The following is a 144,179-nucleotide window of genomic DNA, read 5'->3' on the forward strand; positions in this document are numbered from 1 at the left end:
GAAACTGAATCACATAAGGTAATTAACTTACTCATAATCATACCTATAGCATCAAAGCCACAGTTACCTTGATTCCCAGTTTTGTATGGTTTGCCGTGAGCTTGTGCTACCAGCATATAAATCATTTATTAATGTCGACTGTGTACGGCATTCATGACTTTTCCAAGACTCTCCCTATATTTTGATATTCTTTGCAAAAAAGAAAAAAATGGAAAGGTATTTAAAGACAGATCTACAATTTAAAACTTTGCTTCCTCTGAGATGGAAAGATTACTGCAGAAACAAATTAATGTTCAAGTATGCTTTTGTTATGTTTTAAGTAAATCTGGGGATAAATAAGGTGGGAAAGATAAAACTATAAAGGGAAACACTTTGTTCTTCAAGAATGGAAAGCTGGATTTCAGTAGACATATCTTTCTTCTTCGTCTTTATCTCAAATGCTTACCCAGTTGGCATTACCTTCATAGCAGCCCTGTTTTTATATATTTGCATATGCAGCTATACATTTATTGGCATATCTACCAAAACATGCAGGAAAACAGAGAAAGAAGGAAAAGGAAATTGATAATAGGACGTTTCACCTTGTTCTATATCTGTATATAATTCATTTCTTCATAGCATTGCTTTGTTAATTTTTGACTTCAAAGTTGGTTTTTTTCCCCTGATATGAGTCATTTAACAATCTCAGTACATTTACTGCTTTATAGAAATGCAGTTACTAAAAGGAAATTTTTGTTTGCTTTAATTTTTTTCTTTTCAATTTTTTTCCCAGCAGATTTTTGAAACATCTATGAGATAAATTTAGGGATATAGGTACCTATTTTAACAAGCTATTTTCCAAAAAAAGCATATACATTTTCAAAGTTCCCTGAAAAATAGACCTTTCTGAATACATGTTACCATAGGAAATAAGAGGTTTCTATGACAAAGTAATTTAAAATGTTCTTTATTTGTTTCTCAAAGAGCATTCGAAAAGTAAAGTTCTCTAGTATTTACAACATTTCTTTGATTAGTGCTTCACATCGTGTAACTCTTCGAGGGATGTTTAATGGGGTCTAAGGATCATAAACTGACATAGAACCTTATAATGGAAAATTCAAATTAGATACAGTAACATTCACTTATGAAGATTTGAAACAGATTTAACACCTGGTATGTTTTTTTCTCTCCTATTTCTTATGTTTGACTTGTTGTCACACTTACTTTCACTGATATGCTCGTTCATTGACCTAATTGTTTCTGAAGGACAGTAACACTGTGGCAAAGTCATTGAAACCAGCTGATAGATCACTCTACAAAGTTTATTCAAATCTCATCAAGTACCTGAACAAATATTGTATGAAGTAATAATTTTCTAATTTGTCAATTTCCATTTGTCTTTTCTTATTAGGCATTTTAATATTACTTTTTTGTTTCCCTCCCATTTGTCAAGATCTCTCTCTCTGTCTCTTTCTCTCTCTCCTTCTCTCTCATAAAATAATCACAATCACCATTTATAAATTGACAAAATTTGAATTCATTTCCAAATATCTACCTGTTATTATAATCTATCCCTTTGAGCCCTCTTGCACTTTTCTGTGCTGGGATCTGTTGTCATACTTAAGTTATGTTCTTTTGCATTTTGATGAAATAAAATATCAACTCTACCTTTCATCCCATTACTATCATTCCCTCTACTTAATTATTACTGTGTAGCTTAAATCAAGTGTTTTTAATCTAATATTTTCAAATTTCCTTTTATTACTTAAATTATATACTAAATTTTGGGTTATGGTCATATATACATTATTATGGGTCCATCAATTTCATGGGATCTTCAAAGCTCTTAGTTGGTCGATCTTTTTTGAATATCTTACATAATAGACAGGGACAAGTAACAAATTTATGAACTGAAATGTCTCTTGATTAACCATCTGATCATATCCTGATTCTAACAATGTTTATCATATACACCTGCAACCCCCCCACACAAATTATTATTCTAACATGCAAATTACATTTCTTCTTGTTGGTATTTTTTGTTTTAAAAAGTTAAAAATTACAAGTAAAAATTCAATGCAGCAACTCTTACTATCAAAGATATTGAGTCATAGGGACTTATACTGAGGCTATAAATAATGAAGACAATAAACAAAGAAAAAAGAAATATTTCTCTATTTAATTTAGCCAAAAACTTTGTAATGATTTATATAACACCATGTAACCTTTTTTTGGGGGGGGGGGTCCATGTATGAACTATTAATGGTAGCCACATTTTAAAAAAATATGACAATCTCATAGAGAATGTTATTTTTTCCATTAGAACTCAAGCCATTAAATCCATTATCCATTTTTGTTTCCTTGTCAATGCAATCTGTCTCTTTGCTTTGCCCCTATTAATGCCACATTGAAAAATTGAATCTGTTCCCTAAGTTAGTCTCTAACCTCTTTTATTATTTGAAAGAGAGTTTAGTGCTTGGAAACTTGCTCAGGGAAATAGAATTCCCTTCCGAAAATTTTCCACAGCACAAACATCAGTATTGCGAGCATGTTCACCAGTGAGTCTCTGGCCTCCTTTTGAAGAATTGCCGAACAAAATGACTGAGGTCAATATATGGTCTCTCAGAGACTTAGCTAATTTATTTGTTACAGGTGATGCTGGTCCCTTCAGATTAAAGAAAAGCCTCCGCATTCTCAAGCCCACTGTATGCTGGGAGTATGTGATGGGGGGATTATTTGTCTGGTCCTTGTGTTTGGAACCTAAAGAAAAAAAAAAGCCTAAATAAATTCAAAGCCAGTTTTCAATACCTTAAAACACATTCCTTTTTTGGTCCAAGGTAGATTTTGTTTTTCTACATTAAATTATTTTATTTATTGTTTGGTAAAATTGTTGATCATTTTAAAATATTATTTGCTTATATTGGATCAGCTAGAATAATTTGAGTGCTCCGCATTGAACACGTAATATGAATGAGGTCATCTAAAAATTAAATCAAGATTTTGTTGTTGTTGTTGTTCTCAGCTGTGTGAGAAAATAGGCTAGACTAATTAGCAAATTTTAGCATCCTCAGCCACCCTCAACTCTGATCTCTGTCTCCTGGTCTCCTCAAGTCAGGGAGACCACAATGCCTGCTACAGATTCCTCTCTACATCGTGGTGTACAAGGCTGGACATGGGCTACAAGGTCCTCCATGCAAACAGCCAAGAAAATTGTAGGACTTGGCATCATTTTTTTTTCTTTCTAAGGGATCACAGTCCTGCACTTTTGAATCTCCAACGTCTAAAAACAGTAGTTTCATTTATTTTGTCCAATTTTCTATTTTATTTTTTTCCTTACAGGCGAGAGTAAGTCCATTCTCATTGACTACTCACAACATGAAGCAGAAATCCCTTTTTATGTTGTGAGTTTGTTACCAAATTGAAGCGGGTATAGTTATTTTTTATAGCTTTTTCCCTTTAACTTTCTTGCTTTAATGAGCAACTTGTTCTGATACAGGGTTGCAGTCTTCTGATTTTGATGTCTATTCACCACCCCACTCAAAGTCTTGTGTACTTTCACCTTTATGTTTCAGGTGGAAGAGCCCCTTGCAACAATTTTTGCAAGGGAAGGTCTAGTGGTGACGAACTCCCTCAACTTTTGTTTGTTGGGGAAAGCCTTTATTTCTTCTTCATATCTGAAGAATAACTTTGCTGGATAGAGCATTCTAGGCTGACAGTTTTTATCATTCCAAATTTTGAGTATGTTATTCCACTCTCTCCCAGCCTGATCAGTTTCTACTGAGAAATCTGCTGATAGCCATATGGGGGTTCCTTTGTGGGTTATCACCTTTTTTCCTCCCCAACTGCCTTTAAGATCTTTCTTCATCATTGACTTCTGACAGTTTTAATATGACATATCTTGAAGGTCTTTTTGCACTGAGGTAATTAGGTGTTCTCTTAGCTTCATGAACTTGTATATCCGGTTTCCTTCCCAGGTTTGGGAAGGTCTCAACCATTATTTCTTTAATTAAACCCTCTTCTTCTCCTCTTCTCCTTCTGGGATACCCATTATCCTTATGTTGTGTTTCCTAATGAAGTCAGATAGTTCTCATAGAATTTTGGCTTTTTTGTTTGTTTGTTTTTCCATCTTGGTTCTCTGTTCTATTCCATCTGTATCATTTCTAGATTCCCATCTTCATGCTCACTAATTCTCTCTTTCATATGGTCTGCTTTATTTTTAATACTTTGTAATGCATTCTTCATCTCATTGATTGAGTTGTTTAGCTTCAGAATTTCTGTTTGGTTCACTTTTAGAGTTTCAATCTTTTTAGTAAAGTAGTCCTTCTGTTTACTGATTTTATTCCTAAGCTCGTTGAACTGTCATTCTGAGTTACCCTGTAGCTCACCGAGTTTCTTCATGACAGCTATTTTGAATTCTCTATCAGTTAGATCGCAATACTCCGTGACTTTAAGATTGGTTTCTGGAGGATTGTTATTTTCCTTTTCTGATGCCCCGTTACCATGGTTTTTCATGGTGGTTGATGTGGTGTTCCACTGCTGACACATTTGAAGTAGTGAACACCTTTACGTAAAGCTTGTCTCACTTGATTGTAACAATCCAACAGGTTAGTAGTTACTTTCTTCTGTTTTGCAGCAGGTGGTGCTATAGTACAAGTTTTGTTATCAGGTTATCTTGAGAATCCATTTCTATCCTCCAGAGCCTCTGTCAGAGTCAGTATTGCCCGGTGACCATGTTGTGGCAGATTATACCACAGACTCACTCATGCCTTGCTCCTGCCAGTGTCACTGCTGTTTCTGGCATCACCACCTGAGGCACTGGGATTGTGGGCACCTCTGCCATGTCCAGCGTCACCAGGGTTGTGGGCTCAGCTTCCTTGGAGATGGGGCAGGCAGGGTCTCAGGTGCTTCTGCTGCATCTGGGATTGTTGGATTTGCATGAGCTGCCACTGCAAGTGAAGGTGCCAAAGATGCAGGTTCCTCCCCAGATGGAGGGATGGGGTCACAGCCGCACTGTGCTGCTGCCCAGTTCCCTGTGGCTGCGGACACCACTGCAACCAGGGGGCCAAAGTCGTATGTATCACCGGCCCTGCTTCCACCAGGTTCTCTGGGGCTGGAGGCTCAGTCTTTGCAGCCAGGGGGCCAGGATCCCAGCTGCCACCTCCGCTCTTCCTCATTTCTGCCTCCTCTACGTGATTCAGTCCACCGACTTTGGGATGTACAGATGTGTGGGACTCTACAGCATTCTGGCAGGTTGAGCAGAGCTCTGAACCTTCCTGAGTGGTGGGTGTTTTATTGGTTGTAGAGTGAAGGGGAGAGACAAAGGGGGCATCTCACGCTGCCATGATGCTGATGTCATCATTCAATTTTATGATTCAGTTTTATTGCTTTTTCCAATATCATTTATACTTCTTTTAAAACATATTTTAGAGATTACTCCAGAGTTTACAATATATATTTCAAAATCATCTAAATTCGCTTCACATGTGATACTGTGCTACAGGTAATGCAAGTAACTTTGAGTATTCCCAACTCCTACCCCCCCATTCCTTGTGATATGGCTGTCAGTCACTCCGCGCATGTGTGTATTATAATCATCTATTGCTATAAACATCTATTGCTTTTGGATCAGTTAAAAATAAGGAAATGAAACATTTTATTTTGCCTTTAGTTCTTTTCCAATGCTCTTTTTTTATGTAAATCCAAATCTCTGATCCAAATAATTGCTTTCTGATAGTTCAGTTTCTCTTTCTGATAGTTCCTCATTTTCCGCAAACACTGAGGCAGTTTTAAGTTTTTAAATTTATATTACAATATGAAACTCCATTTATTCATTTGCGTGGTTTCAAGCCAGCAGTCTTGTTAACTTTCATCAATTCTTGCTTGAAGGATATAAAATTAAAAGCTGGTTGAAGTGCCTGTTAGCAGGCCAATAATAGGGCACGTACATTACCCCAGGGAGGAGGAATCTCATGAAGTTGTAGCAAAGAATTCTGATACGCAAAAATAAAAAATATTTCATCACACAGTGATTTTGAAGCTGTGAATAATATGCAAGTGTTTTTGCATTTTGGGCTTTCTGTCTTTCTTTTCCCTAATATGACTCAAGGTAACAGAATTACGAAGAACACTGGTACAAAGCTTAAAGATTAACTATATTGCAGGATTTTATTAGTGAGATCTAAACGCTTAACAGGGATTATGGAAGAAAATGTTCAGAAAGTTGGTTTTGATAAATCCTTGTTTCTATCTGAAGATCACTTCTACTCCTTAACTAACGCCTATCTTCAATTCTTTTTTTAATTTTACTTGTCATGCATACATATCACCTCAGTGTTTGGAATACCATCTATATAGTTATTGTGTAAATGATCACAGTGAGTGTATAATATACAATTATATTTATAAAATTATATAAATAAAATTTATATAATTATATTTATTATGTTATATAAATATAATAATATATAATTATTTATACAATCATATATATGGCTTACAGATATCTCAGATATTTAGTGTCATAAATAAAACTTTAACTGAACACTATGTAACCCAAAGGTATCATGATGGGAAACTCCCAAGCCCAAAGTCCAAATCTGACAAATTAGCCACCACTGAATACCAAGTAATACTGTTGGAAAATTATTTAAAAACAAATTAGTGCTCCTGTGTTTATTCTGAAATAGTAAATTCACTGCTTAAGATGAGTATGACTATACATTAAACTAAGGCTAGCATGTGATTAATAAAAGAAGAATAGTTTTGATTTATCGGTGTGGGTGTTTCCAGTAAAGCCCATGACAAGGCTGAGTCGCTGCCCTGAGCACCCAGGTCTCCTAGTTGGTTTACGTGACTGGGTATCCAGTTCCTACCCGAGGGCACCTCTCATCCATCTCTGGTCACTTCCCTTCCTGCGTTAGTTTTCTGCGATATTTTTGTTTTACTCTCCAGAATAGAAATTTCCTCTTGGGAATTAGATGCTAATGGAAATTCTTTCAGCATGAAGAATTATAAGAACAAACATTGACAACGCTCTTGATCAGACTACTGTTATAAAAGGTTTAGTCTCAAGCACAAATAAAGAGATTTGTACACAGGTATCAAAAGCTTGAAAACATCTTAGCGGAGCTACCAAAGACCCAAAGTGTACTTTACCAGTCTGTAGGGAGTGAGTGTATGACTCTGTATTTCATTCAATGATGAAAATACGAGACGGATCTGAAAGTGAAAGCTGGATAAGAGTAAAATAGGGAAAATTATAGAGTTAAGAAATAGTCTTGGAAAAACAAAGGGATAATATTAAACAAATTATTAATTAGTTACAAAAGAACTTCTGTTAGCTGATAACTTCGGGAATTATATTTCAGAATATGCTATTGAAAATACCTTTTTTTTAAATTGTAATATCTCTACAAAATTTTTTTCCAGTTGGATGTGGTTTAGAGTTTGGAGTTGCTTCAAGCTATTGTGATTTCATTGCTTCCTAACTTCAACTTATACCCACTGCCATTCAGTAAAAACACACACTGAACTTGGAAGTATGAAAATGCTTTCTGTTTTTGTTTGTTTTTTTTTTTTAGGTCTTCTCTGTACTTTTCTTCTTTTTGTAGTTTTTTCCCCTTGTGGGTGAGCTACATTCTTTTTTATTCTACTAGGAGTACATGATAAATAAATTCAACATGATTCTTATTCAGATGGGTAGGTGGCGGGAGAAAGAGTAGGCAAATGAACAAACAAAATATATAAACAATTATTAGTTGAGAGACATGTTTAAAGGCACTTGTTACTGTGATAAGAGAAGAGAGAACTCAGGGAACAAAGTTTCTCTGCCAGGTGACATAGGAGCTGAAACATGAACTGTTAATAACGTGTTAACTGTATGAAGAGTATTCTGAATAGACAAAAGCCCTAAATTACACTAACATAAATGATGATGGTGATGCAAGTCCAGCAGAGTGAGTGAAGAGGATTGAATGGGAAATGGTTATGTTGGCGAGACAGAGTGTATATAATAATACATAGGGCTTGGTGGGCTATGCCTATTTATGTTAATTGTGGCACGCACGTCCAAATTTCCAACAGGACACTTTTCTCATTCTAGCCTAACATTTGAATCCAGTTTTACAATTTACCAAAGCATCTTTCAGTGCTAAATTTTAGAGAGGAAAAAAAAAAAGACTACTTCTTCCGAAAGATATTTTTGGAAAAACCAAAATATTTTCATGTGCATTAATTATAATTTCATTTATTAAAATACACTTTTAAGTAAATGTCTTCCTTTTTATTCTTATTGCTACTAAAATTCCGTTAATTTTTGAGCTGTGAAAATACACAAGTTGCAGAGATCGTTTTGTCGTTTCTCAGATGGTTTCCCAGGGAAGGCTTTTCTTTGTATCTGATCTTATCTGAATTCACCTGGGAGTCAGGAGACAGTCCTGGCCCCAGAATGAATTGCTGTGAATACTTGGCCAGCTCTCAAAATCCATGTATGACTAGCACTTTGAGCTTTCTGTAATTACAGAAAATTCTCAACCTATAGGAATTAGCTTTGACTGATTCTCATTTATAGCACCCTTGCAATTGCATCTGTGTAATTATTTACAGTACACAGAGCAGCAAGAATACAGCCTGTCGCTCAGACTGCCTAGATCTTAAGCATCGCCACATAAAACTTGGACCCCTGGGCAATGTCCTTGGGGTCATTCTAGGTACCTAGTTCAGGTGCACCATCAATTCCTGGATAGGAATTAACCACTTCTTTGCATATTGACCAGTCCTTTTCCAGCCAGGCAGTTCTTATATAATAACAAAAATATGTATTACAGTAGATATTATGTATGTAAATATTTTAAAATTATTATTTATAAATTCAAAGGGATTTTGGTTACAACAAATACAGATATTTGTCTTTCTTCATAGTTCAATAATTACAGTGTTTGTAGTTATGTTGGTAAAATGTTGGTCAGTAGATCCTTGGGTAGCTTATATACTGTCTACTGCAATGCTTTACCAGAAAATGAAAATAGCATGGCCATATTAGAGTGTCCTATAGAAGAAATAATATGCAATATGTTTAAAATCTCTGGTATGTAGTCAAGTTACGAATAATACAAGACTATGTGGATCACTTTTTAAAGGAAGCACATAACCTGAGTGTTCATTTAACTGGTTAAAAAAAGTAGATTAATCACTTAAGCTCTTAATAGAATTATTAAGATGATTTATCATAAATAGCCTGAAAAATAACCTCATTGTTTTTCAAAATGATATTTTAAAGATAAATTTCTCCAAAATATGTTTTAAGAAACTAAGGGAAGGGATATGTCAATGTGAAAATATACTTAAGACAAATATCTAATACTTTGACTAGATCATAATTTTAAACTGAACCTTCCAATAATCATGCTAAAAACCACTGATTTTTTAAAATCTCAGTTCTCAGGCTTCATTGTTTGTACCTTAAATAGCAATTGTTAATTTTTTTTAGTGTTTACTAAGCCCCAGATTTCATGATAAGCACTTTTAATAAACTTTCTGAATTCACCTTTACAATAGCTTCTCTAATGTTAGTTTTGTAATTGACACACTTTTTTGTGCGTTTGTTTGTTGTTACAGAGCCCACACGTGCATTTCGGCTAAGCCTGAACTCTTAATCTCTACGATACATTTGCACACTTCCACTGACTGCATTCTCTGTCATAAATATTAATCACTTGTCAGTCTTTCTCACTCAATTTCAAACCCCTTAAGAACAAAAATATATTTCATTCATTTGTATTTCTGACCAAGTCTAGTTAGTACATTCCTTGAACACAGTATGTACAAAATAAATACTTGTCAAGTACTAAATATGCTTATATTAAAATTCCCCTTAACTTTACTTTCACTCTAGAACTACCAAGGTATCTTTTATTGGTTAAATATCTTTTCTGCATGTTGGCAGTTCTCCAGTTGGCCAGGAAGGATGCATCTCTGCAGGCGGACACAGCGCCGGAGGGAAGTTCACTCTTGAATTGGGTCTTTTTGTCACATGATTGTTACAGTATCGAAGTTAGGATCTTTCTCTCCCTTCTGTAACTAAATGCCACTCCTCCTTTGGAAACTGCTGTGGCCCTGGCCCTCCTTCCTTGACCAGCCTGTCTGCCTCAAGGGAAAACGACGACCCTCCATACAGGCCCTCCACCCTGGGTCACTGCTGTAGCCCTTTCTGCTCTTGGATTTGACCTCCACCGACTGCCTGCCTCTTGCTCCTCCCGTGGTCATGGCTTCTAGCATTACAGCATTGGAGATTTTGAAGTCTCTGTTGCGGAATTTCACATTACTTTCCCAGAAGTACCATTATGCCTGTGATTAATCACAGACTTGTCTGCATTTCCTTTACTCTGATGTCATCTGACACATATTTTGGAGGAAAAAAAAACTGAAGTTTCAGTACCTGTGTAGATCTGTCTTATTTTTAAGAAGCCTTTCTCTGGGCAATTCAGTGGAGGGAAGGAAGGGCCATTAGGTAAAAGTATCATCTCAAACAACCAAATTGAAATGGATGCCACTCAAGGACAACAAACTTTATTATTCTTGCGTTTGATATGTTTTCTTGATTCTCAGTCACATTCCTTCTGTGAACCAGAGCTCGTACTCTTCTTTCTCTTCTCGCTTTCTCTATAAAATTAGGGTATATTTCCTCTAGTCTCCACAGAGTTATAAAAATTGCCTGTTTCTTTTTTCAAAATAATGGTTACAAAAATTATTTAAATAGTAACTACTAAGTAAAAATATTGATTCATTAGGAAGCTGGAAGAATGTGGTTTGTATACAGATGCCTAAAACTGAAAAAAAATTACAAAATATGATATAAACATATGCTTTCAAAACTTGGTGAAAAATACCAGCTAAAACAGCTGCAAAAATTGAATACAGTTACTGAGGAGCAGAGCACGGAGAGCAGGGGCGTGACGGGTGGAGGATGGCAGGGTTTTACTCTACACTTTAAGTACAATTTGTGTTTTTAAATGATGTGCACATATTACCCGGATAAGAGTAAAAATAAAATACAACCTCGTAGAATTCTATAAAAACAAAATCACTGGTATTCATAATATAAGAAATGTTACAAAGAAGCTTTAAATATGAACGAAGGATAACAGCAATGAAAACACTTAGGTTAAAAATTTACATGCTAAATATATGTGTGCAGTGCGTAAGCCAGCCTAGGTCAGCTATTTTAATCATTGTGACAAAACTTTCAAGCAAAACTACATAATTAAAGTGCAAATGTGAGGATTCTCCCTTCAATCATTGTCCAACTATATGATTATTTGAAGACATGCCAATTAATTTTGCTCTAGCCTCTAAAGACAAGTATTTGCAAACTCTATGTAAACTTAATTAAATGACCACATAAAAGATATCATCAGTATCTCTAAAATTATGAAATCATTTTTGAACAATAACAAAGCACCACACTTCAGTTTTTTTCCTCAATTTTTATTTAGAAAGTTCAGTGAAACAACATGATATCACTTAGAAATAGTTTAATCTCACTATAATTTAACATTTTAAAAAATCTAGTCATTTTTGATTTTCAACAATGAAATTTATAAAAATAATTTTACATTTATAAAATGAATCATTATTTCACAATAAATTATTCTTTCTTATTACCTGAAAACAGTTTTGTGCTATATAAAAGCAACAACTTTCCTTATCAATGGTTTGAAAATATGCTGAAAACTTCAGTTCCCCTTTGTCCAGCATTTTTGGCAGTTAAGTATACAAAAATATTATATTACACATTCCCTGACCATACATAAGACAAATTCGTTAGCAATAATTTCTAAAACATTGCTGCAAAGTAAATAAATGCAGACAAGTTAGAGGGTTCACTAAAAATGAATTCTGTTTTATATTTTAAAGGTTTTTTTAATATCTTCTAAGAAAACCACACAAAAAATTAAACCAAAAACTACAAAAGATATGTCCATTTATAAAAATCAAAAGCACTTTTATTCATGAAATAGAGACTCTAGTTTAAATTTTCAAAAAAAAATGAGTTACATTTTTTTTTCTGTCCTAACTCTCTCTCAAAGATATATTTTACAGTTTCCAGGTACCAGCTCTTAAAGGAATTTTGATTCTGTTAAATCAATGATAGCTTCTAAGTAATCATTTTTTCATTTTAAGAGTTATTAAGTTAGTTCAACATTAACAGAAGCTTTTTATTTGTAGGGTAAGCAGGGACTATGAAATTATAATCTTAGATATTTTGAAAGGTTCTATTAAAATCATTTAATTCAGTCTCTTGCAGCTTGGAAAACCCTTCCTATACAATAATTACTATAAGTTTTTCCCTGCTTCAGCAAATAACTTGTGTGTGTATGTGTGTGTGTGTGTGAGAGAGAGAGAGAGAAGAGAGAGAGATATCACTGTTTCTCGAAGCAGCCCATCATTAACTGTTTTAAAATAAGCTCCGGCTTTAGATAATATCATTTTTTCTGTCTCCAATGAACTATACTCCTCAGCCCACTGGATTTTTGAAAACGTGCTAAGTCCATGATTTAAATTTATTTTTGCTTTCATCATAACCTACCTGGTATATATTTTATTTTCTGTAATCTGTTTAAGAGTATGTTTTGTACTTCCCAGAGAGAAGACTCATTGAAAGTACAGAAGTAGTTTCTTATTCTGCAACAAATTTACATTCATTACTTACATGGAAACCTGTGTTACAGGTAACACAATGGGTGATATTCAATCATTGCTCAACTGCATATATTTAGAAACCATAGTAAGAGGCTCACATTTGCTTTACAACCAAAGATTTATTCTCATCAAAGTCAGTCAGACCTGGGCTTGAATTTGGCTCTCCTATTCTTTAGGTTGATGAACTTTGGTTACATGACTTAACCCCTCCAAGCTAAAGCTTTCTTTATTTATAAAAGAAATGAGGCAACACGTGTGACAGATGGCTAACTTGTCCGCAAATATCCGAAGCCCAGACACGTTCAGTTTTAGTTGGCACAAGGGCTTTCTAGCCAAAGACCACCCTCCGGGCCTCCCTGGGAACTAGATGTGGGCACCTGCTAAGTTCTAATCAATGGATGACGACTTCTAGACTGATTGAGGAGAGGGAAACAATGTCTGTTTTGGTTGTGCCACTCTTTTTAAGAGTTTCTTTTTTACAGTTTGGCTTGTATCCTGTCTGTTAAAACTAACATGTTTTATCTTAACATACATCTTCAAATACCGGCAGATTTCAAGGAATACCCAGGCATCTTTGGAATGCTTATTTATAATTTTCTAAACTTAATATAGGCAATATTTAACTGTCGACCAAAAAGATGCTTCTTAGCCACAGGATATCCTTAAGTGATTATTCAAAGAAACACACTGTATTCTACAGCAACTGCTTTGTTTTTCAAGTTTGCAAGGTTTAAAATTTATTTAAAAAGTTGGTTCATTTAATATGAATCTGGGATTTCTGATCTACTGTTCTCGGTCAAAAAAAGAATGCTTAGTTCCACATCACATCACCATAAAGCAATTATTTACAGATTTAAATTAATAATAAGACAACAAATGAAAGTAGTACATAAGAGTCCACTGGTTCAGGCACAGTACAAGGGAAGTTGGAAAAAATATACTATATGAACATACAGAAACTCAGATATACATTGGTTGCGTCTAAAGGTTTTAAACAACAGCAACAACAACGGCGTGAGCACATAGACAAGAAAACGGGATTCCACCTTACACAGCACCATGAAGGAGCCTTGGCTAAGGGTCTGCCAAAAGTGCTATCCTGAGATACCGCAAGGCCAATGCCTTTTCACATTTCTGCAGCGCCGTCCAGAAGTAAACGTGTTCTCACAATTGCTTGTGTTTGGAGAGAGGCTGGTGTGAAATGACCGAAGCTTGGTTTGCAGCTATTTTGTATGGTTCTTGTCCGGAGCCTTGAGGTGGGGAAGGAAGTGGGGTTTCAGGAGTTGCTAAAAAAGAATCAAAGCAGTATGTGTGATGGTGACAGTCACCCGGGCCCGTCGCATTAAATCTTGCATGACATCAATATGCATTCCTTTATTTTGGGTAAGTTTTTAAGAGATCATGTATAAAGTAGTGATTATAATACTTTATATGGTCACTGACATACTGTTGGAGATGCCTTCCCACCTTACCTCCCCAAAACGCATTAAACTAGAATAGATTCATGCTTAAAACGCTCAGTAGTCACTTGAAGGTGTCTTCAGCCTTTCCTTTTGGCATTGATGAACATTTGATTCTCTTACAAACTCAGCAGAAAAAAGTTAAAATAAAAAGAATTAACAGAGGGGGAAGGGTATAGCTCAGTGGCAGAGCACATGCTTAGCATGCACGAGATCCTGGGTTCAATGCCCAGTACCTCCATTTAAAAAATTAATTGATTTAAAAAAATAATTAATTAATTTAAAAAAGAAAAGAATTAACAGAAAGCTAGTTTTCCTCCCAAATTTAGAAAACAAATTTTGTAGTACTTGCAATCAATAAAAGCACATCAAATAAAACATATTTGGCTTAGGTTTCACTAACTCAAACATGAGATGACATAAAAAAATTAAGGTAACTTTTCAAGGGCTTTGAAATCTATGTTGTAGTTAAAAGCATCAGAAAAAATACTGACTTTGTAACTTCAGAATTATTTTCTAACAATTATACTTGGCTGTCCTTTCCCCCAACGCAAAGAGCATTGAGTAATTTAAAAAAAAAAGCAGTTACAGTTTGAATACTGTATTGTCTATAACAGCATTTCCTCCTATTGCAAATTTTACCATATCACAAAATAATTTAGGAGTCATTCTATAATTCTGAAAAACCTGAAATACCCCAGCAATCATATTCATTATTATTCCATGTATTTATTGGAACAAATAGAAAATGTCTGATGATCAGTCGGAGGCATTACAAACTTTATAGATTTTTTTTTCTCCCAGTTTTTAAATATTCTATACAAAAATGAGAATGATCCCTTTTTGCCTGGTTTTCTTTAATATATTAACTTTACATATTTAAGTGTGAATTAGCAATTAGTTAGAAATGACGTTTTTAGATATAATTTAATTGACAAAAGAATCACCAAATTTGCTTAAAAAATTATTTCTAGATATTTAGGATGAATCTAATACTGCAGTAGCCTACTGTAAAAGACCAAGAAAATATGCGTGAACTCAATTTTTTGTGTGTGCTTGTGTTTAATGTTTTGCTTTGTGTAAAATATAAACTGTTCCATATGAGCACAAGCAAAGTTTTCCTTTATAAAATGAATCTCTTAAATATTATGTTGAAAGAGATAAAATAAAAACAAAAAGTGTGATGATGTGATTCTAAAAAGATTAGGGTTAGCAAACATGCTTTTAAAATACTAGAAAACTAACATTTAAAAAGTAAAGGTTTCAACCTTCAGCAGAATGGTTAAACTTTCTTGCCAGTTGATGCCTACAGTGTTTAATGTAATGTTAATGTGTTTTATTTCCACGTTTATGAATAACTGATCTCTAAGAGACATGACTTTATAGACTCTTTGGTATGGTATTGGACTTGCCTTTCTCTGCTTTTGACTATTAAATAAATGAAAATGGTAACATCTGCTTTGCAGGAATGGTCTCAGTGTAGGGGTTCCTCAAAAAATTAAAACTAGAACGACTATATGATCTAGCAATTCCAGCCCTGGGTATATATTTGAAGAAAACAAAAACACTAATTTGAAAAGATATATCATCTCAATGTTCCTAGCAGCATTATTTACAGTTGCCAAGGTATAGAAGCAACCTAAGTGTCCATTAACAGATGAATGGATAAAGAAGATGTGCTCTGTGTGTGTGTGTGTGTGTGTGTATATATATATATATATATATGTAACTACTCAGCCATAAAAAGGATGTAATTTTGCCATTTGCAACAACATGGATGGACCTGGAGAGTATTATGCTTAGTGAAATAAGTCAGACAGAAAAAGACAAACATTGTATGTTTTCACTTATATGAGGAATCTAAACAATAGAACAAAACAGATTAATAAATATAACAAAACAGAAACAGACTCATAGAGACAGACAACAAGCTAGTGGTTACCAGTGGGAAAAGGAGCAGGGGCAAGATGAGGAAGAGGAGTTAAGAGTTAAAAACTACTGGGTATAAAATAAAAATACAAGGATGTAATATACAACATAGGGAATATAGCCAATATTTTATAATAACTTTAAATTGAATATAATCTGTAAAAATATTAAATCACTTTATTATACACCTGAAACTAATAAGTTACACATACTGTAAATCACTTATACTTCAAGACAGAAAAAAAAAAAAAGATTCCAAATTAATGTCTTTCGAGTACATTGGGGCCCATATTAAGTGTGCTGTACTATACATCGTTTGTATTTTTTCCAACATTTCTGTGTTGGTCATGTACTCAAAGAACTTTGTGTTTCAGACAGTTTACACACAGAACTGCTCAGTGTGTGTCTCTAAAGGACAGCAGTGGTAAGCATGCATTTCTGTGGCTTTTACTCTCCCTACCACTAGGTAACAGTCAGATGGTACTCACTACATTGTTGTCACATTGCACTGAACATTTGGGTAAAACAACATTGTAACTAGTTATTAAGGGCTATTGTAAATTCAATAGGAAATATTGGTATGCATAATAATTATACCACAATAACTCAAGGCATCTTGGTGAGATAGCTGGTTTAGTGTTTAGAGGCAACAGATCAAAGGTAAATCTGGGATTCATTAGTGTAAATTTAGAAGCAATTAATTCTAGATGCTTTGTCAAATAGAGATTTGTTTTAATCTCAGGGGTGACTTACAAGAATAAAATCTGTGTTAAATCTTCAGTGATATCAGATTGACTCGCTACTACCAATCCCTGTATTTATATAATCATTTTAGTTCCAAAGAACTAGAGGGAGACCAAGGACAATTCTGATATGCACCAATTTCAGTTATTATAGCTTAGTTAAATAGCACCAGTCCTTTGAAAACATGGTTCAAATTTCAGTTAGCATGGTAACTCAAATTACCTGTGAGTATTATATAAATACAAACTTCACTGCTAACTCTTCAGTCTATAAATAAATAATTACTTAAATAATAGATGTATATTTTGATCAGGGACCAATCACATCATGTCTTTCAATTTGTCCATGATTGATTACTGGACATATATCGTTCAGTTCACACACTGACAACAAAGTGAGAAGTTGTGTCACCTCCTTGTCTCTCAGTGATAAATCCACACGAAATTTGCAAAAATGGACAACTGAAAGAGAACCGACCAAAAGCGGTGAATGTGCAGTGAAGAAACAAAAAAAATGATAATGCTGGAAATGAAATTCAAATCGAACATAAGTAGAATTACAGAATAACTGACAATGGGTATGTTGACACTGCCATTGTTTGAGTCCGTGAAAATGAAGCCAAGAACTTAGCGAAGGAAAACTTGTAAACATAAATGAGGAAACTAGTTGTGTTGAAAAAGGTAAAGAGGTCCCAGAGGAAGTGAAACTGGCAAAAAAAGTCACATCAAATGGTTTCTCAGAGATACTTCAGGACATTGAAAATGCAAAGGACAAAAGGTTGGAAGCTGACCCAAACTTCCAGAAGAGGAAAATTCATCAAACATGTTCACTTCCTCTTATAAGTTATTGGAGGAGAAGGTCGCAAGCACTGTTCAAACAACTCATCAGACTTTTTTACAAAGAAATAAAACAGATTAATTCTCAGCATTTCTAATATTTTAAATTACAGTGTACTAAATAAGTTAGTACACTAAATTAAAAATTAAATTAGAATTATTATTGTATTTTTAGTTTTCCTATACATTTATAACCTATAGTTTAAAAAGTTCTTAATGTATTGATAAACATATTTAAAGGTCACAAGTAATCATAATTTTCCCATTGATAATTAAGATTCCTTTCCATTTCCAAAATGTTCCAGTTTGCAAAGTCATTTTTCTGGTCCTGCCCTACCAGGCAAAACTAGGTCTACCTGTATGATCTTTTGTGCTCCCAAACCTATGAATTTGAAAGACTCAGGTACTCATAGCTCCAAGAAGAATAAGTGATTTGCTAAGTATCACAATCTCCCACAATTAAGTCTTAAGAAGAAATTATACCCAATTTCTACAGTTTCTGACTACTAACAGACGCTTTCCCCAAATTTCACTTTTCCTCAGGTAATTAAGTTTAAGAAATATTATTATTCAAAAGTAGTCCAAATACTTACAGATTTGGTCTGTATGAACCAGTGTTGACATGGGACCCAAAAGTATAGTTTGTCCAGTTAATGGATCTTGAGATAAATGTGGGTGCATTGGATGATGGAGATGGTTAGCATCACTGGAAGTACCTACAGAAGATAAAAAGATGCTCGTGTTAGTGATATTTAATCAGGAACAGCGAGTCTACCTTGGAACAAGTGTTTTGATTGACAGCTTGAATATTGCTATTTTTGTAAAGTGCTTTTTGGGAATTCAAAAATATATTAATAGAGCCACTGCCATATTAAAGACAATGTCAGCTTTCACTGTACATGGGCTAGATTAATGTTGTATCATATTATGTTGTCTATTAATAATGGACCTTCTCTGTGGTTTCCTGGAATCATTAGGTTTGCTGCCTGTTGTTAAGGCAATTCCAAGAATCACTTACCTCAGGTTTATAGTATTTGGGATCACCCTAATAGCATAAACAACTTTTATTTCAGAAAGATATCATTAGAAAAACGCATTAAGCACTAGAAAACGAAAAGTAAAACTAAACTAAACTAAAATAAAGCGATTTTACAGGGAAATTTAATCTAGATCAGAAAGCAAAATAAATGATTTCTTAGGTTATTCCTGACAGCTACTGCAGCAATGAAATCTCATTTTTCCCTTTTCATTGTGTTGTGTCAATTAATTATTTCAGGAGCAGAGTGTTTATTTTTAAGGCATTTGCTGTATATATGTTTTGGTTATGTTGCAATTCCGACATCCTTGAGCTTTTAGAGGAGAAAAAAAGCATAGGAAAATGTAATATACTCCAAGAAGTACTAAAAATAGAAAATATATTTCAATTTACCATATTTGGAAGGATCTAAAACTTGAGGTAAGAGGGACCAGGTAGAGTAAAGATGGTGGAAGCTAGTAAGAACGGATGTTTGAATATGTTGCAGTATTTTTGTTTCCATTTAGTGGGTTTGTTTTGCAGACTTTCTAAATGTAAAAAATTGAGTTCATTTTGTCAAGGACAAAATTTAAACAGGTCAAACTTGTTCTAAAGTTCTGTAGTGTGATGCTAGTAAATAAAATAGAAATTCTTAAATGTACTCACCACCCAGTAGCATTTCCTGAAGTAGGTTGTCAATTTTAACCATCCCAAAAAGCTTAACAAATTGTATTTGCTCAATCATTTGCCAAGTGATGCTTTGCAGCGTGGGCAGGAGCAGAAGCAGCTCCCCAAACCTGCCCCTGGAGTCGTACTGCCGGTCGTTGATGTAGTCCTCCAAACTTAGCTGCACTTGGAACCGCATGTTTTTAATCTTCCCAGGGTCACTTAGCCCTTTCGCGTCTAATAAAGGAATAAAAAGGGCAATCTAAATACTTACTCTTACTAGAGTGTGAAAGACTCTAATATTAAAAAGGTAGTTTCATTTTAGTTATAATTATTTTTAGTGGAACTTTGGAAACAAACCTGGATCAAAAAATACAATTGCCTTCAAACAAGCATATTCATTGTCATCAATCTGAATTTCTTGAAATGGTCGGACCAGCTCATCTAGAACCCGGTTGGCCACACGGCTGATCTCGACTTCACAGCTGTTGCGGTGAATAACGTAGTTGTTTCCTAGATAAAACATTTTTTTAATTAAAAATTTAAAAAAATCATAATCACTTCTGCATACATACACAAAAAAATTACAATTTTGTTTAAATTACTACAAACCAACGTTTTAAATGATTTTCCCTTGAAGAAATAGGAATTAGTACTTCCTTTCTCAATAACATTGCTACTTGTGTTAGAAAAACTTAAGAACACTTAAAGGATCAATAACGTTGATAATGCGATCACATGCATTTTAACAGCCTGGGTCACTAGTGATAAAGCTAAAGTACAGACTAATAGCAAGCTAATAATTGACAGGGGAGAAACAAGATATAATGATTAGCTTTCCACTATGTCAGTTATTTGTCAGTGTCTTACTCATTAATGAGCATAATACAAAACCTAAAGAATCTTTCTTGCTTATGGTAAATTAAAAACAGCATTCCTTTAGTGGTCTAGGTGTATATAGGTTAACAACCATTGAGACACAATTCTAACAAGTCTAAACAGACAATTATTAAAAATTAGCACATGTATTCTCATGAGTTGTCTCATTAAGTAGTAAATTCTCTCTTCCTGGATTTCTTTAAGTAGAGATGCAATGATCACTTTACAGAGATGAATTCAAGGGAGTTCAGAAATCGGACAGAAAGCTGGACCACTAAATCCCTAAAGACCATTCTACCTTAGAAATTCTCTGGCTACAATATGATGAGTATTTTATTACAGCTTCTAAAATATTGGAAAATTGGAAGCTTATTATAGCCCTAAAATAATAGCTAAATTTTTATTTTCTGGTTTTATGAAAAGCAGAATATTCTGAGTTCTTTCACTGCAGGCAAAGATAATCTTCAGTATAACAACATGTGTGAATGTATTAAAAAAATTATAGCCCCGCCTCTGCTTATGAAAAGTTAAATTACCTAATTATTTAGGGTAAAAGGATTTAGAACTATGTGGTAAACACATTTTGTTTTCTATGTATATTGTATTCAGATTTACAAGGAGAACAGTATTGTAGCGGTCCTAAAAATACAAGAGTGTGTTTAATAGAACTTAAAATCTCAGTCTCTGCAGTCACGTTACGTGGTTTAGAATCCTGGCTCTATCCCTTACTTACTTTGTGACCTTAGGTGAACTTTTTCTGCCTTCATTTATTCCACTGCAAAATAGGCTGAAAATATTAGTACCCATTCCTTAGGGTTATTGTGAGGATTAAATGAGATTGTGTGTAGATACATGTCAAGCACTTAAAGCAATGCGTCTTACAGAGTAAGCCCTCAATAAATATTGTGATATTACGTTCAATTTATTTATATTGTGGGATAAAATATCTATCACAAAAATAGAATGGACAATTTAGTCATTATTTTACATAGCCAGAGGGAGGCAGAGCTAATAAGCATTAGAGGAATCTCAATTCTCTCACAGGAAAGCTAATTTTATAAATAAAGTGGAGGATTGGAGCACTTCATGGAGACACAAGTGTTTCTTCTGTGTCTTATCCCGTCTGCCCCTCCATTCCACCTGCCATCTTACTGTTCCCTGTGTCAGCACTGCTCATTAACTATCAGAATTTCTCAGGCAGTGTCACCAAAATTTTTTTTAACTTGCAATTTTGTAGCATATCGTGGGCAATGATATCACAGGAGATAAACATGTTCCTTAAAAGAGTATAAAATAATACACACTACAATTTTTAAGTAGACATTGAGGGTGTATGAAACAACACTGGGACTCCATCAGATGGTGACACAAATCATTCTTTGTCCTGATATGATTTAAACATACCCCAATATTAATTCTATTGAGCAACGTCTATTTTTTTATTTTTATATCTTAATGCACTCTGAACTTCCTTGCAATAAAAGCAAGAAAAAATAGAGCCTGAGTGAGGACCTGACCAATGAAATCAATTTTTGAAATGACAGCACTCTCTGACAGTGTCTATGAATGCTTGATACATATAGACCAGACACCATGGAAGGCTAAAGCATGCATAATTTTTTCTCAAATTAAAAAAAAAAAACTTACCCAAAAGCAAAATATCTTTATATACCATGGATCTCTTTGTAGCTCCAAGCAGTAAATGTTCCCCTGCGTGAGCTCTCAACAGCGCCACCTTAATGAAAAATTCCAAGTTTAACAATTAATTATAAAATATAATGATTAAAAGATTGTATAATATGAGTATGATTAACTTAGTGTTCATTAAGCCTAAGACTCTTTTTAAAGAGTGTAATATTCATAGATTTTTGCCATCATTAAGCCTTCTATTTTTCTATTTTAGCATGTCAACAGAGTTTTATTTTTCAAAATTTCAAAAACTGACAAGTCAATACAAATAGCAGCAAAACCAACAAATGAACAAAAACAGAACAGTTAAGTGTTTGGGAGTGAATGATGTTTGGGAATGAAATACAGTCAAACAAATCAGAGTTCTAATTCTGGCTTGGCCCACTTACTACCTGTTTAAGCCTGGGTTAGTTAACCAGTATGTTTGGGACTCATTTGTTTTCATCTATCCGAGGGAGATAGTAATAAAAATCTCAAAGTGAAGTCACGAGGACTCGATGAGAAACTGTATGTAAAACACGATCTCTTACACATAGTAAACTAAATAAACTAAAACAAAGCGAAGACTTGCGATACAGTGAATGAGGGAAGAGGAATCTGACACTCTCTAGATTGAAACTTTAACTCTGCACTAAGCTCTCAAATGAGCTCAACTGCCTGCTGAACATCACCAGTAGGAAGAATAGGAGGCACTTCAAGTTTAACACATCAGAGTGATGCTTCTCCAACATCATCATCATCTTAGTAAACGGCACCAGCATCCAAGCAAGTCCTAACATTGCTTCTCCATTGCTGCCGCCTCAGTGCAAGCCTTGGCCATTCTTCACCTGGCTTTCCAAAGAGCTAATAGGTATTCCTGCTTCCTTTCTAGTTCCTCCATTCTAAGTCCTCCTTGACAGAGCTTCTAAGATGACATTTGTAAAATAATAATCAGTTCATATCACTCCTTTGCAAAAAGCTCTTCACTGGTTTCTTAGGGTGAGGGTTAAGATGGCCTTCGAATGAAATCTAAACACCTTGACTGTGGGCTCAGATGAGGTGATGGCTCAATGCTTTGCGCTCCCCGCCCACGTCTCTGGTTCCATCTTGCAACATCCTTGGCTCACTTTTCTCCAAGCACATGATGCCTGCTTGTCTCAGAGCCTTTGAACGTGCTGTCCCTGCACCCAGAATGCTTTCTCTTCAGATCTTGACAAGCTTGGCCTCTTGCCACTTAGGTCTCAGGAAAAATCTTTTCTGGTCCCCAGTTTAAAGTATCTGTTACCACTCCACCCCCAGTCATTCTCTAACAACTCATCCCATTTCATTTTATAGAACGTATCCCCACCTAGAATTAACTTACTCATAATCTGTACATTTTTATTGCCTGTGTCTCCCAAGTACAGTGCAAACTTTACAAGGATAGTGATGTAATCTGTATTTTTACTGCCAAATACTCATAGTTCCTAAAACTGAATAATAGTTCTAATAAATATTTGTTTGATGAATTTACTAAGTGAATTTAAGTGATCTATGGCTCAGTTTTTACAATTGTTAAGTGGAGATTATAAAATTTATGCCACAGAGTTTCTGAGAGCATTGAAAAAAATAATGTAATATATAATGCAAGTGAAAACTAATTCCCTAATGACTTACCTATAATAGACAGTCACCAATCCATGGCTATCAAGTGTTAAACTGTTAATATTGAAGTGTCAGTTAATAAATAAAAAACATTGACAAGTTACTGGATTTCAATTTCCCAATTTTTAAATCATTGTCTTCATACGTGTCAGCAACTTTCAAAGAGTGATAATAAAAATATAAAGCTGATAAATAACATCACCCTCCTTATATGGCTTGGGGTGAGACAAGTAGGTTTTAGCAATTTAGCATTATTCACTCTGAAATAACCTTCTGAGCCAAGCTATCTTTACGATATGTCAATAACCATGACTCACACCAGGAAGGGAGTTACAGAACATTTTAAGAATGATTTCAGATTTCACAGCGTTTTCTTTTTGTCACCAGGTGAAATGCTCTCCTAGAAATATAACTGCTAACTTCCTGTGATCACTTTTATTTTCTGGTTGTGTAAATATTTTGCCCTTCTTTTATTTTTAAATAATCATGCCCCTTTCCCTTTGATTGTTTCTTTGTTTTTGTGTATCGATGATGAAGAGCACTGGTCAGAAGGTGTAAAAATATACACTGGTTATATTACATACCATGCTTTGTTCAGTCTGGGGGAAACTGGAAGTTACCAAATTATTCACGTCCTCAAAATATATCTATCTAGAAGAGTTAAAATGGTTCTGAAACTAATAATCTAATCTTTATAGTCTAATTAGAAAATTATAATTTTTAGCTATTGATTAAAATATCTTAATGTACACATGACAAAATATGAATATATATACATATTAGAAAAAGATCACTGTATTTGAATTCTCTGTATTTTCTGTAGGTTTCAGAGTACAAGTCTACAGACTTTTTTTTTTAACCAGATCTATAATTTTTATATAGTAAATGCTAGAATAAAATTGACAACATGAAAGGCAAAATTTTATATGTTAATTGCATAAAAGCGCATACAAAGATATCAACACACCCTTGTGTGGTTTCTGTCTAGAAGTGGCCTGGTATTTCTGAGGAATTTTATACGCACCTTCAGTAAACACCAAGACACAGTGGTTTACCATTTGCTTCCCAGATGTTTACTCTTCTAATACTTTGTCTCACAATGACAGTTACCTGCTTTCTCCCTTACTTAACCTTTCTAAACTCCAAGAGGGAAAAACATTGGCTTGATCAACTCTCATCCAATCGATAACATTTGTTAAGACCTCTAAAGTAGAATTTAAACAGTCTGCCTCTTCACAGAACAAGATGAATGAACAAGAAAACCAATCTTTTTCTCATAAGGTAATTTAACCGCTGCCAAATGTAGTAAATCTACTACAAATGTCATTCAAAGAACACAAAAACTTAGCCAAGTTCAAAAACCATTTTTTTTTTTTTGCAAGCATTCAGAATTTCTTTAAACGATACCTGATCATCTAGCGGTAACTCACAAAAGGCAGGAATGTATTTAGCCCATTCCACCAACACCAGGAGCTGCTGTTTCATGGATTCACAGACATCACCAACACTGGCAATTTTCTTAACATTTATGTCAGTGCTTGCACCAGGGCTTGAGACTGAGATCTGGCATCAAGAAGAGCATTATATTAATTTATTATTTAAAATAGTAGGAGTAATACTTCTCTTTTTTTCTGTGACTGCAACAAGTAAACACCATTGAAGGTGGCACTGTCGTCATGGTATCCTGAAATGTACTGAACATTTTAAAATTGAGAAATAAAATACCTATTAGTACAAGTGAGATTAAGAACCTTCACTGCCTAGTACCCTAGTCTGGGAGCAGTATCTTATTTTATTGGCCAAATCTGTAAAAGAAGGTACCACCACTTTTGGAGAGGTTTGTAATTCAAAAAGACTATACAAAGAGAGATTTAGTATCCACATGAAATACGCTGTGTGATTTTATTTTTAGTTAAAAGGTGATAGTTCCATTAAGAAAGTCCATCTTTAATTTGTTGTAGTCTATGAAGAAAAGTTTCCATCGGATTAAGTTTACCAAACAAAGGGGAAGAGATTTGGAGGAGAAGCCAGACGATTGCTGTTGCTGCATTCCACGGAAGCCCACCCAAAGTTAAGACACCAATCTTTGACTAAGCACCTTGAAAACCTTAAAGTATAAAGCTTTAAAATGACAGAAAATTTTGAACTGTCTAAAATATAAGTTGTGTTCAAATGCTCCTCTGCTGAAAAAAATCACTTTCTAACAGTTCTTATGAACTTAATTGTTGAACATGTGTCTGTGTGTCCGTGTCTTCCTGTTGTGTGTGTGTATTTCCTCACAGCTCCTTTGAGGCCATTCTCCAAATACTTTATAGGACCATCAAGTAATCTTCAAGTAATGATGATGATAATGCTGATGTTAACCTCATCATATTACCCCTGTGTTATCAAAAACGAAAGTAGTTGCACTGACTCATTATAGGACCTGATTAATAGTTAGCTATTTCATAATTTGCTTTATAATGGAAAAATTATCATTAACATTTCTAATAGGGGCACCGCCAAAATAAACTTTCTTCCGAAGTTTTCTTTATTTTATTCTTAAGAGATTTACTTTTATTTATATAACTGATCACCTATATATATTTTTTGACTTTAGAACTGATATTCTCACCCTAGAAATTTAAAATAATCAGCTTTCTCATGTGTTTTCCAAATTCTAGCTCTTCCCTTAAATACCTGTTTCCCAAGCAGGTGCCAAGGTGAGTTCCTGAGTCTAGAAGTCATTTTCAAGGAAGAAGTCTCTGACAATAGATCTCAACTAACACCCTCAAAGCTGTGGTAACTGCCTTTACAGATCTGACCAACACAACAAGATGCTGCCCACAGAGAGCTGTGTTACACATTAAGGATTTTAACTCAACCTTGTAAACACACTTTTCCTTTAACAATCTGAGACTGAAATGCATCATTTATCATTTTTCTATCTAAAAAACAGGAACTTGTCCAGGAAGAGTCAAAATTAAGTCAACAGTCCAGAAATATTTCCAAAAGTAAAACTCTTGAATTTGAACAGAGTAATGAATTAGAGTAACGAGTGCATTTGAATGAACTTAAATCATTTTTGCATTATGCCTAAATAAACATTTGAGTCTAATAAACAGGGCTGGACCCTGGGGCAGCAGTACCTGGTGAGAACGAACTTCCGCCTGTGCCAGTGTGTTAATGGAGGGAATGTTGCTGCCGTCGAATGTGCTTCTTCTGGTACTTATTCTATCACGTTCATTTTGCACAGCTGGGGAGAAAAATCGCAGTATTTGTTGGTCAGTTCTCTTCAATATATGTCAGAATATACAGTTTGAAATAAAAAAAATAGTATAAAAAGAGAGAAGGGATATTTCTAAAACAACTTGGGAGGGGGGTATAGGCAGGGAGAAAAGTAGGACTGAAGATATTTTTCATTCTGTACCACTTTTGAAAGTAGAAAGAGCCAGGCTTGTCACTAGAGCTCATAAAATATTGCCTTTTGGGACTTCATGATGGCATGCATGTTATAAAGTGTTGGGTCAGCCAGTTCAGCCATGCTGTATTTTTAATAGGATGGTTTTCCATTCTCTCAAAGTTAATAAAACTGTAAGATAACTAGAGGAAGGGTATCGCCTGTGAGAATGACCAGGTCAAAGATAAGAGTGTATTCACGGTCAGAAAATATGAGTCACACATTTTGAAACTCCCATTTTTCTTTTTCCTCTAAAACACTAGCAAAAATGGAAAGTAAATTTATTTTAGTTGAGATGATTTTAGGATTGCAATCTTATGATCTGTTGTGAAACAGTGTTCTCGGGACAGTTTATAAACAATAAAACAAAACTTGCAGCGTGTAGGGGTCTCTCTTTAGAAGGCTGAGACTGGAAAATCAGCATTTTGGAACAATGAAGAAATATTATGTACTACATAAAAGTCTTCTAAGAAAGAGGTAGATCTGCTTCTTTCAGAAGGAAGAAAGAACAATGTGCAGCCCCCAATTTTTTATTGAAAACTAAAATTTTAAATATAAGAAAGAGTGAGAGGGGAGTATGAATTTGAATATTTGCTATATAAAGAATAATGTAAGTTGGATGTCAAAGTTGGATTTCAAAACATAAAAGGTAAAATGATCTTCTCTTAACCATAAAGAAAGAAAACAAAGTTATTTGCATTAATGCTCTACCCAATTCTGCTGAAAACACAAAACTGTCAGAATTTTTTTTGTAATTATTCTTTTATTAAAGAAATTCACCAATTTGTATGTCAAAATCTACTACCTAACCAAAACTTACTATTAAATATCAACTCCGTTAATTTGAAAAAGAAAATACCAGACTCCTTGCTTTTAAGAGTGAGTAATCTTTAGTTGGAGTGAACCATTAATATTTTACTTTGAACTCATATTTACTGGTAGATTACTCCCCTCCTCTTTTTAAAAAAATATTGTCATTGATTTTCAGCCTAAGTTGACTCATTTGGAAGTGTAAATGTGGATATAAAAAATTAAAATGTAAGCTATACTTTTATGAATTTTATTTACCTGATCAATCTTTAGAAAAATACTAAAAGATATTGTAAACATTTGTAATCTTCTTGCAGCTATCATAAAACCATATTTATATGTGTTTCCGTCTAACCTTAGTATTATGCTATTACTATAAATAAGAGAAATATATCTGCTTTGAAAGCTCGAAGTTCCTTCCTAATCTATTTAGGAAAAATTAATGCATTATTCTATGAACAGTTCAAAACATAATTTCACTACTTTTGAAAATAATTTTATTTAACAAATTGCAAAATTCTTAAAGGAAACACAGAATTGAGACTCGCCTGTACTTTTGTAGGAGTGAAGCAGGGGTTCAAGTAGAAACGGATGGAGATGACTGACAAAGTATGTAATTAATCCCATAAGCTACCAAACATGCCACTGGAAATAAGTTATTTTGAAATGAAAAAGTGTTTCTCCTTTAAATTTTTGAACTTTAATCTGCCTTCACTTTGAGACCAGCACCCGAATGAAACAGGAAATTTTTGTCTCTTGAATATATTGAGTGACATAGGAAAAAAACTATGTTTAAGATAGGTTTGATATTCTTTACATGTCTGTAGCATAGTTATTAGATTTAATTTAATTTTTCAGTGGTGTGTGAAATCATCCTGAAAAGTATCTCTTTGTACGTGATAGGCCTAAGCATGTGGCAAAACTCATTAAGCACAAAATCTCATAGCAGCCATTCCCTGCCAAACTTTAAATGTGCTAAACACATTTGTTGCAAAATTAACCATAGTTAGAATGGAGTATAATATAACCAGATTATTGAATTATGTTCAAAATGAAATTAGTGCCCATTAAAAGGCAGTATCTAGTCTATTGTCTCTGTCCTTGAATAGAATATAAGCACCCTGAGAGGGGACGATTTTGACTATTTTGTTCACTACTGAAACCTTGGCACCCAGAACAGTGTTTGGAAAGCAGCAGTGCTCAATAAATTTGTTAAATAAATAAATGAATGCATGAAAAGTCAACGTTCAGTTTAATGTTTATGAAATCTATAAAGATACTCAGTTGTTGTTGAGAATAAAAATGATTTAAAATACATTTATAATTGCATCCTATTTTAATATATTTCACCACTTATCTTTTGAACAAGACACTGGAGTGTTGTTTAGACAATAATTTTGTTGCCAGAGATAACACACTAGTGGACAGAACAGTGTAAAATCAGACCATCACCAAATAAAGACTGTCTCCACCACTTATGAGCTGAGTATGTATATGAACAAATTCTTAAACTCAAGGAACTGTAGGTTCTTCATTGAGGAAGATCAGAACTCATGTAAAGATTATTGTGATTAAATGATAATATATGTGTGTGACACTTTTCATCGATAATATTAATCATCATTATATTGTATATTATTACCTTCTTTTTTCATTCCTGCTCTAAAGCACTTTCTTAATCGACAGTATCTACATTGATTCCTTTTGTCTTTGTCAACAACACATTGCCGATTGAACCTATAATATCAAACAAAGATATGTTAGTTTGCAGAAAATTATTATGTATCAAAAAAAGCAAATAGATTTTTTAAAGTATGGTCAAATTTGGATCAATAGAAAGAATGTATAAGAACAGTAAACTACGACTTTTCCAATTTCATGATCAGCATGTACATGGAAAAACAAGTCTCACCTCTTGTGCAGTCTTTATAATAAAATAAAACTGAACGATATCTCACTTTTGGGCAATATCCATGATCATTTCTAGCAAGAGCCATGAAAGCCAAGCCTAGTTTAATAATCTTTGGTATATAAATTCTAATGTGTACTGCTAAATGGTTTCAGTGCGAGGGAGAATCTATGAGAACTTCACTCCTCTGCACTTTCATTCTTTTCTCTACTTAAGTATTCCTCTATTCATTTTACCTCACATCCAATTGGAGTTTACTCTAAATGCCAAATTACATATCAAGAGACATTTGAACACAGTCTTGAAAGTACGGTCTCTTCGCACCCACTACAACAGCCATAATCAGAAAAAACAGACAAAAACAAATGTTGACAAAGATGTGAGAAAATTGGCCCTCTCATATATTGTTGGTTATAATACAAAATGATGTGGATGCTTAGGAAGAAAGTTTGGCAGTTCTTCTAAAAGTTAAACAAGAGTTAGCATATGACCCAGCAACTCCACACTTAGGGATATACCCAAGAGAGATGAAAACATATGTCCACACAAACACTTGTACACAAATGTCCGCAGCAGCATTGCTCATAAGAGACAAAAAGTGGGGACAACACACATGCCTATCAGCCGATGAACAGATAAACAAAATGTGGTGTACTTACACAACGTAATATTATTATTTGGCAATAAACAAGAATGAAGTGCTGACACATGCTACAATATGTATAAACCTAGAAAACACTAATCTAAGTGAAAGAAGTCAGATGCAAAAGGTCACTTATTGTACAATTTCATATACATCAAATGTGTGAAAGAGGCAAATCTACAGAAACAAACAGTTCCCCTACATTGGTGGGCAGGGAGCTACAGGAAATGGAGAATGACTACACAAGGGTATTAAGAGGTCCCTGTAGGATGATGCTATGTTCTAAATTGGTTGTACTGATGCTTGCACAACTCTACGAATATACTGAAAACTAAACTGTACATTAAAGAAAAGAATACAGCCTCTGGAATTAAACCTGAGCTTTATTCCCAGGGCCACCATTCGCTGTCCATAGAACCTGGGAATATTATTTAACATCCCAAGTTACCTTACAGTTACAGAATAGGGAGGACTTACCATCACAGGTTGTTATGTGAGTGTACTTAAAAGACTCTGAGACCAGCAAAAACCTGAGCTTAAAAAGACTTTATGGCCCTCAACTTACATCAATATAATATTGTCCAAATGGAAAATCATAGCATTTGCTTAACACCAAAATGTGTAAAGGCGGCTAAATTGGCAGAAGTATTGATGCTGGGAAGGTGGTAAGAGTAAAGCCATACATGTTGTTGGAATATTTTTTTAAATTTCCATAAGTTGCTATGGGAACATCTCTTTCCCACTTTTCCCTACACAGGAAGAGGGGAAATCTTGAGAGCTCTGTGTGCTGACATTCCCTGACTCTTATTTGAAAGTTGTTGTTGGATTTAGTTGCTTGGATGGCCATTTTATATGCATGTGTATTTCACCTTGAACAGAACACATGACTTAAAACATTGTAAGAAATATTGTTTTCATGTTATTTTGTATTTAATTATTAATCTTTTGGAAGCACTCAGTATTTAATGGAATCAAAGAAAACGCATGTTTGATGAAAATCTACTTGATCTACTTTATAACCTCTTCAGTTGGGCTGTAAAAGAAAAGCAAGAATACACTCTTTTTTGTTTACCAAGAAGGTTTTAAAGTGGATGATTTACATTTTTTAACCTACTTTAAGCTCTCCTAGAAAAATTACTAGAGGATACTAGTTAGATATTTGGGAGTTTTATATTAACTTTTCCCACAGCCCTAGAAGTCAAATGGCATCACATTGTGAGAGAGTTAACTTCTTCCCAAACATCCAACTTCCTCCTAAAACACCTTAACAATTCTATGCGTGACTTTCAGAGACAGAGCGAGCACAGATGTTTTTCTGCAAAAATCAGTCATTTTTAATAGCCCATATTTAACACAGATGTAACCTGCATGCAAGAACTTGTCATTCTGAATACTCAAGGTGAACTATGTAATCCTACATTGTGCTATAATGTTGACTAGATATTATTTTTTAAAAGCCTACTAGAAACATGTGACACATACCATATAGTTAAAATAAGTTTTAGACCAAAAAAATTCAACAGCAAAACTGCAGCATGAGAATCACATTTAAAATTTTAGAACTGAAAATTTTATTCTATTCATTAACATCAACAAGCTACAAAAATTATCTGCACCTTTATAATTTTAGGACTCCGGATGTGATGCTAAAAAGATAAGCAGTAAAAATACATGCATTGTGAAACCATTTAAATACTGATTTTAAAATGTCTATTGGTATATGAACACATGATGAAACAATAAAAATAAGGAAAAGACAAACACCACATTTCAGACGGTAGTTACCTCTGGGAGAAAGGGGAGGAAGAAAAGGTGATGGGCGAGGTGTCCGCCAGAGGCTTCAACTGTATTGGTTTAAGCTGGGTGATAAGTACATGGATTTTTTTTTATGCACGTGTTGTAAGTCTAGGATGTTTCATAAAAAGAACCACCTGTGTGAATGCATCTGCATACATACCCACCTTCACTTTTAATGAAGTTTATATATTTTGTCCTTACAGTTACAGAACTATGAAAGCTTTGAGTTTTATTCCCTTGCTTCATGAATGCCACTCTGAAACACCTCTCAAGGTAACCTTCCTACAAGGAGCATGTCAGGTACCTGCAGGAATAGACGTGACTCTTGCGAATGCTGCGTCTGAAGAAGCCCTTGCACCCGTCACAGCTCGAGGCTCCATAGTGCTTTCCCGTAGCCCTGTCCCCACATATGGCACACAGACAATTGACCCCATTATCTGCGGTATTCATACTCGTCGTCTCCGGGACAGAACTATCTGTTAAAGAAAGAGAATGAATTGAGTGCCAGTTAGTACTCAGTATTTCCTGTATAAATCACTCATAGGCTGGAAATAGTCCATTCCTTGGCTTCTTGGAAGCCCCATACCAGTGCTCTCCTTTGAACCACTGGCTGCTTCTGTCAGTCTCCATCCCAATCTCCCCACTCACATTTCTGACGATTAAACTTTGGGATACCATAGGGCTCAGTCCCCCAACGACACTCATTGCCAAGGGAACCTCATCTAGTCCCATGACATTAAACATCATCTGTATGATGAAAATATCCCCCAATTTTATTCCTAGTCCTGATGCCTCCCATGGGTATTAGTCTGAAATGCCCAAATTCCTATTTAACAACTTCACTTTGGAGTTTAATAAGAATTGCAAATTACAGTATCAAAAATAGAACTCTGATTTTTTTTTTCCCCTAGAACATGTGCTTCCTTTAATCATCCCTAGTCAGTCAATGGTACCGTCTGGTACCTATGGCAAATAATCTGGGAAACTTCCCTGAATTCTCTCCTTCATTGCTCATATTCCAATCCAGTAATAAATTAATACTTAAAATACATATCAAACCCACAACTTTTCACCCTTTCATCATGGCCACCCCTATTCAAGCAACCATAATCTTTCCCCTGGATTATTGTACTAGCTTCCTATCTAATTTCTCTACTTCCACCCTTGTTTCTCTACTGCTTATTACCTAAGACCCCAAAGTACTCTTGGCATAAGAAATTCACACCATATTGACTTTCTGCATCCAACCCTTAGATACAAAATAAAGCTGACAACTGTAGAGCCCTGAGTGAAGTCCCTCCCCCCGACCCCCACTGCTCTGTTCCCTTTATCTGGTACTAGTTTCATCCTGTGCACTATTCTCCAGTAATGTTGCCTCTTTTATTTTTTCTTTTTCCCTTGAAGTCTGTTCCCATTTCAGAGCCTTTACATTTGCTGTTCCTTCTGCCTGGAAAGAAAGCGCTTCCTCAAGAATTTCTTCAAGCTGGCTATCCGGATTCTTCTCACATCCCACATTTTATGCAAAACATACTCAAAACGCACATCTAAGTCACCTCCCATCTGCCCTTCAAGTAGAACCTAGAACCTTGCTTATATTTCAAAATAACCATTTTGTTGTCTGAAATTACATTATCCTTCGTTTTGCTCATTTATTACTCATCTTTCCCCACAGAAAATAAACTTTGTGATGTCAGAGGATTCATCTGTCTTAGTCACCCTCTGCCTTCCTGCTCTAAGAACTATGCCTAGCATAAAGTAGGCACTAATAGTTTTGAAGAAGAGGCTTAAAGAAATCAACATAGATATTTTTACTTAAATATTTCTTAAATTAGTTAATATTGTTTACTACATATTTAAAAATCTCCATGTACTCAAAAGATATCAAACATATAAAGTAATACACTATAAACTTAAATTCATCATAATTGTATAGTAATATAAATATGATAAAAATTCATTGTTATATTTTCAATATAATGAAAGATAAAATCAAAGACTATCATGTCCCAATTACATTCTGTGACAAAAGATATATTCTACTTACAAATACTTTTGAGCTGACAAATATTGTCATATGTAATTTCATGAAGTTAAAAAATCTTTAATGAGGATATGCTTGAGGCTAATCATGTGACAGTATAGAATTTAAATGCTAGGAATTTTTCTTTTGGTAACACAAACAGAAGAGATATTAGATATATGGCAGTTAGAAGCGTTAAGATTGATTGTGTTTTGGAAGATTAAATGGAAATACCAAAAAAAAAAAAAAAATCAACTCTTGTTTCCAGTTTACTGTCATAGTTACATATTATTAACAAGAAACTTACACGTTATTACAAGAAAACAAGATAGACAACACTTTGGAAGGAGCCATACAAGTCAATTGTTTTGGTAAATATTTATGGTAAATCTGTCCCTACTATTTAGTCATCTATAGTCTTTAAAAAATGTATGACTCTATTGAGGTAAATACTCTATTAAAACCTTTTAGTCAAGTCTACACATAAGGATTCAAAATAGTGACTTCCTAGTGGTCGCACTACAAATTCATTTTAACTCTTTTGTGCTAAAATTTCAGAATTCATCTTCTGAAAAGTTTTAGAGACCTTCCCACTAATAAGTTATTATTGTTTATTGTAAACATAACAGCTATGACAGTCACTGAAATTGTACAGCATAGTAGAACATTAAGATATCCTGAGTGCATGATACATTCTCAGTCCCCAACACACACACACACACACATTTTCCAAAGTATACAGAATTAGTAGATTTCAGGAGTTCTAACAACTATTACTGATCTTGGACAAGACTTTTACTTGAAAAAAAAATCTAAATTCAAACTCAACAGTGACTGTATTCTATAAAGACATGAGCCCTAAACAAGTCATGTCTTATTTAGTTAAAATGTTACAATACCAAGAGCTTTGTGAGGCTAAACATTAGCTTGTCAAGTGTGGTTACAATATAAACCTTCATTTCTTTTCATATTTGTGTTCAGTGCAAAAACTTGATAGAATTTTAAATAGTTTCTCAGCAGCAGCAATTGAGAACTGGAATAATGAAAAGAGGCATCCAGTAAAACTCTGCAGTGTTCTACAGAAACTTCTCCATATGTCATTTTAAATGTTGCATAGAAAATATACTTTACAGCCAACCTGCCAATATTACTTATTACTGTGATTTACAGTAAATAAAATAACTGCTGAAACTACTCTTTTTACCTAACTGGCCCATGACAGAATTCGGAGGTGACTTTATTGCGCATAACTAAGCTTTTTCTGCCTCAAACATAAAATAGCCATAGCATTGTTAATTTAAATTTTGTGATGAAGTACAAAAGCCTCAGATTTGTGGCCTTAAAAAGCAAGCCCTGAATACTCCAGCAATAAAACACGGAGCTACCACCTGGGAGGCTCAGTTTTACTTCCCTCATTATACTTAACTTTTCTTTTTATCTACGAGCAGATGAGAACTCACCGTTTGAATTATATAGAATCTGCATAGTTTCAAACTCCAGAGTCGTGTAAGTTGGGTCCAAAACTTCACTGTAATTTGCCATGTCCATGTCCAGCATTGGTTCCGATACCCTCATCATTGATTTAGAAACACACATAAAAATGGCACCACGGGCCCAGAGTGCGTGATGGCTGTCTGGCTTTCAATCTGGGAGGGATAATCCAAAGTTAACTGTAACTGAGTGACTTATGTGCTGCAGTGGGAGGGGCTGTAAAACTGTAAACTCCTTCAGCAGGCCATATTCTGCTTATTTCTTTTTCTTTTATGGCATGCGAAAGCAATTCCTTGTGATAATGTTGGAATGCTTCGTGGAATCACCTTATCTGAAGTGCTTAGTGGACTAACATGATTTCCTAAATTGGTTTCCAGTAAAAAATAAATAATGTCATTAAGAGGATTAAACATTGAAAAGAGAATATCTCCGGCTTGTAAACTGTAATTATAGCATGATTTATCCCATTTGAGTGGCTGAAATCACATGCCACATGTTCTAAAATGTGGGACTTGCTTTACTGTTATAGATTTGGTAAGTCAAGACTGTAAGTTAACACTTAACATGAGCACTTAATAATTTCAAGTTTTCTTATCTGTACAATAAAGCTAACTTGGTTTATGCTGGGGTAAAGCAAGTTGGGAATGACAGGGATTTATGATACATTTCGGTAGAAGCCTGGGCATAGCCCTAATATGACCTGTGACATATTCTCTTCAGCTATTAACCTACGAGCCCATCCTTTGCATGTTGGTAAACTTCCCAAGGGCAGAACCAGAACAGTTGCTAGTATATTGTAGGCATTGGATAAATAATTGTTATATGAATAAGGTTTCATTTCTTTTTACTCCTGATGCCAATTATACTCTAGGCATTAAACTGAAATAAAATTATCCCTAACGTGTGCAGATCTACACATTTGCATCATCAACTTTCTCATATCTAACATCTATATAGCACACTGTATCTTTTATGTGTACATGTGACAAGGAGCATTTAGAGTGTGGGGAACATTTAGAAGATAATATTCAAAGATTATATTTTATTTCTGAGAATATGTTTATTGATTTTCTCTTCCAAGAAATAATTCCAGCCACATTTACATTAAAAAGTCAGAATTTCATTTTCCACATTTGTTAAAGATTACTGCCAAGTAATATTTCTTATTCAGTTTCTTAATACCATAAACCTTGTGACTATGGTATCTTAGAAATTACTCTATTTTTCATCTGGGAAGACTGGCCTCTTAAAATAAACTCAAAGCCATGTGAAGAATGGTGAAAATAGCAGGGAGTCATTTTAGCATCCAGATTCATTGAAATTAAATTCACTAAATTAAATATTGATCATTGGAATGGTCTCTTGCCTTCATATTCTGTAGCACTCTTAATTGTAAGGATAGTATTTGGGGGATAAATTTTAGGGACTGCTTTTGTTTAGTGAAAGTTAACTGTAGTTACTCAGTTTTTCAAGGGGACAGCAAGAAAATCCAGTGGTTTTCATTTGAATGAAGTGGTTCTCATTTGTGGTGAGGCACAAAGACATGCTGTGTTTCCAGTGTCAACCATAACAGTGCATTGTGCATAGCCCACGATCTTTCTCATTAATGTAGTGGCTAACCAATGCCCAGGTATGTCGCCAATGGGAGTTTCCTCAACAGAAGGAAAAGAAGAAAAGAAATACGTAGAAAACCATTCATTTATAAGACTGCAAAACACTAAGAGAAATGTGGAGGTAGCTCAGAAGAACAAGGCTGTCATAGTTTTACTGGTCTGCTCCATCCTGTGCCCGTGGGTGTCCTCACCATGGACCAGGGCGCTTCACTCAAAAGTGGAAGGGGCTTTAAATTCATCTCAGCACAGATCCTCAAGTAGCCACTAGCAGTTAATCAGAGCTGGCTTTCATGGTGAAACCTGTTTCTCATCCATGTTCTTTACTGTAAATTATTTTGTTCATGTTATTGAGTAAAAACTCCAGAATTTCCAGAAGATAGAGCCAATCCAAATAGCAGGCATAGCTCCTCAAGTCTGTCTTCCAAACAATATTTAGATGTGCAAACTCCTACAGAATCCAGTCAGCCTCATTCTAATAAAGAAAAAGATTCTCTTTACATTATTTTTTTTCCTCAAATAAATTACAAAGTACACTAGAAATCCTATTTTCTTGAATTCTAGAATTGGTAATTTACTGAACTAGTTAAGCAAATAAAATAATTAAAACAGAATTATAGAAATGGTGTATCCATTTAATACATATGACTGCTACTGTTTTGTTGGATCACCAAGAACTTTTATTTGACTAAGAACCTACAGCTTGGGATTCTTTATTCTTTTTTTTTTTTTTTTTTAAATCCCATACACTGCCTTTGATTTCTAGTATTTTTTTTAAGTGGAGGAAAATGTTAAAGGTATCTGTAAAGTAACTGGAATACAAAAGCCTTCTAGAATTTTCCATTGTTTTGAAATTTTTAGTATATTTTAACCAGCTTGCTTTTATTCACTTCCAAAGTATTTCCCTTGGTTTTTCAGGAAAAAAATTTTTTCTCTTAACACTTCTTATTTCATTAAATTATGCAAAATTCTAAGTAAATTATGAACTAACAAGAGCAAATGGCATTAACATGTGAGGTAACAGATACAAGTGACCATTGAGAGCAACATAAAGTTGGTGAGATGGTCAGAGGACACTACAGCACTATGCAAAAGAGCCAGAATGGGAACAGCATAAATGTCCATCAGTGGATGAATGGATAACAAAATGTGGTCTACAACGGAAAACTATTCCCCTTTAAAAAGGAATGAACTACTGTTACATGCTACAACATAAATGACCCTTAAAAACATTATGATAAGTAAAATAAGCCCATTGCAAGAAAGACAAATACTGCATGATTCCATTAATATGAGAAATCTAAAGCAGTTACACTCATAGATTCAAAGAGAGGAATGGTGGTTGCCAGGGGGAGGGAGAAATAGGGAATTACTATTAAAGGGTATGAAATTTTAGTAAAACAAGATGAATAAACTTTAGAAATCCACTGTACAACACTATAGCAGCCAACAATATCACACACTTGAAAATTTGCTTAAAAAGGTAGCACTCATGTTATATGCTCTTAGCACAATAAAATAAAATAAAATAAAATAAAATAAAATAAAAAGATTTATAAATAAATTGAACAACATGGGAAAATATCAACCTTATTAGTAATCAGAGAAATACAAAATAAAACAATCAATGCTGTTTTGTTTTCTTTTTTCTTTCTTTTTTTTTTTTAAAGATGCCTTCTGCTTATGGAAGGCAGCCTACCCTGGAAACTAGTATCTTCCACTAAGGAAGTTGAGAACCTGAGTTAATGCAGAGAGCTGGCTAAGTAGAGATTAATTAGATTTTCTCTTGCATTGATTTTAACATGAGATAACTTGTATTTAAGAAATAATTTCTATTCCTTCTTATGACAAATCCCTCCTCTCTACTTCTAAAATTAATTTGGCTTAACTTAGAATATTTCTATTTGCTTAAAGAGGAGTAGGGAAGGACAATGAGGAGGATGAGAAAGAAAAGAAATAAAGAGATAAGGGGAAAAAAAGAAAATGTCACAGAAATCATTTTAGTCATGGTTACTTTTGGATTTTTAATTATGCATCATAATCAAAGCCGGCCTCACACTCTTCAGTATTTTATTGTGTTTTCCATTCAATAGTGATTGTGGAATGTTCATAATTTAGTAACTTTGGTTTTTGGAAACATGTCATTTGGCACAATCAAACAAAATAAAATTATACAATTTAATTGTATAAAACTCAAATGCAAAAACAGTCATTGTATTTGTTTACATATTTTGATATTACAATCCAGTTATTTTTATGAAAGGGATAGATCAAAAGCCTAGGGAGCTTTTCATAATTGCTTCATCAAGTGCTTCTTGTGGCTAAATTAATTAAAAGCTTAAGTAATTATAAGAAAAAAAGTATTAATTTTATGCCTCGGTGATACAGAAACAATTATCCTTAAATAAATGGGACTTCTGTTACTAACCCCTACATTCCACATAAATTTGAGAGTAATTTTAAGTTAACTTCTAAAAGTTTAATTGGGAAAAAAATCATTAAACATTCATGCTAACTCCTAAGACAGTTATTTGTAATGACTAACATGTTTTCTAAAGTAGAAATACATAAACTTAATTTAAAACCAAAATTATAAATATATATCATCAACTACGATCTACTGAAAGTCACTCTGAACAGAGGTCACTTGTAGTATCTGTTCTTTAAGCTGAGCACAATGTTACTGTTCTTTAGCGTGATCTCATGGCTTGCAGGCTAAAATGTACCTTCTTAGTCCTAGACAGGTCAAATACCCCAGAGAGAAAAACAACATTATTTGTAGATAAAAGGTCGATTTTAAATAGCACAACTAATGTTCTTGAAAAATGTCTGTCTGTCTTAAAGCAATGGTTCCTTAAACTGGCATGTGAAATATGATATTTAAAATTCTTTACAGCAACATAACAAGAGATGAAAACAGCATAGTGTTTGAAGAAGACAACAACTCAATTCATTATTGACTGACTATTCAAGATAATAGCAGAAACATTTCTATCTTATCTGTAAGACCATTAAGCCTGTTAAATTGCTCTATCCTTTATATTTGATTTAGTCATTCCTTCATAGCATGATTTAAAATAGAAAACAGGCTAATCAAAATCCAGGTTATTTTCATAAAGGAATCTTCATGAAAACAACTTGGAATGTTAATTTTAATACTAAAACATTTTGTTTTAAAGTTTTAGCTAATAAAATTTGTTCTGTAAATGTATTCCTTTGAGATCACTTTTCATTACCAAAAGTACTATGCTAATCCCAAGAGCACATTAGTTTCTCATTTCCTGTTCCACTTTTCTAAGTATGAAGATGACACAAATGTGATCACTAAAAGTTAGATGAAGAAGAATAAGAATCCAAATCAATCCAGTGTATTTTTCAGTGTAAACAGGAAATCATTAAGAGGAGAACTCTACCCAATAAAATAGCTTATTATTTCAAAGCAAAGCCATCTTTCATTTCTCAAAAAAAAGTCAATTAAAATGTCATTATCTGCCTTGCTGCCACTGTCTTCACCTAACCATCATTCCTTTTTTGAAATAGAAGTCTTATCTCTTCTTTTTCCTTGTGACGAAGGATAATAAACATATTTAAAAATTAAAACAAACAAAAATAGGCATTTTAATCCTCAAAACAAGTTGCTATCACTGATACACAAAGAAAGAATTTACAATTGGATCTAATGATGGGATTGTATTTTCAAAGCACTTCATAAGTTCTTTCTCACAGCCCAAATTATGTATAATTTTTAGATAAACAAAAATAATTTTACTTTGTCTTTTTTTCCTTCTTTGATCTAGCTGATTGCCAAGCAATATCCAGAAATACCACAGAACTCATTAGGTCATTTAAGCCAAAGTTACTTACTATCAACATTAAAAAACATGTATTATTATTCTTATTGAAATATACTCCTAGTTTAGAACTGATGGGAAAAATTAAAATTAAACTGAACTTCCATAAATTTTGCTTACAAAGTTTTAAAATTCCCATTAAATAAATATTTAAAAAATTAAAATTAGAAATAAAATTTAAATTTAAAAAATTGCATATCTCCTTGCTCAATTTATATTGTTTTTCAATTCATAACTAGAATCCCAAAACAATTTTAAATCCTTATTTTAGAACCCATCTTTTATCTAATGCAAAAAACTCACATCACTACTAAAAAATGCTAAATGAATGAATGAATTGGGCAGAGACACACAGCGCCTTGTGAAATAGTTTAGAAATATATTACTATTTTTGTAATATTTATGGTTTACCTCAGCTATTCATATTTTTTTCTATTTGCTCACTGAAACACCAGATTGTCATCTGGAACTAGTTATACAATAAATGTTAAAACCCCAAACTAAAGAAGAGTGAAAATGGTATCATAATTAAATCAGTTACTGTTAGCATAGACAAAAGGAGGTTACACAGCTGAGACCGAAATGAAAATACTCTGAGTAAAAGCTTAGAGGCACTATGAGAAATCTGCATATATTAAACCTACCTTCAAGGTCAGTTGCCTTGTGATTCAAAACAGACTCTCCTTTTCAGAAGATAAGCAGTTGATTAGTACTAAATTATTAACTGGAATATAGATTATACTGGTAAGGAAAATATAAAAAAAAAAGTCTGGGTATAAGGAACATGTTACGGATTGCACAGCCACTATTTCTGCATTTCCTTTTTACAATGGGTATTATCACTGTGGCCACGGCAAACTCAGCAAAGTTAGAATGTTTTAAGATTGTGGCGGTACTCTTGATACCAAAGATGCTGCATTATGCAAAATGAAGGGAAGAAAGTTATCAGTTTGGGCCAGTACCTATTTCAAATATGTTCTGAAGTGATACAATGTTTAACAAAAATAGAAGCAGTTCTACTGTGCTGAGTGCACTATTAGACTTGAATATTTTGAACAAATGTATTATAATGACCATAAACTTTTGTATCTGGGAGCCCAATGCATACATACATACTTAAGAGTTATTGTTTCTTAATTTTAAAAATGTAGTAATAGATTATACACACAGTCATATAGTTAAGAACTACTCAACATTTGGCCTTAAAGCTTTTTTATATACAACATATTAGGGAGAACAACATATTAATATATTTGATTTAGATAAAACTAATTAAGATTTGCAGCTCCATCTAATATAGTTAGGTATGTGTGACTCAACTGAAAATGTTAAATATTTCATCACTTTTATATAAGTTTCTTTCTGAAAGAAGCAATATTGGTTGGCTTTTTGAAAATAACATAATGAAGTATATCTTTTAGAATAAAAATATAGGACAATTGAAATGATCTTAATAACAAACAAATATTAATTTAATTTGAACCAAACATCATAGGTAAGGTCATGGCTTTTGGCAATGCACTAAGTTTCAAAATTACAAGCTATAATCACTCTCAAGAGTAACTAATTTGGAATTGCTTAACATCTAACTTATATACTAGATCAGTAATTCACAAATTCTGCTGCACATCAGAAGCATCTGGGGAACTTTCAAAGACCCCCAAGGGCCAAGTGCCATCAGACAACAATTATATCAGAATGTCTAGGGGTAGAAGTCAGGTGTCAGTGTTTTTAAAATCCTTTAGGAGAGTCCAATGTGCAGCAAAGTCCAGAGAGCATTGCTTTAAGCTGCAAATTCTATGAAGGCAAAGATTTCATATTGTCTATTTATTTTGTTTCTAGGGCCTAGACTAGTGTCTAGCAAATGATAAACACTCCACAAATACTTACTGAATGTGTGAATAAAATACATATACCGATAATTAACTATGACAGAGTATAGCATTAATAATGAGTGCATAAATCAAGCACTTTTCTAGTGACTATTTCTACATGAACAAATAGAGAAATTCCCTGCCCTCATGAAATGTACAAGAAAAGAAGAAGAAGAAGAATTTATATCTTTATAAAGAGGCAGATAATTGAACCATTGTCTTTCCACTGGATCCACAAAGCAGAATTGAGAAATTCAATGTTTTATACATTTAGACCTTGAAGTAATAAACTTACTGGTTTGAAGGTACATAGTAAGAAGTGTAAACCCTCTTGCTGTCTGATTCTTCAATGTTTGCCTTAATTTACATTGTTCTTTATTCTTAGGTAATTCAGTGGGAAGTTGCTGCAACACTGAATTAGCAAATACTGAACCTTTGCTCCTAGGAGAAATGCAGGGTTAGGTTCCTGTGAGCCTCTGGTCACAACATTTTCATGAATGAATCAATTCATAACCTGTTTTATGTGCATTTCTATTTAAAGGCCCCTTATTTAATAGCTATGCTGTTGATTTGTTACCATTGAACTGACAGTCAACAACATTATAACTCATGCCTGAATAAAGCTTATCTAAGATATATTTTTTCTGTGAGGCATGCCATAGCATTCAGCAATTAGGAGCACTAGACAGCACCTCAGTACTAAACTTAGTGGTCATTTTAAACAGCAAAATCACCAACAAAAAGTATACAGATGAGGGAAATGTGGCAGTGAAGATGTTGTGAAAGGACACTTGTCTATAGTACAGAGGGTTGGATGAGCATGTTCCTTGTTGAGGTCCACATGCTCATCCAGCAACTCAAACCTTTCCCCACTGAGCCCTGCAAAAGTACTTTGAGTTCTGATTCTGGGGTAAGAAAAAAAAATGTTAGCAAGTAGCCAAATTCACAAACATGGGATATGTAATAAAAAGAAAGCTGTTCATTGGCTTTCTTGTGACATGTAACATGTTAATTATATTCTGAAGCAAATAACAACTTTTTGTGAATAACAAAGTCTTTTGTAGTCTTTCAAGTATATACATATTTTTTTTAATCCCTGTGTTAATTTGTTAAGCCACTACCAGCCTTTAAGAAAGCTATATGAATATATTTTTGTGATTAGTATTCGGGTTTTAAATGGAAAGGAAAAAACTGATATGTATCAACAAATCCATCCCCTTTAAGTTTGTCCATGTTTGTTGACCCAACCTCCAAATGTTTACCAGTCCTTTTGTTGTTGTTGTTGTTACAGGAAACCAAACAATAACTTTTTAGTTCCAGGGCCATAAAAGTAAAACCCCTATTTCCAAATCTTTAATTAAAAAAAAAAAAAAAACTTCAGCCAATAATTCACTGTGATACTGGGTTATGATAGTAAATGGAATGTATGTTCAGCCAAGCACTGTTACAATCACATTAATTAGGGCAATTTTTAATTTTTCAATAACGAATAGGCATTATTATAACAGATATGTTTTTCCAACTGTTCTCCCTGCAGGTATGGTAGAAAAAAAAAGAAAACAAATGAAAAGAAAGGAAAAGGAAAGGAAACAGAAAGAAAAGACAGGACACCTTAGGTCAGAAACCTAGACCTTAAGAAAAGTTTTAAGAGATGAATATGCAAAATTTAAATAAATTCAATATGTATTTGTATAAAAATGCGCAGGGCATTATTAAGTATTATGTTTTACTTAAGTGTTAAGAGTATATCAGAGTAATTTTTATAGCATTACTATTGTTTTTTAAATGAAATGAGTTAACATTAACACCAAGGAGAGAAAACGAGACTATAAGCGATAGCCAATCTATTTTTCATGGAAATGACGTTTATACAATTTTGAGGCCTTTTGAAGAGGAGCAAATTACTAGAAACGAATTGCCCTAACCAGGACAATAGAAGGGGCTCAACTGATGGGCCTTGAAACTTAAGTTTCATTTTAGCCTCTCTCGAAATCTGCACCAGACTTACTAAATACAATAACTGTTTTTATTTAAAATTATATTACCCTAATTCCACCTGTACCTGTGTGGCAATATCTTTTCTTTCTCCTTTTCCTCATCTACCTCATAAGTTTTCATTCTTTACTTTACTGCTATTTTCTTCTCCTTGGAATCTCATGCATTTAAAACTAAAATCACTATTTAGAAATAGGATTCCAAAATTTTATTAGATTACTCCATTGCAAAATATAATTCTATATCCCCAAGTTTTAACTAACCCTTTTTCCTCTGGAGTGCTTTTTTGTCACATGGAGTAAAACTCTGTGGACAATAATATAAGTAGGGATCAAAAATACACAGAATTATCTGTTTCTGGTCAGCTATAATCAACATAAGTGTTAATGAAATGTCTTGATAAACTTTTTTACTAAATTTAATACTCTCTTCTGTATTATGGACTTTGGAAAGATTTTTTAAAAACTCATTGAATCTCTTTGTCCTAAAAACATTTGCAGTAGCTCACTAGTTGCATCTGCATGCTTACATATTACTATATGCCAGCTTCTTGCTACATTCAACATATCCAGACTAAGAAACCTCACACAGATACTCTCCATGTCTTCATTTATTGTTCATTACTATGGTCCAAAATATTGGAACAATTAGTTTATTATATATCTAGGAAGGGGATCAATGTTTTGTATGTATGAGGAAAGAAGAAATTAAATACAAGACTAAAATTTTTTTCTACATAAAGCAGTCATTGCAGCAATGAGAATTAGGGACTACTTAGACAGCCTGTATGATAATGATAGAGATATAATGCTCAAATGCCTTGATCCCAGAAGGTTGAATTAGCATCTAGGAAAAAGCATGAGGGAGATGAACTCATCATCCTGTGGGTTCAAGGACATTACTGTTCTTTTGATTAGCTACAGAGAGCTGGGATTCAAAACAGGTCTTTGTGGTTCCAAGGGGTTTGCTGCTTCTTTTATGCCATCTGTTTGGAGGTATGTGTCAATTCACTTTCTCAAGCTATTTAAAGACAAATAACCAAGCTCCAGTGAAAGTATTTCCACTATATATACGCACAACATAATTCCAGCTTTAGATTAACTTGTATGAAATATCAGCAGAATTTCGGTGGCATATTAAGAAAATCATTAAGCTACAGCAGTGATTCTCAGTGAAGTGTGATTTCCCCTCAGGGGTGACATTTGCGAATGTCTGGAGACCATTCTAGTTATAACAGCTGAGAGAGAGGTGATGTTGATATCCAGAGGGTACAGGCCAGGAATGCTGCAAACACCTTACAATGACAGAGCAATTGTTCACAGCAAAGAATTATCTACGTCAAATGTCAATGAGTCTCAGGGTGAGAAAACCTGGACCTGTAGTATATGAGACTTCAGGTCATGTGTCCTCATTTAAAATTCAACATATTTTAACTGAGAATCAATTGTGAAAATATGTTCATGCTTTTTGAAAATTGTAAGGATCAACTGTGATAACTTGCTTCAGCCTGTTGAAAATTATAAAGAACTGTTTAATCTTTATTTATTTTTGAAACATTTATTTATTTACATGTTATAAAATATAAAATAAATGCTCATATAAGTGTACTCTGTTTCACTCTAAGCTAGATAGACAAACCTCTTATACATCATCATAACACCAGTATCTTCATAGTTAAGTAATAGTATGCACATAAAAAAACATGCTTCTTTAATTAATGAATTAGTATGCCAGCTTACACTTGTAATTCCTGGGCAGAATCTTTTACAAAGAAAGCTAATAAATACAGCATTTTTGGGGAAAAGAACTCTATACTCCAAAGTTACTTTTAATAACTAAGTATTGGAAGGGGGACATAAAACAGCATAAGATATGAAACAACTACAGCTTTAAAAGAGGTGTACAACAGGTATTTTAAAAGACAGTTTTCATCCAAAAGATAATGATTGTATTTCTAATGTAACTGCAGAACTCTTAAATCATTGCATTTAAAAAATGAGATTCAAAAGGAAACAACACACGTCAAGTAAAAGATGATACCAAATTAGCTTTATGTAGTAAGAATATACATTTATTTCTGATCATAGACTTCAACTGGCTAACATGCTGGGGCCAGTTTAGGACTGTTAGAACATTCACAGATGTCCAATTTCTAAAACAAGTTATAAAATTCTTCCCTAAATTGAAGCAATGATAGTAATTACTTAATGACTGTGGGGGGAAAGCAATCATTTATCTAGTTTTTATTATTATAATACCTAAAGTATTAATAAATACTACCAATAGATTTTAAAACATACTACGTACATATTATTCATCAGCTACTACCAAGCAAATGATTTACCTGTGCTGCACATTAAAATGTCTATTTCCCTCAATCATTCTCAAAAACTGCATCTTTCTGCTCTGCTTTTAACTAGGGAGTTGAAGTTATAAGCTCTATAACTTCAATTTATTTATTGCCTTTCTGATTCTATCTGGAAAAACTTAAAGAATATTTGTCATTTCAACAGCTTTAAAATTTGATCTGATCATTACCAAATATTTATTCTTTTGGACTTGAGTATGTTTTTCTGTTAGTTCTTACATTATTTTCTATTGAGAATTATCCACGTATAAAACAATTTATTTATATTACATCCTACTTGAGATAATACTTTAAGAATTGGATAACAGTAAGTGTAAATGAAGAAACCTTGGCATTCTTTACATTTAATATTACATGTTAGTACTTTACTCCATTTCAAAAATATTTATATGACAATTTACTTAAGATACTATCAAAATATTTCAGAAATTACAATTTGTTTACTAAAGAGATTCACTTTATGTTATTTGTAAAAGTTAGCTTATTTTAAAGGAAAATAAATTGTATTGGGCAGAAAACTAAACAAAAAGAAGCTACTAAGCAGACAAAATAAGCAAAAAGACACAGTAGAAGAGGAAAAATGAACACAAATTTAAAGCATTAAATGAAACCAAAGTAATCATTTAAAAATTTACTAAGACTTACTAACTTTGGCTGTTATACTTGTGTGACTTCCATTAGAGAAACAGGCAGTCCTAAAATCATAATGGTGGAAGGAGGAGTTTCTTACATAATTATGTAATTATTTCTTATATAACTAGTATTATTGAGCTCACTGTGTATTTTAGGCACTTTGCTAAGCTATTTATTATCCTATTTCATATTCTATTCTATAATTTATTTACATTGATTAATTATGGATATTTAATATCATTTATTATACTACTATTATAATCTTCATTATACTATTACATTATTATTAAATGATTGCATGATTATACCATTTACTATATCTTTATATATACTATTTGCTATTTATTTTATTATACTATTTACTAAGTCTTTAAATTATCCAAACAACTATAAAGTGTTGGTATTATAACTTTCCCTAGTTCACAAAAAGGGAGATTAGAGATATTAAATTATCTCATTGAATCATTTATTTAACAACAAAAAATGGAAAGACATATTGATGTTGAGGAATAAAAAATAAGTCAAGAGAGAAAGCAAAATGAAATCATAAAACATGTTCAATTTAGCACAGAGAAGACAAGAAGAGACAAAAAAAGACACAAAACATAAATGGAACAAACAGAAAACAACTAGCAAAATGGTAGATTTTAATTCAGAAAATATTTAGGAACTATAATTAAGTGATAGTGAGCCAGTTCAATCATGAAATCTACTAAGCTTTGAATTAGAAAGGAGGTCAAAGGAAATGATATTGTAGTGATCAAGATATCCACTGCCTTGTAGGAATTAAGGGACACAAGAATGAGGTGGTTTGTTAATTATTTTCTCTGATTAGGTTACCTATTTCTCTCCATGTACATTTAAATATTAATCAGAGATTCACTCTACTACAGGATTATTTAAAAGGATAAAATGAGGGAAGAGGTCAAGTGTAAGATAAACAGCCACTTAAAAAGGAAGATAAGAGTTCCCTGCTCACTAAATCTAGTATTTAATAATTACTAGAGCTGCTTGTAAATTTTATGATAGATTTTACTTTTGCTATCTTATAAACTGAACTTTTATGTTAGTAAAATTATTTTAGTATTTGTTTAGCTTTCAAATTCATATTCTTTTAAAAAATCACTGAATCTTTTACTTTCAGACCTACTGTTACTTAACTTTTAGGCTACACAGTTTCGAATAAATTAGAAGACTGGTATGCAGAAAGTAAAGGTACAATTCTCAATAATAAATGTCTGAGCTTAAATTACTTACATAATCATGTGCCTTTAAAAAAAGCACATCCAGGTTTTTAAAATGCAGAACACTTTCATTTTCATTAAGAGAGAAAAATCACTAAACTAACAAATTTTAAAAGGGCAATTTTGCCTCCAGGAATCTTAAACTGGAGATATCTTCCCTTAAAAAAATTAATTAGAATGGATTGTGTTAGTTACTACAAACAGACTGTCAAGGGTCATTCCACTTAAATCACTGAGTAGTGAGCAAAGTTAATTATTCAGAGTCCATGTATGTACAAAATATTTAAAATGTAACTAAGAGTTTAAATGGATTCATCACATTCTTTCTCAGATGATTTTTAAACTAGATGAAAAAGTGGCAATAATTCTTTGCATGGCTATATTTGCAAATCTTGTATGCACTTTTTGTAACTCGTAGCATGAAGCTTGTAATGTAACGCTCTCTCTCATAAGACACATGAGTAGTTGTCTATAAATCACAGGAAAATGAAATTGACTCAGAAACACTGCAAGACAGTGCTTTTACATGTTTTGCTTTATCTTTGTCCATATTTTAGTAAATTAGAATAATTTCAAAACAGTGGAGTCTGGGATTTTAAAATTTTGAAACCTTCGTACTGTTTATCTTTGCTGGAAAAGGATTAAAAGAATGAGATAGGGAGAGAATCCAACTCAGTGTAGACCATGGACAACTCTCAATTCATGTGGAAATTCTCAAGGTGTATCTAGAGCCAAGAAATTCACAGTATAAATGAATCAATAAGGAGCAGCCAGCATGGATTTTAGAGACATCTCAGGCTAATACTTCATTTGTGGTTGAGGAAACAAAGAGGCTGAACGACTTGTCAAAGGTTTACTAACAAGTTAGCAGAAGAACTGGGTTTAGAAATAAGTAACTACATCAAATATTTAGTGGGTAAAATCTGTACCCACACTCAAAAACTAAGATATTTTCAGAGAATAACAGCATGGAAAAACAGGCCTTCTAATGATAAACTATTGATAAAACTCTCTGAAAAGAAAATTTCTCAATGATAGTCCTAATAAGTGTTAAGAGTTGAATATATCCCAGTTTCTGGTAGAAATTTCTATAATTACTTACAATAGGGAGTGAAATTAAGAAATATCTACCCTCTTTTCTACTCATGGACCATTAAGTATAATAGGTCTAATTCAAAATCACAAATTATAGAGTCAGACAGATAAGAGGCTCAAACTAGTTTCCACAAGTAAAAATTCACCAGGTAAGATTCCAGGGTACTTATATATAAGTAATAATGGATCATTTTAATTGGTAGTGAAAACATCAAGAACCTAATAAACAAATTGTCATAAGTAGAACATAAATGTACAATTTAGACAAAGGGAAAAGGGAAAATGTCCAGATCTGGTAATAATCAAAGGACATTAATCTCAAAATATAATTTTATGACTAGCAAATTAGCTTATTGTGTAAATGACAACATTATATGATGCAGATAACTAATATCACTCATGTAATGCTGGTAACAATATAAATGGCTTTCCCTCAATATATATGTGTATCATGTATATATGAGTATGTATAGATCAAGAGCTATTAAAATGCTTTTAACTTTTGGCCCAGTAATGCCAGTTCTAAGAATGTGTCCTTCCTGAGATTTAATAACCAGAAGGGAACATGGTATTTTAAAAAGAGAAACACTATTGTTTAATATAAAGGGTAAAGTTATATTTTCTGTTTCCTTTCCTGATCATGAGCAGAATTCTATTGGCTTTTAAGATTATGAAAGTGACTGAGGCTCCTGCATTATGAAAATGGTCTACAAAGATTCCTAGGTTCTTAGATCACCTAGAACTTTGTGTTTACTGACTTTAAAACTGGTTCCCATCTACAGCAAAGGCTTATAGCTTTTGGTGACATAATTTTCTCATACACAGAACACTCCCACTGGCACACCCAAAGCTGTCAACAATTCTCTGCATTATGGTTAAAAGGAACTCCACCCCTTTCCTACTCAAGAAATCATTTCATAATTTGAGAGAGTGAGAGAATTCTTTACAGGCATGGCACTGATTCAGTTCTAACATAAAAGAAACTGGTAAAGTATTACAAGAAACAAATTACTCACAACACAGACAACAATGATTGCCACACCTCAGTTTATTGTGGCAACACGGACAGGAAGTTCTCAGCTAGATCGCAGCCACTGTAAGAGTATCTTCACAACTTCTGTCACTGGAAGCCAAAAGCTTTGTACATTCAATTTCCTTGAGCTACTCTTACTATTAATAATAAAAATAATACATGTCATTTATTACTCTTTGTCAGACTCTAGAATACGTTACATGCTTTTTCTTATTTAATGCTTACAATAGCTCTATAGGCGACCACCATTTTTATCTTTATTTTACAAAGAGTAAGTAATTTCCCAAGACACAGTAAGTAACAAAAACAAACAAAAATATAGGGCTATCTAATGTCAAAGTCTGTTCTCATAACCAGTAGTGCATTTCTTCTTGTACCACAGGAAATTTCTTCAAATATTTGAGATTGATTTGCCTATGCAGCCTTCTATATGGCAAGTAATAGCCTTCTCCCTTCAGATCCCAAATTGCCCTTCCTAGTGGCACCACAACTATTTTGGAATTATTGTGGATTTATGCAGAGCAAGTCTATGCATATAAAAACTGTATGTGTATAAGTGTGTCTTTGTACTTTTTAAATACAAATAAATCAGAATATACAGTAAGACTCTCAAAAGTCTTCACTTGAGAATATATCCAGGAAATGTTTCCATATCACCATATATTGGGCAGTAAGTCTCCCAAAAGACAGCTGTCTCCAGCGTTTACTATTAAAGACAGCATTATCATGAATAGCCTGCAAACTATGCTAACAATGTGTGTCATTCTAGAGACAGCAATTCTGAATCAACAGGTATAGATTTTTCTTTCTTTTTGAGAGATAAGGTCAAATTATTTCAAAGTTATTGTAATAATTTACATATACCCCAACACCACATATCTGTTTTCCTATAACCTCAATACCAAATATTAACAGAAATTTTTATTTTGGCTAAAATGAAGAGTAGAAATGATACTATATTATAGTTTACACTTACATTTCTTTAAGTATTTGTACAGACCAGGCACTTTACTATATGTTTAAAAGTTTATTTTTTTCTTTGAACTACATGCAAATATCCTTTGACTTATAAAGCTGGTTGCTACTTTCTTGATTCATAAAAGCTTTGCATATATTAAAATTAATATTCATCTAAATATAAGCTACTATTTTTGTCATGCTGATATTTTAAAAATTTCACAGTCAAAATTCATTATTTCACAGTAAAGTCAAAACATTACTGTGTTTACTGTTTATAAGTCTTCTTACTAGAACTAGAGAAAAAATATCCTCTCAATCTCTCTCACTCCCTCTTTCTTATGACTTTTATAACTATTATTTTATATTTAAAATTTTATTTCATCTGGAATATATTTTGGCATAATATTGAAGCAGGGATGCAGTTGCAATTTTTTTCTCTGAATCATGGCCTGTTCTCCACACACATTTATTGAATAAAATATCTTTTAGCAAGTATTTGATAGTCTCAACATGAACAAAAAAGAGCTGTGTGTTTGTGTGTTTATGAATATATTTGGACTCTGTTTCTTCTTATTGATCTATCATGTACAAAATATTACCAATTTTTAAAAATTAATACAGTTTTATAATGTGTTAAAATCTAGTGTTACCTATTTTCTATTTCGTTCCATTTTATCTATTTATAATTCAGTTGTTTTAATAATATTCAAAAGGTTGTGCAACCAGCATCACTATTTAATTCCAGCACATTTTCATCACCCCCTCAAAAAACGCATTACTGGCCCTTACAAACCACTGGCTTCTTTTTTTTTCTCTCTTAGATTTCCCCATTCTGGACATTTCATATAAATGGAATTGTATAACATTTTGTGTATTTTATGTGTGTGTGAGTCTATCTTGTTCCTTTCACTGAGCATGTTTTCATGATTCACCTATAGCATGTATCAATACTTCATATTTTATGGTTGAATAATATTCTGGTGGGTAGATACACACTATTTTGTTTATTCACTCATCACTTGATGGAAATATGGATTTTTCCCACTTTTTGTCTATTATGAATAATGCTGCTATAAACAATGGTAAAGAAATGTTTTTGTGTGAACATATATTTTAAATTCTCTTGGCTACATACTTGGAAGTAAAATTGTTGGATCAAATGGTAACTCTATATTTAACTTTTTCAGAAACTGCAAGAATTTTTCCCAAAGAAGATGTGGTACTTTATATTCCATCCAGTAATATATATGAGATTTCAATTTTTCAGTATCCTCAACAATACATTTATCGTGTCTTTTTTATTATACCCATCATAGCATGTATGAAGTCTTATTTCATTGTCATTCTAAATTGCATTTCCCATTTATGTATCTTTACAAGAACATCTATTTAAATCCTTTGCTCATTTGTAATTGGGTTATGTATCATATTATTCCTATAGAGTCCTTTTTATATTCTGGATTCTACACCCTTAACAGAATATGATTTGCAAATATTATCTCCCATTCTGTAGGTGGTCTCTTCACTTTTTTTGATACTGTCCTTTGAAGCACAGAATTTTTAATTTTGATAAGTCCAATTTTTTTTGTTTTTGTTGTTGTTGGTTATGCTTTTAATATCATGTCTAAAGTTCACTGCTTAATCCAAGGTCATGAAGATGTAAAAAGATGTTTTCTTCTAAAGATTTTATAGTTTTAGTTCTTAGATTTAGTCCATTGATAATTTTAAGTGTATTTTGTATATTATGTTAGGCAGGAGTCCAACTTCAGCTTCTTGCATATGAATTTCCAGATGCCCCAACACTATTCGTTGAAGAGACTATTCTTTACCCATTAAATAGTCTTAGTATCCTTGTCAAAATCAGTGGACTATAAATGTATGGATTTTTATCTGGACTCACAAGTCTACTCCATTGATCTACATCTCTATTTTATTCCAGTACCATACAGTTTTAATTACTGTAGCTTTGTAATAAATTTTAGTATGTTTTGAAGTCAAGAAGAATGGTTCCTCCAACATACTTTTTTTTTTTTTTTAAGATTGATTTGTCCATTCTGGATTCCTTGTCTTTCCATATGAACTTTAGTATAAGCTTGTCAAGTTCTGCCAAAAAAGACAGCTGAGATGTTAAGACTGTGTTAAATAAGTAGATCAATTTGGGGATTGTGCCATTTTAACAATATGACGTCTTCCAATCCACGAACTGTAAGTGGGATATCTTTCCACTTACAGTTCCACTTTACACTTATAGTCAGTCGAACAACAAACACAAGGATTAGGGGTGCCAGGCCTCCATACACTTGAAAATCTGAGTTTAATTTAAAGTTGGTTTTCCATATATGTGGTTCTGCAACTGTGAATTCAACCAACCTTGGATCATGAGGTGCTATTGAAAAAAAATTACATATAAGTGAACATGCACAGTTCAAACCTTTGTTGTTCAAGGTCCAAATGTATTTAGATTGTCTTCAATTTCCTTCAATAATGATTTGTAATTTTTACTGTACAAATCTTGTACTCCTTTTGTTAAAGTTATTCTTTAATGTTTTATTCTTTTTAATGCTATTGTTATGGAATTGTTTTCTTAATTTCTTTTTGGGGTTGTTCACTATTAGTACATACAAATATAATTAATTTTTTTATATTGACTTTCTATCCTTAACTTTATCAAATTTACTGTAGTAGTTCTAATAGAATTCCTTGGGACTTCCTATATACAACCTCATGCCATCTGCAAATTGAGATAGTTTTACTTCTTTCTTTCCAATCTGGATGCATTTTCTTTCTTTTTTTTTTTTTTTTTTTTTTTTTTTTTTTGCCTGGTTGCCCTGGCTAGAACCTCCAGTAAAAAGTTAAATACAAGTGGCAAAAGCAAACATCCTTATCTTGTTCTGTATATCTGGGAGAAGCTCTCAATTTTTAAGCATTAGTATTACATTAGATATGGGTTTTCATAGATTTGATTTATCAGGTTGAAGAAGTTCATTTCTACTTCTAGCTTGTTAAGTGATTTTACGATGAAAGGAGTTTGTCAACTGCTTTTTCTGTTTTTACTTAGATGATGACGTGGTTTTTGTCCTTTATTCTCTTTGTATGCATTGAATGATTTTTAAATGTTGAAACACCTTTGCATTTCTGAAATAAATGCCACTTGGTTATGATGTACAATTCTTTTTTATGTTGTATTGATGTGCTAGCATTTTGTTGAGGATTTTTGCATCTATATTCTTAAAGTTACTGGTCTGCAGTTTTGTTTTCTTGTGATGTCTTTGTCTGGTTTTGGTTATCAGAGTAAAACTGGCCTCACAGAATATATTCAGAAGTGTTCCCTCCTTTTACGTTTTTAGAATTGTTTTCAAAGAATCTGTGTTAATTCTTCTTTAAATGTTTGTTAGAATTCATCATTGAAACCATTCAGTTACAGGTTTTCCTTTGTGGAAAGTTCTTGATTACTGATTCAACTTTATATTTATTACAAGTCTATTCAGATCTGTTTCTTCTTGAGTCAGTTTGTATACTTTGTGCCTTTCTAGGAAGATTTCCATTTCACCGAAGTTATTGAATTTGTTTGTATACAACTGTTCATAGCAGAGTCTCATTGTTTTTGTTTTGTTTTGTTTTGTTTTGTTTTTCTTCTTATTTATTAACTTGATACAAGTTAACAGCAGGTCCAAAAAGTGGATATGAGTTTTGGATAATAGACCTCAAAATAAATAATTATAATTGGTAAAGTATCATTCCTGAAGAGAAATCTGAGTTCTATAAATGTTGTTGGAACAAGAGTGTATGTATGGTTTGCATTAAGCATGTCCTTTATTACTATTTTTTAGAGTTGTATGTTTATACTCTAATTAAGGGATTATATGGTAGAATTTAAGAATTCTGTGCGGTTCCCAAATGTCTTAGTGTTGGCTTACAGTATAAATACTTTAATTTTCTTTTAAAATTTTCAGTGAAGTCTCTATTAATACGTGTATTATGTTAATATTTTAAAGAACCTGTACATATTTTTGAAAATTTTATAACTGAAAACTGAGACACCAGGATAATATTAAATGTAATTTAAGTTTAGCTTCTAAATTGATTTGGCATATCATAGCTTGACTCTTAATAGAAAAAAAAATTCCAAGGAATTCTATGAATAAATTCATAGAGTAACAAAAGCTAGGAACACAGAAATATCTAGAGAGTTTCTTTCATTACTGTAAAGAAAATGAGGACATCCAGGAAAGATCAGGGAGCAGCGAGCAAGAAAATAGATTTAATAATAGGATTTAAGATGAAATAAAGATTTTCTGCCCTGAATTTATAATGATACGCTCCTCTTCAATAGCTGTAGGAAACAATGTTATCTTTTTCTCTGTGAGTTATTTATTAGATATATTATTTACTGGGATTTACACCTCTTTTAATTTCTCTATTATGTCCAGCAGTTAGGAATCCCTGCTGCAAGGAATCGGACATGACATCCTCTGTCTAATGATGTTAAATTTGTTTTAACAACACATAAACACAAACACATTTCTTTCTGCCAATAGAGAAAACAGACTGTTTCAAAACAGCTGTTCAGTGTACCTAAGTGCCTTTGAGGTAGATTCGAACACAAATACACAGCTCTGTTTGGTTTTCAGCCATTAGTCTCTCCTCAACTACAGACATTTAAATACCCAGTCAAACCCAGTGGGGAGCAAAGGGCTGTGGGTACTGCTTAACCCACCTATTCTAAATCACTGGTCACTGGAACTGAGAACAAGCACTTTCCACAGCAAAATTTGTACTTGGTTGATAAGGTAATGTTACTAAATCTAGCAAACATTGCTGCATTTGATTTTTCCTAAAACTGCAATTCTCATAATCACAAAATTTTATACTGGCAATCAAAGACATTTTAATGATAGTTACACATATAGTAACAATGCACCTGATCGTGTTCCACTATAGGAAAAGTTCCCATATGACATTGTTTCTATGTCTTCTATATCTTTTTTCCATTTTTCTGATTGAAGTGACATTAGTCCTGTTGATTTTCATGGAACAAAAGCCCAAATTTATAGGAACTCTTTTACGAAAACCAGTTAAATGTTTTTGAATTTTGCAGGGGAGGTTCATTATATAAATTAAGTGGTAAGAACAGATACAGGAGTCTTTAAGACTTCTAACAGCTGAGGGTAAATCTCCCCATAATGTTACAAGAGGGAGAATTCTAGTGCAGACTTCCCCATATAAATTAGAGGCTGAAAATAACCTAATTTTCTTGTATTATTATAGTAATATCATTTTTTTGTATGAGTAGCTAAAAGTTGAAAGCTGCAGGAAACATAAGCAAAAAAAATCTCAAGTATTGTGAAGGTAATATAATATCTACAAAGCTGAAAAAAATTAGAATATTAAGATATACTCAGGAAGCTGCCAGAAACCTGCCAATAGGTGTCAAGGAGAATTTATGACAAAAAAGCAAAAGATTAAAGACTAACAGTGAACCAGAATAGTATTTTACAAATATTAATTACTTTTAAAAAGTAGATTTCACTGTAGATTTTGTTTCATCTTGTGAATGATATTCTGTACCTTCCAAATTTTCTGCATAGATTTATAATACTAAAAATAGATTTATTTTTTAAATTATTTTTGAAAAAGTAACAGATTTTACATTTTAGTTTTGATATTATGTTAAATCTTTAAAAATGCAATCTGTGAGTCAATTGCCAAAGCACAAATAGAATAAGCATAAGTTCATTTTGCTCCAAAATCACTGCCTTTTTTTTTCCCATTCTATGATATTTCATTCACTCTGTCCCGAATTTTTGTTATTTGGTAACAAATCCTAGCTTACTACTGGATCATAATGACTGATTAATGGAGGCCAAACTTCGTGAAACTGTGTAGTTTCTTTAACACCAAAATTGTTACCTTGCACAGAGCAGGTAGGGCATGATTTACAGTCAATTTAAATAAAAATTGCTATGATCACCTCTTAAAAATAGAAGTTTATTGTTAAACTAAAATATTTTCCATGGTTTTGAATTTGAATGCATGTTTATTTATATATATGCTAAGTTAATGACATTATCTAAAACTTGGCCCTTTCAAACATTACACTTTATGATCGTTCATGCCAAAAAAAAAAAAAAAAAGACCATTTTTATGTTCTAGGCACTAATCTAAGCAATAATTTCAAGGATTAATAAGTCATTGTACCTGCACTTGATAAAATTATTTCTAAATACACATGATTCATAATATTTTAATATACAATATTTATTTATTACATTCAATAAAAACAAATTTAATCTCTAGTCAGTAGCAATATTCTCAGTGGTCACAAATTAAAGCCCAATTTATGCAACTATAATAAAAGACCTTATTAATGTTTGTCTCATTATTTTAGGCAATAAAAATGACTTAAATTTTCACTTATCTACAATATCATTTTTCCTTAGTCTCCTTCTACATTGTCTCCCTGTGGGGGATGTGTGTGTGTGTGTGTGTGTGTGTTGGAAGGGAAGGGAATGCTTTTTCCTCACTCCCTGCAAAAACACTTTGACTTTTTTATGTCACTTATTTCATGTTGTCTGTTAATTTATTGAATTCATGTTCATAACCTCATTATACTCTCTTGTTGTTTTTTGCAGGAAGGTTCAATGTTTTACACAACTCAGATTTTCCCACAGTTTTATTTACTCATAGATGAACTCAGAGTTTATCATTATTTAGTCAGTAGTCCTAAAATATACTATTATTTAAATATCAAAACAATGCTGCTTAGAGAACGCACATTTGAAAAATTTTAACATATTGCGGGTGGATTCTATTATTTGGCATTTATGTCTATATCTGCAAATTTGCTTAGTGTGGGCAGTGTAGCAGCAGAGAAAATAAAAGAAAGTGTGCCTCCATTATTTGGGACAAATTTTGAACTATTTCTTTTGGAGATGAATCACAATAAAAATGTAATCAGGCTTAGTGAAATTAGTAGGTATGGCAAAGAAATTTTCTAATTTTTATTAATATCAGTGGTTATTATATATGTGTAGCAAATGTTTAAACACTGTGAGGCTTATATAAATTGATTTTAAAACGCTGTTGTTAAAACAGATACTATGAAACGTATACAATTTGCAGGGGAAGGGGTTAGCTCAGAGCTAGAGCTCATGCTTAGCATGCACGAGGTCCTACGTTTAATCCTCAGTACCTGCATTAAAATAAATAAGTAAGTAAATAAATAAACCTAATTACCTTTCCTTCTCCCCCACCAAAAAAACAAAGGAAAGCTAAAAAGAAATACGATTTTGAAATTACTAAATTACTAAATTTCAATTACTAAAGAAGCACATAGAAAATTTCACCTTAAACTGAAAATTAAAAACAGTAATTGTTTTTTATATTTCAAAGTAGTATTTTTTAAAATTTACAAAACCCAGTGCTAATAAAAACTATAGCGGAATAGACAATCTCTTATACTTCTGTTGGAAATACCCGTTAGGTACAAACATTTTGCGAAGCGACCTTTATAACGTTTGCCTCAATGATTCATTTTGTGAGAAAGAAGGAGGCCTTTTTTAGGAACTCTTCAGGGTGGAGAAGCCCGTGTCCCACCATCCTCCATTTCTTCTTAGGACGTGAAAGAGTCTTCCTAATCCAGTTCAGTCTAACAGAGCTTTTCCCTCCCGATGTTTACCTTACTTCCACCTCTACAATTTTTCAATACAAATCTGGTCCATCCCAATGATGAGATTTCCCCATCAATCTCAGATTTCACAAAACACGTATTGTTAAAAATAATTAAACCAGGAGGCTGTTAGGCTGAAGAGACGCTTTTGCTTTGGTGGCCTAAGGAAGCAAATCAAAACCTAGGCCTGAGATGCCTCAAGGTGAAGAAATGGAAACCTAAGGACAACCAATCACAAACAGCCAACCAGCTTTCAAGCGACAGCCAATCAAATGACTTCCTTTATTTGCACCTTCTCCTTCCGTCCACCCCTAGCTCTGGTGGGGTGGGGCACTCCTAACCATTTCCGTTTTGGTGCTGTTCAATTGGAACTGATTTTTGCTCAAATGAACTCTTAAAAATTTTAATATGCCCCAGTTTATCTTTTAACAATATAAGTAGAGGCAGATATACAGTTTTTCCTACATTTTAATATTTTATGGTTTATATATGCATGAATATATATGTGTATGTGTTTGTTCATATGTATACATATCTGAATCATGTTCCAACTCTGTTTCCTCATGAATCTCTTGCAAACAGTAAACCTGCTGGCTGCCACTTGTTTTTTGTTTTGAAACAATCTTGTTCCAACAACCACTCCACTCCCCTCCCTACCTCTAAAAGGGGAGAGGCAGAGACTGCTTAGGATGGGTGAATTCTTCTCTCCCTTTTTTCTCTAGAGAAATCATCTTCATCACTTATCAGTCAAAGCTAAGAATGTCCTTCTGGCCTTCCGCATGGGGTTCCTGTGAGGACGAGACAGGCCACTGGGTAAGGCCAGCTGGGACTGAGAAGGAGGTAATGGACTTCAGTGCAGCTGGGGACAAATCGCATAACCTCTTACAGGCTTTGCTGCTTCTCTACAAAATATGGATAACAAGATTCAAATCATAAGATTGTTTTGATGAATAAACAAAGTACATGATGTGAAAGCTGTATGTAATCCATGAAGCCACATGATAAAGTCTGTTATTATTAGGTGAGAGTGGGATGTGCATGTAAAATGATACACAAATATACACGGTTACTATAAATCTCCAGTTTAGTCCTAGGATGTGCGTTTGATATGAAAATACTCTCTGCTTTAGCCAGCTTTTCTGTTCTCCTTTTAACCTTTCATTGTGTAGCTACTGAAGGGACAGTAAAAGAACTTCCCCCGCCCTACGTGTCTCTGGTTGGGTTAGACCTTACCTGGATGAAGATTAGATTAGCATCTAATCTCGGGTCACAGTAAGAGTGATTCATACCATCAGCGCTGAAAGAATTTAGACAGGGAAGAAACAAGCAGTGGAAATGACAGGGATAGACTGTGGGGGGAGGTGGCACTTTGGCTAGGCCTTGACACGTTGGAATCAGTGTTATGAAACAAGCATTCCAAGTCAGAAGTAGCGTGTGAAAATAAATCTAGAAAACTCGTTTTAAAGGCGCGTTCCTTCAGCATGCAGGAAAGGAATGAAACCAGGTCAGAACAACACACGTGGGCATAGAGCATTAGAGAGGAGACAGTCAGCGCTGCCCTGGGGTGATCTTTGCCTGGAGAGGGTACCACTGAGACAGGCTTAAGCTTATGGCCATAAAGACCTCCTAAAGCTTTGTTCTTCCTGTGCCATCTCTTGCTCACTGAAGTCTGTCTCAAATAGCTGGCTTCCCCTGCTTAGAAATCTTCATAATGGATCTAAATCTTTGTCTTCTAACAGATCTGCCTTCTCCATTTCATTGAGAATTACAGTAATCTTGGAAGTATGTTTTCATGCTCCTCAAATTTCTATAATTAGAAAAAATTGCCTAGAAGGTGCTATGCACAGTTGTCAACTGTGCATATTTCTTTACTCTAACAATGTATCAACTGGTATTATATAAAATACAAACATCATAAAGTTAAATCCTTTAGCAAAAATTATATATTAGTAATGTCAGAACCGTTACAGAACCATTAAAATGTGCTTCTGCTAAGACTCTGTAACATCCCATTTATTCTTTCAATAATCCATTGTGTAGGTATTATTATTATTGTTCCCATTTTATAGTAGAAGAGAGTGTTATTTCCAAGGACTAAGTTATTTTCAAGTCACAGAGCTCATAAATGGCAGAGACGTGATGGAAAAGTTTATACCTTACAAACATAATCAAATGAATTTCCAGGAATGGAATGAGAGGAGTAGCTTTTTGGATTTCCAAACTATAAAAGGTGCTCCAGTAACTGCAGCCTTAATTCACAAAGTGTGTTCTGGTCCTGAGCCTACCAATGTAGGAAGTCAGGGGACAAGGGAGGAAGCAACTCCTGTTACTAAGCACAGACCTCCCTCTCTTGAGTATCTTTATAAGTGTGTGGGTAGTTTCGGTCAGCTGAAAGTTGACAGTCACAGTCTTCACACTGTTCTGTTTACTGGACATGAAAGTGTACTTTTAATTATGTAAATTACAAACATTAAACATTCTTATGGTTCACAAAGTCACAAAAGAAAATCTAAGAGAGAAGAGTTCAGAAAAAAGAAAGCATTTGCAATTTTTTTCAGAACATTGACTGTGCTACATTAGAGCAAGTGAACTAAATATGTGCATCTGCTCTGATAAACAATTTTTATTAATAGAAACTGTTTCCTCCATCATTCAATAAACATTCTTCACACATTTTAAACATTTTAGTTTTAAAATGTGCTAATTAACTGCCCAGTGCCAGGCTCCAAACTGCCATCCTGTCTAGTGCTTGGTCGGGAACATACGTATATAAGCACTGATACTTTGAAGGCGTTCTATCAGAAATAAGAATGACTGAAAGCGTAACCATAGTATGGGGGGAACAAATCACATTTGCAGTCTAAGCTAGGAGGAAAAGGACTTCCTTAGGAAGGCTGTCAGTATACACGTTGAGACCTTTCAGTATATATGAGACCTCAGAAAATGCAAGCAAGTCAGAAAAGATGACAAGAGGGCTTTACAATGTGTCCAAGCAATAAATAATTTACAAAGCAATTTAGAGACCTCAGCAGTCACCACTTACAAGGCTGTGGTAGGGAACAGAGTCTGTATTTGCGGAGAAGAGTAGAATCAATACGAGGTGTAAGCTGTCAGTTTGTTCTACAGTGTCAATATCTCAGGCTGGCTGCTTTCTACTGGGGCTCCAGTGGAAACAATTTCCAAAAGTATACTATTGAGTGACATACTGCCTGGATTAAATGATTTACTTTAATCCCCTAACTGCAGGTTGAAAGACCAATAGCCCAAAAAGAATACTAGACAGCCCGAGGACAAAGCAACCTGTAACAACAGTGTGATTTTGGAAAGGTTTATACTTAAGAAAACCCCAGTGACACAGCATGTTCCATCCAGAACAACAGGTGAAAATGAGAAGGGGCCATGACAGACTTACAATGTCTGGCCACCAGGAGGGTCATTCGCAGTACTGAGAGATCTGATCAGAAAGATTTATTAGTCAACTTTCCAGTCTGTAAGTCATCAGATAAAATGGCGATTTGATCATAGGACAGCAATGAGCAGTTTAAACTCCTCCCCTTCCCTTTGTACCTGTGTGATAAAGATCTAGGAAAAAATTTTTGAAGTGTGTTACCAAGCTCAAACATCATCTTAACACTAAATCATTAGGTATAAGAAGGACTAATTTCATTAAATCAAAAGGCTGTAAAATTCAATTGACTGTAAGCACAGAGCAACAGGAAGGTTCAGAGAGACAAGGCTCTCCCAACTCCACTGCTCTGTGACTTTGATCTTTTCAATGAGAAGAAGAGCTCAGTTTATCTCGAGTCCCTTCCAGCTCTAATAATTGTATTATCATAAACGTCAATTTTTGTTCAGGGTGACAGGACAATGACCATCTGTGAGCTACTGAGGTGTGTGGAAACATCTGCCCTTAAATTGAAAGGCAGTGAAATGTTGGGATAAAAAAAACTAAGATGTAAATATAAGAATAAAGTTTTTTTTTGTTTGTTTGCTTTTGTTTTCCCAGTTCAGATGCTATGATTTAGGAAGGGCCACATACATTTAGAAGGTGGAAGGGACGCAGCAGCTTCTCTGCTCCTGCAGCAGAAGCAAGCGAATCGATGCTTATGCTTCACACTAGAGGAGGGTCCGTAGTGGCCTGTTCTCCCGGGACCCTGCCTCCTCAGTGTTGGAAGAAGTTTTATCACTGCTGGCGGCTCCTCAGCTCTCCACAGTTGGTGGTGAACCTGAAAGCTAAGGCATTCTTTCTTGAATTTTGTTTCTCCAGGCCTTCCAGTGATTTTGCGAGCACTTGTTCTCTGAATGAAATCCCTCCCCGCTTCAAATTCCTGAAATTCAAATTTTTGGACCAAAGCACGGATGGAATGGTGTCTTTTACTATAAATAATAGAGAATATCACAACATATATATATTTGAAGTTTGAGAAAACAGAATGAGAAAGGATATTAAAGACACTGGGATACAGACTATGGAGAACGGCTGATCCATACTGCCCCCATTTAAATCTCCGCTTTCTCATCTGTAAAATAAAGAATTTGGTATATTAATCCCTAAGATCCCTAACGTTTCAGAGTACTAAGATTGCATGATTCTAAGCTTATTGTTCAAAATGTCCAAATGTCCAATTCTGTTAAACTGCATATAACAGCAGCAATTTGACACATGGTTGCTATTCTCAAGAAGTCTTAATCTCTTTGTGGAGAAAAAAAATTGGTAAGGATGTTTAGCATGCATAAGTGGGAAATGAAATTACTCAAATTCTAGTAACTTCTGAAATTCAGAGGAAAATTCCTAACTGAAGAATTGGGTGATCATGGCATTAGGTCTAAGCTGGACTTTACAGAATGAGCAAATTTTGATTGGTGGACAGAGTAAGACTTTGGGGTAAAAGGAAAGCAAATAATGGATGCTTGCAAGGATGTGTGGGACATGCGATTGGATTTCCAAAGTGGGACTTTATAATAGAAGGTTTAGAAAGCTTGAGGCAGAAAATTTCAGATTTGTTTCCAGGTATGATTGGAAGCCATTAAAGTTTTGTTTTGTTTTGTTTTGTTTTGTTTTGTTTTTGAGCAGGTAAGTGGTATGATAAGTGTACAATTCTAATGACACATAAAAACTCAGTTTTATCCTGGAAATCTTAAATGTGGCCAATCCAGGAACCAAGGATATGTTGTAAATTTTAATAATATAACAAAATAAAGGAAAAAAAGAATGGGTGATCCACACATACAACTATATGCAAAAGCACAACCTGTCTGTGAGTTGGCAAAAGGAGATCATCTCAAAGTGAACATTATCATGAAGGAAATAAAGATTGTGACATGTAAAATGTAAAAATTGTGAAAATTATTATTCAGACAAAAGTGAGTAAACAAAACAACTGGGTTACTAGGATTTATCATTTTTTTTTAATGGTGAGTCGTTGAGTGGGATTATAAAATTCCTCATTTTTTGAATTCACTTTTGGAGAGTGAATTTTCAAAATCAACTTTAAAATTATAAGCTAGAACAGGTTTTAAAATTTTTGTTTTTTGTTTGCTTGAACTGGGCCAGATTCCATCCACAAAGGTACAGATGAGCTGAATGGTTCATTCTGCAAATGAACCATAGTAAATTATTAGCAATGTAATTAAAGTATAAAATACTACCAGACAAGGACTACCATTTACATGTATTTTGTCTTCTATCTCAGGGCTTAGCTCTACTCTGAACTTAACAAAAGTTCAATATGTATCTGATCAATGAAGGAAGAAAACATGGCCAAATTAGGTTATTCAAATCAAGTTATTAAAATATAATAAAATGTACTGTCAAGGCTCAGGGAGGAAATATGCTGGGGGTGTCTGCAGAAGGGACAATAAAAGTTAGACTTTAAGACATGTGGAGGATTTAAGGAGAAATAATTTGGCAAAGGCTGCTCCTACAGACAATGTCCAAAGGAAGATCATCAGATCCATTTGTAAGGTCAAGGCCAAGAAGTCCAATGTGACGGTCAAGAAACAATAGATAGAAATTAAGAAAACATTTAAGGTAGAGGCTGTCCATTCATTCATTCATTCATTCATAAGATTGGCAATAAGTCACAGAGAAGAATAGGTCCTGTATAATAATTTCAGGTTCATATCTGATGCTTTGGATCTAAGGTGTAGTGGGCAGTTGGAACAGACCTACAGGGAGCCCAGTAGCTGCGACATCAACAGAATCTGTGTGTAGGCAGCATGACTTAATTCTCAGCCTATCAAATGTTGCATCCCACGATACTTGACACTGTCCTATCACAAGTTTTGTGTGGAGTCTCAAAGAGATTCTGCAAAAATTTCTCAGCACAGGGCCTTGCATTCATTCATTCATTCACTCATTTCTTCAACACATATTCACTGAGTTCTATATCTCAGCCTCTGTACCAGGCACTGAGAAACAAGGCTGCTGCAAGTCTTCCTGATCAAGTGAAGCTTAGTCTACTGAGGAAGATGGACATTCAGAAAATACTAGCAGGTGATTATCACCATCAGAAGTATTAGATTGTTAGGAGAACACATAACTGGGGTACACACTTGGTCTGAAGGTGACCCTGAGGATCAGCAAATTCTCTCCTGGAAAAAGTAACATTTAATCTGGAACTTGAAGGAGGAATAGCCAAACAAAGAGATGAGTAAGGAGAATTCAGAGAGGGCCCTGAGGTGGATAGAAGCTTTTTGCATTGGAGCATTCAGGCTCAGGACTCAGAGATATGCTTCCGTAACTGTGGTCCTACACATTAAACATATGTGTATCCTGCTTTTTCTCACTTATCACTAGCCTGTGAATATTCTTCCATGTCATTAGAAAACATGATTCATAATAGCTGCTTAATGCTCATCATGAAGATCTACAGTAATATACTCAACCATTTTCTTATTTCATCACTTGGTTTGTTCTAATAATTTCTCTTTTAAGAAATGCTGAGATAAAAGTTCATATTTACTTGAGATTACTTTCTCATAATGATATATCAGGTCACAGGGAAAAATGCCAATTTTGCCAAACTTTCATTTAAAAGAGGAAAAATTTACATTCTGAAAAGCAGCCATTCATTTGGCTTCCTTAACTTGAGTGTTTTATAACTTTAGTTTTGAATCTTTAGTAATATTTGTATAATAATAATAATAATACTAAAGTTGTGATAATCCAATGATGTATTTCATATGAAAATGTCATCTGTATAGAAAATTATACTAAGAGTTTAGTTATTTTTTCATTAATGTTCTTATTATTGGCTAAGTATATTAACATAGAAATAATAGTTATAAACAACTATAATAATTCTTATTAAGATCTTAGTCTGTTTAGTCCAGCATTGAATGTCATGGTAAATTTTTAAGGGGAATGTCTGCTGTATACTTCATTTTCAATATATTATCTACTTCTTATTTAAATACTACCATTTCCCTTAGTTTTAAAGAAAGTAGACAGATCACTGTCTAGTAAGACCAGCTTTAGATCCATGATACTGAACTTCAGTGAAAAGTTGCACAGAATGTATGGTTTTTAGAGAGAAAAAAAGATGAGTAACCTGAACAATTTAGACTGTGAGGCCACTTGGTGAGAAGCAGGGGGCAGTGTAACAAAAGCTGAGGAAGGAAATGGCGAAACTGAAATAGTCTGAATAGGGAGGGGCCATGTACCCTCCAGAACATCTTTGGGCAAAATAGGTGGGTAGCTCAGCTCTCTTTAACTAGAGAACATCTCTGCTTACTTTGTTAACAGGACTGTTAAAGGAAAAGGTGCTGGAGCCAATAAAACCACTTCAAGAATTACATTTGTATTGGAAAGAGAAAATAAACTTCTCTTAACTGACTTAAGATAAAGTTAGGTCTATTTATTTTCTTCCTTTAATATATATTTTTATTGAAATATAGTCAGTTTACAGTGTTTTGTCAATTCCTGGTGTACAGCATAATGCTTCAGTCATACATGAACATATATATGTTCATTTTCATATTCTTTTTCACTTAAGTTACTACAACATATTGAATATAGTTCCCTGTGCTATACAGAAGAAACTTGTTGTTTATCTATTTTACATATATTAATTAGTATCTGCAAACCTCAAACTCCCAATTTATCCCATTCCACCCTCTTCCCCGCTCCCTGGTAACCATAAGTTTTTTTCCTATGTCTGTGAGTCTGTTTCTATTTTGTAAATACGTTCACTTATCTTTTTTTTTTTTTTAGATTCCACATATAAGTTATAACATGTGGTATTTTTCTTTCTCTTTCTGGTTTCACAATTTTATATATTCAATACCTTGTGGTAACCTATAATGAATAGAATATGAAGATGAATAAATGTATGTATATATATGACTGATACATTATGCTGAACACCAGAAATTGACACATTATAACTGAATACACTTCATTAAAAAAAAGATAAAGTTGGAGAACTTTTTAACTGATCTTATTTAAATACATTTAAATAAATGAATATTTTAATAAAACAACACACTGTTTTTAGAAATGTAATTAATTTTATATTTATTTTAATAAAGTGTAACATGATACACAATTGGTGACTTCATCATTGAAAAACTCACTTTTTCATAAACATGTCATTTCAAACTATGTTATAATGACTGTGTATGTTCAGTTCACATACTGAGTTTAGAAGTGTCCAGTTGTTCCTCCTGATGCCTAGCATTACTGAATATTCTGCTATTTAGCCATAAACAGAATAAGTGATTAGATTAACATTTTAACTAGAATGTGAAAAATTAATTGGGAATTACTTCAAACAGGAGAGGATAATAAAATGATGGTATAAAATACTAAAGTGATATAACTATCACCATTACATAGATAATTAAAACATGAGTGCTTCAAATTTTGTTTGTATAGTTTAAAATTCAAACATTCTTAATGGGAATAAGGAAGTGTGATCACCAGCAGAGCAATATTTAAAAGAACATAAACTTATCAGTATTATAGTGTATTTAAGTAAGCACTAAAGGTGCTCAGGAAAAGCAACTAAAAGAAAAATTATCTCTTTAAAGATTAACACAAGAAGATCTCATTAAAACCCTCCCAAATTTCCAGATGAGATTTTTTTTATTTCTTCTTGGCAACTGGCTAATCTGTCTGCCTCTCCCATAACTATAAACAAGTGTGAAATGCTCCTTAATCCCCTTCCTGTTCTGGGAGGTATTTATATTATGCTGCAAAGTAATAATAAGTAGAGGATACTGAAGTTAAGACTGAAAGATTTTACCCTTGAACATAATCCATGTATAATTTGATCATCTTGAGAACATGGTCACACTGCTCTTGGCAGTAAAGTTTGCACTCGTTTTCATCAATAGCATGATTTTAGTCAAGCCTATATGAAAAGGCTGCCTGAACATGTCCAATAAAATTCACTAAATTGGGTTGAACAAAGGTGCAAGTAAACAGATTGTGTTCAAGTTAAGAGATGAAAACCTGTGTGTGTGTGCGGTCCAGAGGTGTGTACAGGTGGTCATCACATACTTTTGTTGCCCTGGCATTATTTGGTTTCTATTTTTGAATGTTTCCAAAGGTTAAAACTTCATTAAAAATTCAGTTGTAGAATTTTTATCTAAATGCCATTTGATAAATTTGATCTTAAATTTGCCCGTGGACAGTCTCCAGGAATCCCATTAAGGCCAGTCCCCCCTAATGGTGCATATGCTCCCCAGGTAGTGCCCTATCATCCCACCATTGTCTTCTATCCATCCTCCCACCCCTGCTAGCCCCTGTAGGAATTAGAGATGGCAACTCTTCAAATATATAATAACCGTGATAGAATAAGGAACAAGCATGTCCTTCATAAATGATACTAACATAGTTACTGAAATTCCAAGGAAGGAGAGTTTTTTCCTGGCTTAATAATTCTTCATCATAGAGACTGACATAGAGCTGAACCTTGAAAAGCAGGTGGAATTGCAACTGGTGAAAACGGGCAGATGGACAATCCACAAATGGCTGGAGTACAGGGCAGTGGTAATTTGTACTTTTGATTCAAGTAGAGAAATCAGGAAAGAAGAAACGCATCACAATGTGTTGAAGGTGGAAGGAATTCAAGATGTAATCTAGTCCAAGAGCTTTTCAAATCTTTATGAAAGTATTTTCTAAACAAATTTCAAGTGTGCAAACAACAGGTAAAATACAAACTCAGAATTGCATGGGAGACTAAGCGCATCTGATCTGTGGGACTTGCCGCAGAGCACGGTTTGAAAACCAATGACCTAATTCATCCCTGATGAGAAAGTGAGACTTAGAGAAATGAAGTTATCTGCTCAAGGTCATGATTAGGTTTTGAGACCAAGAGAACTTTAACTTACTTTGCAGTAATACGTACACTATGAATTATCTGCTATACTGTCCACCAAGGTTCAGGAGAAATAAGGTAAAATATTATTCCGATATCACATTTCAATATGAAGAAATTAATACTGGTGGAGAATTTTTACCTCTGCCTGAATTTTGTTTTATTTTAAATGTTATCTTTACAGCGGGGAGGGTATAGCTCAGTGGTAGAGCACATACTTAGCATGCATGAGGTCCTGGGTTCATTCCCCAGTACCTTAATTAAAAAAAAAAAAGTTACCTTTGTAATTCACTCTTGATTTCACTGATGAAAATTATTTTTAGTGCAAAACTGAAAATCAGATGGAAGACCTATAGTTGCTTATCAAAGTGCAGTCCTGCTGCAGGATTTGGCCCGAGCTGCCAGCTTTGTTCTCTTTGACACTTTCAGCATCACTGTATGGGGTTCCACTTTGGCTGCACACATGTACAATCAAAATGTTTGTCCTGCTCAAAGAAGTGAAGGTTATTTCCCCCAAATTTGGATTTAATTTGGATTTCACTGTACATATTTGATATTTTCCAATTAACCTAGTAAAGGTTTATGTTGTCATTAATTGTCTATAAACTTTTTTATTATGTAGGTCGATAAACTAAAAGTCACCTTATATATTACATAAATAAGCCAATTATTACCTATTAGGCAATTAAGTATGCATTAATTAGGAATTACATTGTTTTTCAAATGGCACAGTAATTTCCCAAAAACAAAAATTTTATCTAGGCACCAAAAAAAAAAAAAAAAATCTAAAACTCAATTTAAAAGGACTTTTTTCAGTTTTTTTTCAGCTTACTGTAAAATGTTCCTTCACTTCCACATCCATGATAGTTAAACAAATATAGAATGTTTGTTATATTTCCTTTTGTCACCCAGTTTCTAACAAATGTTCATTCAACAAAAAAAGTACTCATACACAATACAACTATTTTTTTACACAAAACACAGACACACCAAAAATCATTAAAAACAAGTGACATTAATGACATAGCCTGGTATTATATTTTTTAGACTGACTTTATCTCTTACCATTTACTATGTCATGAATAAGTGTATGGCTCTAAACACAGTCCCCTCAAGTTCAAATTCTGGTTCCACCACTTGTGTGACCTCAGGGAAATATATGCAAATTTTTTGGCCTCAATTTCCCTATATATAAAAATGGATGAATATCTATATAAAACTGAGGAGTAAATTCTTTTTAGAAGTAAATATGTTAACACACATGAACTGCTTAGAGTGGTAGCTGACTCTTTTAAAACCAATAATATGAGTTATTACTATTAGTCTAAAACTATAAACAAATGAAGAATTCACCCATTTTTTTCAAAGGTAGAAGAAAATCCAGACATTCCATTTGGATTATAAAACTAAAAATTTAGAATGTAGATTTTTTTTTTTAAATCTTAAAGAAATGTTTAAACCATCACACAATGTTTTTCCCCCTCTTTGTTTTCTTAGAGGAAGAAAAACTGCTGAATTTCTGACACCTCTTGAAATACTATCTTTAGTTTACTGTAGAACTGTGCATCTGGAAAAATACAAAAACTATCAGAGACTACTGGACAGTGCCCACAGAAGAGACTACTAAAACATGATCCTCTCCTAAAAACAGAGCACTTGATTCCATACAATCTGTGTTTGAAAATTGCATTATCAGCAAAATATGCAATAAATAAAAGGTTTGACTTTTACCAAATGCAGCCCATTTTTTAGGTGCATGAATCTGCTGACTGTTCAAGGAAAATCATTTCTATTTCTTTAGGTAAAACAATCATTTATTTGCCTTCATTCATGAGCAAAGCTGAGAGATACAATCTAAGAGGTGGATTTATCTCTTAATAGGGGTTGTAGCGTGGAAAGAGACAACTTAGAGTTGCATTTGAAAGGAGAATACTGTGCTTAACAGATACTGAGGGCCAATTCTGGGCCATGAATTTTGCCAGGGCTTTTTTCTCATTTAATTCCAACCAGATTTTATAAAATGATGTATTATTGTCCCCAGTTTTATAAATGAGAAAACTGATAATCTTGGTATTGTCAATAGTATGTGTCTTTCTCAAGTTACTGTACCCTGCTGAGTCTCAGTTTTATCCTTTCATTTGGACTCCAAAATCCAAGTCTTAAACAGTGTATTTTTTTTTTTAACATATATGTTGCTTGAATTCAGTGAAGACAGTGAAATTCATAGCAAAGCAAGAGCAAGATTTGAGACTGGGAACACAGGAGCTAAAAAATTCACTCTGAAAATTAAAGTAAGTGTCCTATTAGACCCTGGAATCCCCAAATGTGGTGTGTGACCTGAGAATCCATTTTGGTACCAGATAAATTTAGGTTAGAATCTTGGTCTTCAATACTCTGAACCCTCAATTTTGTTTCATTTCACTCAGATACTGATCCTATTTTGAATATTTATATTCTCAGAAAATACGTGTTTCTCTCTTTGCTGGGAATCCACTGCTCTTCTGCTCCCTGAAGACATGTTTCCAAATTTGGCCACCTGGAAATTAACTGTTCTTCAATTTCTGTGTGTATAAAAAGACTTGAAGGATTTGATTCTAAATGCATGATATGATAAACAGTAGTATCTCTCTTTCCCTGAGTACGATTTTAATAAATATTTTAGCACTAAAAGTCTATGGTTCAAAAAGTTAACGTAAGAATCCTTTCAAAATGTAATGGTAGACTCTGACCTCTGGGAACATACGCACATATCGCATCAAACAGTTTCTTTTACAATTTCAGGGTAATCTATAAAAACAAAATATTTAAGATTCTTGAAGCTAAACTGGCAAACAGTTCAATTTTACCTTACAAATTCTAGTAAAGGTGCTATCAGTAAAACCGACAAGGTGTTGATAAGGCAAGTAGATTGACGGGGGCTAATTAATTTTAAAGCAAAATACTAGGTCTTTAATTTTATTTTGAAATAGATAAGTAAGACAAATTGTCAGCCACTACATTAAGTAAAACTTTTGTGCTTAACTTTCAAACTAAATCTACTCATGAATATTGGAAATATTAATACTTGGGCAGGAGGCATTTATTCCTCACCCTGATGTTTCTTTCTACAGAACTGAAGCTGTCTCCTAACCCCAGGCCACCCATTTTTCACCTGGCCCTAGAGGAGGTGAAGGAACTTATCTACTAGGCAAATCTGGGAAGAATAAACTGGGGTGTGCAGCCCCAACCAGGCCCTCCTTCTTTGGGGAGCAAGCTACTTGCAAGTTCCCAGGTTACCCAGAAAGGAATTCTTACCATCTGAATTCTTGATAAAGTATGATGTGAATAATTTACAGCCTAGGTCAAAGCAAAACAAAAACAATTTTAAACAATTACTCTTCAATACATTATCTTCTCACAAATGCTAAAACACATCACCAGTTAATTTTGTCAATGAGTTCAGCCTAACAAGTGTAAAAAAACAAAAAAAAGTCTGATATTGAAGTTAACAGTAAGATATGTACTCAAACTCAGAAGTTCAAAAATTTGCATTAGAAATGTAAGATAAATGAAAAAGTCACATACAAATTGCCAGCTCTATACACTAAACACATATTTTAGTTTCTTTTCTATAATAAAAACTGTATTTCTATGGTTTATTGTAAAAGAAAAATAACACTGGGAACTGGATATCTTCTTCTCAGCACTTTCAAATAAAAGCAATAAATGAATAAATTAAAAAAAAAACTCACAGAAGTTGTAGGTTTCCAGTGATCATCAATATAACTGATCCATGAGCCATTAGTGGGTCATAAAATAAGAAAGCGCAATAAAATAATAATCTCACATGTTTATTTAGTTCTGAGACTTAAATGATGGACCTTTGTACCTGACCATGCCTAGGGACAGGGTTTCATTACACACACACACACACACACACACATACACACACACACACACACATTCATGGGACATCTATAAAGCCATCCTAGCTTTCCTTTAACAAACAAGAGGGCTGATATTTAGATTTGTTTTAAAAATAAATAACTTAATCAATGGCTTTTTATTTAAACCATAATAATTTATAATTTTTGACCCCCAAATTTCCTCTGAATGGTGGACAAACTCAAATGAAAAAGAAAAGCTTGACTTACGTGAACATACTTCAACCCTCTGTAATTATATTTCTAGCATCTCGACTTGTTTCATCATTATCGTTCATTTTAAGTAGTTTTCAGTACATGAAATCTAAGATTTACAGACAATACACAATCTTTCTACCTTCCTAACTTACACATAATATGGTGAATATTCAAAGTTATATAATTTCTCAAATGATAGTAGTGTCTTAGACAAATTTAGGGTGAATAAAGCATATGTTTCTTACATAGAAAATTATATGTTTTTAGACACTTAAAAATATCTCTTGTTAGTAACACAAAATTAGTAGACTAATGCCACTTCTTGATTAAAACTGTTGTCCCTGGTCTTCAACCTACAGAAGGCATATTTATTAACTCTTTCTGTAAGTTTCTGTTATCCACAACCAGTATCCCTCCCAACCCCTCTGGTCTTAATCACTAGATTTTACAAAAAGGGAATTCTCTTCCTTCCCAGGTATCTCTGTTACTAAAATGCTGATGCCTTCTTTAGATGCATTTTTAACCTATGTCTAGAAAGAAGCCTTCTCTGTTGATCCTTCCTAGTTGATTCTTATTTCCTCCCTGTCTTAACAAAAACCTTCTACTATCTTACTTTTTTCTCTTAATTAGTTTTTTTCCCCCTCAGGCAGTAGTTCTAAGAAACTGCTTCCTATTTGGGCTCCACTTTATCATCATTCACTCATTTTCTTTAACCTCTTTCCACCACAGTCATACCAAGAAACTTTTTCTCTATGACCTGTCACCAGTCAAGGCCACCACTTCCTTATCCCGTGTTCTTCACACAGGCTCCAGTCTCCCCAATTCCAGTTCAATCAACCCATTCCTGACAGATTAATCTTTCTAACACGTAGTTTGGTTAAATCCTCTTAGGGTGGAGGGTGAGACAGCAGAGGGCAGAAGATCCCAAAGACCAAAAGGATTCCTCTTCCCCTGAATAAACTTTATCTTGATTAATTATTCTTTCCACTTCTGGTTTAGCGAAACCATTAAGGTCAATATTCTTCTACAAAGCCTTCACATGCCTGCTTCAAGCTTTAGTATTCTCTTTGTGTAAAAGGGCATCTTTCAAACACTTTTAACCATGACCTATAGTGAGACATACATTCTAAATTGTGATCAAGGACACACATAATTATACATATGTGTTTTATGTCCATATCACATAAATCTACATAATTTTCATGACATAATGACTCTAACTAACTTTTTATAGGTAAATCATGATCCACTAAACATATTTTATCACCCGATAATGAAGTATAACCCACTGTTTAAACACTGATGTAGATTGTCTAAATCCTTGCCCTTTTTTCAGGTTTGATTCAATTATATACTTCATTAAGCCATTCATTCATTTATTTCATTCAAAAACAAACAAACAAACAAACAAATAATCCCCTGCTGGAAATCAGACATTTCTGTATGCAATGGGAATAAAACAATGAGCAAAGAAATCCCTGCCTTCATGGAGTTTGCGGTGTGCCCCCTCAAAGGACAAGGATCATCAGAGTCCCTCTCCTCTTGGCGTATTTACCTGTTCCAACCATCTCATAGCTACTGTCATGCAACTTTACACTTCTGCATTTTTTATATCTAAATTCCATCTCCATGAACAGCCTGTAATATCCTTCAGGAGAGGAATCTTAATATACATATTTGCATCCTTTGCCTTCACATAGTTAGGAGAACTGCAGGGTAAGGGCAAAAATAACTGAGTTTTAGCCTAAGCTCACCACTTACCAGTTTGCAAATTTAGGGTGGTCACTCAACTTCTCTCAAATCCAGTTTTCTCAACTGTAAAATGAGAGGACCGGGCTACATCAGCAGGTTTCAAATTCTACTGAGCAGTTTTCAGGATTCAGTGGAGGTCCCAAAGCATGATAATGAGAAGTTTTCACTCAAAAGAGAAGATCCCCATCTCCTGCCTCAACTAGAGATTATGATTTTGTTTGTTTGGTTTTTTTTAAAGTAAAGAGTCTATATCCTAAAAGAGTGTTAAGTTATTAAATCTCAAGACATTGCAATCACGTGCTCCGTCTTCGCTGGAGGTCAAGGAAGAAGAATAAGGTAGGAAGAAAAGAGAGCTTGCGAGGGGAGGCCAGGAAAGAAGAGAAAATGCTTTATTAATAGAGTGTGCACTACTATTATTCAGGAACTGTGTTAGGATCAGTATATATGTTACCTTGTCTTTTTTTCTATTCAACAGTTTTACAAGATAGGAATTATTAGGCTCCTTTGACACATGAGGAAAATGAAGTTCAGAAAAGTTAGATAACTTGATCAGGTACCTAAGTAAGAATCAGTGAGGCCAGAATCTGTTGTCTCTCCATTATCCCAAGCTCTGCTCAAAAGAGGTGGACATGGATACTATAGCCATTTTTGTCTGTGTGTGTTTTTTTAATTTCCCCATATTTCACCTGAGTTAACCCTCATAAGTTTGAGGAATATATTTCAGTATTATCTTTATTTTGCCAATTAGGAAGCCATGGTTCAGAGAAATAAAAGTGATCTGCCCCAAACCAAATTCAGTGGGGGCAGGGAGGGAAGGAAATAGCTAAATTCATATTCCATGCTCTTTCCATACACCAAATTGCCATCTTTAAAAGAAAGAAACAGAAATAAGGAAACAATAAGAGGGAAGGAAGCAGAAAGGATGGGACAGGTGGGGAATTACAACAATTCCACTGCTTACTTCAGAGGGCTAGTGAGTCAGATAATTTAATGGAAAGCACCTTGAAAAATCTGAAACACTCTATCAGTATAAGTCATCATTATCAACTGTTCAAACAGTGTGTACTAAAGATGCCATTTTATATTTTTGTAAAATTCCAGGTGGTAATTGCAAATATAAAGGAGCTATATGATGAATTAATTGCTTAAGCACACTACAGAAACTCATATGAAAGGAGGGCAGCCTGACACTCTGGAGATTCTGATACAAGAATTGGTTACATACGCCTGCTTTCTGTGCATGATATACAGTCCCTACAGGCAGTAGAATAATTCAAATTTTCAATTTTTCTTGGATTTCATCACAAACTCAATCAAAAGCATGAAAGTCAGTATTTTAATATCCTCACACCGTGTGAAAAATAATAGCATGCTCTACCACCTGAACTCTCAGAGCATTTTTTATTTTGATTGTCTTCCCATTATGCTGAAAGATTGTCAGGACTTTATCACGAAGATCATCCAAACAAACTAGAACATTATTAAGGTTCCAGCAGTGCAGTAACTCACTGAAGGTATGAGTGATTAAAAGCCATGCAGTTGTGACAAGGACCATAAGGAGATCAGACAAAGAAGTTACGTGTCTTTAAAAGAAGAAGAAGGAAAAAAAAGGACAGAATGATTTAACCCCTTGTATCTTTTACCAGTACTAAAGCTGCAGTGTTATTTGATCAATATTTAAAGCCTTTGTGACCGAATTTCTGATAGGAAATAATTTCAGAAGGGCAAAATGGTAGAAAATAGGATTAACATGGAATTACAGCATAACTACCACCTTGTCATGGTGCCAGCATTCCAAAAATTGTATTTAACACAACATGATGCCCTGCCATTAGTTAAATTCTACCACTTTTGTAATTTATCACTGACTACAGTTACACTTTTTTGGTTCATTGAATTATTTGTACTTGGAAATATACCCCCATTTCATTTAACATTCACAAACCTATTAATTAAATACTTCCTATTTGCCAGACATGGCATTGTTCACTGGAAATAGGGTGGAAACTGAGAATAGATGCTACTTGGAGGAATGAGCAATCTAGGGTGAGAGAGAAAGAGCTAATTAATTTTCACAATAGAATACAATTTAAAAAATGCCTATGCCATATTGTGACATTAAATAATTAACCAAGCTTAAAAAATAATAACATAGTACTAAAATGTTAACTGTATTCTCATTAGCAGAGAACAGTGATTGCTATAGATTTTATTTTCTTCTTTAAACTATATATGTCATCTCATTTTTATAAATTTTTTTATACTTTTATAATCAAAAGTAAAGAACCCAAGAAAGAGAATTTTTAAATGGATATCTGGGTGGAATGCTGTGAGAAGCCCAGAAGAGGACCACCGACTGGGAGTCAGGCAAAGCCTGAGGGCAAAGAGATGCCTGCGCTGGTTCTGGAGGGTGAATTGGAGTTTACAGAGGTGGGGGAAGGTGGTGGATGATGGCCAGGACAGAGAATACCGAAAAGCTTGGAAGTCAGCATTCCATATACTCTACTTTGAGTGGCAGACAGAGGAGAGGAGACGGAAGCTGGAGGTTTTCCAGGTGAGAAAACATCGAGACCCACTTGTGAAGGACCGTAGATGTCATCCTAAAGACGTGGAGATTTCAGTCCATGGAGAACCAGGGCCCTAGCAGCTGAGGCTCTAAACATAGGATATGCTCTGATTTTTTTTTTTTTTTTGTAAGAAGCCTCTGCCCCAAACCCCTGTGAGGTAAAACTCTTGGTTAAATATGAAAACTTCTAATGGAGTGAGGAGATTGGAAAGTACACAGAGTTGGAACTGACAGATCTGATCACCAGGTGGATGGATATAGAGATGCGAAAGAAGAAAAACTTGAGGATAACAGAGGTTTGATAATGGGGAATTGAGGAGCAGCAGGATTAGGGTGAATTAAGACTTAATGAAATAATGGCACATATGGAGGATAAGGTCCCTGAGGAATATGTCCCTGAGGAATATTCATTGGACAGTTTGAAACACAGATCTTATATTCACGAATGATTGAGGTTTTTTCCCCTCTGATTTTTACCACTACTACCATACAGTAACTAATTATGTATTACTAAGAAGTAAATGAGTAACATATTTAATCCTGTAAGTGAAACTATTAAAAAAAATACTTGTGGATGTGTCTGATAATGGCAAAACAAACGAAAAGTCACGTATATCAAGAATACTCATACTTCTACTCATATGCTTTCCTCCTGAGATAAATTGGATCATTGTCCTAATTATTCAGTTTCTTATACCAGGATTTTATACCTGTGCCATGTAATTTTACAGTCCCTCCCACGCTGGGTGGCATATACTGCCCTATCCCACTAATGTTGGGCTTGGCTATGAAATTGCTTTGGCTAATAGAACGATAGCGGACACGATGTAACAGAAGTGTTAACTGCTTGTATGGCTTGGCTTGCTCTCTCCTGCACCTGTGATCTGTCACAGAAAGAACATGCCACTCATTCTACTGCTCCCTCAGACTGGACCTCAGGCCTGAAACCTAATCAGAAGCCTGTAGTGTAGCCCTGATCCATAGAAGCCTAGCCTCCATCAGCCACCTTACACCCTTGGGAGTGTAAAAATAAATAAGTCACTGAGCATTTTGTGATTTGGTTGCTGTTGTTATGCAATACTGTAGCAATAGCTGGCTAATACAGCTTTTCCTTTACCTCCAAGTAAAGAAAACAGAGGGCTTTTTCCCCTTAAAACTGTGGTTCTCTATAAAATTATAATATACTTGTTAAGAGGTATATATGTATAAATATGTGTGCATATACATATGAAATGCCCCCATACATAAAACCCCAAAGTTGAAGATATGAACAGAGATAAATCATGTTCATGAATCAGATCACACAATAAATCAAAGTTTTCAACCCTTTACAAATTAATCAACAGAATTATAGCATTTCTAATGAAAATCCAAGCATGAGTTTCAGTGAATAGTAACAAATTCTTTCTAAACATCTGTATGGTATTGAAGATAATAAAAATAGCCAAGACAGTCTTGAAGACAATATCTTACACATTTCATGCATGTATGGTATATTTTATAGTTTTAAATAATTAATGTAAATTAAAAATAGAAATAATTATAGAGCTAGAAAGAGAACTTAGAAATTAAACATATAATAACCAAAACATGAAATGTACCAGACACCTAAAACTTAAGCGATAAAAATATTTATGTAAAAAGCAGTGTAGAAAGAGAATAAAAATATGAAATAGGAGATAAGATACATAGAAAACTAATCTAGGGGACAAAATTAACAGAAATGAGAATGATAAAATGAAAACAAAAAATGGGAAAGAAGAAATCATCAAGGAAAAAACTGGAAAATAGCCCTAAACCAAAGCAAGATAATAAGTTTCAAAATTAAACAGGCCCATGGTGGGGGGGGGGGTGCCCAATACAACGAGTGAAAAAAGGTCCACACTCATATTCTTTTGAAATTTCAGGACACTACATTGTGAGATTTTTGAAAAATATGTAAAGCTTCACAAGGGAAGTTTCCAGGGGGAAAAAAATTCTGATAAAACATAGACTTTGAGGGGAAGAATAAAATGAGGGTAAGGTACAGCGAATTTAGAATAGGAAGCAAAAAGAAACACAATTTGAAATTTCAGGATAAAAACAAACCTGTATGAAAAAGTCAAGGCCCAGATATAAAGTAAATGTGAATATGGAATCATGTCAAGCAACCAATTTGAAAAATAAACAAAAAGAAAGTCCATTTGGACACGATGAACTTTTCTCCAGGCTTGTCTTAGATTTCCTAGGATGGACCTCTATCCAGGAACACAGCATGATTCAGGATTAGATAACACTTGTGGGTGCCAACATTGTTTACGTGTTTCCAACATTTAGAGTCAATATATCAAAAAAAAAAAAAAAAAGGAAGACTCTGTGGTGGTTCTAGAAAGAACATAAATATAAACAAGCTTGACAATATAAAAGTAAAAGTTTAGCTGACTAAAAGTAAGTCCCTAGGGGAAGGAAAAGTTGAGGAAATTGGCAAAAGTATTCATAACTCATCTTAGAAACTGAACAGTACACACTTGCTAGAAAAGAGAAACTTTTAACTACATTATTTTGAGTTGCAAAAGTAATCAATAGAAGAAAATAAAACAACATACATATGTCAAATATTGAAAGGAGGGAAAGGTGGGGTAAGCTAAGTGGGACAGATCCTCAAGTTTCACGTCAGAAGTCAAAGATATCAGTTCAAAGTTGACAGTCACGTGATGGAGAATTACAGAGCAGCGGCCCAGAGGAACAACTGAAAACCTACAGATGGGAGTGGCCCCTGAGACTGCGATCAGAATGAGGAAGTGAAGAGGCAGAGATGGTACTTTTTATTACAACTCTCCTATAAAATGAGACTCTGGTTTATTTTAAATTATTTTTAAAAGATTGACCCAGGATCCATTGCCCATGAAACTACTAGTCCTACATTTACAATAACAAAAAAAAGTAGAAAAAACTTCATCTTGAAAAACCAAGTACCTAAAATGGAATGAGAAAAAGCCATCATCAAATTAATGAGTTAATTCAAATGCCCATACTTACCATTATAGTAAAAAGCAAACAAAGCAGGCACTGAATACTAGAAGGGGAAAAAAAGAATATTGAGCAGCAGAATATTATTTGTTAAATAAAAACAAGGCCTATAAACTGTTTAACTTGTCTAGAAAATGAATAGTTTTTGCAAGTTTGTTATCAGACAGAACATTAGAGCGTGGCATGCACTATTTTATTGGCCTCCTCTGTTATTTTCTAAAAATGGAGAAGGAACAAGTAGTTGTTGACCACCTACCGGCTAACTGTTGAAATATCTTTCCATTTATTCTAAGGATAAAATTTGGCACAATTTACCACCATTTCAATCCTAAAGAAACGGCACTAAGAGAATTATCTCAGTTGTACAGGTAGTAAACGATGGAGCAGGAAGTTTTTTGGATTCAAAACCGCCTCATTATACAATCTACTGCATACCATATACACATTGCACAATATACAGAGTACATACTATCACCATGTTAGTGATCATTAATTTTAATGATTACAATTTTAGTCTACTAAATTCTAATATCAAAATATTAATTAAAAAAACACACATGGACATTGCAGTATATTTACCCGATCTGCTTTAGCTCCTGTGGTGGGCAGGATCATCGCATTTTAAAATGAGCTAATACCTGGAAGCTCTGAGTATGTTACTTTACATGGCAAAAATGATTTTGTAGATGTGATTAAGGACCTTTAAATAGGGGGATTCTCCTGGATAATCTGGGTGGGCTCAATGTAATTACAAGAGTCTTTAAAAGATGGAATAGGGAAAGTCAGAAGAGGAGCTGCGAGGACAGAAATAAAGGTTAGAGCGACAGGGTTGCTGGCTTTGAAGACAGAAGATGGAAGAAGGGGCTGTGGGCCAAGGAATGGAGGAAGACTGTAGAAGAAGAAAAAGGCAAGAGAAGGGATTCTCCCCTCATCTCCAGAGGAATATAGCTTTAAGTTTAGCCTAATGAGACCCTTTTGGGACTTCTGACTTCCGGAGCTGTTAAATAATAAATCTGTGTTATTCCAAGCCACTCCGTTTGTGGTAATTTGTTTACAGCAGAATTAGGAAGGTAATGCAGAGTCTGCTTCAGAATCAGAAAAATCTAGGCTTACGTCCTATCTCTGCTACGTGATTTTGAGCAAGATTCCTAAACTCTATGAACCTCTGGTTTCTTTATCTGCAAAAGTTAAGTTTCTAAAAACATCTATTCAAGCAAGTTTGTTGATCATTAGCCTACAGTTACGGTTCATTAAAGGATAGATATTAAATTAAGTACTAATTGTAGAAGAAAAATAAAAGAAAATTTGGAAGAAAAAGTGGTTAAGATGGTTTTTTGCTTCCAAACCCCCCAAGTTAGCTAGCCAGTGACTCTTCATAACATATTGTCTACAAGTTGAAATATGAAGGAGAAAACTCCTCCAATATTGAAACCATTTCATGATTTGAGCTCATTCACTCTACTCCTTTAATATCCAGTCTCTTTGGGGAAGAGGCAATATCCTTGACTGGCTATAAATTTATGAGTGTAGTTGCCTTTATGGCTCTGAATGTAATAGAACCTAAGTAAATACTGATAAGTTCTCTATTCTTCTGAGAAGTTTCCACCCACATAATATTGTCCTATCATTGGAAATCCCCACAGTTTTGATAAGAATGAAGGCAAGAACTCTTTTATATATAACACTTGTCAATTAGAATCAGGACAGCATTCATCATTTTAGTTGGAAAGGCTATGGGTTTCTTAAAAAAAACACTTGAAGTCTATATAATGAAATTTTGCCCTTATTGTCTTTTGAGAACCTTCAGCTGGTTTTGGAGGTTAATGTCAGCTTCAAGTTTTTGTTTTTTCCCCAAGCATCTTTTAACATGGTTTGCATTTATAGATTAAGTGATAAACTGAGTTAAAAGAAATAAGTTCTTTTTGTCACCACGGTCTCTCCACATAAATAGACTAAATTTAAAAACCATATCCATGTTTTCAATAAAGGAACAGATACTGTCTTCATGAACTAGGCCTATAGGGAACTACGTTAACTCTTTCAAACCACTTAGTTATCAGTCATTTTCAGGAATTCTTTGTGTACACAGTGTTTTTTAAAGAGATTTTTGTCCCTCAGATGCAATGTATCGATTTAACCTTTCTGTGTACAGGATCATAACACAGTACAAGTTAATTAGTATCCAGGAGGCCTCACAGCCAGGTGAATTCTCACTGAAAATCATGGTCACTTTTATAAAAAGCATAAAATATGACTAAAGAAAAATGATTACAAAACTCCCCCTATTTCCATGGCACATGGTTTTCACTGTACATCACCTCAAAACACAATCTTATGTCATTTGAAAAATGACTCTTCAGGAAACCATCATTGATATTGACCAAAAGGTCTGGCAGATCTTACAATCTGCTTTGGTTCTAGGAAAATTTCTGCTTTGAGTGTTTCTTACCTGGAATGTGAGGATGAATTCTATACATCACCAAACAGAAAAGTCCCTATATCTTGTATGACCCCAGTAGGTGCTCATTAAATACTTCCAGAGTCACACATACATATATGTCTATATACATGCAGACACATGCACACACACATGTAAGTTCACAATTCAGAGATGGGGAATTTTTTCTATACTGCCAGTATTCTGAAAGCAAATGCCAGTCTATCCCACCATCGGTGTCTGGATCACTCTAATGGATGAAAGGACACTGAACGTTTGTGTCCCTCTAAAATTCATATGTTGAAATGCTAATCCCAAAGTGATGGTATTTAGAGTTGAGGCCTCTGGGAGATAATTAGGCCATGAAGGCGGAATCCCCCATGAATGGGATTAGTGCCCTTATAAGAAAAGGCCAGAGGTGGCTAGTCCTCTTTCTGCCATGTGAGGATATATCAAGAAGTCAGCTGTCTGCAACCGGGAAGAGGGCTGTTGCCATGCTGGTGCCAGGATCCTGGACTTCCAGCCTCCAGAGCAGTGAGAAATAAATGTTTGTTGTTTAAGCCACCCAGTCTACAGTAATTTGTTAGAGAAGCCCAAGCTGACTGAGACAGGAGGTATGAATAAACAGTATATGATTAAATGCATAAATGAACAAACATTTCCTGAGTGAATATATATATGAATTAGTTACTTGATTTCAAACAAAGACATAGCAGAGTTTATTTCTCTTTGCTAATATGAAGCCAAAGTACACAGTTCATTTATAAACAGCACTACAGAAGCAACATTATGAAGTCAAGACTAGAATAAATATTTTATTGTCCAGAATCCTATCACCCAACAAAGCATCTATTTTTTTATGCTCCTATTGATTTCCTGATCATGTTATATATAGTTTATTTGTTTAGTGCAGAGAAATTAGAATACTTTTTCTACATAATGAGAAAAATTCAGACAAGAGTTTAAAATTCTACACATAAATTAGGTCTTATATTCTTGACAGGCCACAGTGCTCTCTCCTTCCTTTGAACTCATGACACTTTATGAATGTCATACTGTCTAGGAGTGGAGTCATACACGTACTGCTACAAGGCACATTTGATATTATCATCTAGCCCACATTCTATTCAGTTTCATACTCATTAGTCACTTAGCTACTATGAAGCTCCTTCTCATTAGAGAATAAGAATTATGTCTCTGTATAATCCCAGCCTGCTTAGGACTGTGCAAATGATGACTAGATGGGCAGATAGGTGACAGATATCTACATAGATAGATAAACATTTGTTGAATGAACATTGAATGAATGTAGTCATTGTAAGTGAATAAAAAATAAATGGGAAATATAAAGAATGCCTAATATTTTATATTATTGTGTTTTGAATATAATCATAATAGCTTGCTTCAGAATCTTACTAAGACAAAAAATCATTACCATCCCTTAAAATTATACATTTTAAGATACTCAGAATTTTCACCTTAATATTTTAGCCATTAGAAATAGTTTAAAATATCAGTCATTTGGAAAATAAAAATTGAGCAAGGGGATTTTTATTATTCTTCATAACTTTTGCTTTTGATTTAAAAGCATACTTGAGATGAAAACTGTGTTCTTAACTTTGACCCACTTATTATGCTGAAGCAACATGAACTCTGCCCCTGAATGCCAGCCTGTAAGTGCAAGTTGTTGCCTCTTTCCACGAGGGTGTAAATTCAATTAAATAAATGCAGCACATGTACCAGGCATTTAGGAAACAAAGGAATGAAGAATATACAATTCTTGCCTTCAAGGAGCTTCTGGGATGATGGAGACATTGACACATATCTAAATTTTCAAAGTCAGAATAGGTCTTTGCTTTGTTTCGTGTTTCAGTAGAAATAAAAAAAAATTTGATCCCTGCTTTCTTTGGAAAAATAAGTCTTTGAAAATCAGTCTGAGTATCTCTTTGTTCTCAAGGTTTCCCTCGTTCTGACAACTGCCCCATCCATGGTAAGTAGATAAAAGCTAGTTCATTAAATATAAACAAACGGTGGTCTTCTTTCTCCTGGCCATTTTCTTCCTTCTTCATCTTCCAAATTGGATTTTACATTTTCCTCCCATCCTTAATTCAAGATTTGGTTTTAACCCTATCTTATTTATCTATATACACGTTAATTCAAAGATATTATATATGATAGGAGATGCTACTATTGTTACTACCTCCCAAATGTGCATTTCTGATCCTAACCACCTAGCAGTAAGCAGGCTAGTCTTAAAACATAACTTAATAACTCAGTAGATTTTCTTTAAAATTAGCATCATTCTCTAATTTGTCCTCTACTGCAAAAGGTCATCATCTCACTCCTAGCAATATAAACATATGTATGTACACACATTTGTAAGTGTATATATATATACATATATACTTCTTAAAACATAATCATTCTTTCATTTTGTATACTGCATCTCACACGAACTCATTTCTGATAATTCCTCAGGAAAGAGAACCTAATTTCTGCAGCAGTAATAGTAAGTTTTTATTTTCCTAAAAATTTCTACTATCAGGTAACACTACCTTACTATGGTCACTCCTCAATCACTAGGTTAATCATCTCATCCTGAAGTTCTTGAATCCAGCCTTGTGAGGATCCCAAGCTCCCTGTGAATCTGCTTTGGGTCCATCACTAAACAGGGCCCACCTGTTTAGCTCACATCCCAGCTCACTTCAAGTCAAGGTGATCCGGCTGTGCCGAAAGAGGGATGCAGTGGCAGGAGGCTAATACACGTCCCTCATCTCACTTTCTCTTAGATGAATGGACTTGTAAGAGATATGATCTTCATCGTGAAAACCAGTGCACATGTGTTCTCTTCACAACTGGCCTGCGGAACAGTGCATTGCTATAATATAAAGCCTTGTAATATGCTCTGAATACTTCAGATACCTGGGAGATGACTACGTTAATTAATTAGTCAATGGATCTGTTCTGGATCTATCAGAGACTTGGCAAATATTTAAACAATTAAACTGGTTAAAACAGACACTTTATTCTATGTGGCTTTCATATATAGAGTGTTAATTTTATCATCTTCAGAATACCAGGAATCGATTTAAGTTACTAACCTGGTAAGAACTGTATTTTGTATACTTTCTAAGGAAACACTGGAGTCAGTTCTTTATGTTCCATTTTTTAAAAAAGGAATTAGGCCTAAAAAATGACCCAGATAAGATATAGCTTCAAGTAGAAACTTGAAATGAAAACCAAGTAATCCAGGAAAACACGGAAAGTGTTACATTTTCCAGAGGATCATGCTTTCTGAAAAATAGAAAAAGGATTAAAGAAACAAAAGAACTTCCAGCACACAAATCAGCAAATGCTTGTAACAGTCTCATAAGTCTCCTCTCGAATTGTGTGATATCTCAGTTCTCACACCACCCTTCTACTTCTAAAATCTCATTCTTAGTTGTGGCTCAATTCATTCAGAATTAACCTCCTACTTTCCTGTTTCCATCTTCAGTAATCATATAAATATTATGTTGAATTTTGAATAATTCTATTAGGATCTTACATAGAGAATAAGATCTCAAAAGTGTACAAAATGAAGATTTTAGTTACATGAGGTTCTGGACAGGCTTATAAAACGTTTGTACTTCTGGACAAAGAATTCCCAGATAAAAATGTATTTTATAGTTTCTATAACCACTTAGTGAATTATGTTCATAAGGTAGAAAAGTTGGTACAACTTGATACAAATCAGTTCTGATTTAGAATACCTAATTCCATAGAGTTACTACTCTGCTTAATAAGGACCTTTCGTTTTTGCTTTTGGTTTAGTTTGTTTTGTTTAGTTGTATGAGGGAGATGAGATTAAATCAGTCTTCATAGAATATGCAAACATTGCAACTGGTAGTATGTTAAAAGCAGCTAAAATAACTAATAGATTATTTTTTTAAAATCATTTTAACAGCCTACTGGAAAATATAGAGGTAATTACCACTTCTATGAGCTTTTAAAGTTATTCCAATGACACTGAACAGCGTTGTGAATCCATCTACAAAGTCAAACATAGACATGAAATAATTTATCAAGATAAATGTTACTAGAACATTTTCTGAAATTACTTGCACATTTCATTTGCTATACTTTGAGCTGAATTATCTAGAAAATTATAGTTCTTCAAGTTCATGTATTGCAGGAAATACCAGGTTGTAGCAATTGATTTAATTGGTCTCTGGAGCATAAATTATCTGAACATGAATCACTGAATTGTTGTCATTGTCAGATATGTGTGTAACTAAAGATATCAACATTTTGTGAAACTTATCTTTTTAATTATCAATCACTTTCTATCTGTCTAGAAGCACTGTGGTTACCTAAATACAAATAAATAAAATATTTCTAAATAGGGACAAATGGAAGAGCTATATAAAATATAACGCTTAGGTTAAAAAATATTCATAAATTTTATGTTCTCAAAACTACATTTTGTGTTCTCAAAAAAAGTATGGTAATCTGATATTACTTTCTTAGGAATTCAATCTCCCAAAAACTTACAGTTAGTGTTTTATTGCTCTGAGTTTTGATACTTAACTTGGAAAATGAATTATTTGGGTTTTTTTGTATATATATATTTTTTATTGAAGTATAGTCAGTTTACAATGTGTGTCAATTTCTGGTGTATAGCACAGTGCTTCAGTCATACATGAACATACGTATATTCTTTTTCATCATAAGTTACTACAAGATATTGAATATAATTTCCCTGTGCTATATATTATGAACTTGTTGTTTATCTGTTTATATATGTATATTAGTTAGTATCTGCAAATCTCGAACTCCCAGTGTATCCCTTTTTGGTGGGCTAGGAAATGCCTTTAAGGAATATGCTATCTGCACAAACGGGATGTTTGTGGGAGCAACAGAGGAGAAACTCAAGACATCTATCTCATTTTTCATGTATGATTGACAATCTTACGTCATTCCCTCCAAAACTGCTAACATTTATAGTAACATATATATATATGTATGTATATATATATATATATATATATATATATGAGTGTTTCTAAGTAGTTTGATTTTTAATAGCAGCTTGTTCTTATATGATTCCATTCATTCACTCAGAAAATAGGTGTTTAATGATGCGATAGGCAAGGTACTCCTCTAAGTGCTGGGGACAGAGCAGTGGAGGAGGACAAAGTTCCTGCCTTCATGAGCCTCACTTGTGTGAGCAAGTGGGATACTATAAAAATACATAGCAAAACATCAGCGCCTGCTAGATATGATGAAGAGAAATGAAACAAGATGAGATAACAGAGCAATTAAGGTTATTTTTCAACTTGATTAGAGATGACCCCTAAAAATCTGACATTTAAGAAGAGACCTCAGCAAATAACGGGAGAAAAGGGCTCCAGTGGAGCGCCCTATTCGTGTGTGCAGCAGCAACACTGAGGCAGCAACAATCTCTGTGTCTTCCGGGAACTTCACATTGGCCAATGTGATTGAAGAACAGAAAGGTAGACAGCTGGAGCCCTTGGGCTGTACCAGGGAATGGACCAACCATTTTATATTTATCTTTCTTAATTCTCAGTACCATCCTATGGGACATACACCATGGTCCTCATTTTGCAAACTAAAATGTAAAACATGGAGATCAGAAATATGAAATATGAAACTTGCTCATGACTGAGGCAGATCAAGGACAATAATCCTATTAGTGTCTATGCTGTTCTGCTTCTAGCAAGGAACCAAACAGACATAACCGATAGTCCTGGAAGAAGGAGTCTGGTTGCAGATATTAGAGAAGCCTGGTGTAGACAATAGAGAGATTATGTTGAGGGGGCCTGGCATGATCACTACCCTGCTGAGAGATGGCGAGCAATCATTTAATCTCTTAAAATTTAATTTATATAATCATTCATTTCCTCATTAATTCATTCCAAACATATCTATTGAAGGCTTACTATAAATTTGGGAATACGGTCAAGATTTATAATGAATGACAATTTAATGTGCCTTCAAGAATCCTTCATATAAGTGGAAAACAAATCTATGAACATATCCTTCGAGATAATGTAAGTCCATTAAATAGGTAGGAAAAAAGTGGAGTGAACACAGCAAGCCAGGAACAATGCTGTCTGGCTGTCAGTTTCCTGTAAAATTCAGGAATGAAGTTATATGATCACACTGGGCCTTCCGCACCTCTAAAATCTTATTCCACCTGTCAATCACTGAGTAACATTCTATGCATCCTGTGAGAAAGCAATATTATATAAATTTCCATCATAAAGCTTAAAGTTTTTTTTGGTAGACATAAGACTATACCGGGTTCTTCTTTCTCTCCTTCCTGTAACAATCCCTGTAACTCTAAATTATTTTTCTAATAAGTAATGTGCTCAGAAGTCTTCATAGGTCATGAGTTTCTTCGTTGGTAAAAATGGGTGGATGGAAAGAATTTCACCAAAGTATGTACCCTGGCTACCACTTAGAAATGTAGCATGGGCATAGGGGAGATCTATGCATGTTTGAATTTCTTTTAACATTTTAAAAATAAAGTCAGGTTTTTACAGTATGATTTTAGAGGAAATAAACTTGAAGAGCTCAAACTTACATAACTGGTGATATGCATTTTCACTAACACACTTCACTGTACATACTTTACATCCACAAAACTAGCTTTTAAAGGTTTGAAAAAGCCCAAGAATAATAAAGGAGACTGACTTGAGATAAGTTTTGTGCTGAGGCCACAAAATGAAACTCTAGATAAGAGACTAAGCTGTAGGAGGAGCAAGTCATCGACCCAGAGGGTGAGCCGAGCTGAACCTGTAACTCTGTCTTGAAGCAGCTTTGTCTTTCCCTCCAAAGGGTGACATCCCTCTTGAGGAATTAAAAACTTTCTTCTCTGCTACAGTGCTTGTAAATGAAGAGAACATGAAGACCTCTAAGAAGTGCATAGTTCTGACTCAGAAAATAAAAATTGTAGATAATTTAGGAAGTAAAATGTTGAATTTCAACTTGGACCTATGACATAAACATGTGGACCAAGGCTCCACATGAAGAAAAGAAAAGTCAGTTCCTACGGTCCCCATCCTCTTCAAAACAGGATGATATATGATAAAGATGAAACTTAGTGTTACCATTCTACTAGAGGGAATCAAGAAAATCAAGTATTGTTTTGATATAAATGCTATATTAAAAGGGGTTTGTCATTACTTCTTAATAATTGAGTGACCAGTCTGCCATCTGAACATTAAAACTAACTTTGACTGGTCATACAAACACTTGTTATGGTGCCCAGGAGTCTGCCTTTACACAAGATGATGACAGTTTTTGACTGTTGCCCAAGCCTTGTCAGTAAGAGCATCCACTGTACTCTCAGAAGCTTACTGGTTTGGATGATAAATTATGTGTGGAATATTAGCGCCATTCTCAGAACTTAAAATAGTGTGCTGAAGAATATCTAAACTCACTACCAGAGAGAAAGAAAGGAAGAATTTACATCTTTCAAAATAATATTTGGTGAGACATTGTGTATGCTTTCTGTGCCACTGATCCACTCTATTGCCAACTAAAATTGAAAGCTCATGTAAGGAAGCCAAAGTCTTTTTGGTGCTATAAATAAGCACTAAAACTGAAAAAAGCTTAGAAGATAGGCCCTTTTCTGGCAGAAATTAACACTAAAAAGAAAATAAGATGGCCTACCAACAGGCATATAGGACTAAAAGCTAGCAAAATGGAAACAAAAAAGCAGCCATGTGACAAAATTATGCTAGGAAAATACACTCTTTTTTTGGAGAGGGGGTAATTTGGTTTTTTATTTATTTTTATTTATTTATGTATTTTTAATGGAAGTGATGGGGATTGAACCCAGGACCTCGTGCATGCTAAGCACACGCTCTACTACTGAAGCTATACCGCTCCCTGGATAATACACTCTTTACGTAACTGAAGAATATGCTTATTATATAAAATGAATCTCATCTAAATTTAATTTACTTGATTTAATCAGTTTTCTAAAAATATTCATTCTTGCTTGATTAACTAGATTAAGCATTATATTAGCACTAAAAAATATAGGCTTGGTAGTTAGAAAGTCCTTTTTAATTATTAGCATTCATATTTGAGTGTAAACAAAATGCACACCTAAATAGTTAAAAATCTATCATTTTATCATCTAAATTACCTCTTTTAATATTTTCTTACATTAGATATACACATATATTTGTATACAGGTATACATTATACATGAATGTGCACATATTACACATTCATGCTTACAAAAATATGCTATACGTAGATTGTTCTCTATTTGAAGTTTTTTTTCAATTTTTTCTCTTCCTTTTACACAACAGTCTGCCTTGAGCATTGACTACATCATTAATTATTTTAAAAGAGGAAAATATCCTAGAAGCAGAGTCATTAAGTCAGATGATACAAATTTCTCTAGATTTTGACCCACAGCGCTAATGCACTCTCCACAGAAGTGGTCCTATTTTCATCACCCATTAGTGAAGAGTACAGGCTTTGGACCAGGAGTGCCTGGAGTGGAATTAGGACTCAAACACTTACTAATTGCGTACTTTAGTTTTTAAACTCTTTAAAACTCAGATACTCATTTTGTAAGTGGTAACAATAAATGTACCCATCTTTCGAGTGCTGTCGTGGCTAACAGGATTTGAGGTTGTGTTAGGGCTAAAGGATGTTGGGCACATATTAAGATTGCAACAGTTATTTGTTATTATAAATGTTGCTACTGCAACCACTAGTAATGTATAATGCCAACACTGGATGTTGTAACTTTTATTCTTTGATAATATCTATTTATATCATTTATTATAAAATTATAAAGTCATTTTGAATGTATTTGATTACCAGTTTGACAGAGACAACTAGCAAAGACATATTCCTTCTTCCACAGCAAGAGAGTAATAATTGGGCACTTTGGATTTGGAGACCACATTTCTCATCTGCCTTTGCAACTGGGTGAAGTCATGTCGCTAAGTTTGCACCAATGGAATGTGATCAAAAGTGATGCTTACTACTTCCGTGTCTAGGTGTTAAGATATTGTGCATTGAATCCTCCAGGCTCTCTGCTTCCTGCAAGCTGGAATGCAAATGTGCCTGTGATTTAGCATCAACCAGGCAGGGGAAGACAATACCCTGGGGCTACGGTCATCAAACTAAAGAGCTGCCTGCTTTAGTAAATAAAGTTGTATTGGAACATAGTTATACCCATTTGTTTATGTACCATCTACGGCCACTTTTACCTACAGCTGCAGGATGGAGTAAATGCAATAGACATCATAAGGCCTCAAATCCTAGAGTATTTGCTATCTGGCCCTTTACAGGACAGAATGCCAAAAGCTACCCTGGGAGGTGGCAAAGCAACAAGAGAAATGACCCGAGTCCCCAAATGACCACGTGAAACACAAATATAATTCAACCCAGAACAGAGACTTTAGGCTAGTTAGGTGGGAAAGAAAGAAATTTCTATTTTATAGGAGCAACTCCTTGGGGCTATTGAGTTCTACTAGCATAATTTTAATCCTAATTAATATACAGGAAAGCTGAGTTTTTGTAAACTTGTATCATTTAAGTTTGATAATTTTTCTTCTTAATTTATGGAGTTCTTTGTATGTTAGGAATTTAAACATATGCCTGTAATATTTATGGAAAATAATATCCATAATTGTTTTATTTTTGTGTTATGATGTTTCTATGTAGTTTATATAATATTTGTCTTCTATCACATCTATTATTACTTGCTTTTATAGTTTCTCACATTGTTTTATATTTATAAAGTTTTGTTATCCCAAGATCAGATAGATATTTGCCCTTCTTTAGTGTGTTTTTTCACTATCTTTATATTTCATTCACAATTTTTCATTCCAAATGGCATCCAGCAGTACTCTCTGAATAGTTTTTTCCAGAGATGTATTATAATAATTTGTATATGTATATATTTAGATTTATATCCTCTATTATATATCATGAATTTATAAACAGTAGGATCTGTTTCAGAGCTTTTATATTGTTTCACTGCTCTAGTCTTCTTTTCTCAAATCACTACTGCAGAGTTTTAGTTATTATATTTGTAAAATTCAATTAATATCCAGTGTGGCAATTCACCCTTATTCATTCATACTTATAATTTCTAGCTTTTGCAGGGGGAGGGGGGAGAGGAATGGAGAGAGTGATGCTGCATAATAATTTTTGTCAAATGACAAATATAGAAAAAGTTATAATTTATTTAATTTATCATAACTACAGAGAAAGATTGGCATAGACAGATGTTCACAACATAGGTGAAAAAAATCACACTACAATATTATGTACACCATACTCAAAAGTAAACTTGCAAAAAACAACTCATTTCATAAAATTTTTCATTAGCAAGAGGCTAAGTAAATAATTTTTTCTACCAATGTATAATATTAAACTTTTAATACGTTTTTTCACAGAGTTTTCCATAATAATTCTGAGAAGTTTTTAATGCTGTTCTTTTCATTTTAGATACTCGAAAGCCAGATAATGCAGTTAAGTGATTAAAATTGTGAGGTCACTGAATAGTAGGCTCTGAGATTTGGCACCTTTTGTGCTGTTGTAATTTTCAGTCACAGCGATCTGAGCATTCCTTCTAAAACAGGTCTGGCCAGCTCACTGAATGTGGACATCTCATTATTATTTTTTTATCCCCAAACACATTAAGAACAATATTTTTATGTTGCTCTGATCACATCCCTACACTTGAAACTCAGTTTAGAATAATGACTTCCTGTCCCTCAAGGCCTTAGAATATTTATGGATATTACTTTTTGAATTTTATTTTGCTTTTTTTGTTGTTGTTTATTACTTTTCTGATTGGAATTGGACCAAATGTATATATTCATGTGGACTCAAAGCTTTATAATTCTGAGTCTTACCATCCAGGAATATCTTGTAATTCACGTCTTTCATAAGTCTTTCAGAAAAATCCTAATTTTAAAGTCTTGCATATTTATAATTTTAGTAATTTTATATCAAACCTCAGGATGTACAAAATAAAACTTAATATCTATTCAGTTTAATACTAGTAACGAAATAAATATCCATATGACTCATACTCACTTGATGAACTACAACATCAACAGTGACGTTGAAGTCCCCTAGGTACCTTTCCTTATTGAATCCCCACTCCTAGAGTTAATTGCCAGCCTGTCCTAATAATTTCTTACTTTGAGCTTTACCACATTTCTACAAAAAACAGGAATGATTTATTGTCTGGTTGTTTCCGTTTTGGTTCTTTATAGAAATGAAACATTACTATAACATATTCTTTGACTTGATTTTTTTCTGAACATTGTGTTTATGAGATTTATGGAGGTTGATGGGCAGAGGAGTGATTTATGTACTTTGTCTGCTTTATAGTAAATCATCATGTGAATATACCATAGTGCATTTATCCATTCTACTATTGATAGACATTTTGGGTGTTTCCAATTTTTGCTTCTGCAAACAGTGCTGCTACAAATATTCTGGTGTATGTTTCCAGGTATACATACCAACACGTGGTTTGTGGAACCCAAGCCAGTTCATGAATTGTTTGTTACCAGTCCATGATGAGATAAATACAGACATGGAGGGTGATCATTTAGAAACTTTAACAGAATTGGACTTTACTCACAGTCAACTCATCTCATATAACAGGGTTTCATCAGTTTGATGGTGTTGAACCCACAGTGGTGAGTCACAATGCGACAGAAACCACATACGAATCATGCGTAGTAGGATCATGTGATATTAAGATTAGATTGGTAATCAAAATCCAAAAGTAAATAAAAATCATATAAAATATGATTATATATATTATAAATATCTGTACAGTCTTTTCAGTTTTAATTAAGCCTGCTTTTTAAGTTTATGATTTAACATTGTAGCTAAATTAGAGGAGTAAAATTTGTGTTATTTATTCTTAAGGCCTGTTTTATTGACAGCAATGTAACTTCACTGGATTTTGTTACTGTTGCTAAGAAAAGATATATCTTTCAAGAATGGAGCAGTTGCAGTCAACAAAATCATGACAAAGGAAGTGATTTCAAAGAAATGAAGACCAAATGTCCATTAAGTTTTACCGCAGAATATTATCTCTCTTGTATTCAATTAAAATTTCTTGCTATAATTGTTAATAAAGTGTGAAAATGCAATGTGTTATTTGAGGGATCTAGTGGCTAATGAAGCATTAACACACACACACACAAAACTAAAGCAGTAAGCTCAAAATCAAAAGAATTCCTTGAAACAAGAATATTGAATTATAAGGCTGATAGAGGCTAACGTTTGATATTTCCCATTTAGACATTAGCACTTTACAGGCTTTTAAAAAAAGCACTTGGTGTTGCTAAGACTGGAAATACATAAACTTTGCTAAAACATCACTGAAGGACTGCATCCAAAATGTGTGCTTAAACATGATGGCTGTATCTGCAGCAAAGAAGGCAGCTCAAGTACCACTTTCCAATGACAGCATAGTTCAACAGTGTATAGAAACTGAGGGAAAACAAGGGACAATTCACAGAACAAATGCACCTAGGAGCTTGACAAATACAAAGATATCACTAATGTGGCAAGTATTTTAATACATCTAAATTGTACATAATCGTGATGTAAAGAAATACTTTTTCAACTTTATTGGTGACAAATGCAGTCAGCTATGAATCTGTAAAACTTTAGAATGACATAGACAAAACAACAGTTAGGAGTTTAAGTTTCACTAAGAGTATGTTTTGATGGCACAGCTGCAATGACAAAAGCATATTCTGGAACAGGTACCCAGATTAAGGAGTCTTCATCAGAATATAAGTCAACACTCTAATTTCTTCATTGAAAAACACATGCTATGAAAAACAGAATGTCTCAGTGATAGAGTGAAAATTGTGACTTCTTTAAAGGGTAGCATTTCAAATTAGATTTATTCTTTTTATTATGGTACAAATACATAATCTGATTATTTAAAATAATCTCTTATTTCATGGAGAGAGACAAGGTTAAATAAAAGAAATTTTCTGGAGGGAATGTTTGTTCATATATATGAACACTTAGAGTTTCTGTAATTTATTAAATTGTTTTGATCCCTGTTATTTAAAGATGTGAATGGGACAGCCAGATTTGCTTAATTCTTTTTGTCTTTGGTATATTTAATGCTCTTAACATTTCTATGCAAAATAATGAATGCATATTTCTTCAATGGTATACGTAAAGCAAAATTGAAAGTTAGATACCTAATAGAGCAAAGTTTTTAGATTCTTATGAAATGTCTGATAATTTAAGAACATTATTAGTAAAACAGTGGTGATCTTCACATTGCACATGAGCAAAAACTTATCATTGGGTCCTATGTGTTTGAAGGAGTACTTTGGATTTTGCTTTTCGTCAAAAGCGTTCACATTTATATATTTAATAATATATTTATTAATATAAATTAATATAAGTAATTTAACTATAAATTTAACTAAATAATTTAAGTTATAATAGATGGAGGATTGAAAATAAATTTTAAAATACTGAACAACTAGGTTTATTTTGCATAAAGTAAAAAATATATGTACTTGTTTGCCCTTTAATGCTCCAATCCCATTACTGCAAATTGATCCAGCAATGCACCTCCAACAATCCACACACACACAATGCTATTAATTATGGGCTGTTTGTAATTGCAAAATATTGAGAATACCTAAGTATCCAACCTAGGATGTTGGTTGTACATACTGTGACACATAGACATGGTAGAGTACTATGCAGCTACAAAAAAGAATAAGAAAGATCTTCATGAACTGATATAGAGAAAATCCCAAAAAGATATTATGAAGTAGAGGAAATAAATCAAAGGGCAGAAAGCATTTATAATAGCCCCATCTGTGAAAGAAAGAAAAATAAATCTTCTAACCATTGCAAAAAACCCTAATGAAGTTGGTTACATATGAAAGGGGGATAGAGTGGAAGGGATACAAGAGAAAGTATGGCTCCTACAAGTAATCTCTTTATATATATATAAATCTCATTTTCACTCTGAAAGCATAACACACATATTACAAAATCAAAGTAAATAAGAATGAGAAGCAGAAAAAAAACTTAAAATGGAACAAATAAAGTTAAATTGTATTTCAAATGAATATAATAACCATACTGGAAGACAAAGAGGGAAGAAAGAGGGAAATTTTTTTTTAAAAAGGTTTCTTTGTCTTGGATAGTTTGAAAAGTACCCCTTGAAGTACACTTAGCACTGGAACTACTGGCTCACAGTGTTGTTGCTTAACTTTACCATTAATTCCAAATAGTTTTCTAAAGCATTGTACAAGGGCACGCTGTCACCTAAGTGTATGCCAGTTTCCGTTGCTCACTCATGCTGCTATTGTCATTTATTCCTGGAAACATGGTGAAACACAATATTCATTTTAGTTTAAATTTGCCTTTCCATTATTACAGATCAGTGCCAGTGTGTCTACAATGTTTCTTGGCTATTTTGATTCCTTTTTTATGAAATGCCTATCCATGCCTTATCTCTGCTTCCCTATTGGTTGTTTGTCTTTTTCTTAACTGATACCAACTTTTTATATATTCCAGATTCTAAACTGTGTTGGTCACGGTCAAGGCAAACATTTTCTTCCCGCTTTTGGTCTGTTGTTTCACTGTTCTTGTAGAGCCTTTCCATGGGCAAAGCTCTTAATTTGAATGAAGTGAAATTTGTCAACCTATTTCTTTACAGTTGTGCTACTTTTCAAAAGTAATCCTTTCATGGAAAAAGATCAGAAAGATATTCTCTATGTCCCTTTTTAAATGTAAATTATTAACCCAACTGGAATTGATTTTTATGTTAAGTGTGAGGTGGGGTCCACTTTTTTTGTTTTTATATTAATTGCCAATTTTCCCAACTCCTTTGTCCAAAGGACACTACTCATTTCATTCCTGAGAGAGGGCATTATTTTAACCATGGTGAGCAGCAAAGGACCAATAATCCTTTTCTTTCTAGAGTACAAGATTCCTATGGGTGATGGTTTGGAAATTAAAATGGAAGAGAGAAGGAGACAATAAAGACTTCCTTTATAGTCATATTTGTGTCTGTTGTCTAAAAAAGAAGGGAGAATAAAATGGTCTTATACCATACTGAAAATTCAGTTCAAGACAAAATACAAACATTATAAAATTATACTTTTGAGAGTCTAAATCAGATCGGTATCTGCTCTCAGAGGTCTAAAATGTACACATTTATTTGTACATATCTGAATAAACAATATACAGAGTTTTTTGTAGCCTGTGGTCTTCTTCATGTATTCCCTCTCTCAGTTGAGGTTACCACCAGTCATTCACTTAGGCAATCTAGAAACTTAGAAATCATTTTTGAGGTATCTCTTACACATTCCCCATGTCAAATTCATTCCCTAATCCCTTACATTCTGCCCTCAAAATTTTTCTGAAATCAACCGACATCTTCTCATCTCCTCCTCCAGAACCTTCATCTAAGCTATCATCATGTGTTACCTGGACCGCTGAACAGTCGCTTGGCTGTTCTACCCATATCTACTTTTCCCCAACTCAGTTAGTCATTCAGCTGCAGCCAAGGTGATATATTCAAAATGTAGATCTGTTCACATCCTCGCCCTACTTGAATTATCACGACAGCATCTCATGACTCTGAGGAAAGACAAAAGCCTCAGTATTACCTACAAGATATGTTTTGACACCTACATATCTTTTGAGTAATATTCTTCACAATACTCATTTCTCTCCTTGCACTAACTGTATTGTCTTTCTTTTCTTCATATTCACAGTGCTCCTTCCTGCAATACAAAGCCTTTGCATATATCAGTTTCCCTACAAGGATATTTTTACCTTTCTTCCTTCTTTTCCAAGTTAGTTTTGACTCACTATTTAGCTATTAGCTCAATTCCCTCCTTCTCAATGAAGCCCTTTCTGCACTTCCTTGATCAGATCTTATCACCTACTGCACAGTCTTAAAGCACAATGTACTTCTCATTCAATAAGCCTACGGTAATTGCAATTATTGAATTAATGTCTACCTTTACTCTAGCTGAAAGTTCCAGAATACAAGGATACTACCTAACACACTACTGTCTCTAAGGAACAGTTTGTTTTATTTTTAATTGTAAAATATACTAGAAAAAGCAGCATGTATATAATACATTTGTACAGGTTAACTATTAATAATAAATGAAACACTGAGTAACATCACCCAAGTGAAGAAAGAGAACACTGATGGTCTGTGAAAGCCTGATTTGTGCCTCTCTCCAGATACCCACCTGCCTGCTATATGCCAAAATAACCAAGCATTAACATGTGATTTTGATCACTATTCCAACTGCTCCCTTTACAGAATGTAATTAATAATATTAACATCTATGTATTATAGAAAAAAGTGTTTAGATTTTCTAGCTTTTGAAATCACATAAAAGGAATCATAATACATCCTCAGATTTGCTTCTTTCATTCAACGTTAACGTTTCTGAGATTCAACCATGTTGGTGGTGTACCCCTAGCCCATTAATTCTTACTACAATATAGTACTGCATTGTCTGAATATAAAGCAATGCTTTATTTGTTGTACTGCTGATGTTGTTTGTTAGGGTTGTTTGTTGATTATTGATATTATGCATTGCTGTACATGACTCCCCATATGCATGTGCAAGAGCTTGTCTAGAGCATACAGGGAGGGAAAGAACTGCTGGCTTGAATTGCTCCATAAACCTTCAGAATCCATTTAAATTAGTAAAGTGTGCTTTACCTTATATGCTATAATATGAGTCTATTGGAGTATTATATAAGTTTTATTTGCTTTCTACATTTTTCTCAATATAGCCCTGCTATTATCTAAATAGTCAACTTTTTAAAAAAAATTACTTATTTCCTTAATATATTCATTCACTCATCAAATATTTATTGAGACACCCGCTATGTGTTAGGTACTACACTAAATGATAAAATATTCTTAATTTCTTATATCCTTATTTCAGCAATTAGAGTCTGAAAGCTCGCTAAATGCTCAACACCATAGCCCACTCTCTGGTCTTCAGAAGGTAAGGTTCTTTCTGATACTAAGAACCAGAGTGAGAGCATGAGTAAAAAAAAAATACCTGCAAATAGCCAGTATATGATATGCTGTAAATTGCTGATAAAACTGTTCTAAAATAATTACTTTTTATTGCCTCACTTCTCAGGTAATAGCAATATCTTAAAACAGTAACTCTAAAACTTTTTTTCTTTTTCAAAAGTGAAGTCACTTAATAGTTTGCAAAAGAACACACAGATTTAATATGTTCAAACCTCATTTTTGTCTTGCTTTAAAATAAATCATTGCATTTCCCACCTCCCCCAGCACCACGATGACCCCCAGCCCTGGAAATAGCTTTATATGATGGAGTTTGAACAAGAGACTGTAACACTCTCAAGTACTAAAATAAACATTAACATGGTTCGATCAGTGTCAGGGTGTTCCATAGCAGTTAGCCAATCATTGTCACTTCCCACCTATTCTCTTCTCTTTATATTCTTCTACTTTCCAATAAATAAGAACTGCAATAATGGAAACATTGTCTGGTCAGGACCTCAGTGATATTATTAAGCTTCAAACCATGGCTATAATTCAGGTGTCCCAAAGAGAAGATATTTACAGCTGACACACCCTGACAAATAAAAGCTGCTTAATGACAATGCATAAAAGCCTGTTGTTGAAGGACTTTCTCTGCGCTCACTTCCTGGTTCAGAGGTATGAGAGAGAATATTAAAGAATCACCTGAATCATTTAGGGAAAAGTTGGCCATAAGATCAGCAGATGGTTTAATTTATAACATAGCTTAAATTCTTCAAAACTTATTGTTCTCATAACCTTACATAAATAAAAACTATGTTTTCAAAATCCTGCTCACTAATACCCAATAAAGCTCAAGATTTGTGTATGGGGGGTGCTGTGCTTCATGTGTGCTGTGCTAGTTTGAACTTATTTACATGAACTCTACATTAAACATAGTGCAAGGGTACAGTTCCATTGGGTTGATTAACATAGACAAATACCTACCTGTCAGTTGATGGTGTGTACTTAGTACTTACTAAGTGTGACATGATACACAAAGTGCAATGGGGAAACATAAACACTGAAGATGTGATTCTGGGCAGACACAAAGGCATGAGCAAGATCCAGGAAGAACAGAAGCAAAGGGAGCTTAAAGCCAACATAGTAGCAATAGTTACATGTCAATTACATCTCAATAAAAATAGTAGTAATAATAAAAGTCTAACAGCTTAGGAATTCATTTATGTGAACTAATAGTTACACAGTTTTATGCATGATAAATTCGTACAGAAAGAAAGGGACTCATCAAAGGCAAGTGGAACCAAGTTTTGCCACCAGTGAAAGACAGAATTTCTAGACTCAGAGTGCTGTTACTGCTTTCCTAAATTATTTATTCTCTCCTCTTTTGTATGACAGTACACCATTCTTACCAATTTATAATACAGAAATATTTTACTACTATTTTAAATAGATTTTAAACTTTAAGGAAGGTAATATCTTAGATAAACATACATATCCTCTATGATCAGTAATTCCATTCTTGGGATTGGAATTACTCATTAGAAATGAAGGCTCAGATCCAACAAAAGGCATGTAAAATATGTTTAAAGTAGCTTTATTTGAAAAAGCCCAAGACTGGAACAACCCAAATGTTCATCAACGGTAGACTTGGTAAGTTGTATATTCATCCAAGGGCACACTACAAATCAATGAAAAGAATAAGCAGCTAATATACACAGTAACACAGTAAAACAGTCAAATTTAATCTATGCCTGAGAAGGAGCCCAATGGTATTTTTTAAGGAACTGGGAAACTCTATCTTAGGTGGCAATGGTTACATTTCAGACATGTAATAATTTAAGTGCATACTTTAAGTTTGGCTACAACTCAATAAAAAGCCTTCAGTTAAAAGCAAAAGCAATACAACAATATGTGTCAAAAACTAGAAAAATGCTGACTCATTGACTTAATAACTTACATAAATTAATAGTAAGAAAATAAATCGTTTAAAAAGCTGTTCATACAAATTCATTCATTATAAAAATGTGAACAGGAAATAATTAAAATCAACCTGTACAACAGGAAAATGGTTAGGTACGTTGTGTTATTTCAATTCAATAGAATTTTATGTGCTATCACAAAGATAGTTTTTAAGGATTACTCTAAAAAGAAAAAAATTAATTCAATAATCAGTGAAAAAAATCCAAATACAAATTACTTATGGTGAGTAAATACAAAATATATGCATCTCCACCAATACACACATGTAAGAGACTGGACAGAAATCAGAAATGTGCAAAAAGGAATGTGTATCTGACTTAATTTCCATTTTAAAAAATCCCTCAAATGTTATAATTCTGCTCTGATAACGGAGAACTGGTAGAAAAATATTGAGAGTTTCGAGAACTAATTAATGTAAAATGTTACTAAAGAGCAGATCTAAGGAAAAAGAAGAGGAACTGTACTTTCAGACAACATGAACGGTAGAGAAGAGACACGGAGGGAGGCAAGAGTAACTGGATGATATGAAAGAGAAAAAATTCCAAGCACAAAATCCAAAGCTATGTGTACTTGAGTATAAATTTAAAGAAAAGGAGGAGATCAAGAAAGAGAATATTATGTTTCAAAAGCACAAAGGCAGCTGAACAAGGAGAGGAGCATGTAACATAGCAGTTAAGTGTCCCAGAATGTCATCCCTGCTAACTGACTGGGTAACGTCTATCTATAAAATAAAAACAATAATAATAGAGTCATGAGATCATTGCAAGGACAGAATGAGTTCATGGAGGTAAAGCATTTAGAACAATACCTGCCAGTAATAAGTGCTCAATAAATATTAGATAATGCAACAGAAAAATTAAAAAGTTTTCAGAGAAAATAAAGGTTAATTTAACTTCATTGTTTCCTAAATTTAGCCTTTAATTTTTTTAAAATCCATAGGTTTATCAAAGTTATATTAATTTTGATAACAACTTTTCATATCACTCAGAAATCTCTCACTAATTTTACCTAGTATGCACAGAGCCCTGATTCACACAATTGCAGCTTTGTAGAAATTCAGTGTGATTCGGTAGCTGTATGTATTACTCTTTTCATTATAAACAATGGTACTTGTTTCTGTGTGAGCCTTGAAGATAATTTTAGGATTTGGAACTTAGTGGATATTAGAGTGGCTAAAAAAAAAAAAAAACAATGGGGGAAATAATTGACTTTTGATTGAGTAGTCATTCAACAGAACTATTATTGCTTCATCAATGAAAGTCTATCATCAGTATAAGACACCTCCTCAAAGCAAAAATGTGAATACAAGGAATAGTCACAAGGGAGCTTGTATTCCCCTGATCTTAGTGGTGTTTCGTTAGAGTCTTAGAGTCTCCTTTTCCGAAATTGGTTCTCTCATTCCTTCCCTCTAAGGCTATTTTACTCCTCTTTTCCCCAAATGGAATACAACAACTGAATGTAGAGGTGACTTCTTCCGTCCACCACCACCCTCAGCATCTCTACCCCTCATCCCCCGCAACACACACACAGAAACAAACAAACAAGAACAGTCTTTCCAGGGTCGGGAATGAGTGGCCACATGAGGAAATGAAAGGTGTTGCCCAGGGCAATTGGACAAGCCCTGTGACAGTCGAGAGGGAAGGTGATCTCTGCCAGTAACAGCCTCTACCAGCTGCAGCAGAAGCACCGGATGCATGCTGGACACTCAGAGTCTCAGTCCTACCCCAGCCTACTGAGCCAGGATATCTGGGACTGCAGCCCAGCAACCTGCATGATGACTGGCTCTCGGGTGAGTCTGATGCTTTGAGAATCATTCATATATGCCATTTCAGTACGAAGTGCCTCACAACTAAGTCTCACCAGCAGCAGCAGAACCAGCAGTGCCATCAGCAAACCCCTGTCAACCACACTTCTCTTCCAACATAATGAAGAGAGAAGTTATGGATCTTGTGTTTTCAGAAATGTGAAAAAATATTTTTTCCATAAATTTATTGGAAAGTTGACGTTTCCAATCTTAAAAAAAAAAACTCGAAGTTAGACTGCCACAAAATTAAATTAAAAATCCTCCCAGATGACAAAAGGGTAGTATCAATGAAATCTCACTTGAACAGCCTTCAGATCCTCGCTGACTATCAAGGTAGCCACTAGCCCATGTGACCGCTGAGGACGTGGACTGTGACTAGCAGGAACTGAGGGCTTACAAGCTCAAAGGATGCACTGGACTTTGAAGGCTTACTATGAAAAGCAATGCAAACCAGCTCAGTAATAATTTTTATGTTCACATTGATTACACGTTGAAACGATTATACTTTGGACATTCTGGGTTAAATAAAATAGATTATTAAAATTATTTTTCCCCGTTTCTATTTATTTGTAATGTCATTATGGAAAAGCTTTAAAAAGTCCATATGGGCTTGCATTATATCCCTATGGCAGAGTGTCACTTTAGAGTCCTAAGCTAGCAGTCAGTAATAATTATAACTTAATCTAAACAAAAAGAAAGCCATGAAATAGGTTTTCAAGTTATATGGAATAAAGAAACTCAGGGCTGTTTCATATTACTTTATTAAATATTTAGTATCCTGATGTCCGTTCTTCTCTTGCTCTCCCAGCATTTTGTTTTCTCCCCTTTTGCAATGTCCACCCAGGCGTCTGCTGCTGGACCCCAGCCAGCTGAACTGATTCGATTCTCTCCAATCAACAATAAATATGCAAGAGGGCACATTTACAAATCAGAGGAAACGCCTGGAAACCTTCTCTGTGGAGGTGACATTTAAACTGAAAAGTGAAGGATGGAGATACTCCCATGATGTTTATGTGTGGGAGGTGGGGGTGAGTTTGGAGGGAGTATTGAATGCAAAGGGCAAAAGACCCTGAGATGAAAAATAACTTGGCTTTTTTGGGAACTGAGGAAACCGGGATGTGGCTAGAACCCAAGAAGTGAGGAAGAGTGACAAGAGGTCAGAGTTAGAGAGACGGGGGAGCCCAAAGCCTCAAAGGCCCGTGATCTGCAATTATACTGTTAGTGGAATTAAAGTTTTGCGAGAGTGAATCATGGCACTTTTACTGCAATCTGAGTTGTTAGGGTTCTACCCGTGAAACTCTGAAACAATCTTTTTACTGCATAACTTCAAATGCAAAACCTGCCCTTTGTACCTGTACTGTTTATCTCTTTCAATCGGGGAAGTGGGGACTGGGCCATGGAGAACGTCCCTTAGAACTGGCCTGACATTTTGGTGCTTTTTCTAACAGCATGAATGCTGCTTTGCTGTATGTTTCTTTCTTATTAACTCAAGAGATATACAGTTTAGCAGTCTCAGAATTATTGTATATATATTTCTGTGTGATTTCTATGCTTCTCACTTAAAATCAACACTTATAAATTAAAGTGATGCATAAATGCTTATACAAGACCCTGGACCTAGCAGAGAGAAGCCAGGAAGAAATACATTTAAAATACTTTTCCAAAACTGCAAACCCATTATCTACCCTGCTTTAGAATTCAGCTTAATCTGACATTGTTCTTTGACTTCTGAGAGTCTCAGTGACATAAATGTGCATACCCACAAGACTTCCCTCTACTGCTACTTAACCAAAGCAAGGCACCACTTATTCAAAGGCCAAGATGGGGAAATAGTGTGGACATACGTAACAGGCAGCGGGAATATATTTTTTAATATCAGTCATATTTCTATATTATTCACAGAAAAGTTTTCTTTCTGTACATTATTCACTGAATCTAGCTATTACCTCAAGCCACACCAGTTTTTGCTATTTGTCCTAGCCAGAGGGACTGATCAAAAGGGAAGAAAGATTAGGGGAACAATGACAGAGTGGGGATGGGGTGAGTGCTAAGAGGCAGGAAGGCTTTCTAGAGGTCGACATAAATGGTTTGGGCTTTAGACTCAGCTGATTTAATTTAAAGTCTAAAACAAAAATATGCATGAATCATAAGGAAGATTGAATAGCTAGGGTTGTAGTAAGACTAAATCACTTTACAGTTACCTCATTGTTGGGGGCTGAATTGTGTCTCCCCAACACCCAAACTTTATAAGCTTAAGCCCCAACCCCCAGTACCTCAGAATATAACTATATTTGGAGATAGAGCTTTAAAGAGTAATTAGGGTAAAATGAGTTCCTGTGGGTGAGCATGCCGATAGTCCTCTATGACCAGTGTCCTTGTAAGAAGAGGGGTTAGGACACAGACACTCACAAAGGGAAGGCCACGTGAAGACACAGGGAGAAGACAGCCATCTACAAGCCAAGGGGAGGGGCCTCAGAAGAAACCAAACATGCCAACTCCTTGATCTTGGTCTTCTGGGCTCCAGAACTATGAGAAAATCAATTTCTATTAAGATGTCCTGTGGTTTTTGCCATAGCAATCCCAGCAAACTAAAACAAAGACCTAAAAATGTATATTTTATTCATTCTTTTTCTTCAAGTAGGAAAAGAAGTATTTTTGAGATAAGTTCTGTGTACCTTCCCTATATGTGGAACACGCTATACCAAAAAAAGAAACTATGGCATCTCTTTGGTGTGTATCTTTTCATAGAAATGTATTTACATAATTCCAGATTTAATTAATTTTGCACATTTTCCTCCCATTTTCTTCTGTTTTTGGAATTAGCTTCACTAGTTCTGATAGTTATCTCTCTTTTGCTTTTTATTTATTTTGTTTAAAATTGACAAACTGTTCAAGGAATAATATGTAACTATAAGAAATTTATGACATGATGAAAAACACAGTGTGTTATTAAGACTGCTTAAGCTCTTTTATTTAGCTCAATTAGCCTTGGAATGAAGCATCACATATATTTAGAATCTAAAGATAATTGTGTATATACTATCTGTGTATATTATTTGTATGTAAATAATATATATACCCAGACACATATATAAATATATATGTATATGTGTTATGTACCCTGGAATCAGTGATTTGTATATTATTACAGCATAAGCCAAGCTGAGTGAGAATTACTTTTGTATTTGTATCTCTAACTAGTTTGCTAGCTCCTGAAGTCTAGGGATTCTATCTGTTCTTTACATCACTTAAGCCACTACATGTCTCACACATAATACTCACTCAGAAAGCTCTTGTCTATTTGAATTATAACCCTTTTTAACCAATAATGCATTTTTGCTACTCATTTGTAATATACAAGTTTTCAGTTCAATTTCACACAATGAAACGTCAAGTTTTGACTTCACTTATAAGAAAAAGTATGTGCTTTACGTAGGTAGAAACCACAATGCTATTAACAATTGTTTTATATTTAAATAAAAGAACTACATGTTAGGCACGTATATTGTTTGTTCTCCATTACAATTTAAGTGCTTAAGGTATTTTGAGAACATATGTCAAAAATTCTCTCTACTTAGATGACAATTACTTTGCCAGTTTCAACTTTCTGGGAATCCATGCATAAATAGAAGAAAAAATATGACTATTAAAATTCATAAGTCACATGGTAATGGAAAGCAGTTCAATATGTACCATATATGCTAGGTATAAATATACTTACATTTCCTGTTTAATGTATCCATAATGAGAATAGTTTTGGGTAGTAGGAATCTTTGTCCAGAAGGAAGTTGATCAACTAAACCAAGAAAGGAAAATCACCTTTTAAAACACTACATGCCTTTTAAATCGCAAGCTTTGCTTCCCAAGAAGTTTCAGTATTAAATAATAACTAAATTAAGGAACTTTTCAACTAGTACTTATTCATGACTCCAAACATGTCTCATGGATACACATTTGTAATTAACCTAATATTCAAAATGCTTTAATTCTTTTACCACATAAAGAATGCACTAGGAGTTAAAAATGGATGAAATTTGCAAAAAAAAAAAGGAGAAATGAGCAAAACTTCCAGGTGAGGGGGAATAAAAAAAAAAGGAAGGAAGATTTACTTCCTAAATTGTGAGCCTGTTCAGCGTGTAATTTTTTTCACATCTCCGAAGTTGACCTGAGGTACCAGGAACACAGTGCCCGTCAGGGGCAGAGGGAAAGGAGGCAGGGCCCCGAGCAGCACAATGGACGCAGAATACATGGAACCAGAGGACAATGAAAACTTCTCATTATCTTTGAAAGTCCCATGAGAAAAAAAAATTAAAATTAAAAAATAAAGAACTTGGTCATTTGGTTTTTCTCCTTAGCTAATTAAGTAACAGATACATATAACAAATACAATATTTTCTTCATCTAGAATCATGACAATTAAAAGAAAACTCACAGAATCTAGAAAAGCCCTCTGTGATTTGGGAATTTTTGTTAAACATTCTGTAACTGTGAGTTATCATCTTTAGAATACCACAACTGTGTACTCCCCAACCTTGGTCAGGGTCTACTGTGCCATCGAGCAGAGCTCGGCAGGACACTGTCCCCTGCCCGACGGGGTAAGTGCTTTCCTGCCCTTACAGACCAACCCAGCTGTCACTCTTTCCTCACACATTAAACTCATACACACACACACTCGCCAAAAAGACATTGGCTCAAAACCCCAAAACCTATGTCTAAGATTGAGTACCCTTATCTCCAAGTCTCAGTGTCTTCCCATGTTTGTCACAGGACTTAAATAACGTAGAGGAAAATACTGCCAATTGTGCATATGAAAGAATTCTATAAACTGCGAAGCTCAATTATTAGTATCAATGTTGTTATTGTACAGATATTTATTAATGTTAGTGCTCACACACACAAAGGAACAGTCTAAATTCCACAGCATGACACCAAAAAGTCTCCATTTTCAGTCTTCTTCCTAATTTTGTGAACTCACTTTCCACCACCTTTTCCTATATTCCCACGCATTTGGAGCCTCATGAAACCACAAAAACAACTTTTCCATTTGCACTTCTATTCATATGTATGACTGAAATATCCTTTAGTCTCTTCTTCTCTCAGTCAAATTCTATCCCTTGTATAAGAATAAATTCATATGGGGAGATATGATTTAAAAAACCTGTATCTGATAAAGCATTTGTAGCTATAATATACATAGAACCCTTACAACTCAATAATAAGAAGGAAAACAACTCATTTTTTATTAAAGATGTGTCTGGGAGGGGGATGGGGTGCAGATGCATAAGTTTTGAATCACCAATTTAAAAACATGAATGGTACACAAGTTCATGAAAAGATGCTCAGCATCAGTAGTCATCAGGGGAAATGCAAATTAAAACAACAATGAGATCTCATCCCTTATCTTTCAGAATGTCTAAAATTAAAAGACCAACCATATCAAGTGTGGGTAAGGAACTCTCAAGCACTACTGATGAGAACATAAAATGGTACAACTCTACTGTGGAAACAGTTTCACTGTTTCTTCCATATGATCTAGCCTTAGTACTGCTAAATAACTATATAAAACAAATGAAAGCATATGTCCACACAAAGACTTTGTACAAGAATGCTCGGAGTAGCTTTATTTGTAAAAGCTAAAAACAGGAAACAGTTCAAATGTTCATCAACAGGTGAATGAATAAACAAATTGTGGCATATCCATTTTAAAAATTTTTTTAAAAGAATGAACAATGGATAGATGCAATGAAATGTATGACTGTCAGAATAATTATGCTGAGTGGAAGAAGCCAGAATACTCCATGATCTCATGGATAAGAACTTTTAGAAAATGCAAACTACCTTGCAAAGGCAGAAAGTAGATCAGTGGTTGCCTCAGGACAGAGGACAAGGGAGGAACAGGAGGAAAGGTTTATAAAGAAGCTTGAAGAAACCTTTGCGGGTGTTGGCTATATTCACTATCTTTATCGTGGTGATTGTTTCATGGGTATATTACAAATGTCAAAACTTTCAAAATTGTGCACTTTAAATATGTGCAGTTTATTGTATGTCATTATACCTCATAAATCTCTGTTTCTTTCAAAAAGAATAATCTACTGATACAACAAGATGGATGAATCTCAAAATTATTATGCTAAATGACAAAAAGCAAGACACGAAAAGCTACATACTATATGATTCTATTTATGTATTGTTCTAGCAAAGGCAACCCTAGGGACAGAAATCACATCGGTGGTTGCTGGGGAGAGCTGGAGGGGGCTGATGGCAAAAGGTCAAAAGGGAATTGGGGGGAGGGGGTGTGCAGGGATGTTCTATATCCTCATTGTGGCTGGTGGTGATTGCAGCTGCATCCATTTGTCAAAACTCATTGAAGTGTATGGTTAAAAAGGATGGGTTTTACTGAACGTAAATTAGATCTCAGTATACTTATCTCAATGTAATTATATCTCAATATCAAGAAATTATACCCCTCTTGACTTAAAAAATTCATGTGCCATCTTTTGTGTAACCTACTCCAGGAGAAGTTAGTGGGTCTTCTGCTAGGTTTCTGTAATCCTTTTCCAGTATTCAATGTTTGCCCTTATTATAGTGAGTAATAATTCTTTAATGTATATCCCTAAACTAGACATGAAAACCTTAGGAGAGGATTGTTTCTAGTCATTGCTTAATCCCCAGGACAGAGTGCAGGCTTGAAAATTAGGTTCCCAACAAATGTTTTAATTCTATTATCAGTATTTCACCTTCCTTCTCCATTACAGCTACTCATTTACTCAGTGAACACATGCTCATTAAGCCTCAACTAAATGCCCAAATAAAGAAGTGAACAAGAATAACACATTTCTTCTAAGCACCCAAGAGGATCCGAGTTCAATTCCTGATACCTTCTTAAAGAGGAAATCAATGAAGAAACCTAATTACCTCCCCCTCAGAAAGAATAACACATTTCTTATCCTCAGAGGCGTTAACACTGAAGCCTAAGAGAATTATCATCAAATGTGTAACCACAATGTGTGATGAAGTTGGTAAGTATCATGACAGAAAAAGAACAGGATACAATTAAATTGGTAATATTGAGTCAGGAGGTCAGGAAAAGGGGTATTTGAACAAGACCTGCAAGATAAGTGGAAGCTGGCTTGAAATGAGTGGTAGCAATGCCTAAGAGTTTTCCAAACAGAAACAGCACTTTTGAAGGTGCAGAGAACGGTGCATTTGAGGAACTAAAAGAGATTTATTCCAGCTAAGGACCAAAGCAAGGGATGTCAAGAAAAGGCTTGGAGTAGAAATCACAGACCAAGTCACATAGGGTCTAGTGATGTGAACACACGTGGACTTCACAATAAGGGCATGAAGTGAACGAATGGTTTTAAATGGAAGAAAAAAGACAATGATTAGATTTGACCTCTCTATATCACTCTGCTGTCATGGGAACTGACTGGGGGTAAGACTAGGAAAGGAGAACATTTGGTGCAAAAATTCAGATTAAAAATAGCAATTACTTCGCTGAAAATTAGCCGAAACTAGAGAAACAATCCTCTTCATAAGCACTTAACAATCTGTCTCAAGTGGCCAAATAAGGTATAGTTTTGCCACACAAACTAAGTTTTAAAACGTGAACAACTTGTAGGAATATAACAGTTGAAAACCTATAAATCCATAATGACCATGATCAAATCAAAGTGTCCTGTACCACCTTAAAGATCTGAGGTCAGCCTCAATCCCTCCCATTCCCTCATATTCCTCATTCTACAGTTCTCAAATTCACTTTAAAGAACTTCAAAGCATCTCTGGGTTCTACCCTACCCTCTTCACATCTCCATTGCCACTGGGCCCTTGGGAAAGCGTCCTGCTATCCCCCTGTCTCTTCTCTGTCCCTCTTTCATCTGTCCTCCAAAATGCTGCCAATTTTAAGGGAAAAAAGAGAGAAAGCTTTCATAGCCCAACCTACTTAGAGACTTCTGATGGCTCTCTATGGCCTAGAGGACATAGCTCAAATCTTTGTCACCCACATTCAGGACTATCAGAACCTGGCTCCGTGCTCCTTCCCCGCTTCATCTCTTGCTGTTCCAAATGTAATCCCCGCCTCACACCCCTTGCTGGTTCTTCTCTATTCAGTAAGTTCTAATCAGAAAATTATTAATTCCTCCGTGAAATCTCTCTGGGCTACTCAAGCTAAATGTATCCTTTGTGCTTCCATTTTCCACAGTATTTCTACCTATTGTACTAATGCAATAGTTATCACTGTGTGTTATAGACGGTTATATGTGTTTGTCTTCTGAGTAGATTATTTGTGTTTAAGGGTGGGGACATTTATTTATACCTGTATTCCAGGTACCTAGTGCAGTGCATATAATTTAATTCCTTCTATATTAATATATAGACCTTCTAAATTAATATACAGTACTTGCAATCTATAGCCAGGGTGTCTGAAACAAGAAAATGCAAAAGAAAAATAAATACTAGGACAGATTCCATAATCATCAGTAAAGCAAGAGCAGAAGCAAAGTACAAGGCAAGTACACAAGCCTAGAGGAGCAACACTCAAAGACTCAAAATATTAAAAAGCACTGAATCACAAGGCCCAGGAGATGTTATCAGCAGATACTGGTAAATGAGACGGGAACACACTACCCAGGTGTCTATGTCAACCTTTTGCTGTCATATAAAAATGTGATTCTTCTATACTGAAAGAGAGTACAGAGAAAATGTCAAACATTGAACAGATAAAATGCTTGGCTTAAATAATACAATTAATCCATATATACTTTAAGAGTAATGACTGTTATTTTCATTTTAAAACTTTTTAAACCAAGGCACAGAAATGTTAAACAATGCACAGGGATACACAGCTGGCAGAGGGCAGAAGTGAGATTTGCACACATGTTTTAATGATTCCTAAGTCTGTGTCCTAACCACTGAACCTACTCCAGGACAATCCTTGTCTACATTTCTTAGCTAAAAGCTTCGTGAAGTCAGGGACTCTGTCCCTCTTATTCATTACTGACCCCTGAGGGCTATTAGAGGGCTTGGCCAGGTCTCTAGGGGTCCATGAACTCTTGAAGTCATACAATTTGTGTATGTAAATATAATTTTTCTAGGGAAAGGGTCAATAAAAACAGGTGACACTTATTAACAACTTTAAATCAAGCAATATTTTTGATGAATTATCTCATTCTATCACAACAACAAAAAGCAATAAAGAATACATGTTGGGTCCTCAGTATATGCCAGACATTGTTCTAAATGTTTTCATGGATTCACATACATAATTATCATACCAACTCTACAAGATAGCTATTATAATCACCTATACTTCAGAACTGAGGAAATTTGGCCTCAAAGGGATTAACTTGCCCGAGTGCCCCAGTCTCTGCCCCTCTTTAAATAAATAGCTGGGCAGGGATATAAATGTCCCTATGTCACAACAAAGCCTTCTCTCCTGTCTTATATCCTATGAGATGGTCATCTTCAAAGATCTTCGTGTCCCCCAAAATGTTAAGAGAATTACGGAAAAAGAAAAAAAAAATTCCCCATGCATTTTCCAGAAAATCATCTTGATAAAACCAAAGTTTTCAGGATAACACAACATTATAGAGAGCATACTGTCTCCTCCTGTATTAAACACAAGGTGGGAAGTATGAGTATTAAGGGAGATTTATCCTTTAAGGGGTACCCATGAGTGAGCAACATAGTACTGAGTTCCAAAGGTACCTACACAAGCATGCAAATACGTGTGCATGGAGCTCCCGATACACCAGGAGCAGGGTTGCTGCTAGCCCTTACAGACATCTTGTGACCTAGAAAAGTGCCTTCTCCCAGAAATACTCAATCAAGGACAAGGGGACAGTCTTGGTCTATGGGGTCCAATTAACGTTTCAGTCCTCACTTCCCCCTCAGTTGGGCACCACTGTATGTGAACCAAGGACCATGTGGAGATGCCATGGTTACCTTCACAGAGGGTAGAGCCAGAGTGCCTGGATTTGAATCCCTAGTTTTATTCCCTGTAGATGTGTGACGCTTCAAGGTTTTAAATTTCTCTCTGCTTCATTTTTCCCATGTGAAAACGGGGGAAATATTAGTATAAGCTGTGTATAAGGATTCAGTAAGTATTAGCTAAAATATATACAGTTAATATTCCTAAATAGCTCTCCCACCTGTAAGAGTAAGACTTATGTGAAGCATTCCTTGTGTCTATGTGTGAGCTGACTAATACCAATAGGCGAAAGTTCCTATGGGGAGGGCGGAGAGCAGTGACTCCCCAAGGATGTATCATTGTACACTCAGTTGTTTGGTTTGCATCTGTAGCTTCTTAAAGACCCCAAAATATTTATACTTCATTTAAAACTGTGCTTTCACTCCCAGGGATGTGAATCTTCTTTTATGAGGGTGGTAAACACGTAAGTCAAGAGCCACAAAATCACAATAGCAACTACTTGGCACAGCAGAGTCACATGCTTTCAACACAGAAATTCTCACTTATCATCTCCCAGTATCTCCAGCCACTCAGTAAATGAGTAGATAGTAACTAATACAGTGGCATCTTTTACAAACTCAAAACAAGGTGGTATTTTGAGATGCATTTAATCCCCTTTCCACTTTATTACTACATTTTCAAAGCAGAATTCTCACACTTCCAGTCAGATGTTACAGGACTGGCTTATATATTTTCGAAATACCCAACGCCAACGAGGAATCCATTTTTCCACAACCAGATTCACATTTTAAACACATCATTATTATCCAGTGTTGGCAACAGTGTGGTAAATATACGGTGAGTACAAAGAAAGGGTGTTTGCAATATCTATCAAATTTAAAATGAACATCCCCTTGGAACCAACAATTCTTTTCTCAGAATAAATCTTCTGCAGCACCCTTGTAGAGATAACATCCACAGATATTCACTACATCACTGTAACAGTAAGAAACTGGAAAGTCCAAATGAATATTCTGGGGAGTATCGCTTGGTTACATTGGGTAGATATGTTTTAAAAAGAATCTTCAAATACTGACAGAAATATTTGAGAAATATTAAATGAAAACTAAATTTCAGAACACTGGTTTATGAACCATTATCCAATTTTTTTGAAATAATGAAAGAAAAATTCCTGTGATTATATACATGAAGGGACACAAATCCAATCATCAGTGAAGGTTACATATATAGAGTGGAATAGACAAGAGGGTTCAGTTTATATTTTGTTATAATTTTCACGTTGCTGTATAAGCAAGTAGTGATTTTAGACTTCATAGAAATAACAAGAATTTCAAAAGAAATGGGGAACTCAAAAATAAAGTTATTATTTGTATTTTTAAAAATCTTAGCAATCCCCCTAATTTCCATTGCTCCATATGCTTATATACAGAATAACATGCTACAGAATAAAATGCTTTTGAGATCTTAATAGACATACTGTAGTTAAAAAGTTGTACTACCTTCACAAAGCATGTTGAGAAACATTCCCTATTAGTAGGCCTACAAATGGAGCTTAGGAGGAACGGGAAGAAGAAACAAACAGCTCTCAATCTCCACTCCACTTTGAAAAGTGAAAAATGAGTATTTTACCACCACTGGCCACCTTCCTCTCCCCCACACCCTCCCCCAAAGGGTACCAGAGAGGAGCCCAACCCTACTAGGCCACTGACTTCAAACACACAATAAATAGATCAGGTGACCTGATTGATAGAGCGCACAAAAGATGAAAATAGAGGGAAGTGTGGTCAGAGGGTGGGGACAGCAAGTTTACTGTGGAAAAAATGGTGATAGCCAGAAGGGAAGAATATTGTAATAATAAATGCTTGTGAAGCGAGAGAAGATACATGTACAATGAATGGAAAAGTGGGAGAAAGTAGCAAAACAAATACAGGAGATGCTATTGTTCATGAGGTATTTAGTTTTCAGGACATCCCAAGAAGTTTAGGGCCTCTGTATCCTGCACTCTCCAGCTTTTGTCTTCTGCCCTCAAATGAAAGCTGTCTGAAGACTGTTTGCATGTTGGAGAGGGGTCCTTTAATTCTGTTTTGAGCATGTCTTAGAAGCACAGCACATCAGGGATGAAGTCCATTATATTTAATGCAAAGATCTTCTCACCTGCTGTCCTATTCCCGTTAGACATGGAATGATTATTGCTTAACTGGCACATTGTTTAAACAAGCTTCCAAAGGACATGTCTTCTTAAAGGAAGCTAAAGTCGTTTAAATAGAATTATATGTATACGTACATATATATATGCATATAAATATGGATAGATAGATACATGCATGTATTTCTCATATAACCTTACCCCAGCATCAAAGGAATAAGCCCACTCCCAAAATGTGTCTAAGATAGAAGGAGCAGAAACTGAGACCGGAGCAAAGGCCTTGGGGTGATGCTCCAGGACCAAGCACCTCCCCACAAACCTCCACAGTCCATCCGTAGATATCCCAATGCCCCAGCCTTGCCCCAGACCACCAAAAAACTCCACCGAAGCCCCCAGAGACCTGGGAACCACGTGACCCGCCAACAGACGACAAAACTTTCTCTGCCAAACAAGTCCACCTTGTATTTTACTTTTCCTGAGAGCCCGGCTCGCGCATGCCCCAGGCTGCCTCTCCTCCTGCCCTCCCTTCTTCCCTCCACCCCAGGCGGTGGGAGGCCTCGGGGTATGTGCTTTCAAGCTCCGCTGGCCTAGGGGTCCTAAGGCTCAGCCCCTCCAGGGCCCGCGTCCCGCGTCCCGCGTCCCGCCGCCTGAGGGGAAGAGAGACTCCTCCCGCCCGACGCCGGCCGGGGGCTGCGGACTCGGGCTCAGCCCCGGGCGCGGGGCGCGGGGCGCGGGCGCAGAAACTTACCTGCGCGGAGCCGCTCCCGGAGCTCCCGCGTCGCAGTCAGCTGCGCGGCAGCCGCCGCATCGCCCCGCAGCGGGTTCCCCCACCCGCCCCAGCAGCGGGGTCCTGCGCCGCACTTTTCCCAGCCTGGGAAGTAGGTTGAAAGTGCGAAGGTGGGAGGTGGGGGTGGGGCGGGGAGATCAGGGAGCAGAGACGCAAGGATGTTGTTGTTGTTTGTTTGTTTGTTTTTTCCCGAGCCCTAGCAAAGACTTTAGACCATATGCTGGGAGAATATTAGCTTTGCTCAATGGCGACAAAGCAGCGGCCTGACTCTCACAGTCCGATCGATTTACTAAACAAACTGAAACGTGGGTGGGGATGTTAAACAGTAACCAGCAGCTTCAATGAAAACTGAAAGCAGCGAGGCCGCCACCGCCTCGGCGCGCTCATTTCCCGGTTCCCAAGGCCCCAGGGCGACCGGCGGGCGGGCCGGCAAGTCCCAAAGCCCGGCCTGCGGGGACCGTAGCGGGGCTCTCCAGGGCCTCCTGGAGGCCACCAGGCGGCAACTGTCACACGCCACATGCCTAAATTTCCACCTTCAGGGCGAGGCTCACGGCGGCTTGGCCATTTGGAGCCAGAGTTCTCTCTCTCCGCCTCCCGCACCCGGAGGAGCTCGGCGCCCGCGGCCCAAGGCCCAGCGAGGTCCCTCCTCCCCAGCCCCAGGTCACGCCTCGCCTAGGGCGGTGTCAGCCCTGGGCCAGTGCGCTTGGACAAGCGGTAGTGCAGGGAAGCCTGCTGACCCCAGAATGCAGGTATAATTCGGAGCCAATGAGATCCAGAAAAGGACTGCAATTATTATTAAAGGGAATTAAATGGTTTCCTAGGGGTAGCACTGCGTCCACACCACTAGGGGAAGCCGCAGCCATTTCATTAAACTGCACTTTGGGCCGCTAGGGTTAACTCTTGACCTGAGGCTTGTGACCACCTTGCTCTACTAGAGTTCTGGGAAGAAGAGGGAGACTTGTTTTCCAGTTCTGGCCAACCCAGCCACCTGTGGCTTCAGTCACTTAGTACCTCTTTACATACATATCTTACTGAAAGCTTCCTTTTCCCCTCTCATACCCTAGGCGCCGTCACAAAAGTTAGACTTCGAGAAATGATGCTCAAACCCGTCTGAGATGCGCTGGTCATCTGAATCTGGCTTTTGTTAACCGAGAGATATAGCCAGAAGCTGTGGCTCTTAAAAACATCTCAACAATTTAATTTCATGGTTTCAGGAATGAATGACTTCAGGTCAAACAAGTAATTATCCTCATGAGATAAATGGTTACTTAATCTGTATGGTTTTTCTTTTCCGACCAGGGGGTTGGCGGTTATTTTAAGACTGTAATAACAATGCCAGGGAGATCAAAGAGCTGGATTTTTTTTTCTTTTTCTTTTTCTTTTTAGATCAGGTTTACTACACTTTCTCAGTTTCCTCCTTCTGAATCCCATGCTCAAAGGCTCTTTTAAAAACAAGTAGTTGGTTGTTTTAGAAATCATACAAAGGGGAGAGATCATATACTATTTTCTTTAAGTCGACCTTCTTGAGCAAAACACATTCTTTGGATCCTCACTGCCCACGTGGTCTGCAAACCATGTCACCAAAGTGGCCTCTGTCCACCTCGGCTCCAGGAAGCTGTAGAGAGACAGCTGAGGCAAAAGTAACAATTATCGGGTTATAATTATTATGCAAATCTTTCACAGGTGTGTTGTCTAAAGTTCACCAATGGGCATTCTCTTTTAAAATATTTCCAGATACTTGGATACTGAAGGTTGTCTTATTATTTGCAAAAATATAAATATACAGTTCCCATAAAACGCTGAAAACTCTGAAGACATAAATTGTCCATCCCCATTCACGGAAGCTTTAATGCCCCCTGACATCTGTTGTTCCCTGCAGAGAAGACATATTTTAGTTCAACAGTTTCAGTTTATTTCACCGCAAACAATTCGCGATGTCAGTGCGTTCGGTTTTGGATGATCCTCGATGTGTGGTAGAATCGCTGACCTACCAGGAAGTGATCATCATATATTCTGTGTTCAAAGTTATTTTGACACATTATGTAGATCCTTTGCCAGAGAATTTTTATCGCCGCAAGGATTTTAATAATAAGGGAAATGACAGGACATTGAAGTAGGAAGTATAAACTCTAGGACAGTTATTATCTAAAGGGAGCATTGCATTTGTTTCAATGTAGAAAAATCTCTTAAGAGTGTGAGTAACACTGCCGGTCCTCCCGCATCCGCAGCAAGTAGGGAGTGGTTTCAGGTGACTAAATAAATAAACAAATAAGTGTCTCTGAGAGATAAAGAAAAGTCTGAGGAGTGGGCTCAGCTCCGGGTTTGGCAATTTTTACTAAATCAACTAATGCCAACTGACCAAGCTTTAGAGTATCACTTGTATTGTTCCTGAAACTAATTTATTACGATTCTTCATGGCATGGGTTTATGATGCTGAAAATGAAACATGTGCTCTATGGAGGGTTGTCCCCTGATGCGTTGCAGGGGTGGAAGTGGAGGTGGCTGGAACAACGAGAAGGAAGAGAACTAAATCGTTTGGGGGGGGATGTTCTCAGAAGAAATAAAGTTCAGCTTCAATAATTAGTGTTTAGGGGGAAATTATACACATGTGTATTTATGGCACATCTGCTCTTTTGACCTGAAGCTCAACACAGAAGTGGCGTCTGAAAACCCTTTATTTCACTTTCCTGTTAACTGTCCCGTTTAGCCCGGGTTTCTTCTTTCCGCTTTGATTATCGTTTTTACACTTTTTCCCCCTTCCCAACGCCACAAGATCGTCTGGATAAAAACTCTGGGTTTTCCCAGGAGCGATTCTGATACTATTAATGAAAAGCATTGGCCGCAGGCAGAGTGCTCTGGAGGGGGGGAGGGCGCTGGCGGGCGTGCGGAACCTCGAGGGAAAAGGGCTTGCCGATTTCAGCACCCAGAGACCCTGTTTCCGAGGGCAACTCCACGCCCTTCGCCTGTCCATAAACCCTTCACAGGACACGAAGGGGAGGTGTCTTCCTGCACAGGCGCCCCACCTCTGCTGACCTGGTGCGACCGCCGTCGCACCCACACTGGTGCCGGCCACCGCCCGGGCGGGCGCAGTCGGTAGGGATGACCGCCCACCGTCACGCACGTTTACACTCAGAGGGGAAAAAGAGGGAAAATAAAAAACTCGTAGTTCTCCACCTGCCGGTCCTTTCTGGACTTGGTTAAAGCCCAGTGAACCTTTCCAAGCCACTCGCATGTAAAGGACAGCGGGCAGAAAGCGGCCACGGGGACTCAGGTGAAATTAAAAGTCTGGAGCTGTGCTAAGCACGTCCCCCAACCTCAAGCTATGGGGCTGCGTTTGACCCTGGGAGCGAAACAGCGGGTAAAGCCGCCTCTGCCAGAATTTCAGCCCGCCCCCCCAACCCCCGCCCCCGGACTCCATTGAATGTTTTAAGCAATCAAAAGGAAGGCCGGGATTCCAGTCCCTGGGACTGAGATGGGGGAAGCGCTCTGTCAGAAGCGGGTGGGGTAAGAGGAACTGCCTGAAGCCACCCAGGCTTCGGGCGCAGGGCCGCGGCTCACCACCTGGCAGCCCCCGTCTGTTTCAGAGCAAGCACAGCCCTTCCGCTCCCGAGCGCAGCCCAAAGCGAGGGGCTGCCGGAGCTATAAGGCTGCAGGCTCCGGCCGCTGGAAACGGGCATGCCCAGCCTTGTCACCTCCTCTGACCCTGCGCGGTAGCTTCAACGAGGTCTGCCCCTCCAGGACAGTATCGAATTTTGTTTGACTCCGAATCCCGGGCTTTGGTACCCTCATCTGTTTCTTGATTTGTCGGACTTTTCACGGGGCACCCACTTTTAATGACTTGAATTTAAAACAAACAAACCAAAGAAAAGAAAAGAAAAGAAAGAAAAGAAAAGAAAAGAAAAGAAAAGAAAGAAAAGAAAGAAATGAAATCAGTGGAGGGTGCAGATTGAGTACGATGGAAGGACTGGTTATTGCTTCTGCAGCACACCACCACCAACACCGTGTAGATCCTAAAAAGCAACGTTAAGACCCCTGCCTGGCTTTTTGGGAGTTGGGCGCTTAAAAACGCCTGTGGAAAGCTGCAGGCAAGGCCTCCAGGACTAGGCACCCTGCTCCATCACAAGTTAGACCAGATAAAAAATAGTCTTTCTTTTATGCCCAAGTCACAGATCAGGAGCACCCAGAGTAACCCTTGTAAGTAAGGCCACAGTCATGTCCCCATTACTTCTTGTCAATGTAAAGCCAAGATTTCAGATTAAGCGTCTAAACTGAAACTGCCCTGTGGATGTTACTCATCTGCCTGAGACACTGTCAAAATTCAACCTTCAATAGTTCTCAAAGTCAACGTATGGTTCCCAGGCCAAAAAAGCAAACTACTAGGCTGGATCTTTCATCCCCACCTCCTCTCTCTGTAGATTTCCTGCTGAAGTATTGATTGCCAAGGTCTCTGCAAGATTTGCAAACTTTTACAGTCATTTATGGTGCATGCAATAAAAAAGAGGTGATATGAACATGCTCGTTCAAGGTGTAATGCAAAGATGTATTTGGTGCCCTTGGCAACTATCTGTGGGACCTGTTTGTCTTTGCAGAACACACCCTTCTCTGCAATGAACCCCTCTGTAACAAAGATTGGCCCTTTACATTTCCAGGGCCTTGGCCCCTCAATGGAGAGGCATGTGTTCAAAGCAGAAAATTCGATTATTACTACCGCATTTCAAACCAGAAAAAAAATACTTCCATCAAAAAAAAAGAAAAATAATTTTTTTAAAGTTCCCTACTTCTCTACTATCTCATATCATAAAGAGGGGGAAAAAAGGAAATTGGTTACCAAGTTATAATGTAATCTCCAACCACCCCTTGCTTAACAGAGCTCAATAGGATCTTCCATGGTGAGAACATGAAAGAATTTAGGTTATTCAGAGACAGCACTTTAGATTGTCTGTACCCAAAGGAGAAAGAAAAAAAATCGTAAATGTTTTTGTGAAAATACACAGCTACTCAAAATCAGATTTGTTGCTGGATTTTAGTTTTACAGTTTTTCAGTAAAGAAAATAAACTCCCAAGAGCTATGTTGTTCTACTCTGTAATTGTAGATAAAACATAAAAGCCTTATTAGAAATTCTACTCCCCTTTACGAGTTTTACCAATCCTTTTTGCTTCCCAAAGGCTATGTGCAGGAGACTCGGGGGTGGGGGGAAGGAGGTGTGAAATAAAAAGAGAATAATTTCTAAAATTTCCTACTTTGAACCAAATCGGTTTTCTCATCTATTGCTGCAAACATGGACAGCTGACACATAGCTTCTAAAAGGTATTCTCAATCCTCTACCTGCCATCTAGTGGACATAAGAGGAAATGCTGATTCTAGACATCCTTAAAAGATTGCATCTCTAGCTGTTTTCTTATTTATAAATGGAGACAAGTCTAAGAAATGAAAAAGAAAATGGAACTTTAAAACTAAAAGGAAAGGAAATAAGCAATTGTTTTAGGGACTCTACAAAATAATCCCTCAATTGCATTCCATTTCCTTTTTAATAACCACTAAGATTATTGATCTTTGCTGAGATAATTTATTATACTCAGTTTTCTTCTGCATATTTCTCTACATATGCTGTTTGTCCTTCTTTTGAATTAAACTCATTATCAATTTTGCATCTGATTGATACTCCAATTTTTAAAAATTCAAAAAGTTAAGTGTTCCTTTTCTACTTGGACTCTTGAAATAAAATATCCTCAAAAAGCCATCCTCCATTTTGTAAGACAGAGTGAAAGAGAGAAAGGAAAGGAATAAATAAAAGATGAAAGGAAGGAAGAAAAAAAGAAAGAAAATATGGAGTTAATTATACACTGGCCTTTAATACTTTATTTTAAGTATTATACGCCTTCAAGAATTAACTTCATCAAATATCAAAAAACAAATATTTGAACAGGTAGGTTCAAATCTACCTGATTATGGCAACTTAAACTACATTTCCTTGAAGTTCACATTATAAAATACTGTGCAAATGTAGAACGTTTGCTGTATGAAATAGTCATTAAATATCATCACCAGATTTTATGATAGCTGACTTTTTTGGGGGAATGCTTACACTATGCTCTGCACTGTTTTATGGGCTTTTAATCAGTTAACACATTGTGTACTTACAACAACCCTAAAAGACTGGTATTATTAATACCATTTTATAGGTGAGGAAGATGAAGATTGGAATTAGGAAGATGAAGATTGGAATTGTGAAGCTGGTAAATTCAGAGTGGATCTGGTTCCAGAGTCAAGGCTGGCATCTTCCATCCTCCCATAGAGAAAAGAAGCATAAACAGATCACTGCAATCCATGTTATGACATAAAACAGATATAACTATATCCAAAAGAAACATTTGTTTGAATGTTTAAATTTGATATTCAGAATATCAGACAGCCAAATGAAGAGGAAAAAAAAAGTCAATTACCACTCATTGTAAAAGTCAAGTACTAAAAAAATATGTTCTCATAAGTAACATGTCCATTTACCTCATCTGTTTATTACAAGTTTTGACAGATATTGTGCAAACCTTTACTGTTGATTTGTCCTACAGCCTATGTATGCCCCTTCATACTCTAAGTAATGAAGTCAAACAGTCCTTGAAAAACCCTTCAGTGTATTGCCCAAAATTTATCCCTAAATTTAACTGGCTCTGTCAGCTCAATTTTCTTCTCTCCTTGCCTCCTTCTAATTTCAAATTTCATTTCCTAAACAAAATGTATACATTCTCTTTTTCCTGAAGTACAGTCAGTTACAATGTGTCAGTTTCTGGTATACAGCACAATGTCCCAGTCATGCATAAAATGTATACATTCTGAACATATGTTTCTCTTCTTTAATTATGCAAAATATTCTCCTCTTTTCAGAACAGCTACTTTATAAATATGAACTAGTTCAAGAGTCAATAATGTTAAATCATCACAGTTAAATGTGTTCACATTCTCTCTGTAATGCTGCATCAGAACAATATGCTTCTCTCCTGGAAGCATATTGATCATTTTGGAAACTGTAGGTGAATGATCAGTCTTTGACCTGAAGTGCCTTTCATTTTATTTTGTTTTGTTTCAACCTACAACATTTGAAATATCAATTATGAAGTAGCACTCTATTATGTAGGTATGAATTTAAGAGTAGTGAATGCTTTCAAAAGCTGACAGCAGCTGGTTTGGGATTCTGGCCGTGGTTTAATACTCACAAGTGAAGTGACCAGTTCTGCCTCCCTGATCTCCTACATACCTCCAGTCAAGATCAGACATCAGATAAAAGCTCAAGACCACAGCAGTCAGGCCCTTTGTACCTCTCCTGTGTATCCATGTAGATTAAATACACCTGCCCATTCTCAGGGAGAAATACTGACACTCTCACAGGAAGAAGAGATTCAACTCCGTTTAAGGTTAATCCCTCCAACTGTGTTCTTGATCCCATCCCTTCCTGCCTATGCCTGGCCTTGTTCTATCAATTATTTCCTTTTCTCGTATCTTCAAATTCTCCCTCGCCAATGGCTTCTTCCCTGCAGGCTATAAATATGTTCAAATCTTACCAACAAAGTAAAAAAAAAAATTTATTTTAACTAAATTTGCTCTCTCTACTCTGTCCCCTTCAGGTGTTGCTCTGTTTTTTGCCAAGGCAATTTATAGTCTCTTTATCAACACCTTCCATTCACTCCTCTACCTGCCAGGATCCGGCTTTTGTTGGTTCCATTCCACAGACTCTGCTCTATGGAAGGGCCTTACTACCAACTCCTGGCTGATAATCTGACAAGGACACATTCAGTCCTTATTTATATTCAGTTCAGTTCACTGGAGTCTACATCTAACATTCTTAAACATTCCTTTATCTATATTCCTTACCACTTTGCTCCAACCACCCTGTAACAATGGCTATTTCCTGAGATTTTCCCCTAAGCCTTCTTGCCTTCTCACTGTATGCACTCTTCCTGGGTAATCCCAGGCACTCTGATAATTTTCCCTATCACCAAGTTGGCCGTAGATTCTTTAAATTATATCCAAACTCAGATCTTTCTCCCAAGTATCAGTACTATGGGTGCTTTGGTGTTCCAGTCACCTTCTAATAATGTCTCTTAGATGTCACCCATGCACTTCAGACTCAATTATTTCCAAAACTCTCCTAAGTTAGTGTCTTCCATTCTTTCCAATCCACTAAAAAACAGGCATAGCCCGTCTCATCCTACAAGCACTGTGACGGTGCCACCCTCCCTCCCATCAGGAAGTACAGTCTGGAATGCAGATAAAATGAAGGAAGTATATTGCAGCCAGGAGGGTGAGAGTCCCACACTGAGGATGGCGGGATGGGGAGAGAGAAGGCACTTGAGCCCGGAAGGCAGTGTTTAGCTTCCCACATGGGAACTACCTACCCTCAGGCTTCTGTTCTGTGAGCCACGCAGCCTGCGCTGTTTTGTTACAGCAGCCAGAGCAGCCCGGTATATGGTCTCTCCCTCAGAAGAAGTCCACTGCCACCCAGCACACACCTTGGTAGGTTATGTCAGAGTGACTCAACACCTAGAATGGCCACCTGGGACCCGCAAGGCATTCGTGCATCCTGGCTCCCTGCTCCCCAACAACAACCAAGATAGCTTTTGGAAAGATGTATTTATTTCCATGTTCACTTATTTTAAAACTTTCAATAGTTTTCCATGAGTTTCAAGCTGCTTAATGTGGCCTGTTTCTTCCCTTATGCCACTGTTACCACCACGCACAGCTTCCTTCTCCTCCAGTCAAATTACAGCAGGGAATGAACTGCCTTCTGTTTCCGAGCACAGTATCCTCATCTCTCTCTGTATCTTTACATCTGATGTCTCATCCATCTGGACTGCCCTCTCCTTTCTTATCTTTCTGATGAATACTTACTCATTTTGTGAACATTGCTATTTCCATAAACAATGGGTCTCTCCCTGGAGTCGTCCTGTATCAAGGCCCCTCCAACAGAGTTTGTCATGCTACGCTCTGTGTCCTTCTTTGATACCTCAGTTTTCTTACAAATACCACACTTGTCTTACTTTGTCATCTGAAACTAATTGTTTATATGTCTGCAATCTGATAACGGGTTTTGTGACTATGAACTAATAAGTTTGGCTTTCACTCTCAGAACGTTTTATTTTCCCATGATGCTTAAAGTTCTTTTTACATTTGCTTTCAACAAAATTTTGAGATACATAGTAGAGGTTGTTTGCCTTTTGGCTGCCAAAGCCTTACTTCATGCCCTCAATTTATTTTTTCACCTTAGTTCCTTGATAAGCTGTTGGTGGAATATGAGAAATTCATTCATAATTACTAATAGCTTGATGCTTTATTTCTTCCAAGAATATCTGAATTTTAATAAGGTCAGAAAAATATTTTAAATGGAACAAATAAATCTTGAATGATGGAATTATAGACATCACCAAGAGTCAGGGCAATGGAGTTCTCTCCCATGTGGCCCTTAAATTTTACCACATTTGTGTCTGACTCTTTTTTTTTTTTTCTGACTCAGGTTATCGATATTCCCATTTATACATTGCTGACATGGTAGACTCAAAAAGTTAAGGAACCAGGGAATATTTACAGAGCTGATTGTCAAGTTAAACAGATGCATTTCAGATACTCCAAAAATAGCACCCCTTCTATCCCTGCATCTCCACAATGATTCGTAATGTTAATAACTTTGTCAATTAAGTGTCTGTGTGCCAGACACAGTCACTGTCTGCACAATGAGAAGGATTGTATTGAGCCCCTAAATAATGGAAATTTGCTTTTCCCATCAGTGGAAATGGGAAATGACCCCATATGGATTCTATAGAGTGGACACCATAGTGAGTCAGCAGTCAGGACATACTCAGTGAAGGACAGAGTACGTTAAGGCCACGTGACTAGAAAGGGAGCATTAGTAGCTGCATTGGTCAGCATTCAGAAAAGAATTCTAGTCTAGTCGGTTTAAGCAGGAAATTATTTAGTACATGGCATTAAATAATTTATAGAAATGTTAACAAAGGCAAAGAAACTAATTTTAGGGGCCGTGTCCATCCTGTTCATGCTGTCTCTACTCTAAGTGCCTTGTACCTAACACATATTTTGATTGAATAATGACAAGAATTCATGACTTTTACTCTAGCTTTTTGACACTCTGCTCATTGTGCCTCATTGTCAGCAAACACGTGCGGGTTATAGTTGCATATAACTGAGAACACTTCAGCATGAAATTACTTGGACAGAAAGTTTACTCTTATGTTCACTTCATAGCCGCATGGCTGATGGTAAGCTGTGGGTTCTGCTTGGTGTTCAGAGTAAAATTCCTCAAGAGGTGAGTTTAGAAATACTATGGAGGGTTTTCCAGCAATCATTCCCAGCTTTAAATGAAACCATCCTTCAGAAAGTTACCAAATAAAGCTTGTTTTAAAATTGGTGCATTTTTGTTGACCTGTACGCTTCAAATAAATTAATTCTATTGTATGTCAATTATACCTTAAGAAAGTTGATTCATAAAGTACAAAAAAAAAGCTTTTTTTTTTTTGTTTTGTTTTTCCAGGGACTTGTGAAAATATTAACATAAAACACACATGAAGAGCCTGAAAATTAAGTGGGAAGTAAAGAACTCAGCAAATATCAGAGAAAGAGGTTTACTTTCATCTAACAAGAAATTTTAATAATGATGTTTTTTTCCTGTTATGGAAACTGGGTCCATGTAGCCTAATCTATGTCCTCCCTCTGTGCTTCTCATTTATCATATAATGCTTCCATTGTAGAAAAACAGTCAAACTGAAGCTTGTGTTCAGGAGTAAAACAACTATTTTTGTACCTGAACATTATTATTATTATTTTTCAATCCAGCAACCGGGTATTTGAAACCCTAGTGATTAAGGGGGAACGAGTGAAAAGAAAGATCATTGTCATTAGGTCCACTTTTAAGCAGCACTAGACCAATAGATATGGGAAAGCATACATTTTCTTAATCTTCTTTGTTTATGTGAGTAAACCTGCTCATGGAAATGTCTCAGGTGACCAAGCACTGTTCTCATATTGTATCAGGCAGCATTCAGTACACATAATGCCAGCTCTCTCCTACCCTCTGTTAACATCGGTCGAGCATAAATTGGTAATTGTGTGGTAACTATGCAATTAACTCATGTCACCACTGTACCTTTTCATTAGTGTCACCAAGAGTAGTAGTACCCTCTCAGTGACCTCAGTGAGAGTGATAACATCCTTAGCTGTTAAAGTGAAAGAAAAACAAGGAGTGAGTTTGGTGTTGCAAAGGGTGATGGAGTGACAGGCTTGGAGACTGCAGCCCTTTTTATCTATCACGGCACAGTGAAAACGCAAACCTCTCAAAGAGGCCTCATTAGCACATCTCACCTCTTTTCTCTAAGGCTACAAGGTTTATTACTTACTCTTTTACTTGCTAAGATGACTTGTAAAGTTACCTGTTTACTGTGTTCTCAATTTTTCCCACAAAGAATAATGGCAGTGAGAGTCATCCCAGAGCCCTGGGTTCATCTGCCCCGGCTTCCAGACAGGACTCCTGCTAACATATATGCCTGCTACTTCTGTTCTCAGAGCACAGCTCCAGAAATTCGAATCACTGATTCTCATTTGTTAAGTGTGTACATGGGGTGTCAACAAAAGCTATTAAATACTAATTACTTTTACAGAAAAATTCACTTTTATATTAAACATTGGCCAGGTTTTGGATCTTAAGGTTTGTGTTCTCACTGAAAATTAAATTGAGAACAGATTAGTACATATTCACTAGTGTAGCCTTTCTTGAACCATGAGACATTAGAGAAGGAAACTTAAGCTGGAGGGCGGTGGGTGTTCTACTGATTAAAAGCTTGGGCTTGGGAACCAGAGTCACCTGGATTTGGGTCCAGGTGCCAATATTACTGTTCAGTGAGAGCATTTAAGACAGACCAAGGTAAGACTGAAATGCTTCCCTGAGGAAATGCTCTTTTATCTGTGACATGAAAGAGAATTAGAGTGATCTGGGCACAGGGAAGAACATTCTAGGCAGAAAAAGGAAGAAACTGGCATGTGAAGAGCCCCTGTTATGAGAGAGCCCAGCACACCTGTGGGTTCTAAATGCACATGTTTTGTGTGTGCAGTGGCAGGGGAGTAGGTGGGAAATGCAAGTTACAGTGGAAGGATTTTAATAAAATTTGTGCTTTTGAACAATTATGCTGGTTGCAGCACAGATAATGGAGAGGGCAAGGATCCATGGGGGGCTCAGATATAAGGCTACTGCAAGATTTGAGGTAAGAAACTAGAAGAGTCTTTATTAGGGTGCTGGCAGTGGAGACAGAAAGATGGCACAGATCCAAGAGCTATTTAGGAGGCACACTGATGGGACTTGGATATTGGGAGGTGAGGACAGGAAAGATCATGGGTGATACCCAGGCTTACAGAACTAGATGGCCATTTACTCACATGGAGGACCCTGAAAAAAAAAAAAAAAACAGAAAACAACAAAAAACAGAACAGATTTGTGTAAGATTCAACCTGAGATTTTTTAACAATGTGACCTTGAGATCTCTGAGTAGATCATGAGTCCAGAGTGTCTTGGATCCACTTTTATGGTGACTTGTATCCTATGTATTTTCTACAGTATTGTCCTATCCATTTTCTACAGTGAAACCACAGTCATCTTACAAAACCCCGCATTTGATTATGCTTCTCCTGCTCAAATCCTTGAATAACTTCTCACTGCATGTAAGATTTAAAAAAAAAAAGTTAATAATCTGAAAAGCCTGTCTAATTGGGTCCCGCTTCTTCTGTTTTTATTACGCCAGTCTTCCTCTTGCTCATTGACTTTCTTTTAGTTTCTGGAAAGCATCGTGCTCATCTCACGTGCTTAATAATCTCCATGTATTTATCTTCTACCCATCCTTCAATTATCAGCTCAAACTTCTTTAAAGAAATCCTTTCTGCTATATGTTCATGATCCTTATAATTTTCTGACACTTACTGTTGGTAGATTTGTAATCATGAAACTGTTAAACCTCCAAGTCTTTATGGTTATATTTGAGTTGGTAGGCTATAATGGTTTCTGTGGATGCTGCGGTAGGCAGAAGGGTGGCCCCCCAAAGATTTGCACGCCCTAAACTGGAACCTGAGTATGTTATTTAGTGTGGCAGAAGGGACTCTGAAGATTTGATAGAGCTAAGGACTTTGAGATGGGGAGATTATCCTGGATTATCTAGGTGACCCCATTGAATCTTGCAGGTTCTCAAAGTAGATAACCTTTTCTAGCTGTGGTCAGAGAAAAAGATGTGATGCAGAAGCAGAATCAAAGAGATACTACTTGCAGATGGAAGAAGAGGCACATAAGCCAAGATTATAGGCAGCCTCTAGACTAGAACCTGGAAAAGACAAGAAAATGGATACTTTCCTGAACCTCTAAAAGGGATGCAGCCCTGATGCACCTAGATTTTAGCCCAGTGAGACCCGTGTTGGACTTCTGACCTACTGAACTTTAAGAAAATTAATTCATGTTGCTTTAAGCCAGTGTGTGTGGTAATTTGTTACAGCAGGAATAGAAAATTAATACGGATGCAGTGATGAATTATGTTTGTACTACAACTAATTCCATATATATTTCTGGTCTGTAGATTTCCAATTTAGGAGTTACGTTGTTAAATCATAATGAAATTAATCTCACGAAATTACAGTATTTTGAATGATCAATATAAAAATGATTTTCAGCTTTGACCTTCTTATTTGAATTCACAATAGTATATATAATAACATCAGATGTTTCACCCCAGAAAAAATAAACTTTCAAGGCTCTACATTGATCCCATAAATTCTATGAAGAAATCATTGCACCATTAAAATTAGCTTATACGGTTATTACTTTTAGCTCTGATATAAAACTGGTATCATTTAACTCTATAAATGTCTTTGTTTGCTAATGGAGCCAATATATTAACGGCAATCACATCATAATTCTACCAGAAATCCTGGAACTGAAATGAGTAAAATTAATTCAGAAGAACATTTATGTGATCTATATGAAAAGCCATGCATCACAATGTGATAGGTAAGTGTACCTTCTGTAGCCCTTCTTGTTCAGTCTTTGTAAGCTTAAGCACCATCTTTAACAATTCACTGCTGCTTTTTGAAATATTTGTCGATGCCTTGTCATCAGATTTATTTTTTCCGTTTTTCATGTGGTCAGTGATATCATGACAGCTCCATAGCACATGGTAGGGTCAGTACATATTTTAAACCAGTTATGTATTATTAGCAACTCTCTCAAGAAACAAATTTCAGTCCTAAATTTTTACAAAAGTCATTTTTTTTTTTTTTTTTGCTTTTTGGCTGCCAAAAATGCTTATTACAGAATAAAACAGTGTCTTTTATGACACGATTGTGCATATTCTGTTTCATATTTCATGCAGGTATAACCCATAAATCCTCCTGTTGCCCCAGTGACTACTGTCCTACAGGACAACTGGCTGGGGCACCAAGCAGCCATCAGGGAAAGCAGGGGTCAGACAGCCTTCCACCAGTCACTAAGACCAGAAAGAATTAAATCCCGAGCCACTTTTGCCCACCTATGTGTTGTGTAAACATTATACTCAAAATTTCCCTGGGCCACTGCCCCCCAACCTGTCCTTTCACTAAGTTTTCTGACTATTTTCTTTAGGATGGATTTCTAGAGAGCTTTTGTCCTTCATCTCCTTCAATATTAAGAATTCTGTTATGAAAATGAGGTGCACCACTCCATCAAAATCCATCTCCTCCCATGAAACATTTCTAACCCTGGTACTGCTCCCTCTTACCAACAGTCCACACAGGCCTGGGCACATCTGTTTCACAGTCTGAGAGCTTAACCCTTTGCTCTGGAGCCCCTGCCATCTGCTTTTCCTCAATTCTCTGTGTTCCTAAGTCATTTCCCACAATAATAGAAATTTCCCAAATTAAGACAAATTTACAATCTGGAGTAACTGCCATGATTATCTGTTCTCTTAAAATAAATTTGCTTTTCAAATACATCAAATATGACTCTCAGTCCATAATCAAAACTGGATATTTATATTTTGATAGTAAACTGAGTGTCTACTTTTAGTCCCCAATCTCAGTGACAGAGAAGTTGACCTTGGTCAATTCCAAGTAATCTTAATTAATTCAGGATCCCTCCACACTCCTCTACCTTCAATTCATCAAAATTCTCAGTGGTTTCCTTAATTCCAAACACTGAGCAGTGGAGTGTCCGTGGTGCCTGCCTTTTCCTATTGGCTTCCCCTGAGATGTACGTGCTGCTGAAAGACTTCTGGTCCACTCAGTTGTTGTGACATTGTTCCTCGATCCTGACCACAGGCCTGCTCTGGATTCACTCCCCCTCCCCCTGGGCCCTGGCTACTTCCACACTTCTTTCTGGGGCACGTGGTCCATTTGGCTCCCACTCTGTGCCATTCTGTGAGGTTGACACAGGCCCAGATCTTAGACACATCAGACCGTTTCTTCTGTCTCACTCCCTACTGGACATGGGAGTCTGGGTTTTTCACATAATCCTGAAAATAACCAGATATGCCCAGTCACTATATCCCACCCAAAGCACCTGTAGTCACAACAGTGCAAAGGGGAATCCACCACTAACAGAGGCCGTGCTTGAGCCTCAAGAAGAACCATGCCTCTAAGTCAGAAATCAGGCCGAACTTCACTGCATTATAATAATAATAAAAAGAGCCGCTAAATATCTGTATGTCTCTGTTTTTAGTAAACTAAACATTTTCTTTGCTGGAACTTCAAAGGCCAAGTTTGGCCAAGTTTGCTCTCTCATCACTGTCAATGTATTTTGTGTTCTTGGTTCTTTATATTTGGAATCAGAGATATTATATTTTTCTTAGTTTATTTGATTTTTGCAGAAGTGTTTTATAGACAGAAAAGTTATGTGACCTCAATTTGAAAGTATCATGAGTTATAAAAGAAAGAGATGCAAGGTAGTTAGTGAGAAATGGACTTGCTCAGTTTAGTTGGGCAATGCTAGGAGTTTATCCAGGGTATTAGCAAGGCCACAGAAGTAGGGCAGAGCTCTTGTGAAAAAGAGAACAGATGCCCCCATCCTCATCTCAGTATGGACAGACCAGCTGAAGCCTCCCAACATAGGGCCGGTAATGGGTTCCAGCTCCACCACACACTGCTGCCCCAACAGCGGGGGCCAGCTCTCCTGTTCCCATAACTTTCCTGGATGCTGAGGCTAAATTTAATTGAGAAGAAGACCTTCATACAGATGCTTTCTCAGGGAAATACATAAATTCTTTGTTCTATTTCAGGTACTACAGGCAAATGAGACTTTCACTTTAGTTTGAAAGAATTCTTTTCTTTTCAGTTATTTCTATCCTGTCATTTTCTCCAGGGAATTTAAGATAAAATCCAAGAGGCTCTAAACTGTTGTTCCAGCCTGAACAAGTAAGAAGAGAGCCATCTGGTCCCCTTCTTATCTTGAAGATATATTTATGGAAGCCAGCAGAGCTCCCCATCCTTTCCTCTCCCCTGAGTACACACCCTTTGTGGCATAAATTCACCACCTACTGAGTCCAGGCTTTGACAGTAATCCTCTTCTTTTCCAGACCTCAAGGAGGGTGGTAAAGACCTGGCATCATAACAGTAAATATGAGAACGCATATTTAGCTTTCTCCCTAAACTATCTTCAGAGCAGTTACAAGACACTTCTTGCTGGAAGTTCTTAATGTGCTGTTCTGAGCCTTTACTGTCCACAGACATTAGCTGAAAGATTGTGTGTTCAAAACCATGATCAGTATTATACAGATTTAAAGAGAAGCAGAAGGCATGCCACTTTCCATAGAAAAATCTAGAATCTGAGACAGCCAAGACATATTTATAGGAAAAGGAAATAACCATACCAATAGTCTGTGATTTCAAATGAATGATCAAATTTCTGCTTTGTGGCAGTACAAAAACAAGTAAACAGAGTATGATTAGCCAAAGAAGAGCTTACTGAAGGCTGGAATTCAGTAGATCACCAAGACTGAAAGGGAGCGGAATACATTGTGCCTGAAATCATGCACAAGGTTTGGGGAGACAGACAAAAGTGGTCATTTTCAACTCTATCATGAGCATAAATGCATTTTCCTATTCCCTGTCACTGATATAAATCTTAAAACTGTTTCAACTTAATATCTTTGCATCACCCTTTAAGCATCCAACATTTCTCTGACTGCTTAATACTGTATCTATTTCACCAATGTTTAGAAAAATAGGAAAACATCATTTTAATTCAACCTAAACATAACTACAAAACAAAACAAAATTTATTATTAATATATTTTAAAGCTCTACAGCTTTAACCAAAAAATTTAAGCCAATGGACATTTCTCATCAGAGGACCTCTGAAACTACATTTTCTGTTCAGAGAGGACTATAGGGAAAAAAGACACTAAAGGATATGCTATAATTCCTGATTTCCAGAAGCTTATTTCCAGAACCTTAGGGTTCTGATAGGTTATGACAGGTTACCCATCAAAGTACTTGGCCCCAACCTATCTCATTCTACAGCCAAAGAGAATATATCTCAGGCTGGGCTAATGATAATTTTGTATTCTCTTAGTCATAGTGTCCAAGAGGTGGTTATGTGATCCAAACTGGAACAATCAGAGACCTTCCATGAATTTCTATATTGGAGTGAAAAATAGCTTTTTCTTCTAGAATCATAAGTTCTTAAGATAAAAACCCAGACAATTTCCTCACCACACAGAGGTAACTGAGTCAGACACACAAAAATAGAAGTCTAGACTGGTGATGTTGTGATGAGTAAAGAGAGAAAGCTGGAGAGAAAAATTAAGAGACAGTGTTGATGCTGTTTGAATTCAGTAACTTGCATTACTGAAATGTACCCCACTCCTGTCTTTTTATGGTTTGGTTATATAAGCTGATACATTTAGTTTTATACTTAAACTATTTTGAGTTGGATTTCTGTCACTTGCAACTGAAAGTTTCATAATACAGGATGTGTGAATGAGTTATAGAACAAGATAACATGCATAACAAAATTGTATAATTAAAATTCAGTAAACGTTCATAGAAATGGGGATTATGTGTGGTATAGAATCATAAAAGAAGAAATCATGGATTAATAAGCCTTGATCAGGACTTTGAATATGACTTTATTAGCAAAAAGGGGGAAAAGAACTTTCTCTTTGTTTATGTAAATACCTAAGCAAAGATGTGGAGGAAGAAAGGCTATCTGAAATACACATATAGATTTCAAATATACATATAATCTTTGAGAAGTTCTAATTCATTTTGTCAAAGTATCTGAAAATTTATTAATCTGAGTTCAATTTGGGATAATAAAATAAGTCTTTTTAAAAATATCAAAGCTCTTAGAAGGTTATTAGTCATTGTATCATGGCAAAAATTAATGTGGTTATTTCAATTTCTTTTAAGATACAAGTGATATCAAGTAATATCAACCAAATCAAAGGAATGAGTGTTTTGACAAAGAGTCAAGAAGCCAAGAAAAGCCACGACACTCTTGAAGAAGAATGGCCAAAATCCAGAACACTGACAACACTAAATGCTGACATGGATGTAGAGCAAAAGGAGCTCTCATTCACTGGTGGTGGGAATGCAAAATAGTATAGCCACTTTGGAAGACAGTTCGGTAGTTTTTCACAAAATTAGCCAAACTCTTACCATGTGATCCATCAATCACACTCCTTGGTATTTACCCAAAGGAGCTGAAAACTTATGTCCACACAAAAACCTGCACACAGATGTTTACAGCAGCTTTATTCACAATTACCTTAACCTAAAAGCAAACAAGATGCCTTTCATTAGATGAATTAATTAATAAACTGTGGTACATTCACACAATGGAATATCATTCAGCTCTGAAAAGCAATGAACTATCAAGTCATGGAAGACATAGAGGAACCTTACATGCACATTATTACCTGAAAGAAGCCAATCTGAAAAGGCTACATACTATAAGATTTCAACTATATGACATCCCAGAAAACAAAAATTGTACAGACAATAAAAGTTCAGTGGTTGCCAGTGGTTGAGGGTGGGGGGTGGGGGATGAAAAGGTGGAACACAGAGAATTTTTAAGGCAGTGAAAATACTCAGCATGATATAAAGATAGATGCATGCTCATTACGCTTTTGTTAGAACCACAGAGTGTGTAGCGCAAGAGTGAACCCTAATGTAAACTGTGGACTTCGGATGATTATGATGCGTTATTGTAGGTTCCTCAACTGAAACAAATATACACTCTGGTGATGGATGCTGATAACAGGGGAGGCTATGCACGTGTGGGGCAGAGGGTATATGGGAAATCTCTGTACCTTCCTCTCAATTTTTCTGTGAACCCAAAACTTCTGAGAAAAATAAAGTCTTTTAAAACATTGATGTTTCTATATTTTTTCTTGGCTTGAGAAGAACAACACTGCACTTAGAAGTCAGGAATTGAGGAAACTAGTCTTGATCACCTTAGTTACGTGTTCCTTCTACCAGAATGATTTTAAAAGTCATGAGTTTTAATGAGAATTTATTATTCACATTAACATTACTAGATTGAAATGTCAAAGTTGAAAAATGTGTTGTTGATTATTTTAATGTTTTCTTTGGTTTTCAGATTGATTGTGTTCTAAACTTGCATCTTCTCCTGACTAAAACTTTGTATATTGCTTCTAAAAAGCTTTATTTACTGAAAAATTAATTACAGAATTACCTCGGAGGTATTGTGGGTTGTGTTCTAGACCACTGCAATAAGGTGACTATCACAATAAAGTGAGTCACACAAAGTCTTTGGTTTCCCAGTCCATACAAAACTCATGTGTACAGTACACTGTGGTCTAGTAAGTCTGCAAGACCAGTACATCTAAAATAAAGTATGTACCTTTATTAAAAAATACTTCATTGCTAAAACATGCCAAGACAATCAAGACAATTACAAAAGTAACATCAAAGATCACTGATCGCAGATCACCATAACAAATATACTAATAATGAAAAGGTTTGGAATATTACAAGAATTACCAAAATGTGGCACAAAGACAGGAAGCAAGCAAATGCCATTGGAAAAGTGGCATCGAAGACTTGCTAGATGCAGGGTTGACACGAACCTTCAATTTGTAAGAAACTCAATAAAGTGAAGCACAATAAAATGAGGTTTGTCTTTATTCATAAAACTGGCAAGGAGAGCATACAGGATAAAAATATCACACATTTGAAAATCAATTATAAGCAGGGGTTTCACTTCGGTAATATGTATAGACGAGCCTCCATATTTAAGTGAAAATTACTTTAAATCTTATATACAATGATGCCATAAAAGTCTAGGAAAACACTCTGTTATCAATAAAATCATTGCATTATGCAAATGCACTGCTTAACTCATATACTTGCTTTTTGAACAACCCTTACATTTTAATATATTGAGAATATGGTTGCCTTTTGAGAAAACTATACCACATGGATTATTTTTCATTGCTTTTAATTTCTTTTCTTTTTTCTTTTCTTGTCTGCATATAGACATGAAGCAAAACATTCCTCTGGTAAATTTACACAATTGTTTTGTCTCAGCCTACAAAACCTCACTAAGAGTATCTACGATGCATTCTTCATTTCATTAAGGTCATATTAAATTATAAAACGGCTTTTATTTCACTGATTAGGAATAGCTATATTGAAAATAAAGGTTTTTTTTCTAAAACAAATATTCAGAATATTTTTAAAATTATATAAATGAGAGATGCACATGAAAGCAACACACAGGCAGATTTTCTCTGCAATTACATTTTTTTAGAACTATGTATGATCTTTCTCTGATATTTTTTATGCTTTAGCAAAGTTCAGCAATGTTAACATATGCTTATGTATTAATGCTCAGGTTCTTTTTCATGTTATTTATAAAACCTGGGCTATGCTTTTTATATTTTTTTGAAGCCTGGCATTTGATAATGTAATTATGTAACATTGGTTGAAAGATTCTATATATAAATATGAGTAGTACATATAAACAGATTATCAATAATTATCCAACGTTAAGTGCTTAGTCTGTGTGGGGCTGGTATTTAAGAACAGCGGTTACCTTGAAAATTAACAGTGACATAATTTATAATAAATAGCAAAGGATGAAATATTTACTAGTATTAGAACGGGAAAAGCTTTATGCTTTAAGAAAAAATATAAAACCAAGTATAAATTCATAAGGAATTAACATGTTTTAGATTATCCTTAGAATTATAAAAGTATTAACTTAGTATTAGAATGATGAATTTTTTTACCATACCGATTTACAAATAATTATGATGGGAAGAGTCAGATGCATTTCTCTAAGAGGCCACCAGATGGCTATATGGACCCTTTCTTGACTTTCAAGTTTAGTTGAGGTTTGTTTCTTTTTTTTTTCCCATACAAAACTACAGATTTAAGCAATTCTTTACCTAATTTTGTATGGATTTTTGAAATAACTGAAGTGTGAGAATACAATGGATATGAATGCAATGATAAGAGTGTGAGTAATTATTTCTTCTGATTATAGTATAAGTACAGAAGCCCAGTGTGATGAATTTTAAAGAATTCTCAAATTACAGAACTTTAAAATATTTAGTTCTCTTCTAGTCCAAACTCTTAATTTTATAGGTTAAGAACTTGAGATATAAATGATTTGCATTTCTCTATCTTTTGGGCTTTATTTTCACTGGCAAAGTAAATTCTAACTGCATTATCCAGATAATTCAAATGCAGGACTGGGGAAAGGGCATCAAAACTACCTGGAAAACTACAAAAAAAAAAAAAAAAAAGGTTTGTTTCTTATTCAGGAAATTATATTTATCCAATGTTGATATTTTTACTTTGCTTTCAAACTTTTTTTTTTTTTTTTTTGTAATGGAGGTACTGGGAATTGAACCCAGGACCTCATGCATGCTAAGCATACACTCTACCACTGAGCTATACTCTCCCTCTTTACTTTGCTTTCATTCTGCCCATGTATCTATAGAGGAAAACAGGCAAAATGGAAGGAAGTCTAAAATATTTTTATGATTACAATCTTATCCTTATTTTCCTCTGGATACAATTACCTTAAAAATAATCAACTTTATGTTACCATAAAAATAACTAAAATAAGAGTACTGAAACTCTGTCTAGTGTGTAATGAAATCAACTTTAGAAAGCTTTGCACAATGTGCATTACTTTAGCACATCTTTATTTTCCAAAAGTAACATTCTGTTTGACATAATTTTTCTGAGATATTTCCAAACCATTTTCATTAGTCTTTTTGGTGATGGTTTTGAGTATATCTTTACATTTTTATAAAATTGTATTTACAATTATAAGTAATGATAACTGAAAATATGGAACATAATTGGCTTTTATTCTCCTTTTTGTGGGAGAGCATAGTTGAGCTTGCTCACAGCTCTGAGACTTTACTCAGAAGGAACAAGTGCCTTGTTCCCCAACACATGTGACTGTCAGCCTGGGAATGTTAATCCCACCTTGCTACAGGCCCAGAGCAAAGAATGGAAGCAGAGCTGGGGAAGTGCCAAGGAGTATCCACATAATGACACTTCAGCAGGGTCAGAATGTACATACTACAACTCCGACATGTTAAAATGTAGCATGATTTATTTTCTATATCTGCTTTCATCTTGCTTTCAAGTTTCCTTTCTCACTGATTAAGAAGAGGAAAACAGAAAAGTAAAATCAAACCTTAACCTTGGCACACTGATATATTTATTTCTGGTGTTAGTGTCTTTTAGACAGCCATTTCAAATTTCTTCCCATCTGGAAGGGTCTTCTCTTCCCCTTTTCTTTACCAGGATGGTAGGATGTGACACAGGGTAAAGAGTGTCCATCGTCCTGGTAGGGGAGGATAGGGCTTCTGGCTGGTCTGCTGTTTTTTCAGTCCATGCTGTCTCAATACTGATGTCCTGGGAGCCTTCATGTCACTGAGTATCCTGCAGTCGTGTCATCCTAAACATCATGGTCCACCAGGCTTCTCATCCACTTGTGCTCCCTCTGTAAGTCCTCAAGAACCTCTACTGTGTGTCACATAGACGATGGGGAACCAGCTGCACTCTGCTTTGGCTGAACCATGATGTTATAATGTGCCATATGTAGAGTCTCCTCTCAGCTTTCCAAGCAAGAAGCCAGGCACAAAAAGAGAGTTTGCTTTCAGTTCCTTCACCACCTTCCTTGTGCTTTACTACCGCTCATGAGAGCATCCTATCTCCTCTTTCAGGGTTGAGCTGAATGGCTGAATTAAGGGAAATTCATTTCTGCATCATGATATCATCTCCTCCAAATCTTTCCAACCCTGTTCCAACACCAAAGGAGTATCCTTTCCTTTTAAATTGCAAGAATTTTTCTTACATTGTTCTCTCCTTTCTTCTACAGCTTTTACAGGAAAACCCTATGCCCAGACTCTCAAGCTTTGTTCTGCTTTTGCAATGGGAAAATTTGTGGACTGAAAAAAGATTTTTTTTAAAAAGATTTTCCGTAAAATCTAATGTTCAACTTTCAATTCTCAATAAAAGTATATTAGAAAAGTTCAAGACAGAATTGAGGAATGACCACTTTGTTTTAGGCTCTGTTCACCTTACCTCTGTGAAATAAGGAATTTAAGAATTAAGTATGAAAATGAATATATGTGTGTGCATGACTGGGACGTTCTGCTGTACACCAGAAATTGACACATTGTAACTGACAGTACTTCAATTAAAAAAAAAGAATTAAGTGGGTAGAAACACATGGAAAACCAGAATCTGTGGTGGAAAAAAAATTGATTTAATATCTCAAATAGGCTGTCACTGTTTCATTAATAAGACTAAGTAGTAAAAATTCTCATGCTTAGTTGGTATTCCTGACACTGCTCCACAATCCTCAGTGATAACTAATGCGACATGAAATTTGTATTTGATTGCCACTGTCTTCTGTTGCCCACTCATCTGGCAGGCCATGAGAGAATGGAAGTCTCTTTCCTGTCAAAGTTCATTCACTCATTCATTCATTCATTCATTCACGGGCTGCCAGATGAATATGAAAAAGAACTACAACTAAAATAACAATAACAACATAACCCCATTTTAGCCCAAATGTAGTTCTCTGTACCACACTGTAGTGTTTAAAGAAGTCTTCAAGGCTTCTTTAAGGGCAAAGCCAGGGCATCAGTTTGTGGCTAATTTTTTCATGGTGCAGTTAACTTGAGAGACTCCTCTGGGAAAGAAATTGGTTCTGTTGCACTTGTTATTACGTTTATAATCAGGAAAAAGAGCATCATAAAAAGACACGATTTTGACCTCACCCTGGCCTAGAGTCTGGCAGCTCTAATTAAAAAGTGAATGTACCCAATGTCTTACAGAATAAAGCCCTTTTATAACAAATAACCTTTTGATGGAGAAACCACACTGTTTGTACACCAAAAAGTAATTTTAAGGCTTATCTTGAGTTAATGCCAGGGTAAATAGAAGCTGAAGCTTCTTGCCCTTCTTCTCTCTTTACTAAGGAATCAAAGCAGATCTATTTCAGCATTCTGCTTTTACAAATATTCTACTGTAAACTTTCTGAAGTTTGCAAGGACAAAAATCCCTTCCAGTGACATTTTGGAACAAAAATGAAAATTCTGGATCTATGGTGGTGTGGTGACTAGATTTTAACAATCTCTACAGAAGAAGCTTTATTGTGAGGGAAGCCAAATTTAATACTGAAATGTTCCAAAGAGTTGTCAACAGTTCATTTAAGGAAACATCTCACTCTTGAGACTCAATTTTGACCCCGTTTATAAAAGTTGGAAAGCCAGAGTATTTATGTTTTCATTAAGGAAGATTTTTTAGAAACCTGAGTTTATCTCCATAACTTAATGTATGGAACTGTGACTATATCAAGGTAGGTTTATTTGGGTAGGAATTTCAAACTGGGTAGTCTTGAAAAAGCCACCAGTGACAAGTTAACAGAAGAAATTTCAAAAATCACCAAAAAATCAGTTCTAAAAGTGCAGACTAATGTTTTAACCATTGGTCATTTTATTGTAATAAATAAATGCCAAAAAAGTGGGCAATTTATAGATGCACTTCTGTCACCATAAACACTTCAAACAAATCATCACCAACAAGCAGTAAGCTTGCGAGTTCTTCCTAAGGCACTTTGTTTAATAATATCATAGAACAAACCCCATATCCTTTATAGATTACAAAACCCTTTCACGCATTTTGCTTATTTGGTCTTCTTATAATGTTGCAGGTTGGGTGGCCCTTTAAAATCTTACATTGATTCTCATTTACAGCTAAGTAAATCATGAGAATTAAGTACACCTTGAAAAAGTTCACATAAATAACAGTGGAAGAACTAGGATACACTGAGATGCAAGATTTCTGATTCAAAATTCTTTGCAAATACTTAATTTCCCCTTTGGTGTAAATGTTTATTTATACATGTGTACAATTTCTTCTTACACAGAATTTACAACACCCAGACATCATGTCAGTTTGACCAGATGTTTTCAATGCACCTCTTCTTCTTAGCCCTTAACCACTCTCATCAATCTCCCATTAGGCTCTCCCATAGAAGACATCTCCATCTATGGAGAGCAAACTCTAGAAGACAGGAAAAGTATCTGAAAGATGTCTGGGTTTTGTTTCACAGGTAAGGAGCTTGGAAGCCACCACTCCATCCTAACAATAAGTAAAAAGCTGAACAAACTGAGAAAAAAAACCCAGCATCTCTTCTTTCTCTATACAAGAGTGGAGGATACAGGGTAAAGTACTGCTCCCAATATTGGAGACAAGTGACTAGAGGGAATCAGAGCTTATCAGAGTAGAGACAAGCAGAAACTGCTGCTCTTCCCAGCACCGAGGTGTGAAAGCCCACGCTGTAATGGACAAATTGCTGTAGGCTCAATGCAGACAACTCTGATAGTTAAAAACTCCAGGGGGACCCAATCATGGGGCCCCCACACATTTGTGAGTTTTAGCTCCAGAAGCCTGATGAGGTTCTCACAGCAGTTATCAGAGAAAAATCCCCCTATGCTTCAAGTAGGAAGAGGGGGAAAACAATCACTTTGATATACACCAAAGCAATTTGTTAATCTTATCAAGGCCTGCCTTCAGGGAAAACTGGTTAGCCGGAGTCTAACCTGTCCAGGTATTGTCAGAGCCTAATGGACCTGGAGGAAGGGAAATCCCACCTCCAGCCTCCTCTGGTCATCCTACACTACATAAGGGGGGCAGGGAGAAAGGCACTTGTAAAGTCCACAGCCCAGAAGCATAGACTCTAAACAACTGACACCTACAGAACACTTTTCCTCCTCTGACATCTTAACACCACAT

The 144,179-nt window shown here is 35.3% G+C and overlaps 1 protein-coding gene across 3 annotated transcripts; it reads right to left on the reverse strand.

Annotated features, from left to right (window-relative positions):
• Positions 1 to 11,461: 11,461 nt before the first annotated feature.
• Positions 11,462 to 118,448, reverse strand: HNF4G (hepatocyte nuclear factor 4 gamma). 3 transcript variants are annotated; one of them, XM_032469934.1, is made up of 11 exons: positions 117,836 to 118,448; positions 108,735 to 108,809; positions 32,422 to 32,593; positions 29,411 to 29,505; positions 26,648 to 26,754; positions 24,927 to 25,082; positions 21,855 to 21,942; positions 19,689 to 19,841; positions 19,329 to 19,565; positions 18,241 to 18,363; positions 11,462 to 13,964 (listed from the first exon to the last, which is right to left on the reverse strand). In XM_032469934.1, the coding sequence occupies exons 2-11, from the start codon at positions 108,754 to 108,756 to the stop codon at positions 13,843 to 13,845; spliced, it is 1,275 nt and encodes a 424-aa protein (XP_032325825.1). In that variant the 5' UTR covers positions 108,757 to 108,809; positions 117,836 to 118,448; the 3' UTR covers positions 11,462 to 13,842. The 3 variants fall into 3 exon arrangements, with proteins under 3 accessions (XP_032325825.1, XP_032325826.1, XP_006185925.2); XM_032469935.1 differs by lacking the exon at positions 108,735 to 108,809 and having other exon boundaries at positions 117,836 to 118,447; XM_006185863.3 differs by lacking the exons at positions 108,735 to 108,809; positions 117,836 to 118,448 and adding an exon at positions 35,598 to 35,783.
• Positions 118,449 to 144,179: the final 25,731 nt, after the last annotated feature.

The sequence above is a fragment of the Camelus ferus genome, chromosome 29, assembly GCF_009834535.1.
Source record: "Camelus ferus isolate YT-003-E chromosome 29, BCGSAC_Cfer_1.0, whole genome shotgun sequence".
NCBI classification, from domain to species: Eukaryota; Metazoa; Chordata; class Mammalia; order Artiodactyla; family Camelidae; genus Camelus; species Camelus ferus.

Coding starts and splice junctions, on each gene's coding strand:
- HNF4G (XM_006185863.3), bottom strand. CDS start 35,733: ATGTGTGTTTCTAAATCAATGATGAGGGTATCGGAACCAATGCTGGAC. Junction 19,842..21,854: donor TAAAGATATTTTGCTTTTGG/GTAAGTTTTTTT, acceptor TGTTTTATCTAG/GAAACAACTACGTTATTCAC. Junction 19,566..19,688: donor AATTGTATTTTTTGATCCAG/GTTTGTTTCCAA, acceptor TTCCTTTATTAG/ACGCGAAAGGGCTAAGTGAC.